Below are 143,609 nucleotides of genomic sequence, written 5' to 3' on the forward strand. Positions count from 1 at the left end.
CCAAAAAAACACTAATATACCCTAAGGGAGGACCCATTACCAAGATGTGAATGAGAAAAGTTGTTTACATATTTGAAATCACATAATTTTTGTCATCAATCGTGCGTGGTCGAAACAAGAAAACTCATTTGGCAAAGCCCCGGTCAATGGGGTTTTATTATGTGAAAACGTCTCTTTTTTGGTTAATCGTTAGTATGGACGGTCAAACTATGTTCAAAATGGATGAAATTTTTACATGGTCCCTAAATATATATGTCGATCACATCTATTGGTGTCGATCGACAATATTTTGAAACTAGAATTAAAAAAAAATTCAAAAAAAAAAAAACCGAACCGAATCGAACCGTTCGGTTCGGTTTTCAGTTTGACCTATTGGAAAACCGTGAACCGAACCGAAGTTCAATTTCAGTTTGGTTTACGGTTTGAGCCCAAAACCGAACCGTTTAAACCGAATACCACCCCTAGTGGATATTACTTTCTTTGAGCATATGAGTTATTTTACCTCTTCTGATATAGCCCTTCTGGGAGAGAATTTATTTTTTGAAAAGTTGTATCATGGCGAGGGGGATGAATAAGAAAGTCATTGTTAAAGATACTTTGAACTCTAGTAGTAGAAACTAATTTTAAGGTGGAAACTTCAGATAATCAGGTGCCAACAGTAGCATGAGCTTATTCTGAGGAAGAAACTTCAGATGACCAGGTACCAACAATGATCGAAGCTCCACCAGAGGTTGAAGCATCAGACACCAAGTTTTAGAAGGAGAACCAATAGTTGAGAGCACAACTACCCGTCCCGCCATCACTCATACCCCCGACCAATAACTTCTGGAGCAGAAGATCACTCACCCTAGGTATGTCCATCCACTGATACTAGTAGTGAGTTTGATAGTTGGCAATATGTGTTATCAAACAGGTCTACTAGAGGCCAACCTCCCAAAAGATATGAATCTAGTTTATAGGCCAAATCAAGATATCCAGTAACCAACTATATGTCCACTAGGAGATTTTCAAAGTCATATGAATCTTTTGTGAATCAAATATTTGTTGTATCATACCTAACAAATTGTATGATGCATTGGGGGATCCAAAATGGAGGAAATGAATGGAGGAAGAGATGGAGGAATTACATAAAAGTGATACTTTGGAACTTGTATCTCTACCACATGGCAAGAAAGCTGTAGGGTGTCATTGAGTGTTCACTGTGAAGCATAATGCAGATGGGTCAATCAGCCAGTATAAAGCACATCTTGTTGTGAAGGGGTTTACTTAGACATATGATATTGATTATGATGAGACTTTGCTCCGGTTGCAAAGATGAACATTATCCGAGTTCTGTTTTCATTTGATGTTAGTTTGAACTGGCTACTTTGACAATTTGATGTTAAGAATGCATTTCTTCATGGAGAGTTAGCTGAAGAGGTGTATATGAGTCTTCCTCTATGGTATGTAACTACCTTTTCTGGTGATTTTGTATGCAAACTAAGAAAGTTACTATATGGTCTCAACAATCACCTTGTGCTTGATTTGGGAGGTTCTCACAGTTCATGCGGAAGATTGATTATAAACAGAGTAACTCAAATCATACCATGTTTCTCAAGCACAAGGGAAGATAATATCTTTGATTATATACGTTGATGATATGGTGATTACTGTAGAGATGGATCGGTTGCAGAGACAATTGTCTTTTGAGTTTGAGATGAAGGACTTGGGTGATCTCAAGTATTTCTTAGAGATTGAGGTATCAAGGGGGGGGGGGGAGAGAGAGAGACATGATCTATTTATGCCAGAGGAAGTACATACTTGACTTATTGAAAGAGACATGTATGTTAGATTGCACACATATCGACACCCCTATTGAGCAAAACTATCGTCTAATAGAGTATCCAGACCAGACACCAACTGATCGAGCTCACTATTAGAGGTTAGTTGAGCACTTGATTTATTTGACCCATACTAGACTAGATATTGTTTATGTACTGAGTCAGGATATGCATAATCCGAGTCACATGGATGATGTTGTGAGAATTTTGAGGTATTTAAAATCAGCTCCAGGAAGATTTTACAAACAGAAAGTCAACATCAGGTTATTTTATCTTTGTAGGAGCTAATTTGGTCACATGGAAGAGTAAGAAGCAGAAAGTTGTAACTTGATCGAGTGCTGAGGCTGAGTATAGAGGTATGGCTCATGGATCGTGTGAATTGTTGTGCCTAAGAAATCTGCTACGTCATTTGGGTGTTAAGTTGAAAAGTGTCATACAATTGTATTGTGGCAACAAACCAACAATTGATATATCACAAATCCTGTACAGCATGATCGTACTAAACACATGGAGGTGGATCATCATTTCATAAAAGAGAAGCTAGATGCAAAGATTATTTGCTTCCATTTTGTCCATACTGAAGAGTAGTTTGCAGATATACTCACCAAATGAGTTTCTAAGAATGTGTTTTATGACCCCACTTATCAAATTGGGCATGGTTGATATGCATGCACCAACTTGAGGAGGAGTGTCAGCATGTAATATCCCAGATATTTATAATTACACCGTAAGCATTTTCAGATATTATTAATTGGGTTATAGTCTAATTTTATTGTACAAGGGTGGAAGGGAAAATGTGTAAGAAGATAAGTACTTGGAAACATTAATGAGAAGGTCAAAGAGTTGACTTTTTACTCATTGGGTTTCTCAAAAAACCTTTAGGAAAGTCGTAGAACTTGTCGATATGAGTTCGTAGACACGCGGCACGCGTAATTTTGAAATCGTATGAAGAAGTTACATTCAACTAAAGTTTCAAGTTCTGAAAATATTGTAGTATAAATAGAAATGTTTCCCTTTTAGATTTTCATGTAGTGCGCATTCTCTCTCCCTCTTATCTTCTCGTGCGCACCTCCATGACTGTTAAAATTTTTCGTCTGACCCAACCCAGTCGACCCGTACCCAGGTTTCTGGCGCCGTCCGACGTCGCCTAACATTGCCGCCAACCCATGTGCTACTCCCTGTTATGGTGATTTGCGCAAGTTTGCGCTGTGTTGTGTGAATCGAAGACTTGAAGGTGACCCGACAACCCAACGGTGACCCGACTTCGAATTCTGACTTTCTGAGGTTAATCTGACGTGCAATCACTTCTTTCATGATGTTTCCTCCCTTCTAAAGTCATTCATGCTAGCTTTGATGTCCATTTTGAAGGATTAAAGTGGTTGTGGCAAGATTCAATTTCCACGGAAATAGTAGAGGCCATATCCAATGTGTTATGGCGACAGTCCCGACCTAGAAAGCTGCGTCTACTACTAGTCACGAATATGTGTGTTGCAGCTCAGTCTAGAACATGGAAGGTCCAAATTCGAAGTTCCCTTGGGGACGGCAATTTGGGTAGTCCTTTGGCCAGTTTTAGGACTTCGCCAAGTATGAAAAGAACCTCCCTTGTCAACTACATGTTAGTTAGAGCTAAATCTGTTGATTTAGAAGTTATAGGGAGACAATGTACTTTTAGCCGGCTTAATTCTGTGGTGCCTTATTGGAGTGCTCAATTAATCCAATGCTTGTCAATACATGCGGTTGCTTTACAATCAATGGATTTTGGTAGGCGTTTGAGCATGTTAGGATCCAAATGGTTTGATGTTTCAGTCTTGGGGAAATTATACTTGGATCATTGCTTAGGTAGATGTATTGGATTGTTGAGAGCTTCGTTGACCTTGGGAGGTCTCGGAGGAAGAGTTTTCTCAAGGAACGAGTCTTCGGGTGTAGTTTTGAGTGTTGGTCTAGTTAAGTCATTTGATCTCTATTTGTTACTAAGTAGCGAATTGTTGATTATTTAGAAGGTAAATACAAGTGGATTTGATGCTGAATTCACTAGGGTCAACGTAGTAACATCTTGGGTAGTTTGGAGACTTTAATTAGTCTCAAATAAGTTGCGGCTCGAGTGGCCTTATTGTAGGTTATAGTTTTAAATGGGGAAAGTTGAATCATTGTTGTTGTGTCTCAAGTGTTAATAACGTGCAACTTGAAATGATTAGGTACATACATGTTGCTTGTTATAGTGTTATTGCGGTGGCTACTGCTTTTGGTTTTATGTGTCACGAAGAGGCAACGAGAGCTAAGGTGAGTAAACCTCATTTTTTACAAATTTAATTTGGGTGGTTAATATAGTCCATGTATCATTAATTTTTTCAAATTGTTCTAAAATATATTTTGGTTTTAAATTGCATGAACTTAATCATCTACGGTTGATGGGTAAATAAAATGATTCAAAAAGGTTTTAGTGATTATGGACTATGGTTAACGTTGAGACTGAAATTAGATTGTGCATGTTGTTGTTGATATAGTATAGTATAGTATAGTAATTATATATATATATATATATGTTCAATGATAATAACAATATACATATACACGTTGCTATATTATATTATATATGATTATTATTTCGTAATTTGGTTAATTGAATGTGGTTATTTGATTATGTTGGAAGATGAGATCGGAAGAGAAGAAAATGTACATTCCAGTAAATTGATTTATTGAGTGTGGATTATTGTGTGGTGGATGAGGTCGGAATGGAAGAAAATGTACATTCTGGTAAATTACATTATTGTTGTGGTGTTGGGCCGGAATTGAAAAAAAATGTACCTTCCGGTATAAGTGTTATTTTATTGTGAAATTCTATTTGTTTTGCCAAACTCACGTATTATGAATTTCTCTTTGTTTGCCAAAGTGACGTATAATTTATTTATGTTTGTTTTGCCAAAGTGGCGTTAGACAAGTGTCGGAACCACACATTGGCTTGGTGTGGAGATAATTAGCTAGAGCTCTAGTCTTTATTGTCAGTCTATTTTTGGGGGCAATGTAAGGGTTGTTGTAACCTTGGGAATAGAGATATGTGAGTTGAATGGTTATTCTTTTTTCATCTTGTTGTTGTTGGGTCAGGGGTCCATGAGGGACTAGAACCAAACATTGTGGTTTTGTTTGGGTTTTGAAGTTGTGATGAGTTGATGATGATTATTTTGTCGAGTTAATTGTTATTTTGGTTTACTCATACGGGCTGAAAAGCTTATCGGGTTGTTATTTATAATCCCGGTGCACCAATCAATGGTGTAGAGGTTATACGTGCATGTTAGAGCTTTTCAGGGTTGTAGATAAGGAGTTTAGAGAAGTCTTCGTAGCCATAAGACTTTTGTAAATTGAGATATGTATTGTTGTAAATTTGTGTAAGCTTGTGTTTTTCCCTTAAGCTCAAGGTTGAGTACATGATGTAATTAAAATTAATTGCATTTGATTTCGAATTATCACGTGTGCGAATTTGAATTTTATTGTTCAAAATTCGGGGCGTGACACAACTTGAGTTATAGAATGTAATTTATGGATGTACATCATGTAGTTAGTACTTACCTATTATGTATATGATAGTATGTAGTATGTATGATTGTAGTACAATGTATTCTCTATATGTAGCCTCTAGTGTGAGATGAATAGATATAAAAAAAATCATTCTCCAAATCGTGTCTTATTTGACTGATATATGCCAGATACATTGCTTTATTTGCTTATAGAAATGGGAACTATATATAGAGAATGCCTATGCTTCGACTCTTTCAGACTACTCTGGCAATAATACGAAATTTTGGTTTCCTCACATCGACAGTGTGCCTCGTGCCTCCTCCACCCAGTGGCAACAAGATGACAGTGGTATGGTCTCAGGCATTTTCAGGTGGTCGTGAATTCATGGGAACCCCTCTGGGTGCCTGAATCTGGACCATGTCACGCTAATTTGTAGTTCATGGTGGTGGCAGCTTCTCAAGCTTTCAAGGTGGAGTGTAAGGTGGATCAGAGAACCGGGTTCACTTAGGAAAGGAGGAAGGTCGGAAATTGCCGACAAAGAAGATTATGATTCCGGTCAGAATACAAGATACCTACCTATCAATGGTTGCGGGTGTGATGGTGGTGGTGACAATGGCATCGACTGGATCAGTTTTGATGGGAGCGCCATCGTGGGCGGTTTGGTCACGGGTTGCAGGTGTTTCACCAGAGCAAGTGGAGGCGGCTGATAGGACTTGGCTACTAGCAAGGAAGATGATGGCTAATGGGTGGAGGCACAAACCTGCTAGGGTTTGGGTGTGGGCTTGGGCTCCTAGGCGTAAGTCTAGCTTCAAACTTAAGTGGGTTCAATATGGGGATTTTTCAGGCCTGATCTCCTAAAAATGCTGATTAGCCCTAACAAGGGCATATGGGTCGTTTAAATCTCAGTGTCCCTCACCTAAGCTATGCGGGGGTGAATTCTGTTTATTTTACTTTAGATACTATTTGTTGCACACCAATTGTGGTCCTAGGTAACAATAGTATCTTCTATAGGAGTTTAATAAACTGCTCGGTTCATCATTGAGTAGTTTAGGTTTATTTGTGCGTAATCTATATAATAAAAGTTACATGTCGTAGGATGTTACTTGTATAAGGTGGCTCTGTTACCACCTTTTTTTAAATCCAGATTCAGGTCAACTTATGATGTACGGTGCATTCTGACTAGCTAATATAACTATTTGTTTTCTCAAAAAAAATTTGCATATAGAAATGGAGGTCATGATCTTGGAGTATACAACGTGAGCGATGATATTGTGAAGCCAATGCCATGTTATATGAGATTCGATTGTCGTAGTATCAGTCCACCGCCCTTTTGGATTGTTCCTGATAACTATGGTTTCGGTAATGGAAGCCGGGTTTCATAATAGATATCTAAATTCACAAGATATGCATGGCTGAAAAAAGAAGTAATCCTTTTAGCTTGTTTTGTTTTTGTTGGAAGAGTGTCATTTCTAGTTGATGTTACGGTACGTTGTCGTGGGAAGAGTGTCACAATATTTGGTACTAAAAGCAGATTTCAAACCAAACTGAATTGGTCTTCCAAACCAGACACATCTGTCATACTCAGTCACACCTAAAGATGTGAACAAAAGTTCCTCCCTACCTTCACAAGACCCACATTGTCGATTGATCCAACAAATAAAGCTATCTAAATCCAATAAGGAATATGGAGATATCAAAGGATGTTTTAAAATCATACTGCTAAATATGGCAGTGGAGTTTGTTGAACCTCTGCCAGCACTTAACTAATGAGAAAATACGAAATGATATCATAATTTCAGTAAGGAAAGTGATATATTTGCCAAGTTCTCCAAGATACCTGTATCTAATCTCAGTAATCAAAGACTCAAAGTACTGACCAAAACCATGCATATATTTTATAAATATAGTCAATATTCTATGCCATGCTCTCTGTCACACCAAGTTCATTGGCTAGTTCTTTAATCTCTATAACAATCAGCATCATATAAGATAATAAATCATATAATGTAGTTGGACGAACATAATATAAGAGAAACAAATTGCATAGACTTGGTAGTAATTCCAAGTAATATTTAGAGAGGGAGAAAGGGAGAAAGGGAGAAAGGGAGAAAAGAGGAAGGAGGGACTGAAACGGGAGAGATGGTTGTTGACTTGTTGTGTTAGGAGAGGAACTCACTCACGCAAATGGTATGGAGCAGTTATAAACTGCATGTAGTAGTTACAGGCAGAAGGTAGTTATAGTCTTGTGTGTCTCAATTAGAAGAGAAACCCGTGTCAGTGTCAATGAGTGGAGAGGTGTTTCTTGTTAGACAACACATATTTGGTTTGTTACGGTCGTTAAGTATTAGTATCCAAAGCTTATGGCACCAATCCAATACTTGTTTTTTTTTTGACAATGTCGGATTAATGCTTAATGATAGTGCTGGTGGAGTATGTATGTCAACCATATATACAACTCTAATAATATTCTTGGAGCTCCTAGCTAAAACTTCAAATAATGAGACAACAAAGGGGTATTGTATTTTTTTTAGGGGAATGAATGACTTTATTTGGCAATCGTCATGTATGGCCACAAGGACCAAACAAATAGAGTGACAAAAACCACTCCAAATGCAAGTTACACTAAGCAAATAACGGCACACAAACGTGCTTATTAATAAAATCATAGTTCGAAAAGAAAAACTAAAGCAAAGCTAAAGCATAATAACTTTTAAACCCCAACCAAGTAGACTTTCAACCAGCTCAGGCCTAAGGCATCAATTGTGTACCCTATACTCAGTATACTGGAGACAGAACACAAGGCAGAGGTGAGAAATGATCTTTCCTAGCTCAACTAGGAGATTACTCGCACTCGGCCTCCTTGAAGAGGCACATTGCATCACCAACAGGCTCCTCTGCCACAATCTCTAGTGGGTTAGTCTGCTTCACCACCGGTTCCACCACCCTCTTGCCCTCTTGAACAAGCTCCACCATAATCATCTGAAGCTCCGCCTCTGATTCCATATTGAGTTGGTGCTTAGCAGCTTTGTTTGAGTTCCTTTGGCCTCTAGGGCGACCCAGTTTTGCAGGAGAATGTTTGTCCCGCCGAACACCCAGCACCTTTGAAGCCACTGCTTAAAGACCAAGCTTGGTAGAGGAGAGGTTTGACAGTGCCAGACGTAGACCAAACATGCCCTTCTTACCAATGGTTCCATCTACATCCTGAATGCAGCATCGGCCCCCTGACACAGGTTTGGCCTTGGGAGAGTCCACCATAACACGCACATGAGCGTGCCTCTTAACTTTAGGAGATGACGGATCAGCAACATGAGGAGAGGTTAGGGTTTGAGACACCACTGCTATAAAAGACCATGGTCGGTTCCTATTGCACTAGTTGCTCAGAAACCGGCTCTTCAGCCATTTACTCCACCACAACATGCTCATCTTCCTCCACCAAGTCATCTACATCCGTATCAACCTCCTCTAGCTCCATAGGGAAATCTAATGCACCACGATTATTCATTATACAAGTACGACAACGACCAAATAAACGCTCATACCTGAAGATCACCTCGATAACATCCTTCGGAGAGATGCGGAACTGTCGCTGAAGGCGAACCGGAGCATGGAGCGGGAGGGTTACATGAACCCTAACCACCCCATGATGCATGCCATGCACATCGACGTTCAAGACGGGCCCTATTGTCTCACCGATCAGCAATGTCGTTGCAACCGTCACTAGGGACGGCGGAAGCTGCTTTATCTCTACCCAGATTCAAACGAAATCCAAAGGGACAACCATAATATCTGAGAAACCATCATAATCATTGAGGAGAATCATAACCCTTTAATAGCTCCAAGGACCACCATTCTTCACACAATTGACATCACACTAATTTGTGAACGTGAAGAGATAACGATCACCGCGGGCTTGAATCTCCACCGGACTAGTAAGCCTCCACGTGTTACGAACAACACTCCTGAAGGAATCGAAGGAGGCCGGTCACACTGTATTTAGCTTCCCAACAAGGTAAAACCTAGGCGCTAAAAACCCCTTCTTAGGGCACTTGAGATTTCCGAGATCAACTGGTTCCTTTGGACAAGCAAGAGAAAGCTTGGAGGCAAGGTGAGCAGTCATGGTGGCAACAGAGGACACCACAAAATTGAGAACACCGCACTTTCAACATACCTGGGGGTATTGTATTCTATGTTAAAAGGATATAGTAAATTAGGGAAATGGAGTAGTAACTTCATTACGGTTTTAGAAATTACCCAAAAGAGAAGCTTTTTATTTGGTTCAAAAGCTGGCAACTTGAACCTCACTGAAGAGTGAAACCAACTTTTGGTTTGGTTCTTCGTAAGATCTTAAAGTTCACAACACCAAGGGTAAAATGAACACTTTGAAAGAGGACTAGCTGCTCTGTTTATCTGTAAAAGCTTTAGAAACAACTATTAACTTCAATGCATTTCCAAAAAAAAAAAAACTATTTACCTCAATGACTACTAGCACAATGAGAAACTCCTCTTGCTCACAACTTCATGCTTCTCTTAGAACTAGGGGTGGGCGGTTCGGGCCAAAAGACTGAGAACCGAACCGATCGGACCGATCAAATCCGAATTGAGAAGGGTTTAGAGCAGGCAGAAACCGAACCGAGAGAGAGAGAGAGACCGAACCGATTTTCATGTAACGGGTCGGTCTCGGTTTCTGATTTTTTACGGCCCGAACCAAATTGATTTTTTCTAACACTGCTATATGTCACGATGTTATTGGTTCATGTACATGTATAAAAACAAAAACAAAAAAATAAAAACAAAAAACATCATTAAGTACCCGATCCCTTCTCTCTTTCATTTTGCGCCTCCCTCGTTCATTTTTCACTCCCTTTCTTTTCTCCACTTCTCCAGTTCTCCCTTATTCATTTCCTTTCACTCTCTCATACTCAATCTTCAGTCATTAAGTATTACTTAGTAATCCACAAAGTCGCAAACTCATATTCTAGACTTATTTGGTAATTTCAATCTGTACCTTATTGTTCATCAGTTCGTCAATTCATCTCACTTCATCTCATCATCACTTCTTCTTCTCTCCCTTATTCGATCTCCCCCTTAATTTTGATTGTTCAGCATTTCATGTATTTATCAGCTTATCTCAATTCACTACATCAAAACCTAGAAAAAATACTGATTTTTACCAGAAAAGAATATTTTTGGCCAAGACAATTTTGGGCCTGAAAAAACCAAAAACCGGCCCGAACCGAATTGGTCGGGTTTGAGTCGGTCTTGACTGTTAAAAGACCCGAACCGGCCCGAACCACAAAGTTCGGGCTTTGGGTCAATTTCACCAAAATTTCGACCCGGCCCAGACCGAGCCCAGCCCTACTTAGAACAGTGCGATATGAATCCACAACTCCATATCACACCAAAAGGCCATGCCTACCGAACATCAGATACATTTTAGAGAAACAAAAATCATCAACGACCTACTTCACTATTCAAGAGGCATAGTGAAGTATCTGAATTGAGAAAATTTTTGCCATGACCGAATAATAATATTGCTCACTTTACCTTGACAAGTAGATGACACAACAAGAGATTCACCATAACCAGAGGACTGACATCACCTAGGACAAAAAAGCAACCGATACTTATTGAGTTGAAAGAGCACGTAGTGAGTTCAACATTGGTGCATGGATCCAACAGTTGCTATCTCACCCTAATCTAAATTCAATAAAATAAACTATCAATCCTCTAAGGTTTGTAATTCTCCATTAAAAACAAAAATGGTGATAATTTGCCCCAATCACCATGTCACAGTTGAGTCTACCTCTTATACACATATACTGACCACGAAATAAAACAAGATAACAACCATCTACTGTGCTCACTTGCTGTCAGTGAAATCTGCATCGATGACATCTCCTTCAGGTCCCTTTCCTGATGAGGATGATGATTCTGAAGACCCATCTTCAGCACCAGGTGGTGTTGGCCCTGCACCTGCTCCAGGTGCACCAGGCTGATTGTAAAGGGACTGTCCAAGCTGCATAACCTCCTGGTTGAGAGCAGCCATGGCATCCTTAATGACTTGGGTAGAACCCCCAGAAATCGCCTCCTTGAGCTCTCCGAGTTTTGCCTCAACCTTTTCTTTAACAGGGGCTGGAACCTTCTCGCCCAGCTCCTTCAGCTGCTTCTCAGTCTGGTAAACAACAGAATCTGCCTGGTTCTTTGTATCAATGGCATCTCTCTTCTCCTTGTCCTCCTTTGCAAACTTCTCTGCTTCATTAACCATTCTTTGTACCTATACGATTCAAGATATTTTCCAATATAAGCAAGAGTACAAACATAAATAGCTGTATACATGAAGTACGACATTCGTAGATACCAACTCATACATCACAAAGCCAACTCACTTATCTAATCAACTACGTCATTTATAGTACGCACCTCATCATTCGGCAGGGTGCTAGCCCCAGTGATGGTAATATCCTGCTGTTTGCCCGTTCCCTTATCAATAGCAGCGACAGATAGTATACCATTGGCATCAATGTCAAACTTCACTTCAATTTGAGGAACCCCACGTGGTGCAGGTGGGATACCATCCAGACGGAAGCTACCAAGAGATTTGTTATCTCTAACAAACTCTCTCTCCCCTTGAAGAACATTGATCTCCACACTGGTCTGCCCATCTGCAGCCGTTGAGAATACCTCCGATTTAGAGGTAGGTAGAGTGGTGTTTCTTGGGATGATCTTTGTCATGACACCACCAAGGGTCTCCAAACCCAGTGACAGTGGTGTCACATCCAACAATACAATGTCGCTTACATCTCCAGCTAATACACCAGCCTAGGATCAGGCAAAGAAAAGCAGCACAGTCAGGTAACCAAAATAGTAACAAATATACCAATAACCGTGAAAGCAACAGTCTGAAGACGACAATTATACATCAGCGTAATATTTTTATCAATTGTGGAAAGAATTTATGACCCACCTGAACTGCAGCACCAAGGGCAACAACTTCATCAGGGTTGACTGTAACATTTGGTTCCTTCCCAGTCAACTTCCTTACAAGTTCCTGAACAGCAGGTATACGTGTTGAGCCACCAACAAGTATTACCTCATCTAGGTCCTTGAAGGAGAGCTTTGCATCCCTCAAGGAATTCTCAACTGGTGTTTTAACTCTGAGGTCAAAATATTAAAGAAATATTCAGCGCATTTGTATTGCAAAATGTCTATAGATAAGACTGATATAAAACAAGATACCTCTGGTAAAAATAGCACCAGAAACTTATTACAACATACCTGTCAAGGAGATCTGAGCACAACTCCTCAAACTTGGCCCTAGTAAGGGTCGTCTCAATATGCTTGGGACCATCTTGCGTAGCAGTAATGAAAGGCAAGCTGGAAGAAAACAAGTATGACCAATAAGACCTTTACATAATTAAAGGGAAAATGCCAAATTTTACGTGTCCATAGTAGTACACAACATTTTCTCAGATAGCAGGAACACACCTAATGTTTGCTTGTGTCAAAGTTGACAACTCCATTTTGGCTTTCTCAGCCGTCTCTGTCAGCCTCTGAAGAGCCTGTTTATCCTTCAAGAGATCAATTCCTTCATTTTTCTTGAAGTCTGCAGCAAGCCAATCAACGATTCTCTGAAAATATAACCAGCAATTTTAGTGCTCATATCACTTCACCAAAAGAAAAGAGTTTAAACATCAGATTCGAAGTGTATCTAATACAGCAGACAGAATGAAAAAGGTATTAACTCCTGACCTTATCAAAATCATCACCACCCAAATGTGTATCTCCAGAAGTCGATAGCACTTCAAAGACTCCATCACCAACCTCCAGAACTATAATAGAAGAACACTTTGATAGTTAGTTAAAAGGTTTTACACCAACATGAACAAAGAACTAAAGGCAATAAATCCAAGTAACAGAAACCATTACCTGATACATCAAAGGTACCACCTCCAAGGTCAAACACCAAGATAGTTTCATTGTTCTTCCTTTCAAATCCATATGCTAACGAAGCAGCAGTAGGTTCATTTATGATCCTCAGAACTTCCAACCCAGCAATACGGCCAGCATCTTTAGTAGCAGTTCTTTGAGAATCATTAAAGTAAGCAGGCACAGTCACCACAGCTTTGGTTACTTTATCATTCAAAAACTTTGAAGCATCATCCACCAGCTTCCTCAAAACCTGATTCAGAGCATCAATTAGATTTACAGTAACAAAACAAACACAAGCACTAATTTTCACATTAAACCAAATCCTTATCAACAAAATCACATAGTTGTATTCAACAAATATATGTAGACCAATGTTAAAAAACAAGTGATGCAAAATGGTTCATTATCACATCATAAAGGCCCTAGTAAATCATCTAGGATGCTACTAAACCATAAGACTACTAAACAATCCAACCAGCAACCCAAACAAGCGCATTTCCATGTAAAAATCTTATCTTTATTGAAAAAAAGCAACAACAAAAATTCAACCTGAGCAGAGATTTCTTCAGCTGCAAACTGTTTCCCAATGGCAGGACAATCGAGCTTAACATTTCCATTCTCATCCCTGACAACTCTATACGAAACCTGCTTGGACTCTTCGTCAACCTCAGACATCTTCCTCCCGATGAACCTCTTGACCGAGAAGAAAGTATTCTCCGGGTTCACAACCGCCTGCCGCTTCGCAATCTGGCCCACCAGCCTGTCCCCGTTCTTCGTATACGCCACCACCGACGGCGTCGTCCTCTGCCCCTCCGCGTTCGTCACTATCGTCGGCTTCCCTCCCTCCATAGCCCCCACGGCCGAGTTCGTCGTCCCCAAATCGATCCCCACGACCTTCTCGTTCACTATCCGCAGCGGCCCGGCCCGGCGCGCGGCGCCGCTGCTCCTGAGGGAGACGAAGTTCCGCAGCGGCGCCGCTTGGCCGAGTCTCTGGCGGCCGAGGAACTGCGACTTTGGACAGGCGAAGTTGGGCGCCGCGGTTCCCAGGACGTTGATTTGAGCCGAGCACGCCATTGCTGAAGGGTTCGAGATTGGTAATTTAGGGTTTCGAGAGCGGTGGAAAAACCCTAACCCCTGAAAATTGAGAGAAGCGAAGAAGAAAGAAAGAGATTGGGTTTTTCTGAGAGACCAAAGTTGTGAGTCTCGAGTGTAGTAGATAAAGGGCTAGGGTTTTGGATTCTCTACTGTATACTCCGATCTGCCCTGGATTTGATCTTCGCAGGCCACGTCACCAACGATTCATCCAACGGCACATATCAAGAATTAAATGTTAAAAAAATTATATACAAGAAGACGACGTCGTTTCTTGCTTCTGGTTTAGAGTTTATAAAGTTAAGATCTGAAGAAGAAGAAGAGGAGGAGGAGCAATGGCGACGACGGCGTGTTTTATCATCGTGAGCAGAAACGACATCCCGATTTACGAAGCTGAAGTGGGATCTACGGCCAAGGTAATCCTCTGTAGAATTTCTTATGATTGGTTATTGACACTATTCTTTATACACTGTTTTTGGTTTCTTTTTTTTCTTTTTCAATTCCCTGAACTGGGTTTGATCATTTCTTCAGTTACCTGAATTGGGTTTGTTTATTTGTTGTATGATATTGCCAAAGTTCCGTGCTTTATTTTATGATGGGTGAATGTTGTACTGAGGTGAGGATTTGATTGGCAGAGAGAAGATGCTGCTCAGCTTCACCAGTTCATATTGCATGCAGCTCTGGATATTGTTCAGGACCTTGCTTGGACTACAAGTGCCATGTCAGTGGATTCTGTGTTTTTTGAATGGTTAAGTTGTTGCTGTTTGTTAGTCAAGATTTCATTGGTGGAATAATGGTGCAGGTACTTGAAAGCAGTGGACCGCTTTAACGATTTGGTGGTTTCCGCTTATGTTACAGCTGGTCATATCCTTCATATTTTTAAATCTACTGCTTCTGCATTATGTTTTTCATGATTCCGCAGAGTTTTATGTAATGTTGGTGTGTTTTTATTTTCTAAAATGTCAGTAGATAGGATGGTATCGATAATGGTCCTCAGATCCTCAATTCATAGATCCTGTTGCTGTCTAGACTCTAGAGGGATGGGTGTTTTTCAGTTTGTATTTAGCGTTATTGTCTAGATTCTAGAGTAATATGTGTTTCTACATGTTTCTCAGTTGTATATGTGCTAGTTTGTGAATACCTCCTGTTTGATAGTTTCCTTGACTAGACACATATACACGAATTCACGACTTATGCTGCTTCATGACTCCTGTAATGATAGGTGTTATTTGAGTTTGTATATGTACTTACTTTGTCCCATGAACACATTTCTGTTTGATATTTCCCTTGACTAGACACACATGCTGCTTCATGACTCCTGTAATGATAGGTATTTTTCAGTTTGTATATGTACTACTTTGTCTCGTGCACACATTCCTGTTTGATATTCTCCTTGACTAGACACACATACACGACTTATGCTGCTTCATGACTCCCGTAACGATGATGGGATTAAGAGCTTTTTCCAGGAGGTTCATGAGCTTTATATCAAGGCAAGTTTCTCCTTACCTGCCCCCCTTCTAAAGTTCCACGTTACGCTAACATTCTTTGTTTTTAAAGTATGATGGACATGTTCTTTATGCATATCTACATGTTTTCTACTATAATTTCTTATCTTGTAAAGCATATGATGTTATGAAATGCCGGTTATGTATGTCTGTTCATGTCATTCTGTAATTACAAAACTTTAGGTGTCAGATACCCATGTTTATATTAGTAGTACATATTAATTGTCTGATGAAATGTCCATTAAGCCCAAGAACCTATGTACTTAATGTGCACAGAATAATAACTAAATCAACTTGTTTCATTTATAAAGCATAGATGACACCTGTTCTGTGAAGATCAATTCAAGTTCAATGATCACTAGGAACTATAAATTGCATAGAAGGAATCTAAAATAACAGCAAACCCATATTAGTGAGTAATGATTGTCATAATACTGCCATGTCAAGGAAACATACCAGATGGTGATATCTTGGTTAAATGCCACTTCAAGTCCACGATTTCGCATACATCAGGACCCATATATCATCATCCTTTTGGAATTCTCACTACAAGATTTAGTCAAACCAGGAACACTCTTTGGCCATCTGATTACAGTGAGCACTCAACACGGAATAGTGATTGAATTTTACTGCAAGTTGGTTGTGGATTGGCTGCCCTAACTTTCTTGAACATAGGTTTCTCTTGATGAGAATTCTCCATTGGCTGATGATTTTATGTGGAAAGTCTACTATAGTTAATCTATGACAAGTGATAAACGAGAATTACAATTTTATATGTGCTTGATGATTGTGAGTTAACCCTTTGAGACACATATACGTAACACATAAGTTAATGTGTAAAGGGTATCTTTTGATCCCTTTTTCTTGCATTGTATGCTTTTATAAGACAAATCAAGAAATAATAGGGTATCATGCATCCTACTTTCCACCCAAAATATTTATCAAGTTACTTTTAAGATATCCTTCCTTGAGTCAGGAGTCTTCTTCTTAATGTACTCTACACGCTCAAGTTGGTATTGGTAATACCTAAAGCCACAATAAGAAAGTAAATATTAGATGCCAAAGAGTACTATTGTGATTCACATATCAGTACTATTGTATGAATTTTATTGTGTCCTTACTTTCCAGTTTCCACTATATGGTGGTACTGATTACTGACCAAAGTTTGTAAATTTGCAGACCCTCCTTAATCCGACCTATTTGCCAGGTTCTCGAATAACATCATCACATTTCGACACCAAAGTTCGAGCCCTTGCACGAAAATATCTGTAGCACTCATGCATCTTGGAAGCAGACAACCTTTTCATTTTATTTTAGAATGAGGTCGAAGGTATTCAGAAGTCTTTTCTCGCCATCTTTATCTTTCTCAGAAATTTTCCCTCATGATTGTAAACTGTCGATGGAGAAAATATTTCATTCGCCATATTTAGGGTGCGCTTGTAATACGTTTTGTGCTGTCATACATTATACATATATCAATGATTGAGGCCGTGCTGTATATTTGTTATACCCAATAAAGTTAATTTCAAGATGCAACGGAAAAAAATTACTGAGGTAAAATCTCAATTGTGAGAACATATATCAAAAGCAGCTCACTTTGGTATGCAATTTTAGACAAATTGCATACAATCCATCACCAACATCCAGAACTGTAAACTGTAATAAGGAGAACAATTTGGTGATTAGCAATTTAACATCGGCAGAGATTACTATAGAAGCAGCATATCCCGCCAATGTCTGAGACATCAAAGGTTAAATGCCATCATACCAATGCCTCCCTAACAGTTCTGAGTTTATGAAGTGGTGATATAAAAGAGAGGGATTGCATCAACGACCTATCGCAACCTGCTCATGAAGAACTCTAGAGCAACATTAACCCTTCGAGTCCATTTTATCAGAATCATCAATTTCTATTTTCATTCAAATTCTATTTCTTGCACAGTTTATCATTAACCTGATGAGTTTTTCCAGTATAATAGCAATTCCTGATTTCTACACATTATTGACTGATTAATGTCAAGAATTAAACAGTCAATTTTATTGCAGAAATATCTATCGCCCAATCATGATCTTCAAAACTTGAAACACCAAATTAGTGGTTACAAAGTACACAATTTTAATCAGTTAGAAGACCCAGTGTGCTTCAATTCCTCGAGAACAATCAAAGAAGATAAGGGATGTAGGAGAACCTAACAGTGCCCAGTAACAAAAACTAGCTAATCCATCTAACGAAGCAAATTTGCTCCCCACCTTATTTCCCCACTTTCATCCCCACCCAACTATCTATGTGACACATGTCCCCTCTAACCTAACCACACTAACCATGACTACTCTTATTAATTTTATTTATATTCTGATTTTACCTAATCTTTTTTCCTTTTTTTTTTCTTTAAACAAAACAATAAATCCTAGTATAATTAGGTTTAGGACTGTTGGCATAGACTTATTATGCCTATCCATAATCAGCGCAACTATTAACACACTTAGGCTCAAAAGCAGTCCAACCCCGCATTACGGACATGGAGCCAGTTATGCCAGCTGTGCAACGAGCCGCCCCGCAGCTCAAACAGACTACGGACGCGCCCGCACACACATCTCAAAGAGAGCTTCAGAGAACACCTCAACTGGACCAAGTCTCACATCGGAGGATGAGTGAATGATCTACCTCAAGTCAACTATTAAAGGTCAAACCCTTGACCTCATAAGGTAAGTAATCTTTACCCTACACTGTTACTATGCCAAATTTATTATTCGCCTAACATAAGCATCGAAGAGTTGAAGACCACGACGAGCTATGTTATTTGTGACATGCAAGAGAGCAAGGAGCACGACGCATTCAGTGTACGAGTGGTGGAGTATAGTCACGGCGCAATATACGACATTAACAAGGACTCCTCGTATTCTGAGGAGCACTTGTGCAACTTTCCAATTCGTTGGAGTATCCAAGTCAAGTTCTGCAAATTAGAACGGAAGAAACAATGTTTGGGTTTCTGCCTTCTCCTCTTCCTCACAATCTTCCCTTTTGTTAGCTTGCATGAACAAGGTATGAACTCTAGATGCAGTACTTGGATTAATAGCCAGGGTTTCTGCCTTCGCCACCTATAGTTATTATATGAAAGTTTCTGTTGTCGTTTCTGTTTCCGTTTTTTGTTTGCTTCCATATTCATTGTATATGCATCTTTGACTTAATTATCAATTATGTATAAAGTATATATGCCATAAACTAGTACTTTGTAGCTCATTGTAACTATATCAAATATAGAACTGCACTGTATTATACTAATACATGCTCGATTATGACTCATCTTGTGGTTTCTTATGATATATTATGCAGAAATTGCTTATTATATATTGAGAAATATATAATAAGGGTGTCAGGTAACAAATAAAAATCAAGTAGATCGATAAGCCAAAAAGCAGTAACTTGGACAATTAGAAATTGCACGATGTGGCTTAAATTCTTACTCCACCATTGTTACTAACATGACTCATTTGAGACTTAATTTACTTGTCACTTTTTGCACTTCTAATCGACACTTACAGTTGCTCAAGGAAAGATTATGTTGCATTAACAGAACTAGAAATCTGTTGCACTATTGGAGATAGAATTGTAAGATCGGCCAATGTCATCATTGTCCCCCAAGAGAACTATGACTGACTTGGTGATATGCTTTGATGTCGTGCGTTATTTGTCTACATAACCTTGGTAAAGACTACATAAACCTTTCAAACATGCAGTTGATATTTTATCAGATGGCCGGTGCTGCCATGACCACAAGCTGGAGAAATGCCGCGGGCACTTGCCACCTGATGAACTGCAGTGTTACTGAGTTAGACTAGCTCATGCTCATCGTTGCTTATGTTAGTACTGTTGTTTAAGGGTCTCCTTTGTCTTATTTGCTCATCTAATGGGTTCAAGTACATACGTATTATATTTCAACCTTAGATTATAAAGGAAAATCGTATTAACATGAAGTTTTGAGGGTAGAAATGTTTGTTTTATTAACACCCGGGGTGGGGGGGACATTCATTGGGTTACAGCCAGACAGTTGACAGCCTTCTTCTGTAAGAAGCACATCCTGAAAGTTTCAATATCAATTGCTAACCATGATTTATTGGGAGTTTATGTAATAGCTGTAGAAATAGATTATTGTATAGCTAAATGACTAAATCTACTGAGTTCCTTAGTGATAAGTTTGTTCTTTACTAAAATATTAGTAACTTAATTTTCTAATATTCTGTTTTGTTCCTCTTGCAAAGGATTATGAAGCAGTTGATAACAGGAGACATTTTCGGTTTCTGTCAGCAGCATCCTATGGATTATTGAACATGTATGACTATTTCATCCAGAAATGATATGTTACTGGAATTTTACTTCGTAAGTTGTCAACACTGAGATCATATCGGTATATGCATTCAAAACTATTTATTCTTTCTATGACTTGCTAGATCAGTCATCAGAAGAGGAAGGAGATAAAGTTGACGTGCAGAAGCTGTTCGGGTAACTCTTCTTGGTCTGTGGGGGCTTAATTATGGACTGAGGAGAAAAATGCTTCCATGATTTATTGTATGCATCATTCATACTTGGTTGAATTAGATTACACCAGCCTCAATTTTAGGTGGAACTTATCCATTGTTAAGGTTGGTTATATTGCTATGATGCCTTCAAAAATATTTAGCACAAAATCTTACTAATTGAAGAGGTTGGGAAAGGAAAGAGGATTTAAATTTGGTTCCTCTCCTATGGGATTACCAGCGGAGAGGGGGCTAATAGAGTTTTCAAAAGTGCAGTTTGCTGTTTTCGCATGTAGTGACTAGTGAGCCGCTAAAACTGCCTAAAAGCTATGGGGATTGAAGCGTCTTTGAATTTCCAGTTCAAGCTCTGTTGGGGAAGCTACGCAGTTAAAAAGGCTTTGTATTATTTTTGGTATGTATTGTAGCATCCTTCAGATACATACATTGTGGCACATCAAGTCTACCAAATTCTCTCTGAAACAGACTCAAATTTGGGCGTTGTTCTTTCTGTGGTTTTGATATCTCGACAGATGCAATGGTGGACATGTTCTTGACAATTGATGGTTGCACATTCAGGTATGTAGACTATATCTTATCTTATGACTACTAAATTGCTACCATAATGCAGAATTGCATATTACAATAACTGGCTTTTATTGGACTCGGAGTTTTGCTTAATTTGTCATGGCAAACCTTTCAGACAATTTTTCCAAAAGGATCTAATAGGTATGCAAGAACAAAGCTCAGAATTTTGGTAGTTTGTAAATACACTACAGGTGTATGATATAGGACACATCTATTACTTACCTTTGATTGTTTCTTGATTACACTCGAATTACACTCGAACCTTTTGCAATCAATACTGTCACTGAGAAAATTCTGAGAAACAACTGTACCTCTGCCATTGTTTGATATCTAGTTTGCTTGATCTAACTCAAAATTATGCATCTCATTTAAAAACAAAAAATAAATGCTGATATGGAAATTGCATTTGATTGATATCCAAAATCAAGTACAACAATTGTTTGGATGGAAAAACAGGATTACACTTGGTGAAACAATTGAAGGGAGGCATCACTTAGTTACCTCCCTAATGGTTATGAGTTTATGACTAATTCTCATATTTCATTACAAGAATAAGGACTGAGAGAGAGGGCTCTCAAGTTGAGAGGCTACTTCTTTCAACTCCTGCCTAGTCAATAATCTAGTTGAGGGCTCAAAGTTTGAGCTGGTTTTGAATTGGTCCGTATGTTCAGATATTACTGAAAATTCGGTACTAACTGCCTCGACAGTTTTGTCTATGAAAACTGATCTTGGCATATAGTCCTTCATGCGGCATATAAATTCCAAATGGTCCCTTGCCTACAGAGGAATAAGATGGCATAGAATTCAATAGACTGGTCTAAACTTAACTAGTAGTCATCTGAAAGATTATGTAAGCTGTGAAACACAGGTTGAACCCTCATAAATTTGAATTGTAATTTAGGAAAACAGAAAAATCATTTCATGAGGTTATCCATGTGGTGATTAAAGAATAAACATTACATCAATGACCTACTGTTTATGAATAAAATTTCAACTGTCTGAGTCATTTAATGAGAATCATACATTTTTGTTGGTCTAATCATACTTTAATTCTTGCACAGTTTGTTCACTAACATGAGTTTATCTTGTACACTAGCAATTCCTAATACCTATACATTAATGCATGTCCAATGTTTTTAAAACCAGTCAATTCTACATTTCTACTGCAGAAGTGTCTCAAAGTTTAATAATCGAAGCTCAAAACACGACAGCAAATTACACTACTAAAATCTAATAACAAGGCACAAGCAAACAACTTACCAATCGGTATTCAGGAACCCGCTTTGGAAGCTTCAGGTATGCCATGTTCTTGACCTCATAGTCCCATAGAAAGGACGTATGGTGGATCCACCGGTTTTTAGTAATAGACTGAGCATTACCACCAAACTTGCGGTTACCAAATACATAATCTAGAATCAGATAAGACCAAGTATCTTGTCAGCAGATGCTTCAATGCCTCAAGAACAACCAGAGAATAAAACAGAAGTAACAGTATCTAGGAGCTTTAGCAACACAAACAAGTTTGTATTAAAGTAATGTCCCCAAGCATAAAGCTAAACCTGATGCTACATAAAAGATAAAAATGAAGAACCTCAAAAGGTCTAAAGAAATGGAAGAATAGAGAAACAGATACAAGTTGCTGAACAAAACGAATTCCCAAATACATAGTCCCCTATATGTCTGAAGACCTTAATCATGAATAAAGCAAAAGAAGAGTTTTTTACATACCATTTTCACGAAGGTGAAAATCGCCAAATATTTCGAACACTCTGCTGTATAATTGGCTACTCCATGACATTATAGGCCGCGGATACAGTTGCAAGCCAGGAACAGCATCCCTATTGCATATAAAAGTGACAAATATCGTGCCATGATCAACTGTAACTGTGCCACCTCCAGTAAACCTTTTAATGACAGGAACCTGATCTCGTAACACCAATTCAATATCAAGCAGCTCTGCAGGTTTTCTGCAACAGAACATAGAACCCTTTATAAATTCCAACACAATAAATAAAGGAAACACAACAAACTCAATTAACTTATGCACATTGCAGACCAATTACTCCAATTGCAATTCACATAAGCAGAATGTATAAACTAAAATAATAATTTGGAACAATAAGAAGCTCAACTTACCCTGAAATACCCATGACAATATTAGGATTATTGGTCCCATCATTTACAATGCACCAATTATCAGACGAGGTGCGAAGCAGTTGCTCCTCTAACTCAAGCTGCTGTAAGATGGGAATTCCTTTCAATCTAATAAGCTTCATCAATGGAAGCCCAGCTTTTCTTGTTTGAGGTACACTCATCCTATAATTAAATAGGACAAATGAAACTAAGGTCATTATCTACAAAACCAGAACTACATTTACTCTACCAATTCATTATATTCATCCAGAAACTGAGCAATGCGCCTCCGGGAGTGCCTGCGCGTGGACCCACGCGCCACTAGTACACGACAACCAAAAAACAGGCCGGAAATTACCTCGAAGCAAAAGTTGGGTCCGATCTGAAGCTTTGATTCGTCCCAGACACGGTGTTTCGAGCTATGCCGTTAGGTGGGAATGATCAGCGGAGATAGAGTACAAAACCCAGGCGGTGGCGTAGAATGAAAAGGCCGGAAAACAGATTTCCGACCGGGTCAACCCGCCCGGCCTGCCAAGAGAGTAAGCTCCGGTTGCTTTTCTGGGCGAGGATTGATGGAAGGTGAGGTCGGACACCGACAGGGCGAGATCAGGCGGGCCGTATAGTACCGGTGTGGCTGCACGGGATGGTCCGAGTACGGGTGGTAGTCTCGGGTCGGGTCTGATACACGGGCCGCGGCAGAGAGAGAGTGTATCGCCAACTCTTGGGAATCGGGAATGCGAGTATTGACGAGTTGACCGCGTCAAATAAGCAAAAAAATGGTACTATTCCTGCCGAGCCTAGGAGTGTGCATTTCTCACAACTAGTTTCAAGTGCCGGACTTGAGAGGCCAAATATAGCCACCAAGTTGTAAGGTAGCGTTCGGTAGGGATGTCGATCTATCGTATCGGGTTTGGGTGTTTTACATGTTAAATAATTAAATTCAAATTCCACGTAGAGGTTTTTTTGTCCTCCCAGAATACGGGTAGAGTGAGGGTATGTGAGAGTGAAACTTTCAAGCGGACTAGAGTTTGTGGGAGATTAAATTTGAGGTCACTGATGGGGCAGAACATAATCTTTGGAGTATAAGTTGTTGGAATGAGTTTATCAATTATGCATAGCTTGTATGCTTCTTGATGGCGATGAAGTGAAGAGGAAGTGGGCATTTGATGTCATGAATTATTCCCCTATTGGCAAGAGGTGTGAGGTTTGTACTAACAGTGGGCATTGCCCATGTGTAGTCACTCGATTCTCCTACTACGTAGAAGTGTGTGGTATGTGATTAGATATTGACATTAACAATGTCCATTTAATTTAGGACGCATAACATGACCATGTAGTAAGAATATCAAAATCTCACAGTTAGTGCTTCCACGTTGATCTATTAAATAGTAAATTATTGTGTTTTTTTTTCCTAGAGGGAGAATTGTGTGGTCTGTGCTTAGAACTTGATGTAACACTTGCACAAATAGTCCACGATTAAATCACAAATTGTTGTGTCTTCCTAACCACCCACCCCTCTGGCTAGAATGGGGGGTATGATTAGAAAACCACTTGATATAAGTCATATAAGATAACTATCATTTCATTCAAGACGTATATCACCCACCCAAAAACGAGATTAAATACCACAATTAGTGCGTCAAGAGAATGTATTAAATCACAAATTGTTGCGTCTCTCTTTATTTTTTCCCCCCTCTAATTTTGTATGAACACAACCACGAGGTAAAGCGATTAGCTTCTATAAACTTAGAGAGTATATATGAATATATGATCTATTTTAGAACGAAGCAATCCGAGAGAGACTTGACAGATCTTCTAACTTTATCCATTGTTAAATCCTCCAAGGAAAGTTGAGAGACTCTCAGTCACGGTCCCACCCAACGGTCCACGGTAAAAATCTCAGTCGACACTTTGAAGCTATCAGAACCCACTTGTCTCTTATCCTAAAATCCCAAATCCCCCCTCTGCTTCTTCCAAACAAACAAATTATTCGATCTGTTATATCAACCATGGCCGGCGAGATCTTCGTCGTCTCAGCAGCCGGGCAAGGCCACCTCCAACCATGCATGGAGCTTTGCAACCACCTCCTCTCTCTCCACTACCACACCACCATCGTCATTCCCTCCTCTCTCTCCTCCGCCATCCCCTCCTCCTTTTCCCAAAACCCACTCGCCCAAGTCCTCCCCGTCACCGCCTCCTCCGGCCCTCCCCGGCCCGGACCCGACCCCCTCCGCCAGCAAGCCGCCCAGGACCTCGACTGTCACCTCGCCGCCCGCCCCGCCTCCGCTCCCCGCGCTCTCTGCGCCGTCATCGACTTCCAGATGGGCTGGACCAAGGAGGTCTTCTGGAAGTTCGACGTCCCCGTCGTCGGGTTCTTCACCTTCGGCGCGTGCGCCGCCGCCATGGAGTGGGGCGCGTGGAAGGTCCAGGCCAGTGACCTTCGCCCCGACGAGACCCGCCCGGTTCCCGGCCTACCCGAACAAATGGCCCTCACTTATTCCGATCTCAAACGCAAGTCGGCCGGTCCTCCACGTGGCGATCCCGGGGGTCCGAGAGGTCCACCTGGCGGAGGAGGAAGAGGCGGAGGTGGTGGAGGTCCGCCGAAACCGGGGAACCGCCCGCCATGGGTGCCGGAGGTGGAAGGCTCGGTGGCGCTGATGTTCAACACGTGTGACTATCTGGAGCGTCCGTTCATCCACTACATGACCGAGCAAATGGGGATTCCGACGTGGGGAGTGGGCCCGCTCTTGCCGGAATCATACTGGCAGCCGTTGGATTCCTCAATCTCCCACCGTCAGATCAGAGCTCAGCAGCGGCAGTCGAACTACTCCGAAAACGACGTCGTGAAATGGCTGGACGGAAAACCCGTCAAATCCGTGCTGTACGTAGCGTTCGGAAGCGAGGTGGGCCCTACTGCGGAGGAGTATCCACATCTGGCCAGCGCATTGGAGGAGTCGGCCGGGCCGTTCATCTGGGTCATCCAATCCGGGGCGGGTGGGTCCGAACCCGGGTACTACCCTGATGGGTTGGAGAGCAGAGTAGGGGAGAGGGCTTTGATAATAAGGGGATGGGCACCGCAGCTGCTGATACTGAGCCACCCTTCAACTGGTGGTTTCTTGTCACATTGTGGCTGGAACTCGACTATGGAGGCGTTGGGCCGAGGCGTGCCGTTTTTGGGCTGGCCGGTGAGAGGTGATCAATACTTTAATGCAAAATTGGTGGTGAAACATTTGAAGGTTGGGTACAGAGTTGCCGAGGATTTATCGGAGATGGTTAGGAAGGAGGACATTGTGAGGGGAATAGTGAGGCTGATGGGGGATGGGGAGATGAAGGAGAGAGCAGTTGCGATACGGGAGAAGTTTAAGGATGGGTTTCCGGCCAGCTCCAAGGCGGCATTGGATGCTTTTGGTGATTTTATTACTAGCCAGAAAGCAACTTAGAATTATATACATAAATGATATGATGTGTTCATTGTGTTATGCTCGTATGCTTAATTTGATGCTCTCTGGCTTTGCTGCGTCGGACTTTGGTTGACTGATGCAACAAGCTTGAGTATTTAAGAGATCAAGTATAGTTTGTGAGACTTAGTGCTTATTGCTTCACTAAGTAAAAAGCTCACTGGTTCAATAATATTATAAATATATTTGGGTGTAGAAACTTTGTGATATTTTTGGTATTGAATGGTTCTGCTGAAGATTGTTCACTTTTGAACACCCTACTGTGTGGTTTTTCTGATATAATTTACATTTTTCTGTGTGGTTTTTCTGATAGAGTTGTTGTTGTTGTTGTTGTTGTTGTTGAATTTATGTCATTCTTAATACATTGATCAATGCTGTTGCTTAATAGTTAATACAATAGGTGTTTCCAGATCTTGAATGCTGTTCATCTTAAGCATGTTCAATGGTTCTTGAGCAGGTAATTGTTCAAGCACTGGATTCATTGCCTTATGTATGCTAATTTTCAAAAGCCAACTTTTCTGCACCATGCTTGTTTGAAAGTTAATGCTGCCATCTTTAGATATTGATGTGTATTTTCGTCATATAGTGATAAGCTAATGCTGTGGGTCTGTTGTTGTTGTGAACAGAACTTCAGCTGTGTCCTGTTGTCATAAGAGTTCAAGACACTGCTAAATTCACTAATAACATAGTTGCATATAGCATAGAACAATAATCTGACCCACAAACTTGCTGATTCGGTTCAGCTAATAAAGTATTGTCTAGATTCACATTATTACTCCACTTCTCATCTGCTCTTTTTTAGGAGCAATAGTGTGAATAAATCCATGGGCTAGTTTTCTTTTAGTACTTTTTTGTGATAAGGTCTGCAAAAACTTAAAACCGATTCTCTTATCAGTGGGTATTGCTTTTGCTAATTTTCATCCTCTTTGAATGCCTTGTTATCTATAAACATAAATTTGGTGTAAAATGTTCTGGCTTTTCTGGTTCTTAAGATGAATTGCTGTCAGCATTGCTTCTACATGGATACATAATGGTATGACCTGGTGTGTTGAATTTAGAAGTTCTCAAACTCAATCTTGTGATTCAAAAAGAATTTCTGGCTGTGTAGATTTTATGGAATGAGGAAGAACAAAGATTGAATGATTCACATGTCCTGAAGTATTAGCATGTCTGCTGTTATGTATGTGCTTCACTGAACATCTACACAAGGATCTGCACAAGGTAAAGCATTCTCCCATTATTCTGCTTCCATTTTCCAAGTATAAGGCTAACTAGTGAACTAGCCGACTATGCACATAAGCTACGTATGATTTTAGAGGGTTCTATAGAGAATGTGTAGATGATCCCATTTGTAGCCATAAGCTCGTGAGCTACGATGCAAGGAAGCTTCACCGGAGGTCTGATTCCTGCTTTGGAATCAAAATCGGAAGCAAAAGCGGAAGCGCGCTCCCGAAAAAGAAAGTTTTGGAAGCGTTGTTGAAGCACAAGCTTCCAGATCGGAAGCAACGTGGCGCGAGGGTTGTTGGTTTTTATAGTTTTATTCTCTCTTTTCCGCTCTAATATAAATCTCTCTTAAAATCTTCATATTCTAAGGACTCGATAATTCATAAAGATAAAATCAAAATCTAGAATTGAATGAAAACCCATAAAACATACAGTTGAAGTCTCGTTCAAGCAGGTTGAATGAGATTTGAGGATTTGTTTGAGTTTAGTTTTGTATGAGACAACAAGTGCATATAAGATTATAGATAAGTTTGATTTGGAGCAAGATACTGATTGAAACTAGATGAGTAAAAAGTCAGTGTTATGGATTTTGGGGCTTGTCTAAAATGAAGCTCAGAGAGAGAGAGAGATAGCGCGCAAAGTCATTCAATTTTAGGGCGTGCCGCTCCTTGCAAAATGTAGATATATATGTTTTTGATTCCACATATTTGGTCAATGTAATTGGAGAGATCGATAGGTGTATGATAGATTGACTGAGAGGTGATGCACATCATTTGTGGTTAGTTACATTACTAATATCATGTTAATTATTGAAGTGTTTGTGTTGTTTATTCTAGACCATAACAAAATGTTTATTGAGCTCATTTTCTATTATATTGTTCTTCTATAATGTTAGTAATTAATTTGTTGGATTCAGAGTCCTAATCTATTACAGAGATGTAAATCTTTTTCTAATAGGAAACTTAATAAGGCTAAAACACACACAAGAATAGAATAATAATTCTCCTGGAACATTCCCCTTGTCTCGCATGCCTAGGTTGTATGGTGCACACATCGTTGTCTCGGTAAAAACTTTGTCAAGCAAAATAAAATCCTCTTGGATAAAAACAAAAGCTTGATCGAAAGGAAAAAGAGCACAACGCACCGTCTACATTTGATAGCATCATGTGAGGTAGACTCCTCCTGAAGTCTACGAAATAACTCCATCTGATTAGTGTCATAATCATGAAGTACAAATAACAACGTATCCAACGTTCATTACATGCTTCTCAAAAGTAGTCTTGGGCTAATGATTAATCATTAATCTGGCCACACATCCTTAGATCATACATGTTATGCATAGCCAAACTTAGATCTTAGGAAACAAGATTGCATAATAACTTCAAGCAAGAGTTTGCAATGAGAATCAGATTCTCGGGTAGAGTCACATTCACTCAGTTAAATGACCATAACTTCTTCGTTACAATAGGTATCAGTGAACCGTAAAATGTTCTGAAAAGTAGACACCTGTACTTTCCAATGACATAATTCACAATCTAATTTGACCGGAGCGGTTCACAGTGCTCTGTCGAAGTTGACTGACTTGCAAATTCCCTGACAGAACTTTCCTACTTTGCTAAAACAGCCATAACTCACACAATACGATAGCTATGAACAAAGAGTTTGTGTCCCTGGAAAGTAGACACATAGACATTTCCAACGGTACTGATTTCACCATATTTCATTGAGTGAGTTATCATGTAGGTCTAGTTGAAGTTGACTTATGAAAATTGACATATTCTGATTTGTCACATTCAATGTGTCTTTCATAAAGGAATGAGGGAATTGACCACTGAATGACTAATGTTTAGTCCGAGACGGAACTGTACACGTCCTCTACGCTACCAGTGTCGACTGCTACACCAAGGTGTACGTTGATATTGTTGGAGCTGCTGGCGGCGTTGGTGTGGATAGGATTTGTGTTGGTTCACCAAGTGTAGAACTAAACTCATGTCAAATGAGCAATGCAAGTCCAATGACGATGCATAGGTGCATAATTAATCACATCATAATGAAATTAATAGTGTCCCAACAACACTTACATGTATGAATCCATAGTTCATTGAGTCTCTTCATCATCTTTACTTAGACGAAATCGAGAATCAACAATTAATTTTCATATGAATACATATGGGTATCAGTTTTTGCAACCGATTGTATTATGTTCTCTCGAACGTCGCAATTTTATTACATAAGTTTTTCGTGGTCTGGAGGCATTTAATCAAGCAATTAAGGTCATTCGGGAACTTTCATATCTGCGTTAAGATCTCTTTACAGATATTCTATGACCACTATGACTATCATATGGTGCAAATCAGTTTTCATGGACACTACTACTGATTACGTAGGGGAAAGCAATTATGTCCATAACGAGAGAATATAACTCATCGTAGTCAATACTAGGATAATGAGACAATCTTTGCGCCACAAGTCCTGCAAATATCGCATGACTTCATCTTTCTCATTACACTTACGAACAATGACTAATATAACAAGTCTAGTTCAGTCTGCATTGATTCCTTCCACTTCGATCAAGTTGCTCATCATTGATACTTTATAACGGAATAAGAGCATAAGCGAATACATCATTAATCATGGGAGATCAATCCATTAAACACACGTGCACGCTTTATATGATCAATTTGAGAGATTTCTATTCTTCTCTAACATCAACAAAAAGAGTCTGTAGTGTCCCACAGAAACTTAGTTGATACACATGTTTAGAGAATATCTCTTGATGATGGGCGAAATACTTATGCCTATACACGTCGCTTCTTTCTGGTTTTTGATTTCAAAGAATAATGGTCTCCCTCTCATCTAGGTAGGAGCCAAGATCGAAACTATGACCCTTACTAGTCCATCTTTACGTTTCACGCTCTTGTTTTGTGGTGCAATACCACGAGCGTCGACAATACCACATCGTACAATGGTGTCATCACTGGTTTCCTTTTCACTGTCAGGGATGGTGCCAACGGTGCTAGGATTAGGTCATATGAAATTCTCTCATATACTGAGAGTTCCAACCTTACCGGAACATCACATCATTTATGTGCGATCTCGTCACTTTCGCAATATCGGTAAAGTCATTGAGCATCAAATCTTTGACTTTCTGGAGGTTGATAATGCGTTGCACTTTTGCTTACTCAGAGTAGTGCGGGATCTTAATGAGACATAGTGCCACACCACGTCAGTTCCTGGCGTTAAAACCGGAATGGGAGCATTCCATATCTCCCCCTGACGACGGGAAGTATGTCTCATCAAAGTGACCGTCTGTGAAAATATCGCAGGATAGAGATCCACGGTTGTAGATTGGAAAGAGCGGACAAATGTTGGTGATTCATAAATCATAACCAACCAAAATACTTAAGCGTTTCAAGTAGACCCATTGAGATAACTACAATAGAGACACATAAGCAACTCAACCAAATAGGCGTTTGTGAAAAGAACGTTGGGATCGTATCCAGTGACCATCTGGTACGCACTAAACGCTTGATGAGTTGTGAGTTTGAAATGAATAAATGTCGCTGCATGCAACATCATTACATATCCCCATGCAAAGATCGGCAGGTTAGTACCCATAACCAAGTCCGAACTCTGCTAGATCATGCAATTAATGAACATGAGGAATAATATATTCAACGACCATCCCAGTAGACATGCAAAACGAAATCATCAAAAGGTCTTGGAGGTGAACTCTCCAACGGTATCCAATCAACTAGATTTGAGATGATGAGAAGGGTGGTGAGTCCTTAGTATGATGATCATAGCTAAGAACTTAGCAAATACAGCGTTTCTTGTGGAAAGCAAAGCGACGTGTGACCAACGCGTCGATGCTCTTAACCTAAACCATAAAAATAACGAAAATGTCCACATTCGGTTGGATAGAATCTACTAATGTCACCTTAAATACATTGTAAGAATGAAATGTTCTTGGTTGGGGTCTTATCAAATAAAGGACTTCCTTGAAATCTAGCAAGAGAACAAGCTTTGTAAAATGAGCGATGGGCGTCAGAAATTGCTATGGATGCATTAGAAAACACGGGAGGCATCACAATCTCCTGTGAACGAGATGATGCCGCCACCGACAGCCTGAATACCATGGAGCCGCCGAGAGGGGCAGGTTCGGCCTCACCGTGTGGAGTACGGGTGAGGTGGTCCTCCAATCGCTTCGTGAACATAAAAAATAGATGATCATGTGAATTTCAAAGAACTCGAATCATCATATCTCGTTCAAAATGACCAAAAATGATCATGTTAAAACCGAGAAGACAACAAAACCGAACCCATGATTCAAAGAATTTTGAGTTACATAAAGTTACTGTTGCAGGCAAGCAAATCTATGTATGCAGGCTAACAAAGCTACTGTCGAAGCTTGAAAAAGCTACAGTCGAAGCTTGAAAAAGCTACTGTCAATGAAATCTGACAGATTTATTCCTCTCCATTATCAACACAAATATCACGATGAAAATTCATCATTGGCATGTATGGCATTTTAAAACTTAACAAGACACGAAGATATAGAACACAATCTCTACACGAGATACGTAAAACAATTACATGCGCCGTAGAACAGTGTAGGTGGTTACGCAATTAGCAAGACACTCGATTTCACTACGAGACATGCTCAAAATAAATTTGAGAGAGTCAACGACGCGGTAAACTTCTATAGACAATACGTCGTAGGATATTGTAAGAGGGGGGATTGAAACAAAGTGTAATCCCATCGAATGTATCACATGGCAATAGAACTACATTCTTCAACTTTAAAGTTGGAAAAACATGGTATTGTAGAATTTGAATACCAAACAATTAAGGTGGTGAAAACCATCCAATTGGTGCGGGTGGTCACCAATAATAATAAAATTGTTTGAGCTATGAAACGGCTTAGAGAAAAACCGGAAAATTAACCGGAAAACCATGTCAAAGTAACTCAAAACCGGGTGAAATTTGGACTGAGAAAACATGGCAGCAAAAACTGTAGGAATATGCCGGAAAAATGACGAGAAACGACAAAAATCCGGCAACGCCGTTTGCCGGAAAATCAGCCGGCGGCGGCCGGAGCTATGGGTCTGACAGGGGACGCCGGCAGGAATCTGGTGGTGGCGCCGAAAACGCTGGATAGTGGCCGGGTACAACCAAGACTAAAACAACGTCAATGTTTTACGTTCCGATGTTCGTTTTCTAAATTTTAAGATTCCAATTCACAATGTAGTGTTATTGGGGTCTCATGTAACCTAAACGCGGCCAATTTAAAAATAACGTGAGTTGCAAACGAAACGAGAATAATAACAACGTAATAGTACAGAACGTAACCATTTATTGATTGATAATGGGGTCTATATATAGGCATTACATAGGGATATTTAGTTTTACACTCATTTTTTACACATGCTTTTAAAACAAACCATATTATTTAATTCTAATTTTCTCTCAAATATTGTCAATTAAGCTTATAAATTGTCGTTTGTTTTAATAAACATTACATAAGTTGCCAAATTTAATTCTGATTAGTCAACCATAGTGAATTAAAGTCTCATTTAAATACCTAATTGTAGATTGCCTGTGACTCATTATTATTGCTAAAATTATAGAAATTCTGTTTGCAATTTTAATTTAAATTAAGGTAGATGATAAATGTAATACTTATGTTATGGTAATTTCAATTATCTATCTTAAAGGTAATTTTTTAAAGAGGAAACTTGAAAATTGGTAGGTGTTATTTGCAACACTAATTTTTCTATATTCATTCATCTCTTTATAACCTAACATAAAGGTAGAAGTTAACATTGTTAACCTGGTTAATAGGTACGAGACAACCTAAAGATTAGGTTTCTTGACATAAGAAAATTTTATATTGTACCTCTTATCGAGGAAAACATGCACATATATATAATTTTAATGTACATATTTATTAGATTTTGTAGTGTATATATATACATATGCTTCTCATCCTAAAAAAACAATATTATACCTCTTACAGTGGATTTATGTTATAATATATCTAACACGAAGAAAAGAAAATGTCATTCAATAACAAAGATGTGTACGTACTTCACGATAAGAATTTTTTATATAATCTTCATTTCACTAGCTCCTATTGCTTAAAAACAAGAATTGTGTAAGCTTTACAAAATTAGATAAATTGATAGAAGAACAACAACAAAGAGATACGAAAAACTTGTAAAACTAAATATCTCAATGATGAGTATATATATATATATATATATATATATAGTCTATATCCCTTCACTTTGAAATTACAGAGTGAAGTTCTAATTTTGGCACACTTTTTGGTTAATTGTTTTCACCATAAGTCATTTAATATTTAGGTATGCTATTTAAAATCACCTCTACAAAATTTCATCAAATTCGGATATTGTTAAGGTATTGAAATTAGATTAAATCAATGAACGAATTAAAACTGTTCAACGTGAACCGTTCGTGTAAATCTCGATTTCAAGCTCAAACCATTGTTAAATTAGATGAAATTTTGTAAAGATGATCTTGAATAGCATACTTAAATATTGAATGACTTATGGTGAAAAAATATGACCGAAAAATATGACAAAATTAGAACTTCACTCTGTAATTTCAGAGTGAACGTTCACTCTGGATAGACTATATATATATATTATTGAAGTTAGTACTATGAATTTAAAACAATGAAATAATTATGGACGAAAATCATTAATTTCATATTCAAATGGATGTAAAAATCTAAAAGTAAGAAAATAATTTAATATAACTTTTTATGTATTATAATGGTAGATAAGACATTTAGAAAAAGAATAAATATTGATAATAAAAGATTTTGGGTATAGATTGAAAGAAAAATTGAGTGTGGATGTATTTTAAAGAGGGAGCTTTAATATTGGGCTTATATCTAATTTTATATAACCACAATCCCGTAGGATTCAGAGTCCTAATCTATTACAGAGATGCAAATCTATCTCTAACAAGAAACCTAATAAGACTAAGACACACACAAGGGTAGAATAATAATTCTCTCAGAAAAATAATATATTTTTAAATATAAATATATATTATTTTATTATGACGCTTCCAAAATGTACCTCTTTCCAAAAAAATTCAAAAAAATTGCTTCCGCGCTTCTACGTATCTGCACCCGATTTCATGCAGCTTAGCTCGTGAGTTGGGAATTTGAATCAACCGAGTCCTCTAAGTTTCAAAATAATCAGTCATGGAGAATGAGGTAGAAAAGCTGATACTATTGACGAGAGTTCTAAATGTGAAAGATAAGGAATATGAATCTGGGGATGAGGCTGATGAGGGTGCTTCTGAATCTTTGGAAAGTATGGTTTAATTAAATGGCGTGGACTATCTTCTTTCTGGTTTATGTTCTTGCTGAATATTTATAGTGATGAATGCTATTGTATGCAGTCATAGGAATTTGAGGGCTTCTGCTAGAAATAATGTGAAGTCTGCTATTAGAGAGGGCATTGTTCGGCAGATAAGCTTGTTAGGACGTTGGTTATGTGCAGGGGAAATTGAAAATACATATTACGGATGCACTGTATGTTCTTGGAAGTGTGGATCCATGGATCCTGTTTCAATATATCTTACTAGCTACTACTGATTGGTCCATTGGCGTAGCCACACTAGGATCAGAGGGGTCCAATGACCCTCCTCAATTTTAAACTTTAGCATAATTTGTTGAAATATTTGATATTAGCACTTCCATATTGCATTTTACTGATTTTAGTATGGATTTTGACCCTCCTGACATAAAGTTAAAGTCATATGATTAAGTAATTTTGTCCTAATTTCCCAATATCCACACAGTTCTTAAGATTTTATACGATCATTAGTCAATGAATCTATAATATTTCATATATACTTTGTGTACACATATATGTTAATTGATATATGTAATTTTTTTAATAATTAATTAATATGAAAGTTCATTTTGTTTTTATGCGAATGAATTTCTCCCCATGGAGCTCTAATTAATTTAGAGTCGGTAAAGATTTTCCAATTATTATATTATATTTACTTTTAAACTTTGACCATCCTAAATTATGTTTCTGACTACGCCACTTGGATTGGTCGGTTGCTAACAAAGATAATACTATGCATATAATTTTTTATGGTTCAAGTTCAAAACTCTTTGTTGTAGAAGTGACCTGGTCAGATAGAAATGGTGAGTGGTTAGTAGGTTCACTGCTTATGGGCGAGAGATTTGACATTTATAGGCACCATAGTTGTTTGTGCTGAGACTATCAGATTTTGGATGAGTTTCCACAGTTGATGCCATGAGGTGTGGATACCATACTTGGGCTCGTTGGCGGAAATCATCTCAAGGTTGGGTGGAGAGTTGCTGAAGAATCAGGATTTAGCAGAGATAGCTTATAACGCATAGATGCTAATGGTGGGTGAAGATATGAAGACCATTATTGATGATGTGACAGAAAATTGAGGACAAGGGTTTCTAGCAAGCAAGGAGGATGCACTGGTTGGTTTCTTTTATGATTTGAAACATATTATCAAGGGCATGTCAACAATGTCTAATCTGATGCTTTTTGGCTGTCTTCATTCAGCATTTGTGTGACAGAATGAGGCTTAAAGAGACCACATACACTTTTGAAGTTTGATGCGGTCATTATTGGTTCACTTGGAAAAGTTGGAGTTTGGGATTTGATTTCATGAGAAAGTGGAACATCTTGTGAGTATTACAGTCTGGTTAATATAAACTCTCACAGTTACCTTATTATTTACTCTGAAAGCACATTTGACTTTATATTCTTCGAAAATGTTGCATGAGATATTGGAAACTCGGTAAAATTTACTCTTAAAGGAAGCATTGAAGCAATGCTAATGCTAATGTTTTTTTTTTCTACTTGGAGTATCTCAACAGTTGACGAAGTCCTTGTGTGAGTTGTGTCTGACGACTCCAGTTTCTGTTGTTTCTATGACTGGTTAGCTTTCTTGCTGTAAATTTGGTCACCTTTTATCCAGTGGAAATGCTGCAAAGGTAAGGTTTACAGTGCTTGTGTGACATTATATTCTTCTCTTTCATCAATCACTTTGTGAGTTTGTGTCATTCAAATATGAAATACTTTTGTTATTTTTGCCTTGCTAGCTACTTGCCATATTATGTAGATTGGCATTTGGAACATCATTCAGTCTGTACTCTGTAGTTGTGGTTCATGAATTTTTGTAATCCTTTCACTTAATTGGTTGCTTCATGATAAGTATCAGATACAATCTCTATGTAATCCTTTCACTTAATTGGAAATAATAGTTCTTCGATAGTTCATGATACCCAGAGGCACTTTTACTCAAAATTTTTATTAGGTAAGCATATATTTGAAATTTGAAGTCACTCTCTTTTCAGTGGTATATATGTTTTCGGTAGCATTTTTTTTGTATCTATGATTGCCAATTTGGCTGTGGCAACTTCTTTTATAGATAATATTTAAGTCTGAATTATTAGAAGTTTGATGTTTAGATAGGTTCAATAGCTACCTTTTGGTTCAGGACATGCATGGAATGGCATAATGAGGGGTTTTGGGGACATTGTTGAAGTTTATACTTAGTCTGCTATGAGAAGACTGTGTTGTAGCTTGTCCATTGTATGAGAAGAGGTAGAGTTTTGGCCGATTAAAGCAGAATTCAATTTTTTGTATTTATAATTGAAGCGTCAGTTTCTTTCTTCTACTTTTATATATGGATTTTGCATTCCATTAAGATTAGGTAATGTGCAATGGTTGCTTTGGAAGATTAAGATTTACTCCAATGTCAGGGATTCTATGCATAGTTTTGCCGTTGTTGGCTTTTATCTGCTACTTGGTAGTATGAGAGGAAATGAGGGCTGAATAGTTGCTTGCCCTGGTTGATGTCTGAATGACTTGATCGTATGATTTGTTGCTACCTTTGTTGTTTAACAAGACTACCAAAGCAAGAAAAGCATGGATGCAAATTATTTTCTGAAGTGAAAAACATCATTCGATCTCCTGAGCTGTACATAGTGTAACTCGTATGCTATTAACTTGCTACATCACTCTACCAACCATTCACAGTAGAAAAATGTAGTCTGGGTTACCAGTGCAAATTTCACATCATGTTCTGTAAAAGAAATCAACGTGAGTAAAACAAGTTTATATTCATTCTGTAAGTCAAATTTTGTATACGTTTTCATGCTTTTATATTTTAAACTAAGGTGCCAAAGCACTTAAATTTATATTCTGAAGTATTTCATTCTCATGAAACGTGTAAATGTATCTATTCCAGCAGAATATATAACAACACTAATATTTTACTCACGTCGAATTATCAGAGACCAACCAGTAAATAAATTCAAAATATAATAAAGATAACGGTCTGACAATCTAATCTATTGAATTTGAAAATTATCGTAATAATTAAAGTTAATTTGTTTTTGAAAAGAATTAAAGTTAAATTATAGAAAGAGGCAAAACATATCAAGCAAGCCTCTCTCTCTCTCTCTCCAAACTCAAACGGGGTGCTTCTGTCTCTGCCTAACACCGCCAAGCCCCAAACCAAGTCCCTTGGCTTTCTTCAAACTCTGAGTTCCGTTAGCTTGTTTCGAAAAATAATGGGCGAACAAGTTTGGATCCTCCCCTCTGTTTTCCTTTTGATGCGCGTTGTAAATAGATATGGGTAAAGGTAAATATCTCGTTTCTCTTGTTCTTAGTTTGTTTGATTTGATTCTTCTAATTTGGTCACAAGGGTTTTAATTCCTCTTGCTGGTTTTGATTTCAGATGGATTTGGTTTCGGTATCAGATGATGGTTTTGATGTTGCAATTACAAATGCATGAAAGCCCCTTAATCCGGAAAGTAAGCTTGTTTCATTATCAAATCAGTGGTTTTACCTTATGGTTTTTTGTGATGGGCTTGGCTCAATATGTGATTTTAATTGAATCCCAATGATGATATGAGAGATATGCATGAAATTGCAATTGAAAGATTAGCCCTCGGGTGAGAAATAGGGCAGTTTAGAGGGATTTGTTGTTCTTGCTTTTGACCCTGTCTCGAGTATTATATGGTGTATGTTATGATTATTATGGAACCAATAGAGAAGAAAGTTAAAGGAAATTAAATGCAATTGTCATAGATAGGTTTCTCTGAAACCAATTTAGATATCTAATAAGCTCAATTGCACAGACATTTGTTGTTAACATCGTGTTTTCCAGTTATGTTCGTCTATATCCTGAGAATTATATGGTGTAATTACTAGAGATGGTTATGTATGCCTCGTAGTCTCTTCTCTGTCCCCAAGAATCAAATGGTGTGAGAATATCATAGAGCTAATAGAGTAATTGAATGTATGTTTTCAGTTTTGTTGCCCCTTTCCTGAGAATCAAATGGTGAAAATACCATAAAGCTGATTGTGAATTTCCATTTATGTTGTCCCTGTCCCGAGAATAAATGGTGAAAAACACCATAGAGCTGGTTGGAATTGTCCCTGTCAAAATAATAAAGGGTGGAAACAATTATTGGAAATGTCACTGTCCTGACAAATTAAATGGTGAAAACACCATAGAGCTAGTTGGAACTGTCCATGTCCCGAGAATTTAAATGGTGTAAACACCATAGAGCTGGTTCGAATTGTCCATGTCCCGAGAATGAATTTAAATGGTGTAAACACCATAGAGCTAGTTCGAATTGTCCATGTCCCGAGAATTTAAATGGTGGAAACACCATAAAGCTGGTTGGAATTGTCCCTGTCCTGAAAATTATATGGTGGAAACTGAAAACACCATAGAGATGGTTGAAATTGTCCTTGTCCCGAGAATCCAAAGGTGGAAACACTATAGAGCTAATTCAGTTATGTTGTTACTGTCCCAAGAATTAATGGTGGAAACACCATAGGGTTGTCAGAAAGTAACAATTGTCTCAAGGCTACTTGATTCCTTAAAAGTTAGGGCATCTGACCCGCTAATTTTGTGTTACTATGATAGATAGAAAGTGTCAAACAGCAGTGAGACTCGAAATGAGTTGACATGATACTGATGAGATTTTTCCTTTTAGCTTCATTATCTGCAAGTATGAGTTTGCAGTTACTGTTAAATCATTCATAATGCTGCATGCTACTGAGATTGTTGTCTTTAAGTTCATGTTCTGCAAGTATGAAATTGTAATCGATATCAAACCAGTCTATACTAATGAGATTGTCGTCATTCCATACAATGATATTGTTTCCCTTTATGTTCATGTTCTGCAAGTAAGAAACTGGTGTTGGTATTAAATCATTCCATACTTATTAAATTATTACCATACCAGACTCATGACATTGTATGGTTTGATTACTTAGAGTTTCATGTTTGGTATATATTACTTGCTGAATATATATAGTGATGAATGCTATTGTATGCAATCATTGGAATGTAAGGGCTTCTCGTAAAGAGAATGTTGAGTCTGCTATTAAAGAAGACATTGGTTGGCTCATAAGCTTGTTGTTGGTTGGTTGTGAAAAGGAAACTGAATAAATATTACAGATGCACTATATCTTCTTGGCGGTATTTATCCATTGACTGGGTTTTGATCTTGTTCTTGCTTGATTCAATTTCAGATGGAATTCGGACACGACAATTTCAAATGATGAAAGCCCCCAATTGGGAAAGTAAGAAGTGGCTCACTTGTTTCATTATCACATGATTCTCTTTTGTTACGCTCCAGTCCCTTTTTTCTTATGATTTGCTTTCAATATGTGATTTAAATTAGAATCCCAATGACGAAATATTTGGTAATATGAAAGATATGCAAAAGAAATTTCACCTGAAAGAGCCAATTTCTCATTTTATTTGGGGTTGAAATCAGACATTTCAGAGGGATTTGTTGTCCGTGGTTTTGACCCTGTCCCAAAGTATTATATGGTGTAACATTGTGTTTTTTGGTTATGTTGTCTCTAAATGAGAATTAAATGGTGGAAGCACCAGAGAGCTGCTTGTGTATCTCTTGTTATGCTGTCCCTGCCTTGAAATTAAGTGGTGGAATCATCTTAGAGCTGGTTGTGTATTCCTGGCTGTGTTGTCCCTGTCCCGAGGATTGTGAAACGAAATAGTTATATGGTGGTTACATCATAGAGCTGGTTGGATTTGTCCATGTCCCAATAATTAAATGGTGGAAGCACCATAGTTAGTTTCTAGCTTCTACTTTTATATATGGAAAAGATAATGAGCAATGGTTGCTTTGAAACATAAAATTTGCTCAAATTCCCTGTTACTGCAAAACTATTACTGTCAGGGAAACTGACAGCTAATAAATATCTACTCAATCCTCCCCCGCGGTCGACCTCTCTTGATGTATCTGTCAGTAATGGAAGCATACATTAGTTGTGTCTTTGGTGGCATAGTTTTGCGGTCGTTGTTGCATTTTTATCTTCTACTAACATAATATGAGAGGGTGTTGGTTAGTGCGATTTACTTTTCAAAACTGAGGTTTAAATAATTGTTGTCCATGGTTGATTGCTCAAGCCTGAATGAATTGATCTAAAGAATGTGGGTTCTGCAGCTAATAATAGCTATGATTGTTTTCCCAGTGTTACGTAAACCTAGGTTTTGAAAAGACTCAGCCTTGGCTTTGATATCGGAAAGGTATCTCTCTTTTTAACAAGTTGGTGTCACATCTCCAATTTCATTATCAGTTGCAGAAGTCACTCCTGAGTTCATGACCCCATGTTGATCGGTAAGCAGGGAACTTGAGCAAAGCTAATATATCAGTTCCATTAGTGTGTTTGCAACAATAGACTGTTGGGTCAGGGGATGTGAGTACAAGGTTTTATTAGGTATCTAGGAAAAAATGCACATAAGTATGTTAGGAGCACAATGCTATATATATCAGGTAAGGTTGAGTGCATTCTAGTATCACAATGTTGTACGTCATCGCATTTATATAGTAGTAGAAGATTATATGGGGTTTAGTTCTTTAGTAAATCCTAATTCTGAATACATGAATATTGAATAGTGTTAGTAACTTAATGAATTCTTGAGGAAAACCTGAACTCACAATAAGTAGACTTGTTAACAGAATGACCAACAGAGGTTAGTTCCCAAGCAACTAGAATTTTAACAGCATGAATACCCAGATTAGCGTTCTTAATTTTTTACAAATAAGTATTTTTGCTGCATTGTAAAATGGGAATCACAGAAGCTTTTCTTATTAGCCAGGGAGCAAACAACCCTCTCCTATACTCTTTCCTGTACTGAATATAACAGATGGAATTGGATCCATGTCTGTTGTAGGAAAATAAATTGATGAGGAATTGCAATCTTCTAAGTGTACCAATAAAACTATTGTACAAAAATGTTTCAGGGAAACACTATGATCTCTTTGTTGTCAATGAATTAAGGAGGGGTACTACATGAGGTGGTATGTTCTTATTTAGGAAGTTTATGTATAAACTAACTTAGTACGAGAATACATTCAGTTGACCTTAATTAGTCGTTACGTAGACTAGTTTTATAGGAATAGTTTATCACCTAATAGAGTAATAGTCATGTGATTACATAGTGATATATAATTTGGGGGTGTACAACTAGTGAAGGGTGTAAATCCATTGAATAAGAGCTATCGATGAGAGAGTTTATATTTATAGGCTCTACTAGTTTGAGTTAAAGACAACTAAATCAAGATAGCAGAAGTAGAATTATAAGTCACATTACCAAATTCTAAAGAATGATATAATCCCAATATCAGATGTAGAATGAAACAAGATTCAGATGGATGAGTCTTATAGTCAGTATTGGTAGACATTCTTTTTTTGGGTATGCTAGGCAAAGTTCTTACTTGCAGGTGTTTATGAATATGCATCTTAAGTAGCTGGAGGTGGCACCACTTGGTGTCTAACCAATTAGCTTGAGATGTATATAATCAAGTTAATGTTTCTATACCCCAGATTATAGAATTTAAGCTTATCTTCATATATGTATTTCTATATAAACATGGTCATTAAGTAATAGGGTAAGAACTTTCATACCTATCTCTTAATGCTTGCTGATCAAATTTTATGAAGAGATAGGATTGTGCGAGTATGTGTTGAATGCTTTGTACCACGTCATAAAGTGGTAGTTATGAACATATTCATTTATATGAAGATTTAAATCTGCTAGGTATCCTGAGTAATCCTTAGGTTGCTTTTAGGTTCTAATTCTAGTGTTATATTGACAACAAAGGATTAGCCTGATGAACTGCCCTCAATGCATAACCATAAGACTGATCGGGAACCTTGCTAGGAGCTGACTTTTTATTCTGTACCATCATTTAGTAACTTTGAGCAACTGTGATCTTTATCCTTCTTTGTTTTGCGAACTATATGCTAGGCAGATCTGCATATTTAATTTGGAGGATAGAAACTGAGATCTGCATTCTGTAGGTTTTGATCCAGTTGCCTTTTTACTTCAGTGTACATTTTGGATTGGTATTTTAAATTGGTGTCTTCATAAAAGTTTTCAGTATGCATCTTATATAATCAAAATATGACGCTCATCTTATATGATCATAAAAAATCATCTGAGAACTGGATTTAATGAGGTCATGATTATAATATGATTCTTTGAAGTTGAGGGTCTGCATCAGGAAATTGCAGAATGTCACTGGTTCTGTTTGTTTCTATTGATATCAGTAGTTTCCTTTGTTCAAACTTGTGTAGGTCGACCACAAGCTGAACATAGAATGACACAACTTTAGTTACACTTATTCACAGAGGTCCAACCTTGAACAAAACAGTCTTTAGTTTTCAGAGTAAAGGGTTAGGTACAATAGCCAGGGTGCGACATGCTCTATTGTCAACCATGACCTCTTCCTCTACATATTGGAAGCCTAAACCTATGATCGAAATATAGTTAGTTTCATTAGTCTTCCTTTCTGCAGCTTGCAGTTAAATACCTCTTATCATTTTTTTAAGACTTGAAAAAAATTCAGAATTTCTAATCAAGACTTAGGATGGGGCTGGAGGCATTTTAGCCCTTAATTACCAAGAAGGCACAAGACCAAATATGTCATAGGACAAAGGATTCTTTATAATTAGGCAGAAACATACACGGATCTAGAACCCCCTTAATCAGATGCCCAAGAGCTTTGATGGAGAGTTCAGAACATCATGAACTCCAAGCTTTTAAAGGGATCGTCTGAATTCAAAACAAAGGTGTCTTTCATGTCCTTGGAACTTATAATTATATTAACAATTATTCTGCATACATCCCCTGTCAGACTTGAACATGCATGCGTTATTTATGTTTCAAATTTTGATACCAGCCCCTCATGAGATTAGAGCGAGCTGGGCCTGCTTGTTTAAATCTTATGATTAGTGAGTCTAAACATAAGTAAGCGTCTAGTGTTATGATTTTGACATTGACATGCATCAAAATTTGGCCTTTTTTTTGTTTAAGGAAACTACTGGGTTACATACTCCTCCGCTACCATCTACATATAGACAAGAAGTTATGAGAGACACTTACGACGGTACATAACATAGTTCTACTCATTCGACACGAAGCTCAACTTATTCAAGCACATCTATTCTACAACTAATCTAGCATAGAAAACTATAATATAGAATAGACAAAAAACCAAACGCCTACGTCATGTCATTGCCCTTAGCAAGCACCATCGCCGACAAAAAACATCTAAACATGGCCTTTGAAGAGCCCAATTAAGCCGTCCAAATCTGGGCCCAAAAGCCCAAAACCAAACCCGGCCAGAGAGGCCCAGCACACCATCTCAGTTGTTGCTTTCACCCTCAGCACCGACAACTGCCTCACCAAGTCCGGCGGTCGAATGCTCCGCACTGTCGCCGGTGACTGAGACCCAAAAGGGTCACCTCGGCCAACTAATCTTAGTTGAGTCACCCCGTCATCCAGATCCGTCACAGCACCACAGATCTGCCGATCGACAACCTGCACAACATCCCCAACCAGGAAGCAACCCGACTGAAGCCTTTAGAAAACCCGATCAGGAGCCCGACATCGTTGGCTCAGAGACCGCATTCTAGGCCGACGACAAACTGAACAGACATTTTTAAGCTTCGGACAAAAGTTACAACACCATTTTAGTAACAGTTGGTCACAGAAGCAGTGGTCTAACCATCTTCATCAATCAACCATTATCATACCATGCAGTTTTCAGGGTTGAGGGTTAGATACGATAGCCACGGTACGACGTGCTCTGTTGTCAAAACTCAAAACCATGATCTGTGCCTGTCATCGGAATATAGTTAGTATTATTGGTATTCCTTTCTGCAAAATTTGTAGATAAAGACTTTCCTCTTTATTCTTTGTGAAGGAGTTCACAATTGTAACAAGGAAGGTGATCGGGCTGGAGGTCTGTTAGCCCCTTAAACACCAAGGAGGCACAAATATGACACTGATATAGTGGGAACTCGTATACTTGAGAAAGAGATGCAGGGGCTCCAAATTAGACGTGCATGATAGCATTTATATAAATTTCAGAAAGAACCATAGCCACCATAACAAGAAGTCCTGGGGTGTCCCATATCAATTGAATTGTGCCGTGTCTAAGATATACCAAAGGAATGCCTTCATTCCAAATGAAATCTAAACGAAGTTTCCATAAACTTCATTGATGGGAAGATATAAAAATGAATGCCTTCACTCCAAATGAAATCCAGATGGAGTCCAAGAAAAGTTCATTGATGGGAAAGCTCTCCATATATCATATTCACAACCCCCAAGAGCCCTCGAGCTAGAGAAGGTGAACAGGAAATTCCAATTTCGGATTCCACGATCTTGATTCTTGGTTGCCTTTCATAAACAAAATCAATCGCAAACCTCCTTTGCTTCATTGAAAACCATAAATTACATGGAGTAGAAGAACTCAAAGCCCCTGTGTTGAAGTGCGAGCATACTATGAAATTTCGGAGATGCAGCTAGGTATAAGTTTGGAAGAACAATGGAATGATTTACTTTCCTACTGTTTTGTGTCCAACAGCCCTGCAAAAGGGTAAATACTCTCCTGTTAGGCTACACCAAGCAGTCCAAGCTGTTTGAATTCACAAACCTCACAACGAAATTCTATTCATTTGACTTTCCCAATCGCCAACCCAGTAGACTGCCGTTCCATCATTCAAAAGTTCCCGCAACCATCAGTTGCAGGTTTACCCATTAAGATAGAAGAAGACGGGATGTCTAAATCCCGAGATGTCCAAGGCGGGATGTGGACATCGGAAGTGGAGACGGGGCAGTCGTAATTTACTACCATCAACATGAAAACCAAACTTAACAACAGCATGGGGATGAACCGTGCAGTCATATGATTCAACACCAGTGCTATTATTCAAAATCATTCCGAGCTTTAACATCAATCGCAGTAATCTCATAGAAGATACTGGCCACAACAATAGCAAATCACTAGTTCGCTAAAATTGAAACGCCATTACATTTTCAGGCACACAACATCTACCCCACCCAAGTTATATAGGACCACAGCTTATTCTAACATGGCTCAAATAGATGCTTAATAACTTCTGGCCTTCTGGGTGTAAGATAAGATCTTGGCAGGCGATCATGTTCTAAAACTAATAATCTAAACCACAACACTACAGCGTGCTATACAAACCATTGCCAAGGGTACTCGAATGAAGCCAGAAAAAATTACATGCTCTTAAACTGGATCCTTGTGTTTTACTCTTCATGTAGTGACCTCTACAGTCTAACTACTATAATCAAATGATCAATTACTAACACAATAATTGCTTCAGGAAGAAAGATATGGACTTTCAACCCTAAACAGATAATCAGCAGCTAAAATTCTATATATTTCTCTAAAGAAATCTATATACACACATATAAGATTCTTGCCAAGATGATAATTTGAAATGATCCCCTATATAGGGGATATCTAAATAGCAGCACACAACTACTAGAAGCTAAAGGATTGCATTTATAGAATCAAATACCACACACAAGCCTAGTCATGTCTAAATCAACAACCAAAGAAGCTGAAATTCCAACCATATCAAAGCAACTCAACAACAAAAACTCGCAAAAATAAACCAATTCCCATAGAAAATAACTTCATCAGATAACTTCAAATGAAATTCTCCACAGTACCGAAAGTAAATCGAAAAAACAAACTCTAAATAGTCTCAAAACACTAAAACAAAATCCTCCATACTGTTAAAAACAGATCATAACCGACTCAAAACGAAAGCGACAAAAAAAACAGATTTCGACCTAGGTGTTGGTGGCCCTGGTGTAAATCTGCTGGCTGGCGTGAGCCGAGACCATCCTGATGGATCCCCTGGCCATCAAGTCCCTGATTGCCCTCCTGGCCAGAGAGCCGTTGATCCTGAGCCGATCGGAGAGAATAGACGGCGTGATGAGCTTGAACTTGGGAGCCTCAGAGAGCAGCTTGTCATAAGTAGCCTGGTCGAAAAGCACCATGTTGTTGACCTTCTCCTTCTGCTTGCCTTTGCTCCACTTCTTCTTCTTCTGCTTTCCTCCGCCGGACTTGGCCGGCTTCGACGACGGCGGCGGCGCCTTCTCCTTCTTCGGTGCCTGAAAATTTCAAACCATTCAAACGAAGCCGGTGAGTGTGAAGAGTGAGAGAAGCATGATGAGGAGGAGGAGGAAGAGTGAAGGGGCCATTGAACCGGTGCTTACCATTGAACCGGATTACAGAGGGAGCGAGAGAGAAAGAGAGGCGCTGAGAGAGCTTGGAGGATTTGGACTGAGGCAATTGTTTTAGACGGCCGAGTTTGAGAGCTATTTATATACTAGGGTTTCCCTACGTATATTGGGGTCGGGTCGGGTTGATCTGCAAAAACCCAAAAGCTACCGTATTGGAAATGAAAAAAAAACATATTTTTGTATATTTCTAGTTCTCTACTACTAAAAATGCAGCACTTAAAAACATCACTAAATTATGAACTATCAATTTTACATTCTCTAACTTTATCCTCGTATATAGACAGAAGGACAATTATATAAAATATATTATCATTGTGTTTTAACAAAACTATCATTCATAAGAAACAGAATAACATAGAATTATGGGTTTTCAAGAATCAAGAATGCACTTCAAATTAAATTATGCAAACATGTGCGATCACAACACGTACATCGCACAGACACAAAGCTATATATAGAATACCAACATTAGATAATAAATAGATGATATCCTCATGTTGCTGAGGCACTCCCTTCATATTCTATGAGATGTTTTCTTCTTCTTGAATTGAATATATACTTGTATATAAGATATGTGTTAGATTTTGGTGAGGTAAAACATAAAATAGGAAAATTTGTTGCATTTTATCGGAGGAGAGGGCGGTATGAGTTTTCATGATTTGTATGCCCATAATTTGGCTCTTCTTCAGCCTAAGGATGGAGGTTAGTAAAAAGTCATCACTATTTTTTGCATACCCTAGGGATTCTAGGATGTGCAATGCAACACTGAAAATTATAATAGTAATTTAGCAAGAACCTTATTTAATTCAAATTTTACGGTTTAAGAAAATATAAATAGTCTTGTAGCACAAGGCGCTCACATTGTCATCTGTTTAGTTAGTTCATGAGTTTGAACTTGATCTGTCTTATAGAGCCACATGTATATATATATATATATATATATATATATATATATATATATATATATATATGCAAGCCAATGTGGATGAAGCAGATAGATTTGCAGAGAGGATAACATTTTCTGCTCTAAGTGCATGATAATGATCACAACACCATTTTTTGTGAACATGATGGATACGACAACAATGAGGGGTATGTGATCGTTATCTGATAGGAGCACAAAATGTGACTTTCTTAATGTCATTATGCCATATTCTTACTCTCCGTTACCTCTTATTTAGTATGTTTTAGTTTCTTTTGTATGAATAAGTGTTTAGGTAGAGCTTATATTGATTATGAGTGAATTGATGATGAAATCGTGCTGAATGTTAAAAATCCTTGTTGTGATATGATTCATTCTTCGAATACGATTCATCATTTCCAATTTCTTTGTTTCTAACGTACTTATTCTTATTAGAAAAAACAAATCAATATTAGAGAAGGAAAACAATCCTAGTTGCGTAAGGAAAGATGAGAGATTGAAAATCAGTTTCATAGTAGAATAAGGAGATGACGTGCGGCATTGATGGTTTCCTATTGAGAATTGGATTCTAAAACCAAGTTGGAGATGGATTTTCCAAGGTGTATATGAAGATATTTTCGTCCATATAAATCAGAATTACTAAAGAGAAGAAGATATGCACTTAAAAGCCCAATCCATGCAAGATTCAGAAAGCTGTCAAGATTCGTAGTCCAACTTTGACGGGCTCCCCTAGACAGCTCAAATCAAATAGAATATGTACTATATATGGATAGAAAGCTGTGTGAGTCTAATTTCTGTAGGATTTAGAATCAAATTAATATCTTATTCCTACATGGAGATATGACCGAATCATTACTCGGAGGTCCAGTGAGCTCGACAGAAATATCTCAGCCATTGATTTGCTTTTGATCCAAGGGTTGTGAGAGAAAGTTGGGACCTTGTTTCTCCTATATATAGAGGCATAAATCTATATCAGAATCACTATAAATTCTTGCACCAAAGAATGTCAAAGAAGGCATGCAGCAACTAAATGACAAGAGGTAAGAATGTGAAAGAAGGCATGTAGCAAATAAATGAGAAGATGTAATAAAGTCAAAGAAGTCATGCAACAAATAAATCAGAATAGGTAAGAAAATTCAAACAATGCTGCAACAATTAAGATTTTTGCTGCCTCCCTAATTCAAAGGAGGAAATTCGTGCAAAAAAAATCATCATTAAAGGATGAAGAAGATATGCAATTAATGTCCAGTCCTTATTAGAATCAGAATTATGCTAGTGTAGGTCATCCAACTTTGACGGGATCCCCTGGACAACTCACAATAAATCAGACAATGTATGATATATGGATGAAAAGCTACGGAAGTCTATTTTCAAATGAAGTTGAAATCATCTAAATATCTATTTTCTAGAGAAAGTTATGGCAACAACAATGCACAAATGTCAGCTCTGCCGAATTGAGAAAATCTAGGAAACCTAAACCAATTTGTTTCAACTTTGTGGCCAGCCTCCATTGGGTTTTTTCCTCTATATATAGCCCCTCATTTCCACATAAAAAAAATCATCAACCTTTCTCACAAGACTTGCCAAAGCTCAGCCTTAAACACTACTCATCATCCTCAAAGCCATTCAAGCCGTAAACACCATCTTCCTTTCATTTCATTCAATCCATAGCGCTACGCCTAGGATTGTCATTGAAGTTGAAGACGTGCTGCCTTGTTTTGATACTGCTAAGGAGATTTACAAAGTGTAACTCGTTACTTCTTCAATTATGTTTTCAGTTTGGATTCTTTGTGTGATGTTGTGTTTCTGTTTTTGGTTAGTTTTGAATTTGTGGAATACTCTTATGTAGTTTACGATTTTGCAAGATCTTATAAGTAGTCGTTCTGATTTTGTTTTCTATGATTTCTATGTAGATGCCGTGAGTTTAAAATTCAATTATTTAATGATTATCTTTCTTGTGCGTTAACTATATGTGATTCAAGGCGCTAAGTTAGTTTTGCACTTTTGCATATAGGATTCTTAAATGTTTTTTTAACTTGTTAAAGTAAGTGACATGCTTGACTTGTTAGTAATCACTAGGAATTAACCATGATCCGTTTGTTATCTAAGATGCGCAAAGTATTAGATAAGAGATGAATCAATGAAGTGGTAAGATTGAGAATGACATATTACCTTGTAATTTCTAAGCGCTAAGATAGGATTACCAGGACATGTTTTGAGTTAGGGATGCACTAAGTAACCTAGTTCGGCATTAGGTTATTGTTTGTTCACTCAATACTTGTCCGCTAAGGCTCAGTATTTGCAAATGATGAGATTATGATTTTTAAAGCTACTTGTGACGTTTTGTTTGGTGATGTTTATGTGTTGGTTGGTTGATCACATGTGTATATTAGTTTATGTTTTATTTTATGTTTTTATAATTATAATCCATAACTATCAAATCATTTTATCTATTATGAATTCGTTGTTAAATGTTTGCGATTCTTTACCCTGGTGGATCCCCGGTTTGTGAACGATACCCTTTTGCTTTATACTACTAACGATGCTTACAATGTTAATATTGATGTCGAGTAATCGAACCGATCATTATCACCGGATATAACATCTAGGATAGCAACCATGTAAACCTATGTATCCGAAACTCATGTGATAGAAAGTGGGGAGACATAGGTTATGTAAACATTCAATTTTTCGGGTGACAAAAAGAGTACAATGATATTTTAGGGATTGAGGAAAGCAGCCTATTCCTTTGAACTAATGATAATAAATCATCAATACAATATATTAATTTGTCTAAAGATAACTTCATTAATTTGTTTTACTGGTTTTCAATGGAACAATGACAATAGTATTAATAATGGGAGCACATCACTTGCGCCCAAAAAACTTAGGAGTTTTGATAATTAAGGGCATTTAAAGATCTAAAATGTTAGAACAAACAACAAACCCTACTACCCATTGCTTAACCTAGAGCATCTCTCTGTCGGCGCCTCTCTCTCTCCAAACACTAGAGGCTGCCTTTGTCCTTCTGTCCTATCCGGCTACACCTCGGCGCCGGCGATGGCCTCTGGCCTAGCCTGTGCATGAGTTGTGTGGTCGGATGGGAATTTGTCAGCATATCTAAGGTTGGAAGGATGAGGTCGGGGTTGGTTGGTCGTTTTCAGCAAGAGACTAAGGTCGGGTCGCGGTTGGGTAAGCGGAGCAAAGGAGAGATCACCGGAGATCGGAGTCGGGTCATATTTGGGGTGGCGTTGTGTCAATGGGGTTTCAAACTTCAGCACGTTTGTGGGGATGACGGCGGGGATTGGTGTTTCATTTTAGTTTCTTTGGTGGACCTCCGATCTGGGGGTTGGGATCGCATGGTGCCTTTGAAGGTTGAGGTCTTCCCTAGAGATGACGTTCTCTTGATGGTGATGATAGTCGGTCTCCAGCGTTGGTGCGGCGTTCATGGATTTTGGGAGGCTGGTGGGCTGAGGAGGATGAGCGTGGGCTTGCTTTATTCTTTTGGACCTGGTTATTGTTTGTTGGCCCGATATGGGAAAGAGGCTGGGTCTAGTATGTTTTTCATTGTTTGTTATTTATATTTAATAATTGTGTTGCACGTTTTGCGTGTAATAAGTCCATGTCTAGGGCGAGTCGGGTTTCATGCCTGTGTCTGCACCCTTGGTGCCTTGTCTGCTCTAGGTAGGCGACGAGTTTCTTGTTTTGTCAAATAGTCGTTGCCGCCTAGTGGTAAGGTGAGACTAAGTGTGGTCGAATTAATTTTCTGGCGGCAACGTAGGATGAGAGCTGCTTTATTTGACATTAGGGGATATGTATGCGATGTTTCGTCGTTTTCAACTATGTCACTGCTGTTTTAAAGCAAAGAGCATTACTATAATGTCACTGTTGTTTTAAAGCAAATGGATTCGCCATTAGAGTAATGCTCTTTGCTAATTGGTGTTTTGTTGGGTACTTGTTTGTAAGAACTTCTTATATTATTTCATGTCTTTGTAATCAGTGGTTTAGGCTTCATGTCCCCCCTTGTATTCGACCGTTTCATTAATGCAGGTTGAAGGGTAGCCATACAAGCCCTTTATTAAAAAAAAGATCTAAAATGTTAATTAGGGCCCCTAGTTTGGACTTCTGATAAATAAAGGCCCGAGCAAAACTTCTACCCTTTAAATTTCAAATTATTGTAAGTGTGTCACTCATTAATCATACGGTTCCACAACCACCCACCTCGTCTTTTTCTCTCTCCTAAACTCATCAATTAGTCTTCTCTCACACTCTCCATTTTCTTCGTTCAACAAAAATCTCTCTCTCTCTCTCTCTCTCTCTCTCTCTCTCTCAAACCTCACAACCTTATCTGCCATCACCGACGAGGAATCCACATGGTATAGGAATGGCACCACACCTCCTTGACGTAGCGATTAAAGCTGATGGAGACCGGTGAAGCAAAGAGGAGGAAGATGTTTGGATTTGCGACAGAGACTTTAGGATTGGGAAGAGAGGCTAGGGTTGGGTAGGTTAGGTGGAGACGGTGACTTCGTGGAGAGATGGGCAGAGGTAGAATATGCGGTTTCTAAACAACAAGCCGAAGAAATGGGAGGAGAGTAAATCGATCTGACTTGAGGGCAGCAAAAGGAGAGGGAGGAGGAGCAGAAGAAGGAGGCGATGGTAGAGGAGGGTGCCAGAGGAAGAGGAAGAGGAAGAGAAGTAGCTGAAGATTAAGCCTCGACGGAAGCAAGGGAGGTGGAGAAGCATTGGATCATGGAATGCAGGCGGGGATGGAGATCTTGGTTTTCTCTATAGAGGAATCTTTCATTTCCCCCTCTGTCACTAATTAATGGTTCTATGTTATTGTACTTATTGGAGATCTTAGTAGTTACATGACCAATTGCATGAGTAGTTACGTGTTAGTTACATTGCATGAGTAATTACTCAAGTAACTCATTCGTTAACTAAAAGTTGACTTTTTTATTGCAACTAAATATACACTATCAAATGAGTGAACTGATGAGATTAAACATAATATCAAAAGCTAACCAAGCAAGAGAAAAATAAAATCAAATAGTTACACAACCAGATAGTTACAATGATACTCAAATAATGAACAAGATAGTTACAATGATAGTGTTTATGTAATTGTATCAATATTGAGTAACTATCCCGTTAATTGTGTTGGTAACTATCTGGTGTTCTTATTTGTATTAAGTAACTATGTGAATAACTAAATGTCGATGTAAGACTTATAATACGCAAAATATCTAGATGAACAAAAACCAATCAAGCACACTCCCCCCTCTCATTCTCACGAAAACCTTCAACAACTTCAATCACCTCTTTTTAGAGCATTTCGTCGAACACCTTGTGTGCAACTTCATCAACTTGACCTCCACAAAGGGGTTTACTTCATCAACCACGTCGGTGCTCAATCCAACCCAACTAAATGGAATTAATATTGATACACCATTGGAGTAGGCTATCTTTAGCTAGTGTTTGCGCTTTAGAGCTGATCATTGGGTGAATGCAAAGGAGATAAAAGTAGGGAGAAAATTTAAGGAGAGACCTAGACAACTCCTTGACACATAGGACATCGATGCAGAGGGTGTTATAACGGAGGTGTTGGAGGGTGAGGGAGGAGAGAGCGCGACGAAGTTGATGTAGGTGGAGAGGAGGATGGCGTGAGGGTGCTGCTCAAGAAGGTTGTGAGGTTAGAGAAGAAGGAGATGTTGAGATCCACAATAGATGCGTCGGCCATCGTTGGTCTCACTTCATCTCTTTGTTATTTTGGGTTTAGTTTGGAGAGAGATGAGTATGAGATCAAAGCTTAGCAAAAAAAGGTATAATGGTAATGAAAAAAAAAGAAAAAAAGCTAATTTTTATCATTTCTAAAAAAAAAGGGATAATTTTATCATAAACACCTCTAATATGGTACTTTTTTATCAAGTGATAAACAATGGTCTTTTTTTTTAACATTTTAACTTTGAAATAACCCATTTTCAATAATTTCTTCAAAAACTTATGCCAAACCTATGCCACCCATAATAATCTAATACATGTCCATCCAACTTAGCAACCCACTAACTGTTAAAACATGAAAAACAAAAACTTAATCTCAAAAAATGAAATTTTCACATATAGAGTGTATTGAATAAATGTGTGTGCTGTCCCTTGTGATTTTAGGGGGTGTGTATATTTTTTTTCAACCGTGAGGTAGAAAAAGTAAAAAATAAAAAGCATAGTAAAAATAAAAATACTAAATACAGTATACTGTTTGGGAGTTTGGGTTTAGCCATTCGAGGCTCTTGTTCAAAAAACTTTACTCTCTACTTGGCAGGCTTAGCTTTTTATACAGAATTGCAGAGCTCACTCTCTCTCTCTCTCTCTCCATACCGGCGGTCATGATGTCACTCTCTCTCCCTCACTCTCTCCCTCGCGCTCCTCCGCCACCACGCCTCACTCTTTTCCGACGCTCCTCCCTCAATCTCAGAGCCTCCCTCAATTCCCAACCTTCCCGCCGCACCTTTAGTGTTCGACTCCCTGCCGCCGCAAATCAACCAGGTACTTATCTTCTTCTCTTCGATTCCGCCACTTCAGTTTCTCTAGGGTTTGATCATTGCTGGTTCAGTATTCCATCGCATAGGGTTCAGTTGTGAATTGAGCTATAGAGCTAATGAGAAACTTACAGTAAAACCTAAATAACTACAATGAGTAAATTACGATTAGCTAATTAAATTGTGGGCAACAGCTCTTCTCATATCTTAAATAAGAAATGATCTTAGCTTTGCTGATATGTGTACTTGATGTAGTTAACAAGAAGATTACTATTTCAGGAATTAGACCCTCTGGACATCTTAAAGCATCTGTATTGCTGGTTCATGACGATAGCCGATAGTCATTCTTCAACGTATAACTCTAGAACTATTTTGGGATGCATGTTTACTGACATGGTGCTTTTGTTGTCTGCATTCGATACAGTTACGACAAAGTTACAAATGGAACATTTTGCAAGCATTTCTTCCTCAAACAGTCGAGAGACATCTTCGGTTGGTGTCAACCCACCATATTCAGTACCTCCCCCGCCCTCCAATATGTAATTATTTCTTCTTATGTCGAATCATGTATTTTATAGCAATTTCTGTTTTGTTTCCCCTGTGTACCCAAACAGGTTTAACCTAATAATCTTTTCATTTGTTTAGAGGATCACCTCTATTTTGGATTGGTGTTGGGGTTGCGTTTTCTGCAGTATTTTCATGGGTAAGGACAATTATTAATTTGCATTTTTCTGGTTGACAATAGTTTTTAATCATCAGAGCAACTCATCCGTGCTGTACTTTTTAACAAGTTGATTTTGATAACAGGCGGCTGGAAAGCTAAAGGTGCGTGGTTCCCTCCTAAATTCTGTATTTTATGGTGTTGGGGAAGTATCAGTATTAGAGCTTCCTTTGACATGTTTAACAATTCTGATAAGAATGTTTATCTTGGCCTCTATTTGATTTGTCTTTTGGTGATTTAGAAAAACTTAGTTTTACTTGGGACAGATTTCTCCTTGTTTAATTAAGTCACTTGCTGACTTGCGTTTTAGAATCCGCTCATTAATCGAGATAAAATTCACTAAGTGAGGGTTTATTGATTTTATATGCTACTTTGGGTCCTTTAAATGGTTTTTAGATAGGCAGAGACTTAAAGATATTCTAGTAGTCCTCTTCAGTAATTCATCATATGTCATAAACACTCGAAGAGTGTAATTATTATTAATGATTTGAATGCAGCAATATGCAATGCAACAAGCTCTTAAGACTATGATGGGCCAGATGAATACACAAAATGACCAGTTTAGCAGTGCTGCATTTTCTCCGGGATCACCCTTTCCATTTCCAGCAGCTCCAGCATCGCCTTCTGCCTCAGGATTTTCAGCACCATCTCAATCTTCTTCTTACACTGACGTATCTGCAACCAATGTAGATAAATCACCACCACCACCACCAGCATCATCATCCATTGCTTCCGCACCTGTTACTGATGTCAAAGATGAAGAAGAACCAAAGAAACAAAACCAATTTGGTAAGAATTATCATTCCAACCAGTCTACTTTATATTGCCTCTTATACAGCTCAAATTTTCAATTTGAAGTTATCCATAAAAGTTTTCTAGTATGGTTTGAATAGTTCGTATGCCTTCTAATGTGTGTTTCATCACTTATTTAAAACTAAAAATTTATTATAGAAGAATTCATTTTATCTGGGCTATTAATTCATTACATGAAATTCTCTTTTCATATGCAACAATATTGGTCTTATGATTAGTATGATTAAATCTTATTGTAAGATGGTAATTTTAATATAAAGATTCCCAAAGTGCCATAAGTTAGTGTATTTTCTTCTGTAGAACTTTAAAGCTTCCTTCTCTTCTACAACCAATTCCTCATGAAAAAGTGAATTACCTGCGTTTTGGGTTCTGTAAAAATCAGTATGACCAAAATGATGCAAGAAAATGGAGATCAGTGATTGGCTTGCTTGTAATTTTGTCTTTGAACTGTTTTAAAATTTTGGGTTACTGTTGAGTAAGAGACCTCCACTATCCTTGGTTTCAGTGGACTTGTTGTCTTAGACTATTTAAAGAAATATTTTCAAATGAAGTTTCCTTAAATTATATACTTTTCACTTTCTTTTTACTATTGTCTTTTCTCATGCAAATATGTCGAAATTCATTTTGAAATTAAACAAAACAATGCTATTCAGTTCTTCGGACTGCTTTCAGATACAGTATCTCAATTTTATTACCAGAAACTTAAAGAAAGAGTTGTACTGTCTATGTTTTAACTGCACACCATTTGAAATTGTACTTTTTTTTTTATGTTTTAAGTGCATACCATTTTTTGGTTGTATACATGTTTTGTGTTTGTGTTTGTGCATGCACGTGCGGAAGCCTTTGCCCTGGGTGCAGAAATCATGATGGTTTATGATATTACTTCCCACTGTTTAAAAGGCAGGATCTTTCCAATATCTTAATCTGTTACTACAATTAGTGGGATAAATATATTAATTACTAGTGATGGACATCAACATGGCAATAAACTGTTCAGATACCTTATTTGAAATTAAATTGATCACTATTAGTGAATTACTGAGATAATTGCTTCGTCTGCTTACAGCTTTTGTAGATGTTAATCCAGAAGAAACTGCGCAAAAAAGTCCTTTTGAGAGTAGCTTAAATGATACCGCAACAGGTTCATCCAAGGAAATCAAGAATAACGTTGATGTAAGTATCTCCTAGTGTATTTCTAAACATTATATTGTACTTTTTAAAATAATATCCTGATTTGATATTTTGCAATTGATATACAGGGTTCTCAAAATGGAGCTGCTTTTAAGCAGGAAATGGATGCTTCCTCAGGGTCTCAAACGACTGGTTAGTAACTTTAGCAGGCCCTTGACAATTTTGCATGCTTGGCTTTTGGATCTAGAAGTCAAGCTTCTGCTTACATTTTTTGACGAATACTATTTGTCTAAAACTGGTGGACCGATTATGTTTTAACTTCAGCCTGGTCTGCTTGGGGTAGTGGTTCTGCACTTCCTAGATATATAAAGACCACCCTAGTCCAAGCAGTGTCATGACAGGACAAGGATTTGTTTTCCTTGTTTATTTGTGTGTATAAATGAAAACTCATGCATCTCTCTTAAATAAGTTTGATTGTGTCCATATATCCTTTGAGTAGGGTCTGTCTGAATTTCAAAGACCAGGCTGGACTTCAACACATGGGCAAACATATATGCTAAGACTATAGGACATAGATACTAAAATGTAACTAGTTAATAGACACTGTCATGTGCAACCTTCATAAGTTGGGTCGCTTATATTAATGAGCCTACATACAAGGTCTTATTAATCAGCGCTAACTCGCATGCTATCAACATTTTAGTCTGAGAATTCATATATAATGCATCAATCTAATTGAAGATAATATATTATTAGGAACTGATGAACTGGAAACAACTTGACACTGTCAAACTTTGCCAAATAAGACGTTAAACATCAGACATTATAATTTTGGGCATCCTTTTATATTGTCGGCATGAGTGCTTGTGCATTTCGACTGTATTACTTGCGCTGCATATACAACTTAGGACAGGAATTTCTTCCCACGGTGCCGAAAATGAGATACTAATCAATATATCCTGTGAATGAATGTAATATGTATCATGTCAAGTATTGTTTATTCTTAGAACTCAATTACTTCGTAACTAGATAGAAAAAGTCATGATTTCATAATATGGTAATTTTATTTAGTATCAGTGTGTTACTTTCAACTTGTCACATGTGGCTGTGGTTTTCTCAAATTTGTATCTTTAAAGTCTCTATCAGGCAGTTTAATTGTGGTTTCATTTCTTACTGGATAGGAAAAGCAGATTCTGCTCCGTCAGTGGAAGCATTGGAGAAAATGTTGCAAGATCCGATTGTACAGAAGATGGTTTACCCGTAATATACCTGCTATCAGTGCTCTATTTTCTTTCTGTCATCGGTTACAATTTACGACTGACACTTAATGATTGACGATAAGACAATAATAAACTAATCTTAGCAATTGCATAAAATTTCCCAATATATGTAACTTGGGGACATCTACATTGTGTGCAATAATCAATATGTGGTAGTTTATTATGTGTATAAATATAATTTAAGCATATAATGGAATGAACGTTAACTGTATTTGTATATTGCAGCCATTTACCTGAGGAGATGAGGAATCCCGCTACTTTTAAATGTAAGTCCGTTAGTGTAGCTTTGTCTAAGAGTATAATCCTCATTCATTCATCTGTACCTGGAACTTTTTATATTTTCGAAATTGCTCTGTAAATGTTGGGTAAGTGTGGAGTCCTAGGGTGGTTTTTTGTGTGGGTGTGTGTGGTAGGCTTTGTTTACAGTTATACGTTCATGACATCTTCTTCATTAAACTAATTAGATGATGTTTTTTGTTAGGGATGCTAGAAAATCCACAATATCGCCAACAGCTAGAAGACATGTTGTAAGTGCTTTTGATATATTCACAGAACCCAATTCCTGTCCCTGCTTGTTATTCAATTTGCAATAATTTGGTCTGATGAGTTTGAGCACATTATTACTTTGTCCTCAATTATAATTCTCAACCAAATCCCAAGTTTTTGAGGCGGGAGAGAATTACCCATCAATAGTTTAAAACAAGTAAAAGTGCCAAAATCAAACTAGATGATTTTGAATTGAACTGAGCGAGAAAAACTTTTAAGTCTTTGATCCTTAGCCTGTGAGGAGATAGTAAATGGTAGGACTGATATGTGTTGCCATCAGTATAAGATATTATGCCATGCAAGAGAGAAAAGTTGGTCAGCGTGTTACCAGTCTTTCTGTAACAAAACCTTGACCATGCAATAACATCATTCATTATTCTTGAAAATAAATAAAGCAGCTTGCTTTAGTTAGGGACCGTGGTCCTGTTAGCGAGGCATTTTCTTCATCTATTTCGTATATGTTAAATTAGGTGGATTTACATAGATTTACTGGTACCTTGATCTCTTATATTGTTTATGTGAATGTTTCTCGTACTGGAATAGGCATAATATTTTATTTAGTTCCATTCAACATTGCCATGCCTGCAGACTGCAATTGATACTTTAAAATATATGGCGTCTAAATTTTAGGACGATGAGCATTTTGTTTGATTTTTATTGCTCTATATTGGCAAGATATTTAATTAATTTTTGTGTTTGACGTATCTCTCAGACGTAGTATGAGTGGAAACAGTGAATGGGACAACAGAATGATTGATTCTTTGAAAAACTTTGATCTTAGCAGTCCAGAGGTCAAGCAGCAGTTTGGTACGTTTGATGTAAACCGTAGGTTAATTGGTGTTACGATATTAATGCAGATCTGCAGGTTGGATCAGTTCCATCTTGCCAGATCGGTGTGCTCTAATTTCATAGTTCATTTGGTTGTTTCATTATAAACCATAATTCAGAATTTGCTAATTGGATAAAAGCAAGCTCGAATATTGAAGATATGCATATATTTCCCCATTTTGATGTGGATGTTGGTGAGCTGATAAACAACATGAATGGAAAAGCCCATTGACTCAATTCCCCAGCCAACAAAATATAAGTACAATTCACATTGTCTATGAAAATGATTTGTTTCATTTAAAAGGTTGATATGTTAAATGAAAGGTTGTGGTTTCCAAATGTTCTTGGTGACACTACCATGTAGCAAACAACCTTCACTTTTGAGCATAATTTTGAATATAGAATTTTTGAGCATAATGGATGGTGGTTGTTCTATTGTAATGAAACTAGTAGAACTGCAAAGAAGACAAACATTCTGCCATTAATTCATGTTTGCTTATGTTATACAGATCAGATTGGGCTTACACCTGAGGAAGCTATTTCAAAAATAATGGCCAATCCTGATGTTGCTATGGCATTTCAAAATCCAAGAGTTCAAGCCGCCATAATGGATGTATGTATTGCCAGACTAACTGGAGTTAATCTAGATTTCCCTTCCTTTCTCATCAAAGAAAAAAGTTTATAATGTACATCCAAACAAATTTATCATTCAGTTAACTTACATCAGGATGATGTTTACAAACCACAAAAAAAGATTGTAGCTGGCTTTGTATATCCCACTTTTGAGAAGGCAGATCCAAGTGGCTTTCCATTATGGGGTGAAATCCTCACCATGGGTTGCTTTGAAGAGACACCCGAGCGCCCCTATTGGAAATGAGACATTTTGTCTGCCCTAGAGCTTGGTGGAGTAGGTGGAAGGAGAAAATTAGTTGTTTTTTTCCTTCTCGTTTTAAAATTGGTGGATGTGGGAGAATAAGATGGATGCACACAGGAATGCAGAAGTTTTAGCAAATAGAATTGCTTTTATTCATGACGCAAGTTGCAAAACATACTAACTTTAAGGTTATTTGTTTCGTGTGCAGTGTTCGCAGGATCCGAATAGTATTATGAAATATCAACATGATAAGGAGGTATAGTAGATTGCTTGTTCTTTCTTGATTGCTGTTATATCTATACAATTTAGAGTTAGTATTAGTCACAAACTTTAGGACAAGTTGATGTACTTAGCGGGTGGTTATGATATCCCAAATAAATGTAATAATACTGGCATTTTATTCTGTGTTCTTTTCATCGTAGGTGATGGATGTCTTCAATAAAATATCAGAACTTTTCCCCGGAGTGTCTGGTCCACCTTGATACTACAAGCTTTCCTGAGCATCACTCATTTTCATGACCATTCAGTCATAGCGTGTCATATTAGTGCTCTGTTTTGATATGGTAATTAGATGTTGGTGTAATCAATTGGATGAACTGAAAGCGAAATGTTGCTGTGGGAGTAAATTGTATATTGAGTTCTGAAATTTTTAAAAAAATCTTTTTGTTTTTTGGGGTTTTGTAGCTGCACTGGAGATGTTATATAGCAAATTATGAGCAATTCAATGGAATAAATTGATAGGGTTTACAGTGACTTGCCTATTGTACAAATTGTGAGATTACGAACAATTCTATGCTAAGACCATGGGGCAATACCAGAGCCACCATGATACATATTTAAGGTTGATCACCTAGCACTGATTCACGGATGCATGAGTCATGGATACATGAAATTGGAGACGAATATAAGCCAGGGTGAGAATTGCTCATGCTGCGGCATGTCAGAGATGTCAACAAGATGAGGAAACGCCGTCCTGCGGTGCTTGAGCTAGAGGATTCCGGGATATGGGAGGTGGTTTGGTCAGGGATTGATGCACCCCACGTACGGCTGAGCTGTTTGCTATTAAGGTTGGATATCAAAAATCTAATGTTTTATGGGTCCTCAGGGTTTCTTGAGCCGTTCAAGTGTGCAGTAGTGATCATTGATGCAAGCTAAGTCTCTAGAGCTTCTTGGGGATGAGGTACCCTTCTTGCAGAGAAGGGAGGGCAGATCAATGACGGGAGATTAATTGGCAGGAAGGTACATGCATGCTTTCAGCGTAGCTCCATAGGCATCAAGGTACATGCATGCTTTCTAACGACCAATTAAGTATCATGCGTCTAAACCTAAGTTTCTCAGATCATATTGCTACCGTCACATAAGATCCAGTTAAACCAAAACATACACCAAACGTGCAACTTTGAATAACACATCAACCTAATCGGCTTTGGATTGAAGTGTATGTTACATAAACCTATACAAATATTTGGAATCATGACCCACATAAGTAACCTTGCAATAACTTGCAAGGCCAAATCAAAGATGACCTTCATGCATTACATTTTCCTCTGTGATTGGTAAGATTAAAATAAAAAACAGTATATGATAGAACAAGGAATACATTAATAAATCAGCTGACTGCAGCCCTCATCAACTTTTGGAGTCGACCATTACCCCGTTATAGTTAGCTGATGAATAACCTCATAGCCAAAAGGCAGGCAAGTAGCTAGGTCTTGGCCGGTACGTTGCTTTCTTCTCCCAAAAAACATGAGCAATCACTAGATTAATTCTTTTTGAGACGAGACTAGGTACCACAATGCATCACGTTTGATAACTACGTACAAGAACAAACCAAATCACTGTTTATGCTTAATGTCATGCGAAAGTGAACGAAGGCTGGCTAAAATGAACTCTCTTAAATCATACGACTGACTGACATGCAAAATAGAAATATAGCTGACATGCACTCTCTTAAATCATATAAGGTTGTTTTGGGTACTGCAACAGAATCAATTACCAATATGAAGCTGTAATGCTAAAATTAAATCGTTAATAAATCTCCCTTCTATTGTCAAAAGACTTTTCTGTTCAGTAGAATAACTAGAATTACTCATAATGAACATCATACTTCTTTTTTATGCATCAACATCGTTAAGCTCAATGTAACATGAAAGCTGTGAAACTCATTACTATAGTCCAAGAATTACCACGCAGAGAGTATCAGTAGCCATAATGCATGCAGCATGTTTGTTTACAAGGATCTAGCTTGTGTCAGTGCTCTTGTATATATATTGGAGAAAATCAATGCCAAGCCAAAGGTTACGCAAAAGTGGTACGTAGCCCTAATATAGCACTCGATCTCTTTCACAATCTGTTCCAAGTGTTGCACAATACAACAAGCTATTAGCTAGTGTTCATTCTAGCTACTAGGCTTCAGGGGAATGGGAACTCCGCTTGCCATAGTACGAACTGCTACGTGCAAAATTCCTATGGCAAGATATTGATCGATGTACAAATCAATCAGCCAAATCAGAAAATGCCTTCTTCTTCTTCTTTTATATTTTAAATTTTTTTGTACACTTCATAGAGAGGAAGATTGTACAATCGTGATTGGCAATAGTTTGGGAGATCCATCAGTTGATTTATACATTCAATCCCAAGTAGGTAAGTATTAGAAGGTTGCTTGACAACCACGTAAGCCACTGAAAAACTTAATTACTTGATAAACAAGCTTTTCCTTTCCTATAAAGATTTGATTTTCCAAATAGATTATGTGTTACTATCATTAGTAATAATTACTAAACTATCAGGGGAGAGTTACATTTTCAATTGTTTAGAATTCTAAGCGATATAGAAACAGATCAAGAGGACTAGGCATGACGGTGACAACAATTGAAGCCGTGTTCCAAGAAGTGTGTGATATAGTTATGAAAGCGATGGAGAAGAGTAAAAATTTCAAACCCTTCCTGTTTAATTTGGAGGCCACGCTCATATCCTTAAGAGATGATACCATCTAAGGCCGCCGGTTCAACAATCAAAGCTGGAGGCTCAGACAAGTCGTTGAAAAACTGCACGAGGAATCAAAGTTAATCCTGAAAGTCTCCAAGTTCCGAGCATGGCACTATTTCTGGGACGTCGACAAGTTCTTGGCGATGGTTCTTGAGGTTCTTGAATTGAATGAGTTCCTAAAATATCTCCATGATTGCATGAAGAGGAATAAAGGCCGAAAGGAGGAGTATAAGCGGGAAGAGTTTGAGGCTACTTACAGTGCTATGTGGCCTATTGCTTGTGCTCTTGAGGCTGAAGGAGGAGAAGCGGGTGATTAGAAATCTGCCTGACGAAGTCGAGAAAGCCTTTTTGCGCTGTCTGGAGAGAAAGGAGGTCATGACTATGGAGGAGCTGAAGAGTTTAGTAGAGGAGATGGAGAAATGGGTGAACGCGGTTTGGATCAGAAAGTTAAACAAGACGAAGGACGAGTGGATTGCATTAGGGGAGCTACTACGATGTCTTCATGGACATCTGCCACGAGTTCCATAGGCATGACATATTTTCCTAATCCCGAAAGTCTCCAAGCTCTGAGCATAGCACTCTTTCCGTGACCTCGACAAGAGGCAATGGTTCTTGAGGTTCTTGAATTGAATGAGAATTTGAAATTTCACCATGATTGCATGAATTCGATATATTAAAGGCCCGCCGAACGGTGCCGTTGACGGCAGAGGTGTTTCTGCGGGAAGAGTTTATGCATGGCTACTTACAGTGCTCTGGGGGACTCTTGTGTTGTTGAAGCTTAAGGAGGAAAAGCAGAAGAAGGTGGCCTAGTGATTAAAAATCCTGAGGAAGTCCAAAAAGCTTTTTCCCCCTATTTGGAGAGAATGGAGGTCATGACCACAGAGGCGCTGAGGAGTTTAGTAGTGGAGATGACGAAGTGGGTGATGGTGGTTTGGAGCAGAAGATCATGCAAGACCAAGTGGATTGCATTAGAGGAGTTGCTACAATCAGTACAATGTCTTCATGGATTTCTGCCCCGATTGCCATAGTTCAGTAGGGAAGAATCAAAACAATGTCTTCAATCAGAACAAGTTGTTCTGTTCTTTCAATAGCTAATCCAGAATATATATGTTGTTAAGGTTGCGGTTAGGGCAATGACGCGTATGTTGCTACATAGTCTGCTGGCATTGATACATTTATACACAAAGTTATGAGAACTGAAGGATCAAAACAAATTTGGGTGTCGAAGCACTTTTGTAGAAAAATAATTAAAAGCATGAAAACCTATACAAAATTTGACTTATCGAATCGATTTAATCTCTACTGCATTTGATTTCTTTTCCAGACCATGATGTTAAATTTGCACTGGTTAATTAATAAACTATAATAATCAAATTAATGTCGCATAGTTTTATACGAATGATAGCATACGACTTGCATTGTGTACAACTCACGAAAATGATGTTTTTTTCAATTTAGAAAATAATTTGACTCAGTTGGGATTGGGTGATGTCAGTGTGAGATTTATGATTTGAATATTTGAGCCTCTAATCCACCATTCATACATCACACGGACCCTACATGTATTTTAAAACACATTCTATCCACCGTTGAATTCGGTATGTATAATATGCAGCGCTGAACAAATCCGCAGTTGTACAAAGTAATACAAAGGAGTAAAATGTTGGAGTCAGTATTCAAAATTGGACCAAGTAATTACACGTATCTGGCCAAACATGAGGATAGATTATATCCCAAAGTTCATTTTTGAAGGAGGAAAAAGGAAGAAACTATTATTGTAGACCGAATGCTTCTTCATGCATAATTAGTCAGAAACTATCCTTCCAAAATGGAATCAGGTCCTTTTAAGAACTCATTAAATTGTTGCAATCTGCATTCCAAGGTTACAAGCTGCTTTGTAAACAGTAAACGCCATCAGGAACCCAAATCTATATGTCTCACATATGATAGACTTGTCCTATCAAATAAACTCCCGGGACTTTGGCATATACCAAGCAAGCAAATTTGAAAAGCATATCCTGGTTGACTTGGTTAAATTGTTACACAACTACAAATACAATCTTCATTTCATAAACGACATAGGTAAGCTACTTCCAAAAAATAAAATAAAAACGACTTAGGTAAGCTGGCAACAAGTAAAAAGCAAAACTCAAAGATGACCATCATGCATAAGTAAGAACATGTAATATAGATGGTTCCCGTTATAGTTAGCTTCACTTAGCTGAGTGATCTTATAGGGAGGATCAAATTTGCTCTCCATAGCGAGAAGGCATGCAAGGGAGCATTCTTGGCAGCTTTCATATGAAACAGCATCAATCACCGTTCTTTCCGATACAAGACTAGGCACCACAAATATAGAGATGAAATGTTAAAAGAAAATAAAAATAAAAAATTTCAACAAACTAACTGAACCTGCAAATTACTGACTGCGATATGGGAAGACATTGTTTATGAAAGCACTCAAATTCATCTTTCTAATTACAACTAATATCAAATTCTTAAAGTAGCGTTGCTTGTCTATATCCATTGCCCCTCTTTCTTTACAATTCATCAAAAAAATTTTGAATGTACATCACAGAGCAGTGGATAAGGAATCACTAAAGCAAGCAAGCTATTCAGCTACGAAACCAAGCAACCAACAATCTCTGAGAGAGTAGATAACAAAATCTCTGAATTAAAGAAATAGCGAAAAAAGATTAACTCCCCCTAAACACTGAAAAAAGAGGCTTAAATGCAGACCCTCTCCTACAGATGACCAAGCTCATCCCCCTCCCATACTCATAACTTTTCTATTTCTTACTAATCAGCAATTATGACCAGGGTATCTATGTCATGTTTGACAAATGGCTCCTTGTAAATATAAGGTCGTATCTTTGAAAGACACTGATAAAGAAGGTGAAATCAAAGCTATAGCAGACTACATGAACTTATAAGTAATTGTATTGATACCATGGCATTATAGCATAAAAACAGGTGCACTTGAAATCCTACATTTCTATAAAGATCAAATTGCGAAAAAAGACTGAATGTATCAGAAATAAGATCAATGTCATTGACAGGTTTGATAAAAAAACAAGGTCAGCTAGATGATTTACCTCAATGCCGGAGTCATGATCCGAGTATATTGCAGCAACATGAGTTGCTGCTAGCCTGCATAGATTATTTTGTTGTCTGAGATTTATCACAAAATGTACACAATAACTGTCCATCATTACCTGACATAGCCAGCCGATCCCTGGATGACAGTTCATCTCATCCTTCTCAGAAGTTATGTATGAATTGGAAATCATCATACCCTTCCTTGCTAGAAAACCCGCTGACAGCTTATCAACCTCTACATGTGTAAGATCAAGAGGATATGAGACCTTCTTTTAAAACTCCATCCAGCTAAATCCAGGATCTTTTGTGAGCCCTTTAGCTTTCATGTATTTTCTCATCATTCTCACTTTATCCCACTTTCCTACAGCTGCAAATACATTCGACACCAAAACATGATACCCCGTGTCATAAGAATTTAATTCAACTATCTTCTTTGAGACACGTTCAGCTATCATTTCTTCACCGCTTTCTCGGCAAGCACTAAGTAAAGATCCCCAGATACTAGCATCCGCCTTGATTGGCATTGAATGAATAAAGTCCTCGGCTTGAGCTAATAGCCCAGAGCGGGATAGGAGGTCAACAACACACGCATAGTGTTCCATTCGAGGCTCAAGTTTGTGCTGTTTCTTCATCCGATCGAAGTAAGATAGACCCTCTTCTACCAAACCTGAATGGCTACAAGCATAGATGATGACCAGAAAAGCTAGATGATCAGGAAGAACACCGGTGGCTTCCATTTCTTCAAAACCTCTCAATGCTTTCTCACCTTCGCCATATGTGCCATATGCAGAGATCAACGAAGTCCATGTCACCACATCCTTTATACACATTTGCTGGAATACCCGTATGGATGTTTCCAAGCTACCACAACTAGAGTACATTTCTATTAATGCATTACCAACCGGGACCTCTAAATGAAAACCTAACCTGAAAATGCAGCCATGGGTCTCTCGTCCTTTTCGCTTGGCGGCAAGTAAGGAACACAGTGGTAAAATGCCTAACATTGTGGCCACATCAGGCATCACTCCTTCGTTTTTCATTCTAAGAACCATTCTTAAACCTAAACTACAGTCTTCATTACGAATGCAAGCAGAAATTATGATATTCCATGTTACAACATCACGAGCTGTCATGCTGTCAAATACTTCCAGTGTATCTTGTATATTTCCACATTTAGCATACAAATCGACTAGAACATTGTTGACAATAATATCTGAATCAAATCCCAGTTTTACTATATCACAGTGGATCAATTTCCCCTGGTCCACCTGTCCGAGTTGAGTATACACAGACAGGATCAACACGCAACTCACAGAATCAGGTTTCATGTTAGTTCGCATCATCTTGAAAAGATTCAACCCTTCATCAAAACAACCATTAAGAAAATAACCACTGATCATAGAATTCCATGACACTGAATCTCTGCATTCCATAGAGTCAAATACTTCCCGTGAAGCTGACAGACTTCCACATTTTGCATACATGTCAATAGCTATATTATTTGCAATTGTATCAAATTCAAATCCACCTCTTTTCATGTAGCCATGAACATATTCCGCTAGTCCCAAGTCCCGTAAATGTGAACAAGCACGAAGCACGGATGTGATTGTCAGCAAATCAGGCGTGAACTCCTTTATCATTTCCCTGAACAAGCTGATCGCCTCATCATGTAACCCCAACTGTGAGTACCCACAAACCACAGTGTTCCAACTAACACAGTCCCTAACTACCATCCCCTCGAAAAAAACCTGAGCCTCTCTCCACCAACCAAACTTAAAGTACATTGCAAGAATCCCATTACTTACTAAAACATCCGCATTCACCCCAATCTTCTCAACCAAACCATGAACCAACCGACCCTCCTTCACATCAACCAAGCCTCCACACGCCGGCAGCACACCCCTTATCGTAAAACAATCCGGCACCAATCCCTCCATTCTCAATCCCCGAAACATCTCCAACGCCTCCTCCCAATACCCATTCGAACTATACCCCGAAACCAAACTATTCCACGACACGATATCTCTCACCGGCATTTCATCAAACACCTTCCGCGCATCACCGACCTCACCAAATCTCGAGTACATGTCGATCAAAGCATTACACACGTACACATCCGACTCAAACCCTTCCTCCGAAACGCGGCGGCGGACGACCGAGCCCGTTTGCACGTCACCCAGCGCGGCGCAGGCGTTGATGACGGAAGGGAACGTGTGGGCGTCGGGCCGGACGTTAGATCGAAGCATGGCATTGTAATGGCGGAGAGCTTGGGAGTGGAGGGCGTTGCGGGTGAGGGCTCGGATGACGGAGTTCCAGAGGAAAGGGGTGTGTTTGGGGTGGAAGTGGCGGAAGAGTGATAGGCAAGAAATGGGGAGGCGGAGTTGGGAGTACTTGGAGATGAGTTGGCCGGAGAAGAAGAGGGAGTGGTGTAGGCCCAGAGTGGTGACGAGGGAGTGGAGCTTGTGGAGTTGTGTTAGGGTTTTGGTGGAAGATAGGGATTTGGACAAGAGGGAAAACAGAGCTTGTTTGGTAAGACCATACAACCTGCTTACCATCGCAGCCCTTGTCCTTTTTTTCTTTTTTTGGTAAGAATTTTGCAGACTGTATATATAGGTTTCCCTCTCTTTATTTGTCGTCGCAAAACGCCGCCATTTTGTACTAAATCAAAAGGAAAATAAAATAAAATCATACAAACACTTATATTTTAGAATTACTCAATCGGGTCTCTTGCTCGATTATAAAAGACTCGAAAAAACTCTAATGTGTTACAGTTTTACTATTTGAAAAAAAATGAAGTCATTCTTAATTTTTTTTTATGTTTACTTTTACGAATAATAAGGAGGTATTACATTTATATATGAGAACTACGCCAAAATCTAAAATAATTCGGCTCTTTTTGCTCCATGGGCATGGAGTGACAGTGATTCTTTGTTTTTCCTTGCCTCTCTCCATTTCATTCAAGTTTGGTTATTCTTGTCTCTCGCATTTCCTCTCTATTTTATTCAAGTTGAGTGCAAGCGCTCCTAGTTTTCTAAAAATCAACATCTAGTAGTACTGAAGTTTTTCCTTCCTTCCAAGTATTTTGAAGATGCTAATAGGTGACTATTGACTAACCAGTTTGCATGTACAAAGAACAAAACGTCTTTCAGAATTGTGCATGACTTGTTATGCTAGGGATCTAGTTTGGATTGTAATGTCTTGTTATTTGTTAACCGAAATTTAAAATAGTATGCTAATTTCATGTATACACTAGCCCAGGCTCCTTCAACAGATACACTGAAGACCAAGTATGTCATCAAAAAAAAAAACTACCAAAGTAAAAGCTATAAGCCTGTTAAGGCACCAAAAACCTCATCTCCTTGTAGCCATCAACGCAGAGTTCCCAGAGTCTTCTTATATGTGTACCACTTGGAAATTAACATAAAAGTTCCAAGGTTCAGAGCACTCAGCACTGCCAAAAAACAGAAGAAATTATCGAGGTTACCATAGTTCAAATTGTCCGGTAGCCATCCCGGCTTATTGTTCTTTGTAGTCACGTTGGCAACAATGGTGACGAGCAGTGAATTGAAGTAGTTTCCTAACGCGACAGTAGAGAGTGCGAGAGACAAACTCAAGCTTCTCATGGCGTCGGGTGCTTGATCATAGAAGAAGTCGACCTGTCCAATGACTGTGAAGACTTCTGCAGCACCTATTAGGAAGTACTGAGGCACTTGCCAAAAAACTGACATGGGCATATGGTCAAGGTCATAATAGCTGTGCTCTCGCACCATTTGGAGTCTGATATGTTCTAGAATTGCAGCACATATCATGGAAAAAATGGAAATGAAGAGACCAATGCCCATCCTTTGAAGTGAGGTTATGCCATTCTTGTGACCTGTGTATTTCCTAGTAAACGGGACAATGAGTCGATCGTAGATTGGAATCCAAAGAATGACACTAAGGGTGTCAAATACAGAGAGGGAGGCTGCTGGAATTTCAAAGCTAGAGGAGCCAACATGAAGATCCATATGGCTGCCTTGCAACACAAAGAAGTTGCTCATCTGACTGAAGACTGCAGCAAAGACAATACCAGTGGCCCATATGGGAAGCAATTTTATGATTGATTTTAGCTCTTCTACTTGCGTGACTGAACAAAGTCTCCATGGGTCTTTGAAGCCCTTTGTATTGTCTGTTGGTAGCTCAACAAATGCTTTGTCAAAGAACCTGCACAGGAAACATGCATATCAACAAGGCTGGGATAGTTTGATTGCTCATCACAACTAACCCTTCATCTCAATTGTGAGTTACTTAAATACATAGTTCGATCATCATCAAAATCCAGGATTTCCAATTTAGAAACGAACCTAAACTCATTTGTGTGTTCAAGTTTACGGCTTCCTTTGATAGCAGACTCTGCATTTGCAGTCTCATAGAAAAGAGACTCGTCTGCAGGTACTTTGACCCTGTATTTTCTCACAGATGCCACCACCACCTGAACTATTCGAGTTATCGGGCTACCTCCTGGCTTCTGGTTCCTGTATAACTTAGTACCAGAGAAGAAACTCACTACAGCAAATGCCATGGATACTGCTGGTATGCCGAAACCCCATTCCCAACCCTTGTTGGTTTGTATCCAGACCAGCAATGAACTAGCAATCAAAGCACCTATGTTGATGACAAAGTAGAACCAGTTGAAGAAAGAACTCTTGTGCTTCTTTTCAACCTCATCATCCTCATCAAACTGGTCTGCACCATAAGCTGAAACACAAGGCTTAATCCCACCAGTTGCCAAAGCTACTAGGTAAAGTGCCACGAAGCAGGCTGCTGATTGTCCGGCAGTTGCATAGCAATCATCTTTTGAAACACAGGTAGGTTTCAGGCCTGGGACTGAGGTTGTCATTGTCAAGAGAGCCATCCCCTATGCAGATACAGCAGAACTCAGGACTACTTACGATGGAGATTATACCAACAAAAGAAACTCCATAAACCATATAATTTCCGAACTAGTCACTTTCTAGCATTTTTCAAGACTATAAACTCCATCTTTTTAGCTCTGACTCTATTTCAGTAGTTCTCAAAACACGTTAAGCAATGGTCAAACGGCATCAAATAGTGCTCAATTGCCAGTTGTGCAGGAATCGAACCCCCTATCTTTGGTTCAAAATCTAACATGTCTAAATAAGGTCACATTTTGGAATCGTTTTACAAGCTAGTTAAGTACAAGTGCACTTTGGAATCAATCTAGCAATCTACATGTTCCCAGAACAATGCAACCACTAATAAGTTTTCATTAAATGCCAAACATGTTGCTTCATCGGCTATACGTAGTGTATTTGAAGTATTAAGGCAAATAATTAGAAACTTACAATGACATAGATGATTGTGAAAGAAGCAATGGTCTTGTATCTTCCCAAATAGGCATCAGCCAGAAATGCACCAATCAAAGGGGTGAGGTAGCAGGTTCCAGTCCAATTTGAGATACTTTTAGCTGCAGCAGCACTGCTCTGGTGAAGATTATTCTTGAAATAAAGCACCAAATTTGCACTCAGCCCATAGAATGCTAATCTTTCACAAAATTCATTCCCTATTGATAAACCAATCAAACCCAAAAAAAATTACAGTATCCAGAACACAAAGGGCAGGGCCTAGAACACAAAGAATCAATCATAATTTAGTACCTAATATAAAAGGGCATGCCTTCCAGGTTCCTGTGACAGTTTTGTTAGCTGGGTTTCCTCTGTAATCCAATGTCCCATCTTTGGTGTATGAATCATCTTCTGCATCGGGTGCTCCAACTCTCCCACCTTGTAAGTATACATAATCTTCTGCCATGGCTCCTCAGACTTGGAATCAGATAAAACCCAGAAACTGAAATGGAATTGAGAATTTTGTGTCAGTACCAATCTGGTTTGATAGGGGAATGCATTAGGCTTCTGCCCAGAGAATGTGGAGAGAGCCCATTACTTGTGTGATATGAGGGAGAGAGATAGAGGGATGTCGGGAATGGTTTGAGCGCGTAGGTCAAAATGAGAAGACATTGATTTCTCAATGATCTGTTTTCGCTTGTCGCTAAGAAATAAAGGAGAAGAGTCCAAGTTTTACAACTTAACAAGTAAACTGTGAATCACACATGCATGATTAATATTTTTGAAGGTAAGGTTCAATTCAATTCCATTGATAATTGTCAAAACTTGCAAGAAAATTCTCACTTAGGCGTTGACGTCCATGATTAATGAAATTTCGAAAAGATGAAAAATTAAAATATATACATATATATATGTTGAAATTTGGTCTAATTATTCGCAAGTAGGAGTAGAGGCGGATCTAGAAATTAAACTTATTCTAAGCTAGTTTACTCCTTTATATGCAGTCTTGTCAATATAATTTTGATATTTTTTTTCTTTGGTTGAAATGACAATACAATCACCTTATTAAAACCAATTTTAGAGAAAAAATTGAGAAAGAAAATAAGAAGAAAAGTAATGATACCAAAAGAAAAAGGTTCTCTCACAAGAAAAACTAGAAAATAGGATATATTATATGGAAAAAGGAGGGAGAAGAGAAAAGAAGGAAGAAAATGTAAAAAGTTGGGAAAAAAAACCATGATAAGTTTCGAACCCAGGACTTGGCACAGACTTCCAACACTACTCTACATTCTACAAGGCAAAGAAACAAACTGAACTCCAAATTTTTTTTATGTTACTGATTCAAAAATATGCTTATCGAAAAATTATATGGGCTGCAGCCCAGACTGCCCTTCAAATAGGTCCGGTCACTGAGTGGAAGGTTATGACTTATGAGATCGAGTAACCAAAAGACTACTAAACTAGTGAGTAGTGATAGCTTTTGAGCGGTTTTTCATTTGTTAAAATGCGCTGTTTTTAGTTGTTTGGTTAACCAGTTGTCGAACTAGTTGCACACAAAAATAAAATAAAAAACTCTCTCATACTTTGTATTATCTAGACTTAGCTCAAGTTTTGAATTTCGTTTCTGTCCTGCAATACGTGAGATGACGCTGTCATCGGATCGGATGTGAGTTATAGATGGCCAGACAATGGTCACGCTTACAAGGCATGAGTCTAATGATACCCACCATGCTTTAGTAAGTAGTATGATTCATCAAACGTGAGTTACGAAGCTAAAGTCCATAAAAAGAGGGTGTTTCACTATGTCTACGATTTTTAAATAAGCATGAACTCATTTACTCTAACTTAAGAAATACATATGCAAGCAAAAATTTGGGGTTATGATTCATTTTAATCATTGAGTAGCTCCATCATAGAAACATCTTAGATTTATCGATCTATGTAATAATTAACCTTTAAAATAATAATAATAATAATAATAATAATAAATTATACCAATAAGAAAATCGAGAACAAAATTCTTATAAATTTCATTTAGCAGCATGAAGACATGCATGTAACACAAACTATGTCTATTGGGAACTACAATCAGTTGGCTCGAAGGACAAAATCTTGTTTTCGAGATCATATCCTACCAAGAAGTTTGTCACCGCCACATTTCCATAAATTCCCACATCACTTGTTGGGCCAAATGCTAAACAAACAATATCTTCATCAACCCTAAGAAATATGTTATCAGGTTTCAGCTTCACATCTGCATTGATGAAATGGACAGTCGCAGTGACATTGGTAATGTCATATTTGGTCTTGTAGCAAAGATTTAGGTTATATGTTGATGGATCTTTGACCACCATTAGATTAACCTTCTTTCGAATTTCTGCTTCAAAATTGGTATAGAGATCTACCGCAAGAATGTTACGGTTGTCCCAGAATCAATGATGACATTACCCTTAAAAAGTTGATAATTGTTCGTGTAAGGGGTGAAACGGTTGCCCCCAACACTAATGCCTTGGAGCTCAAGGTAGTAGTAGGTTTCATCTCCATTTGTGAGGAAAGCATGGTGCATGTTTTTCTTCACGCTTAAGTCCATTTTCTGGGATAAATTCATGCAAAGTCATCGATTACTCTGATTTAATTTGTAATCTTCCTTCAGATGGAAAAAAGTTTACGGCAAAAATCCGATGGTATGAATCCAGACACACAAAACAAAAACGCAATCTAATCTGGGAAATATATATCCGAAATTATTATATGGTAAATTAATCAATTCTGATATCAGACATCCATGCATGCTTAAGCAGGAACATATCAGCAATTCTATTTGCCTTCTTTGCTCTTTCCATTTACTTTATAAGCAAACCCATCGTACCACTAATGTCACTAAACCAGTGTTTTCTAATTAGCCATGGCAGCACTAGCAATAACAGCGTTTGCTCTCTTCCTTCTTTGTGTCTCTGATTTTTCTCCGGTCTCCGCTAAAGGGGGATTCACCATTGACCTAATTCACCGTGACTCACCTCGCTCTCCATTCTATAACCCTTCAGAAACTCCATCTCAACGCTTGAAGAATTCCTTTCGCCGTTCCTTCGGCCGCCTCAGTCATTTCAACCCAACAGCTTCCTCTTTTGGACCTAACCAGGCCGAGTCCACTATAATCAACAACCAAGGTGAGTACCTCATGGAGTTGTCTATCGGAACACCGCCGGTTTCAATCAAGGCCATCGCCGACACTGGCAGTGACCTCATCTGGACACAATGCAAGCCTTGTGTTAACTGTTTCACGCAAGCCGATCCTATTTTCGATCCCTCACAATCTTCTACTTACAAAACCATTCCCTGCTCATCAGACCAATGCACGGCGCTACAGGGGACGTGCCCCGCCGCGGGGAGTGGTTCGAGTTCAGCTTGCCAGTACGTAGTGAACTATGGTGATCGGTCACACACAAAAGGAGACATGGCAGTGGATACTCTAACCCTGGCTTCCACTACCGGCAGAGACGTTCCGTTCCCGAACATCATTATCGGCTGTGGCCACGACAATGCTGGAACCTTTGATAAACACGGTTCTGGCATAGTAGGACTTGGAGGGGGTGACCAGTCACTCATTACCCAATTTGGTAATTCAATCGAAGGAAAATTTTCGTATTGCTTGGTCCCTTTTGCCTCGGCAGGTGAACAAACAAGCAAGTTGAACTTTGGTGACAATGCTGTGTTTTCCGGCACTGGCGTTGTGACCACATCCATCGTCCAAGATCAATCCCAGAAAACCTTCTTCTTCTTGACCTTGGAGGCTATTAGCGTCGGCGACACGAAGATTTCCTTCTCATCATCATCATCATCTGCAGCCTCTGGTAACGGCAACATTATAATCGACTCCGGTACCACGCTAACCTTACTGGAGCAGTCTTTCTACTCAAACTTAGAAGGAGCAGTCGACAAAGTTGTTGGCGGGGAACGCGTGACTATCCCGGAGGTTCCAATGCCTCTTTGCTATAAGGTGAGTCAATCTGGGGATTTGAATGTGCCAAATATTACTGTGCATTTCAGTGGCGCAGATGTGGTGTTGGAGCCAAAGAACACCTTTGTAAAGGTGAGCGACGAGGCTACGTGCTTTGCCTTTGCTCCGTCGGAGAGTCTTTCGATCTATGGGAACCTAGCGCAGGCGGGTTTCTTGGTGGGATATGACGTTAATCAGAAGACCGTGTCTTTCAAGCCAACTGGTGATTGCACCAAGGTCTAATTTGTATTTAGTTGTTGCATTTCAATTTCTTCTCTCTAGTTTAGAACAAGTGGTACTTGGGGTCGACAATAATCAATATTATTTACTGTTTTTCATTTCAATGTTGTTATGATTGTCTTTAGAGAAAAAGTTGAATTGTAAGTACGTAATTGTTCGATCTCGACCAATTGAACAATGTTCACTTCATATCTTTTTCCCGCGCGTGTTTCTCATTTTCATCTATTAAATTGATTATTTTTTTGTTTCTTTTAAAACAAACAAAGAAACAAAACAAGAACGGAAAGACGTAAATCGGACTTCACTCATCACCTCGCATGGTCTCAAGTCTCAACCCTCTTCGTATTCCTCGTTATATATATATATATATATATATATATATATTGTCACGACCCCAAAATTTCGAGTATGAAACTCAAATTTCGAAGTCATGAAAAAACACTAAAACAATCTCAATGAATCGAAATCATTTTAAATGCCACAGCGGATCATCTCTGCGTTCAAAATACAACTTAGTCAAACTGATTATTACAAACTAAATTATAATTCGACATTATAACAAATGGAAATGTATAATCCTCACAAAAAAAACCACACAAAATCCTCACCACAAGATGGAAATAAATAACTTCAAGTCCTCTGAACGGTCCGTCGACTTCCGCTAATCCACACATGCGGAGTTATCCCCTACACCATCGAATTGTTGCACCGAGATTGTAAACACAAACCCGGTAAGCTTTACAGCTCGTATGAGTAAAAACAACAATATAACTCGCATATCAATATATACGAAAATCCACAAATCAACAAATATAAATGCACTCATGACTCATTAGACGGCTCATTTAGTTGTCTAATAATGTGAAAATATATGTACTCATGAGAATTTAGCAACCCCTCTATTTACCTAAATGCATTTATAATACGGGTACTCATGAGCGCTGGTACACCTCTGTTACCCCTCATGTAGTACGCCGCCGACATTGGACAACCATATGTCATCCAATATCAAAAATATATGGGTAATCATAAGCCGATAACCCATATATTACCTCATATGCAGTACCCCGGCAGACAGACTAGAGCTCTAACTATATCGTAACTTTCGCCCGGCCAAAGGCTAGGTTCCGACATGCCAACACGTCCGAAGACTGGTCCGAAGATAAAAACTTGTCTGAAGACATCAATCACGTCCGAAGACAAAACTCGTCCGAAGACATCAATCACGTCCGAAGACAAAAACTCGTCTGAAGACATCAATCACGTCCGAAGACAAAACTCGTCCGAAGACTTATCACGTCCGAAGACAAAAACTCGTCCGAAGACTTAAATCACATCTGAAGACAAACATGTTTTAACAAAACTCAATGTTAAAACCACGTACAATAATCATCATGTTATATTGTACAAATCAAATCACATGCTCGATATATAAATCTCATCATCCAAATGAACATATTCACAACGAAATCATGACGGTAAATAATATAGCAAACTATATATATATATACCTATTTACCATTTATACAAATATATATTCCACTATATCATATACATGTCATATTTCATTCTTTAAAATTCTGCATAATCTTGAATCTCCACAATGGTAGATTCGTAAATGTGAGATTTTACTCACTTTATAATCTCGATCGTAAATCCACGATTCCGAAGGTAAATCCTTTTCTTGAATTATCGATCACCTTGAAAAGATAAGAAAAGAATTTGGAATCGTTACGTAAACCTTAAATGCTAAAACAGTAATAATATGTTACTGTTCAGCAATTTCTGGTTTTACGAATTTACTGTTCATGGAGTTACTATGCACATATTACTATACAAATACACATCAATTACGTATTCTTGTACGAGTACATACTGCTTACGTATTTTCGTACATATACATACTATTCAATCATAAATACTATCTCAGTAAATAATAATGACCAAAATACCCTTCTGAAATTACTTTTACATTTACTGAACGAAATTTACATTTATATTTACCGTACATAAAATAAATTTACATTTACAGTACGTAAATCACTTTTTACATTCACAGTCCTAAAAAATAAATTTTTACAAATTTACTGTTTCGAAAACACTATTCACGCGCCGCCGCACGTGGTGGCGCGTGGGATTAACGCGCCACCTCCGGCGACCGCGTGTGGCACTCACGCGCCACTCACTGTGGCAGCGCGTGGGGCCCACGCGCCGAGCCTAAGGCCGTCGCGTAGCACGCCACCGCCGCCCCATTTCTCCTCCTTTCTTCCCCCACTTCGTCCCCACGGCCTCACGCCATGCCTAGCCACCTCCACGCATCCACACGCGCCGCCTAAGGCGGCGGTAACCTCACCTACTCCTCCTATCTCCGATCTCCTCCAATCCTCCACAAATTTATCCAAAAACACACCAACAACATGACAACCACACAAATCGATCAAGCCTTACCTAGTTCGCATCGTGGGAGCACCGGAGAGTCGTTGGAGTGCTTGAACCAGTCGTGCTGGGCTCGGTGAGGTGCGGCGAGGCTTCACTGCGGCGCAGGAGCTCGTGCCTTCCTCGGAGGGAAGTCGCGTCGAGCTGATGAGGACCTTGGAGCCGGCGGTGAGGGCCACGTCGCCCAGAGGAGGGAGATCGGAGGTGAGAGCCGAGATAGAGGGAGGAGAGCTCGGGGTGAGAGGGAGAGAAAGAGAGAGAGAGGGAGGTGGGTGAGATGAGAGAGAGAGGGTTTCCGAAAATGGAAACCCTACTCTTAAAAACTTTCCTTTTATCCCCACCTCCAAAATCGGAAACTAACTTCCGTCGTTAATAACATTTACGTACGATGTTCGATTAGGACGTGTTAAATGTCTGCGAACTCGTATCGACGAGCTCTACAACTTTCGTGAAGGAAGTTTTTGCAAACGAGTGACGAAATAAAAGTCGATATTCACGTCAAGGAAAAGTAACGTTTTTCTAAATAAACATTACGATAATGTTTCCGTTTCCGATTTACCACTTCGCGAAGCACACAAAATTCGTTTAAATGAATTTCACAAATTTATAAACTTAAAAACAATCCAATAATCGTTCCGAAAATATCGGGTTATTACATATATATATATATATATATGGATTTATGGTATTTCCATAAATTCCATGATCATCTTCTTCACCATGGCATTGAAAAGTAAGCTTTATTTGATTGTCTTTGTCATTATAATTAGGTGAAAGACCCTGAGCTGAGGCAGTCCCCGCACCAGTGCCAACACCTGCTAGAGGGAAGTGGCAATTCTGCGAGTAGCGATGAGATTACTATATCAAGTAGAAGAGGCAGGAAGAGCCGGGAGAGAGCACACTACAAGAGATTATAGCAAAAGAGACGAATGTTTTTTGTGACAACACAAAATATGTTGCAAAAACGTGACAAATGCGAGGAAACTTTATTTGTCCCTCACACTCTCTTTAGCGACAACCAATTTGTGCAAAAAGTAAGCATTTGCGACCAATTTATAGTTGTCGCTTATTTACTATTTTATGGCAACCGAATTATTCACAAAATATCAATTATGCGACCGTTTTTGTGACAACTCTAACTTCCTCTCAAAATATTAATTAGGTGACAAATTGAGGTGAGGACAAAGATAATTTTATCTCTCTGGGGAAGATAAAAAATATATAAACTACTTGATTAAATTTAAATTTAAATATGAAAAATAATTACCCAAAATGAAAAAGAACAATGATCTCATTGGCCATGTATGGATTTTGTGGGTTTTCCATTAATTTTACTTTAATTTTTGTTTAAAAAAATTGGTCATTGATCTGTTTATGGAAAGACTCCAAGACTCTCGGTTAGGGTTTAATGCTTCTTATATAGGGTAATCAATAATTTTTTTTAAAAATGGGCTGGGTGCGGTAAGGTAATCAAGTTTCTCTAGGGTTTCAAAGTCAAGATATATGCTCAAATAAAAACCCCGGCTTTTTTTTAGAAACTCCCATAACGAGTTAGTATCCAAATATAGTTGGATTTTTCTAACTGATAAAGAAAATACTTTATTTAAAATAATTATTAAATAAAATATCATAAATTTACTTATCTACCCCTTATTAATATACAATGGAAATTTGTTACTTATTAAAGATAGAAAAGTAAATAAACAAATAATATCTTGAACGTGCGAGTGATTTATTTTGTTCCCAAATCATATATACGTTTCCTAGCCAACAGGGATATGATCAGTTGATCACGCCGTTGAGGATTAGGGTTTCTATATGTTTCATGATGCCGTTAGAAAATCCTATTTTCACAAAGGAAAATGTATGTCAGTAAAAATCCTTAAGCCTTGTGGAAAAAGGATAAATATGTGTATATATATATAGGAAGATCAATTCATGAATCAACCGTACCACAATTTTTTTTGTTCTCATAATATTGTTGTTGCATCAACCACTTCAATTTATTGTAATTGGTCGGGATGGACAGATTGTGGATTCAGTGGGGTTCATATCCAAATTATTGGTTCACTAACATGTACAAAGAAGGAATCAACTATTTTCTGGAGGTTGCGAGCCATCACCTGAATGCAAATAATCATATCTCATGTCCGTGCATGAAGTGTAATAACACAAGTACATACCCTTTGAGCGTAGTCAAGATTCATTTGTTGAAAAGTGGCATGGTCACGACATATAACCCCTGGATACATCATGGAGAGCATAATGAAGTGCCAAATGAACATGTTCCAAATAGTCCAGTTAATGTCTCTAGACAGAATGCCAATATATTCGATATGATACTTTATCTTTTTCCCATAGTTAATGCAGATGATACAAGCGACGAGGATGATATTGACGATGATGAAGACGACGATGTAAATCATCAGGAAACAGGTGGGGTTGACCATACCAACAATGTTGGTCTTGAAGATAAAGATAAATATGATAAATTATTGCATAATTCTGAATGAGAATTCTACCCTAGTTGCACTGAATATTCAGTTCTGACGTTTGTTGTGGAGTTGATTAGCTACAAAGTAGAGAATCTATGGACCAACAAGTCTGTTGATACGTTGTTACAAATGATGAAGAAAATGTGTCTGAAACCTAATAATGTTATGAATCATATTCTGATTGCAAGAAGATATTAAAAGGTATTGGCTTGGGGTATCAAATCATCCATGTTTGTAAGTATGATTGTACCTTGTACTACGGAGACGACAGAGGATTATACAATTTTCCAGTGTGTGATGAGCCACGATATAAGGCCAGTAATTTTGATCAGAAGAAAAAAGTTCTTCAGAAAGTGTTGCGGTATTTTCCTTTGAAGCCAAGGTTGCAAAGATTGTTTAGATCTAGACACACATCAGTGGATATGTGATGGCATAAGGATAAACAAGTGCATGTGGATGATGAGATGAGACATCCAGCGAACTATGTTGTTTTGAAAGAGTTTGATGAGATGTACCCTGAATTCGCGCAAGACCCATGAAATGTCAAATTAGGCCTTGCAACTGACGGCTTTAATCCTTTCGGGAATATGAGTACATCTTACAGTATGTGGCCCGTGGTTGTGGTTCTGTATAACCTGCCTCCATGGAAATGCATGAAGAAACCATTCTCAATGTTGACATTATTAATTTCAGGACCTAAGTCACCAGGAAATGATTTGGATATATTTTTGTGTCCATTAATTGATGAGCTCAAGGAGCTGTGGGAGGGTGTTAAGACTTATGATAAGATGACCGGATCTTATTTTAATATGCGAGCAACGGTATTGTGGACCATCAGCGATTTTCCAGCTTATGCAAATTTGTCTGCATGGAGCACTAGAGGTCATTTGGCGTGCCCTATTTGTAATAAAGACACATCATTCACGGCACTGAAAAACAAAACTGGATAGACTGGGCATCGGCGATTTTTGCCTAGGAATCATCCGTGGCGCAAAGATACAAAGAAGAATACTTTTACTGGAAAAGTAGAGAAAAGACCTCCTCCAAGAAAATTATCTGGTGACGACATACTTCGTCAGTGTGATTATGTTATTCCTCGAAAACCAGGTAAGCATCCAAAATTTGAAAAGGATAGAAAGAGGAAGAGAAAGTAGAGGAACTGAACTGGACCAAGTGAAGTATTTTCTTTGAGTTGGAGTATTGGGCTAAACTAATAATCAGGCATATTTTGGACATGATGCACATTGAGAAAAATATAGCTGACAGTGTGATTGAGATATTATTAAATATCGTTGGTAAGTCAAAAGACACATACAAGGCAAGACTAGATTTGGAAAAACTGAACATCAAAAAGGACTTATGGGTTCAGCAGGATGGAAATACGTTTGTTGTTCCTCATGCAAAATATGTATTTGCACCTCCACAGTGTAAACTCATATGTGAGTTCATCAAATCAGTTAAATATCCCTATGGTTATGCAGCAAACATATCACAAAATGTGAATATAGATGAATGGAAGATATCCCTATGATTGTCATGTGTTATTGCAGCGAGTTCTTCCAGTTGGGATACGAAAACATCAAAAAAAAATTATGGCCCACTTGTAGAACTTTCACATTTTTCCAACAAATATGCTCCAAGACACTCAAAACAGCTGATTTGGATAGGTGGGAGGTGGAAATTGTACTAATATTATGCAAGCTAGAGAAAAAATTTCCTCGAGCCTTCTTCAATATCATGGTTTACTTAGCATGAATTATCTCCAGAATTAGGTTCAAAATGATTAACATTCTATTGATATTGAATGTTGAAATCTTATCTTTATTATCCTTGAAATACTGCATGTTGATATTTAATTGCCGTAACATATATGTATTGTAGATGTCTTCTCTGAGTCAACAATTTGGGCAAGGAAAAATGACAAAGAAGTCCGGTATCAATACAACAAGGTCATCTCAACTAACTTCCCAACTTGTGCCACAAATAAGACAGAGAGCAACCAGTACCTCAACAAGACCACTCTAATCAGTTTCCCAACTACAACGGGAAGCAACATCAAGAGGAGCTCCTAATGCATCACCCGCAACAACTCAAAATTCAGGTAAAATTAGTGATAAATAATTTTTAAGATATCAATTGAGTTTATATTTGTTTTAAGTCTTTTCATTTGATTATACAGATATTTCCACTACCCCTAATGAATTGAAAAAAAACACGTGAAAAGACAATTGGGAAAACCATGATTGAGATGATTGCTAGCAATAGCAATCATAAAGTGGAGGTAATATTTGATCTGGAGCATTGGGTCCCAAATACAGAGTTTAGTAATAAGAAATTCACTACGGCTATAGGGATTGATGTTCGAAGTCGAGCTCTAGTGTGTAACAAATGATGACATAAGATTTCAGCAGATACAAAGAAGACCCTGAATCCTGGATTGATGGTAAGTCTATGTCAAATTTGTTGAGTCTACTATCTACATATATATGCTGGTAGCGAAATTAACTTGTTGTTTTAATTCCTTGTTTCTTTATGATTAGTTGATTACTATGAAGAAGGGTGCAAAATTTTTTTTATTTTTATCCCATATCCGAGTCTGTGGTCGTGATATATATAGCCTATATAGAATGTTGTATAAATGTTTGATATACCATCTGACGAGAGTTTGCTGATATGTTTCGATAGAGAGAAATTTGTCAACTAATCTAACAGAGGAATTTACCAAACATGGCATGATATCAACATTCAATCTTTGATTGCTAAACTTGAAAGTATATAAATTATGTATAACATATTTACTTTTAATCATGTACACTTTATCGTGAACATTGAACACCAACAAATTATCGAGTTTGTGAATGATAAGATGCGTTCGGCGTATACTAACTTCAAATGGAGATTTCATGGCCACTTCCAAAAGTGTAGGACACCTGCTCAAGGACGAGTAGCGCTTCCTCCAGTGGATCTATAGGGCATTGAGAGACCGATAGAAGAGTGGTATTGGTTGTGTGACACACTGTACACTGATCCAAAATATATCGTACGTTACCTTTGCTCTTATTATAATATATACATATGTATTTTTAGTCCTAAAGTTTATTCTTAGTTAAATTGTAGACCACCTAATTAGTCTTTTTATTTATTTATAAAGGAAAAATGCACAAAGAATTCTGCTAGTCGAAAGAGACAAAATAATACTCATCGTGGTGGAGCTATGCCTTTCATTCAACATGCTATGAAATCAGCAGCTAAAGTAAATTTGATGAGTTGATTAATTGAGTGATTTAATTGCTCTCTATAAGACTATTAATTTTTCTTACTTTTTCTACTTTCAAATTGTAGGAAAACAATCATTTGTCTTACATAGACAATTGGGCAGCTATGTACCAAGATTCTAATAAAAACTGGGTTAGTGATGATGCAAGTGAGAAATATGTAAGTACAACATAATCATTTTACTAATATTGATTTTTATTATAAAAATGATCAATATTGTTTATAAACGTAATGACATTTTCAATATTCTTTAATTTTATAGGATAAGTTGAAAAGTAAAAAAGAATAGGCAAATGAAAAATTGACCCAGGAGGCACCAGAGGGTACTCCACCATAATCTGTACAAGTTACTGCACGTGATGAGATTCTAATAATGTCTAAAGAGTGGGGATGGAAGCGAAAGAAAGTTCGTGGTTTAGGCTTGTTTCCTCGCATGGAGCTTGCAACTACAACATCTTTGACTACCGTGAGTTTTGAGATGAATGAAATGCAAGATAAAGTGAACAAACTTGAATCAAATTTGAACAGAGTGTAGATGCAGAATGCAAAGCTTGTGGCAATGATAGAGGAGTTTTTTAACAATCAAAATAGATTCAAATTCTCTAATACATGCATCAACATGGAGGGAGAACATTCACTTGACTTTGATAATATGGTACCATAAACTGAAGTAAATACAATTAGAAGAAATGAAGATTGTGCCAATGACAATGAAGATGATCAAGAAACGGATGAGGAAATATGAACATGTAATGTTTAGTTTATAATCTTTTAGTGATTATTTCATATGTTTTAGCGGTAGTTTTTGAATGAGACGAAATCAGCCAATTACATCTTTATTTGGAGGAAAGAACCGACCTGTGTCGACTGAAAAGCCAAATAAACTCAGACACTAGCTAACCATGGAGTTCATTGAAAGAACTGAATAAATTGGTCGTGAACACTTCCCAGACCTTTCTATTGAGTCTTTTGTGGTAGTTTCTGTTTAAGAAAATAAGGGCTGAAAGAATAGATGAACATCAGTTGGTCCATACTATTATTATCATATCAAAGACTGAACCAATATACACATTTTGGACACAACAACAAGCTTTGAGCTGCAATACAAATTTATGTTTATAATGAAATCAAACATATGATTGTTATGAACATAAACAAACTCTAAATTCCATGAGATCAACATCTGAAGAAAGAAAGGAATACATCATAAACTGTTTGGAAAGTAATTAAAAGAAATTGAATTCCATATTTTAATTATTTTATCCCCATATTTTAATATCTTAATTAATAAGGAAAGAATTAGTGTTTTTGATTAGGGTTTGGTCTAAGATTTGTCATGGATGCCGCCCCGCTCTATTAGTTACTAGGAAGATTTTGCAATAATTTGTTCCCACATTCACTTCTCCTCTTAGCTATATTTTCCAAATTTTGGTTTTTCCAATCTCCTATATCAGCTATCTTCACGTCTCCTATCTTCCCTAAACTACTCATCTCAGAGTGATAGACACTCTTTATATCTCCTCCATCTCTATAGCTTTCCCGATCTCATATCTTAATGTACGTCTCCTCCCTTCCCAAGTGCACTATAAGATGTTATCAGTTGTATTGTAAGTTCTTCAATTTACCCCGAAGGCTTTGTTTCTCTCTTATTCTAAGAATCATGTTCTTTTGTATTTGCAGACTCCAAGTTTCACTTGAAGTAGAAGTTTACAATAGGTAATTCATCAACAATCCATTATTATTTTCTGTAATTGTATAATATTTTGGTCGAAAAAATGTACTCATGTTAATTGCAATCTTTGAAAATTTGTCTTCTCTTCTTGAGGTGTTTGCATGGTTGTTAGTAGTTGTATTGTATCGTTAGTCTATATAAAAAACAATATGCTTTTGTCATACTTTATATCTTGATGCTTTTTCCATTTCGTTTTTAAAGAATCAAGACTGTATGAGTAGGTTGAAAATTATCTATATATTGTTTGACATGTGTTGCAGATGTCTTCTCAAGCTCAACAACTTGGCCAAAGGAAACTGATCAGGAGGCCTACACGAGGAAAGATAATTGGAAAAGACATGATTAAAATTGTTGCTAGCAATAAGTCAATAACAATAATAGGATGAAAATAATATTTGATCTAGAGCTGTAGGTCCTAAATACGAGTTCAGTATTACAAAATTCACTACCACTATAGAGATTAAGGTTCGAAGTCGAGCTCTAGTGTATAACAAAGGATGGCGTATGATTTCAACTGATATTAAGAAGAAACTGAGGGAAAGGTTGATGGTAAGTTTAGGTTAAATTGATTAAACCTACATATATATGTGTATTGTATATACATAGATTATTCTTAACATATTTAATTTTAATCAGGTACACTTTATCGTGGTCATTGAACATCCAAAGATAATTGAGTTCGTAAATGATAAGATGCGTTCAGCGTATACTAACTTTAAGTGGAAGTTGCATGACCACTTTCGAAAGTGTAGGACACATGCTCAGGGACGTGCTACTCTTCCTCCAGTAAATCTATGGGGCACTAAAAGACCGATAGAGGATTGGCATTAGTTGTGTGATACAAATTACACAGATCCAAATATCGTACGTCATTGAAGAATGTGCCAAAGACAATGAAGATGATCTAGAGATAGATGCCGATTTATTTATGAGCAAGTAATTTAGCATATACTGTAGCTAGTATTGGCTAGTAGATATTTGATTTTATTTGGTTGTTTTATTTTCAAACAATATTAGTTATTATTTAGTGGAGCAATTCTTTTTATTTTTAATGTTCTACATTATTTTTAATTTAATAAATATGAATTGCGACTTTTGAATATGTTGGTTATCATTATCTGCGACATAACACTAGACCTCACATTTTATTATATTCAACAAGTATTTTGTCTTCTATAACATATTTTCTGACAACTATTTTGATGTTGCAGAAAATTTACATTTCTCACATAATTGAACATGTGACGAATTTGAGTTGTCGCAACCGGTTGTCGCTTAAAGTGTTTTATTGATTGTCAAGTGTGACGGACTTATAGAGTTGTCACATTTACAATATGCAAGGCAATTGCTTCCTCGATAAAAGTATACGCAACAAATATGCAAACCTCGCTAAATGAATACGCGATGTAAATGAAACCTCGGTTATACAAATTGTAACAAATACAAAGTCTCACAAGTTACTTTATGCGACGTAAGTAAAGCCTCAGAAATTGAAAATGTGACAAAAATAAAGCTCACCAATTAAATATGCGATGTAAATAAAGCCTGGGAAATTGAAACTGTGACAAAAATAAAGTCTCACCAATGAAATATGCAACAAAAATTAAGCTTCGAAAATTGAAAATTGTAACAAAAATAAAGTCTCACCAATTAAATATGCGACGTAAATAAAGCATCAAATTGAAACTATGACAACAAAAAAGTCTCGCCAAATAAATATGTGACGTAAATTAAGTTTTGGAATTTGAAAATTGTAACAAATATAAAGTCTCGCCAATGAAATATGTGTCGTAAATAAAGCCTTGTTTATACAATTGTAACAAAAATAAAGTCTCGCCAATTAAATATGCAACGTAAATTATGACTAGGAAATTGAAAATTGTAACAAATTTAAAGTCTCACATATGGTTTTTGTAATAAACTTACATTTCTCAATGTATGTCAGATGTGAGGAATCAATTGTCTCACATATTGCAAAAGCGATAAATGTGTATTTTCGTCACTTTTGACAATCAGTGGAACACTTTAAGTGACAACCGGTTGCGATAACTTTTAGTTGTCACTTTTCCAATTAAGCGAGAAGAATGAGTTACTAGTTTTTATAGGAGTAAAATGCAGCATTGGTATCTCAACTCTTGTACACTGGACAATATGGTACCCAAACTTTTAATAGCAACAATGTGGTACCTGAACTTACAATTTGATATCTAAGTCGTACCTCTATCAATTTCCCTCCGTTGTCTCAGACTCACACTTAGAGATCTCTCATACTCTCTCATACCTCTAAGTCAGACCTTTCTCCAACATCCTTTACAAACCTAAAAATTTGAAACCCAAGAGATTCACAGCCCGTGTGGAGAAAAATTAGACTAATCTCGTCACTATTTACATGGGGAAAGAGACGAAGACATGGAAGAATTTTAGGGAGTCTGGACCACCCCCTGAAAGTAAGTCTTTATACTCTATAATCTCCTACTTTTCTGATTGAGATGTGAATCCTACCAACACGAGCACTGTTATGGATATAGAATTCTAAGAAAACTTGAGTTTTGTTGAATGTTTATAGGGTTTGATAAGATGAAGATTAAAAAATCGGGGTTTCTAATGTTTTAGTAAAGAGAGTTTGATTCCCTAGTTTAATACGCATGAGTTTTTTATTGGGTTTGTTATTTTGAATTTAGCTATTTTAAATTTCTAGATTCCCAAACGAGAAAAAAGAATCAATTTGGGAAAACTTTGAATAAATTTGTATGTGCCCATGATCAATGACGTTTTCAATTCCATGTTATATCTCTAGTTTTCTTTCTTTACAAAAACCAAGAGGGTGGAAACCGCGGAATGTCCAGTTTCATTGAATCTATCAATCGTGATGATTTTATGATTATGGTTAAATCTTTGCTTATGTATGCATATGAAGTTCAAACTATTATATTCAATTTTTCATTTATGTATGTCTTTGACGTATTCTATTTTTTTTCAAATAATTAAAACTAAATAAATCTTATCTTATTAGATATTGTTATAATGGTTAGTATTCAAAAGCATTTGTTCACTATGGAAATATTTCATGGTGGTTATTTTGACAAGCAATTGGATGAAACAAAGAAGTATAAGTTTCACAAGCATAACAAGCTCACATGGAAGATTTACTTAGATGGGGTATATAATGAGAAGATATCATGGGCGCAGATTAGCAGTATTGCTCATGAATTGGGATACATGGAGCAGACCGTACGTTTCTACTTCAAGCTTCCTCGAACAACATGCAATAAAGGGTTTATTGAAATAAAAAAATGCAGATGCTTTCTAAATGGTGAAGGTGATTCCTAAGAAAAATAAAACAAATTTATGTGTACATAATTGGAGGTGGTCCTAGGAGGAAGACAAAAGCTGAGTTGGAGGGTGGTGATGAGTGTAAACCAATGGTAGTTGAGAACTTAGATGAGGGAAGAGAACAAGTTGGTGTAAATGTTGGGCTTATGTTAAGTCAAGGCACATTTCCAGGTCTTTCTGATATTGTGCCAAATATTTTAGAGTTATAAAAAAAACTAGGAAAGTGTTGAGGTACAAGAGGAGGCTCAAAGGCTCGGAGAAAAGGAAGCACAAGAGCGATTGGCTAGGGAGGAAGCAAATAAGGGGGAACAAGAGGCTGCAGAGAAAAGGGCAAGGGAGAAATTGACTATTAGAGAGAGATTAGTTGAAGAGTTGAGGAAGAAAAGAAAGCAAACACAACAAATCAAGAATGGGAAAAGTAAGGTTCAACCAACTACATCTGATAAGGGAAAGAGACCTATGGAAACTGTAAATGTAAACAAGAAAGGCAAAAAAACAAAGCAGGCAAGGTATAACACTAGAAGGAAAGAGCTAAGAGAAACAATGTATCAAGAGAAGAAAGAGTAGTTGATGATGACGAAACAGATGAATCTGATTTCTATGTTGATTCAAATTACGATTTGGAACATGATGAGTTTGATGACTTGGATTTTGATGAAAATGTAACACAATTTGTGGTTATTGAGGAATTTTATGCTATGGTGTATGCAGGGTACTGTTCAGATGATCATATGAGTCCGATGAACTTGGGAGTTTAAATGGAAGTGAAACAGAGGAAGATGAAGATGGAATCACTTCCAAAGAAGTTGTACAAAAAAATGGAGACCAAACCCTAGATCATATATGTTGACTTAAAAAATCCAATTTTCAGAGTAGGGTAACCTTTTCCAAACTCATAGCAACTTAAAGAGGTTGTTAGGGAGTATGGAATCAAAAACCAATTGGGAGTTTAAATGGAAGTGAAACAGATGAAGATGAAGATGGGAATCCACTTCGAAAGAAGTTGAACAAAAAAATGGAGACCAAACCCTAGATTAGATCTGTTGACTTAAAAAATCCAATTTTCAGAGTGGGGTAAGTTTTTCCAAACTCATAACAACTTAAAGAGGCTGTTAAGGTGTATGTAATCAAAAACCAAGTGGGGGTATATTTTGAGAATTACACCAATGTCAAGATTGAGGTTAAATGTCAGTTGGGCTGCCCATTCAGATTGTATGCTAGTTCAAAAAAATGTTAAAGATCCTACTTTGATTATCATAATCTTAAATAGCGAACACACTTGTTCTTCTATAGAAACCAATAATTTTTTGGATCACAATAGCATTTCTCAAGAGGTACAAGCTGCTTTGTTGGTGGATGAGAACTGGTCAAGAGCTGAGATCCACAATTACATAGAGGAGAAATATAATTTGGATGTCTCTATTCATACAATAACAAGAGCTAAGAGGAAAGCAAAGAGGATGAATGAAGACCATTACATAAAATCAATACAACAATCTTGTTGCTTATAGGAAAGAACTATTGAGAAGTAATCCAGGGTCAAATATGGAGATTAAGACTTGTATGGATCGTGACATATGGAGATTTAAGAAGATGTACATATGCTTTGTAGCTTGCAGGAATGGGTGGATGAATGGTTGTAGGCCATTAATTGGTTTGGATGGGTGTCACTTAAAATGACACCACCTTGGACAACTATTGACATCAATTGGTATTGATGAAAATAATGGGATGTTCTCAATTGCATATGCCATTGTCGAGCGTAAAATTCAAGAAACATGGATGTGGTTTCTTGAGTTGCTAAACTGAGATTTGAACTGAGATTTGAAGCTAGATGAGAACGACAACATTACATTCATCACAGATAAGCAAAGAGGGTTAGGAAATGCCATTGTAGGTTTGATTTCAAGTTGAACTTTTAATTTTTTTTACTCTTTATTTTTTTCTTATTGAAAAATATGCTAATTATGTATAGGTTGGTTTCCAAGTGCTGAACATAGACATTGTGTTTGGCATATATATAACAATTTCAAGACCAAGAATCTGGGTGAAGAATTGAAGCATTTATTTTGGAATGCGGAGATCAAGCATTGTGGCGTGGTACAACAAACATGTGGCTGACTTGAGGGAGCTTAGTGAGGATGCTTTAGATTGGTTTGCAAATAAGAACCCTGCACATTGGTCTAGGGCCTTTTTCACAGATTATTCTAAGTGTGATATTCTACTCAACAACCTTTGTGAGTCATTTAATCAGCCATTCTACCAGCTAGAGACAAGCTTATCAAAACATGCTTAGAAAAAATTAGAATGGGTATGATGGTGAGGTAAGCAAACAGAAGAGTGGCTTGTGAGAAGTGGAAGGATATGGTTAGACCTAGAATCAAGAAGATTATTAACAAGAGGGTTAAGAGAGCAACACTCTACAAAGCAAATACATCTGGGGAGTTCATATTTCAAATTACTATGAATAGTATCATGCATGCTGTAGATTTGGGCCTCCGGAGTTGCACTTGTACGATGTGGCAACTAAGTGGGATACCTTGTGTTCATGCCATCCGAGCAATAAGGTTCAAGCATCAAGAAGTAGCATTGTATTGTGGTGAGTAATTTATGCCCTCAACCTATTTGAATGCCTACAACCCTATAATTTACCCTATTGTCGACCGAGAAGATTGAGAACTTGTTGGGTACCCCATTGCACCTCCACTTTACAAACAACAGCAAGGTAGGCCCAAAATGAAGAGGTTTAAGAAACCAGGTGAAGGCAACAGGCCACAGCCCTACTTGCACCCAAAGATGGTAAATTACCTAGAATTGGTACCAAAATGACTTGTAAAGCATGTGGAACACAAGGACATAACAGGCTAGGGTGCCCAATCACCAAGACATCGAATGCAGCAATGATGGTAAGTATTATCAAGTTTAACATAAGCTTTTAAAACTTATTCTATTAGCACTTTTTTTTACTATCGAGTTTCACTAACTATTTCTTTACAAAATCAATAGGGACAATATTCATTAAAAAAAACCAAACACGAGTAACATGAGGAAGAGAACCAACAACAAGGTATGTCTCAAATTGAAGTTTTGGTGATAATTGATAGACTAATAATTCAGTTTTTGGTGATTGTTATGTTTCTTAATTTGTTTTCAATGTGATTTTGTAGCCCAAAAGAGCACCTCTTCTGAATGGGTGTAGTAACTTGAATGAGCAAATCATAAAGTCAAGGAGGGCTCGATTGAAGATTACAGAGATTGTTGGTGGTACTTCTGGTGTTAATACCATTGCATCAAGCTCACAAACAGTGCAACTACTTCATACTCAGAGCACGCAAAATCTCACTACAGGGCGAGCAACTAAGAAATCCTCAGTCTAGCCAAACTTCCTCTGTTTGGGCATCATGTTAAAACATGTTGAATTTGTTTCTCTTGGTATGTTTGGCTTTTTTGTTGCAGGAATTCAACACAAAACTTAGTGATGTTGGTTAAGATGTTTTAGTGTTGTTGGAGATATTATGCAAGTTGTGCATCATGGAACAATATTTACTTTGATATGCCATGATCTTTTGTGTAGAAGAACTTATGTTTTATGTTAATCTGCCATGATCTTTTGTGTAGAAGCACTTATGTGCTAATGTGATGAATGTTTTTGTTAAATTTGACTCTAATGCAGATAAGAAGTTTTACTTGAATACTTATGTGTTTTTTTTTCTTGAACTATGATGATAATGGTACCTAACTCATTAATTCAGATGGAGTGAGATTTGTGTGCCACATTGAATTTTGGAGGGAAATCATAGTGAAGGAATAGTTAGAAGGGCGGGAAATAGAAGATAATAGTCATTTTTTGTGTTTGCCCTTCTTTTTTTGCCCATGTGCTGCTCAGGTGACTTTTTTAACGTGTCTCTGTTGGCGAAATTTGACGGAGGTACGACTTAAATATCAAATTGTAAGTTTAGATACCGCATTATTGCTATTAAAAGTTTGGGTACCATATTGTCCGGTGTACAAGAGTTGAGGTACTATTGCTACATTTTACTCTTTTTATAGAGAGGGAGCCATGCATAACCCTGAACGTTGAGATATAATCAGGGTTCTAGACTTCTAGCTGGTACCATTATCAACAGAGAGGAGAGAATCAAGAGCAATGTTTGTTGTGGAACTCCACCCAGTCTCTCTTCCTGTTCAGTTCGAGAAATGTAAAACGTACTCAAATCACCTATTCCGATTTTCGGTCATATATTCAATATGTAACTCTTTTGTGTTTTTTACACTGAAATTTTAATAATGAAGGTGGGTGGTGAAAAGCTGGAATTATTTTTCAAAAGCTTTCAGTCCAGAGGTACTTCAAGCAGCATTCAAAGCTGAAAGAGATGTTCTGGTGGAGGCAGGGAGCTAGCAAATCGAGAAGATGAGACATGGTACTAAGGGTGCGGGAAAACTTTGGCCTTCCCATGGTGATGAATCATCAACAACGACATTTGCAACATTGTCGAAATCAGTCCCATTCAACCTCTTTAACAAACGCCCTTATCAGTAAAATCGTCATGGACGTCTCTTTGAAGTTGATTCCAGCGACTACAAGCAGCTCGACATCCAAATCTCTTTCGTCAACATAACTCGAGGGTCCATGTTGCTCCATACTCCAACTCCATTCTCCATATCCACCAAGATCTCCTTTGCTTTCGATGGTGATGGCTTCTTTGAGATGGCCAGCCCCCCACCATGCCTCCCAGGAAAGCTTCCATCTTAAACAAGCAAGAGGAGCAGTTTTTTCTTTAGGAACCGAACAATCAGCAGCAGGATCGTATGTGGTCAATGGTTTGGTAAATGAGGTTTTTGAGGAATATGTTGGAAACAATGGAAAAGATAGAGGCCTAATCATAAGAGACCGCTGCAGTTTTTGAGTTTTGCTAATGCTGATACGTAATTATGTATATTAGAGTACTCGGGTTCCAAGTCTGAGAGTTGAGAACTACGTACGCCTTCCAATGTAATAGTTACATAGGGTTTAAGCATCCTTGAATAAATGAATAACCCTTCTGCTTCTGGAATAGATGAACTTGTGAGACGAGGAACTGGTTTTGAACTATGTAGGTGTGAACTGTGTTCCACAGGCAAGTCACGCCAGCTCAAAGAAAGAAAACCCAAACTTTCTACAGACCCCTGCACCGATTCGGGATTTCCTACTTCTAAACATAGTTGTCTGACTTGTCTCTCAGGTTGAGGACAAGAAATGCAGTCTTAATTTTTCACCTAGCTATCCTCAACAGTGGAAACTGCCAATCACTTGTTTTTCATAGCCGACCATGAAAAGTGAGTAGAAAAAATGCTGACAACCCACCGACCAAATTTAATTCATAAATCGAGCAACATATTACACTTTTCACTAAGGATAGCCTCGTAGTCAGTCAGGTACACAAAGAAGGTATTGGCGCATGCATGAATCAATGTTACATGTGAATTCGATTGCATGCGGGAAGAAGAAACTAAATCTTCCCAGTATCTGCCCTACAGACACAGAAGAGGACGGGACCAAATAAATGGTAGCCCTCGTGAAACAAGAACAGTTTCATCATAACTTCACCTATTCACCTTGCTCTCGAGCAATAGAAGCCGAGAGAATTCCAAGGTCACGATTTAAGAATGTCAAAGCAGATTCACATTCTGAGATTATTCTTGTGACAGAAGAGGGCTCACCAGCAACTGAGTCAGATGAACCACCAGCAAGAGCAGCATGTGAGTCTCTAAGATTCCTCAAGTTCCCTAGGAACTGCAACATATGCAAACCAAAAAACAGAGACAGAGCTGCCTTATTAAAATTCATGGTCATGCCTTGGAAAAATGCAGCAAGAATGTGTACCCTGTATATGCCATTTGGTGGATTACCCACCACAGCACTGCCATAAGGCAGCACGAAGAGGCACTATAATGAAATGACAGATGAGACACAGGAGCACCAAAATGTCAATAGTACAAGAGACAAGGGGCAGTGATGAAACAAATCAAACCCCAGGCAACCTTTGTAGACATTTAACGGGAAGAATGTTTAAGTTGACAAAAATAGTTCCAAGAAAGAGGAAAAAATATATACTTAAAAAAAAAAAAGCCTGCATCTTCAAACAAAAAACTTTCAACTAGTTTCACCCCATACCCGTTCCACCTACAGTATCTGATGACCAGACCATACCCAACGCCAACAAGGCATCAGTAGGTCAACACACCTATGGTCAATACAATAATAAGTGGCATCAATCCATCTGAAACTCAGTAGGAAAGAACTATAAAACTACAGATGTACTTCACTCATATGGTAAGAGTTGTTGAAAGATAAAACGCCAAATGATTTATGGATACTAAGTTGTTAGTGGTGGGGGAGGGTTGGGAATTGAATTAGGGCTACGTTAGGATGGTTAGGTCATGGTTCATTTCCCCGATGGTATAGCCAAAAAAGAAAATTTTAGTGCCATATCATAAACCACTAAAATGTATTATTGTGACCTAAGAACTAATAGTCTTTCATACTTGAATTTCAGCTTAATAAACCTTAAACTTGCCATGACGAAATGAATCCACATATACTTTGCTTACTAATGATATACCTTTAAAAGCATCTTGTATGCCTCCAACAAGCGATTAGCAGCTGGGCCGAACCCATGGAGCTGGGGTACCTCCATCATGTGTGTCCAGGGACGTATTTCCTATCAGAAGACATTTAGGTTGCAGATAAAGATATGTCCCTCATAAAGGCACACAGAAAAACTCAAATGATGGTATGGATCCATGTGCATTAAATGTAATGGCAACATTCTACTAAAGTAGGTAAAAGGTGAAATTTTCAACTAGCATTGAGCATAGACAGACAAAATCAGTTTTAACATGTGCCAACTATAGAATACAGGAATCCAATGAACAGTATAAAGTTCACTATCAAGAAAAAGGTATACAATTTTAAGTAACAACAATGCCAAAATCCTTCAAATGGTACAACGCATATATATATTAAGGAAACAATATATTATGAAGCAATATATTAAGGAACACAGCTCTGACCTTGGTATAAATCATATTAAATGATTTTGCGGTTTCTAGAAAAGATTCCAAGTGTGAACGCAATCTGGATTCTACCTCTGCATACTCCTCATTTGGGTTGTATGCATGCTATATGCCAAAGGGAGAAATTACAATTACAATAAAGAAAAAAAAAAGGAAAGAGTATTACCAGTGCAACTAGGTGAAAAGAATTACTAAAGTAAACAAGGTTACAGTAACAACTCAAACTCACGATCATTTTCCGCCAAGTATATAATCAATTTGAGGCATTGCGGGATTAAAGAAGCTAAAATGAATACAAGTAGCAGTTGAAGGGTGTCAAAGCTAATGCTATGAAATAAAAATGAATCTTTAGGCACACTGAGAGTATTGTAGGGTGAAAGAATGCAGCATAGGTCATGTGAAGGTCCAAAGGGAATGAACACTAACAAGTTCAGATTTTTTGGTGTCAGAGGAGTTGGAGAGACCTAGTACTCTTGAATACGCTCAAAATCTATGGTTGTGGGTAGTGACAATAGAGTGGGTCTTGCTTACATCAGAGAAGAAGATTAGGGTTTTTTTTTTAAACAAGATGAACTAATCTTATTCTTTAAGTTGAATAGTTTAGATAGAGAACTCTGATATATGACTGGCATAGTTAGAGCATAAATCAATTTGGTCTCTCTGTGATAGGAAAGCAATTCCCCATAGAGAAACTAAACTAGAAAAAAATAAAGAGTAATGGGCAAGGTGTCCACTGGATTAGCGATCAGAGGAAAGCAATTTCCGGCAGCAATCTATATAAGCAACAACCTCGACTACCACAATGATTCCAAAACAACCCTCAGCAGACAATAAAACTACAATTTGAAAATAAGCAAATAGGGGGAAATAGTGGATAACTGTTGAAAGCAAGAAGATATATGAAAAAGAAACAAACCTTTGATGCCAAATCATCAACCTTTTGTTGAAGATTTGAGAGTATCTTTGATTGTTCTGTAAGCTTTTGCTCCAGCTCAGAAACATCATGCCTGCAAATGAACTTTGATAGAGCAATCAGAAACTATATATCTCAAATTATGTATGTTATCCTAACCATGATTGTTTCGGGTCTTACTTTAGATTTTTATATCAGAAACTATTTAATAGTAAGTTGATGTAATTTGATGCTACAAAAGCAGCGACCAATATAAGTCATCTAGGGATCATTGACCAATTGATTTCACAATGGCTGATTAAAATGTGTCTACGTGCCATCTTTGCAGTTGAGCATTAGCATGGGATCATCCTAATTTACCAGAATACAGTCAATATGAGTATTAAGTTAAGACAAGTAATAAGTTAATACGAGTAATAAGTTAATATGATCCTTACTCTAACTAAAAGCACATCTAGTCTATCAAGGAGATATATATGAGGTTTCAGGTTTATTTAAGATGGTCATAAACACTTTCAGCACAGAAATTAATGTTTCAAATTATGGGGACAAGTTGATACATATAAATAAAAATCTTACAATGGATATATGGACTGAATCTGAACATCAGCAGGAAACAATTTGCACTCTTCAGAAAATATTTGAGCTTGTTTCTCTGCAATGGAATCAATTAATTGGATATCCTTTGTTACCTGCTCATCAATACTGCAGCAATCATAGTGCATTCAAGATCTCAGAAAAAAACACCAGAAATCAAATCACTTGCTGATTTTGCAAAAAGAATGGTATTTGAAAATAGAATATCTTAGTATTTTCTCTATTAAACAATAGCTTGTCAAACAAAATAATCAATATTATCATAACCTCCATTCTTGATTATCTGCAAAAATGCTAGCCTCCACGAGATCCACAATCAAACGTAGCATTTCAGTGCGATCTTCGTAGCTTCCTCGTCCCTGCCAATTGAAAGGCACAGGGTTTGGTAAAAGTTGAGGCTGTACAGAGTTATCTGGATCTAGTTCAAGCAAATCTTATCCAATTGAACATTTCATCCTTAAATACTGTATATTCTTTACAATGATCAAACTCATCTTTGACTACATGCTGTCTAGTATACCTTTTATTATATAATGTGTCAGTGCTATGGTGCCACAACAATTTTAATTCAGATCACTTGTTAACAAGGAGGTTCTTTAATCTTGGTATTCAACTAGCATATTTTGGGGACTGATATTAAAATTTGTTTATAAAGGTGATAGACAGAGAGAGCCACACAATGTAAAGTACATTTCCTTTGAAATGCAAAACTATAAAGATATTAATTTCAACATAAACTATTACTCAAATAAATTGTTCAACATCAGCACCGATATACTAACTTGAATGGCTTCTGTGTCTATTGAATTTGTAATACCCAAGAACTTTGCAATTTCTGCCAAATCTGCAAACCAATGAGCATACAGTGATTAAATTTCGACATCTATTACATCATGCTAGACATCGCATGCGTAAGAATCTGGCATTTGAAAAGGTAACAATCCAGGATGTAGCAGCTGACTTAAAGAAGAATACGTAGTTTGACACAAAAGGGAGTAGCAAAGCATACTCCAAAACATTTCTGTCAAAAATACAACAACCCATAAGACACAGAATAGGAGATAATTGAATAAGAATGAATGCTTTCGTTGTTTTGGTCACATCTTACAATTAGTTCTCAGAACAAACTTTTGCTTACAAAAGAAAGGAGGGACAAAACTGAGGACAAGTAGCATCTGTAACTAGCAAGCAAAGTGATTTACAACTATTACACTATCATTCAACATTAAGACATAAAACCAAAAACCAAAAACTAAGCTACACCTGCATTACAATTATAAAGAACACCTGAATACACTCCTGAAAACTAACAGCCAAAGCGACTGTAAACCTCAAATCGTATCTCATGACCAACTAACATCCTTACATTCGATTTCCTCAAGATCCTTTTGTCCTCTCCATCATACCACCTAAAAAATCACTAACATGGAAAATCTCCCTATATACATGTTCCTTCTCCCGCTGCCAATGAATGATATTTCTCGCAGTAGCGGATTACATGGTTCCATGAAACACATGTCAAGCTCAAGCCTGACTCTCTAAATCATTTTTTCGGGTAGGAAAAAACGATGGGACAAATAAGCAAGATTACTGGAACCATCAGCTGCTTTTTGGCAGAGAATATACCCAAGGATATCATGAAGCTCATCTTCTTATAACCATATTTTAATTTACAAGTATTCAGCCACTCATGATCAATAATCAAAGCTCATACATATATTCAAGGTAGCTTTCCATACGTTAGACAGTAGTCCATCAAAACATTTATATAGGCTTTACATATAAAGCTCATCACTGCTAAAGCTACCTATTTTCTCTCGACTTCTGGAACCAGACAAGTCTTCTAATCAGCCCAGTACATTAACAGATTAACTAACAACTAGAACGAAGGACGTCTCTAATACATCAACTCACTAACAGTACCTTAACTCAACCAGACCAGTTAATACTCTAAAACTGTTTCTTGCTGAGCTGGCACTGCCACGGTGCAGTGCTGACTGACTCTTTTTGAACCATCGCAAGCACAATTAACATCTTCCGATTGCGCCCTTTTAACTTGGCACTGAAACAAGTTTGCATAAATGTAACACTATAAAGCATCTTTATCTGGCATAAGTAATTTTCATCCACTAGATGAGATTATTTTTTCCATTCCCTATGAATTTTCTTTTGCTATCTTAATCATCACCTAATAAATATCGTTACTAGTGACAGTCTTCACAACACTTCTCCTTAATAATCCTCATCAGCAATTCTGCCAAAGTTAGCAATGTGTATGATCGAAAATCCAAAATCGCGGCCGGTAAACAAGCTTTTAAAATCAAAACCAAATCAGAGAAGCATGCTTAGGATCAACATTGATCCAAAATGCAACAACCAAATCCAGCAGTAATGTGCACAATACAATGTGTATGATCAAAGTCCACTATCACCACACTCGAAACAAAAATTCGGCTTCCAAATTCAACAACAAGAAAACCCTCACATTGAATCCGAGCAGTTTCTTCTTCACGATCCATGGCGTCCCCTTGAAGACTTTGCTGAGAGAAAGGTGACTTGTCCCCAAGCAATCTGCAAAAGCGCAAACCAGATACGAAACGAAACGAATTGGCATCAAATCAGGGTTTCCGAAACCGAATCAGAGAGTGGTAAACGACATGTCGTACCGGAAGAAGAGCCACTCGAGAAGAGCGTAGCGCTCCATGCCGGCGAAGAGGAGAGACTGAGCGGGCGCATTGGCTCTGGGGTAGTTCAGCGTCGCCAGCTTCCTCTGTATCTCCTCCATTTGCCTCGCTGCCATTTTCGACTGGTTAACTCAGATCTCTGAATTGAAATCCGATGGCCGGCGGTTGGTGTTAGATTTTGGGGTCTTTGATTGGAGCAGTGTGTTGAGCACATGGAAGCAATCAAAGAGAGAGAGGGAGAAGGTTTTAAAGTTTTGACCTTTTTAATTCAAAACTTTTAAATTTTTAATTTTTTTTTAATCAACAACACATAGAATGAAATATATAGAAAAAAATGTATAGTACACTATGAACACATTTCCGCCCATTGCATAGGCAACGTAATTGAGAGTATACAAACTAACTAAGAAACCAAAAAAACCTAGAGAATTAGAGATCATCAATTTCTTAACTAGACTTATGACGAAATCTGCTACAATCCACTCAAAAGTACTAGAAAACAAAGTCTATGTCAGCATCAACTAACTTATTCTTGGAACCAAGAAACCCAAGAACTAAGTCGGAACAACAAACTCCAAAGAGGTGTCTACATAACTCACTGGCTCCTCAATGGGTTGAGCCTCTACCACGGGCCCAACCTGCTTACTCTTCTTCGCAACCTGGCCCAGCCGCTACCCAAAGGTCCTCTGCTTGGCCCGTTGCGTCCCAACTTTCACGACCTACTCCCTAACCGGGGTCTTGGGCTTGTTCTTCCTTCCCGGAGGACGGCCCAACCTCTTCTTCTTCTGCGAGCTTATTGAAAGAAGCCCATCTTGGTGAGGAAGACTCAGCTCCGTTGGAAAAGCAAGGTCCAGCGACAGCGCTGCCTCCGTCGACGGTCCCACCGTATGGCTGCGCTTACTCATAGTAACCAGCTCCATCTCAACATCCTTCTTGCCGCCACTCACTTGCACCGACGCTAGCACTACCAACACTGGTTCTGAACCATAAACTCGGCTTAGAGCGACACCACCGGCACCATTGGTTCCTCACACGTCTGAAATTTGGTCACCAGCTCAGCCATGTTCACACCGGGGATAGAAAAGACAAGGTTAGACACATCCGCCGACCTTGACAATGAAGAAGCTCAGGCATTAAAACCTAACTTATTCTTTTAGTTAGGGTTAGGGTTAGGGTTCTGAAATAAAGCTGTGCTCACCACTTTCTCACTTCTCAACCTCCTAGCCGCTCCCACCGGTAGATGCAACCCTGCAACAGCCACCGTCGGCACCCCTAAAACTCTAGGCCCAAACAAATCTGGTGGACCACCACACCCCACCGTACCATGCTCTAACATGCCACCAATTTGATAGAAACTCGTCGTTCTCTCTTACTTGAACAATTGCATGGTTGGGATATTTGCCGAGCCAAACTCATAAAGATGGGAAGGGAAGGCCTGCCGGATCAGGTCTGTCAGAAAGTGAGTCTCTTGAACCTCGATTCACTTCCTAACGCTACAGCCTCCAACATCATAAAGGCAGGAGGCAAACCCAGGATCTCCACCATCACGAGAAAACTCAAGATTGGAACGCGCAACCGAATCATAGAGACCATCAAAAGCCGAGTGACGAATAGTGCATGGTTGTAAAACCACTGACCATTGAAGACAACCTCATCCCTCTCCGCCTCTTTTGTAAATTTCATCACAAACCGGTCACCTTGTGCTCGCATTTACAGCCGGTCACGCAACCCCAGACTGTCGTAAGAGCGCCAATCACTGCCTGAGATACTAGCTTCTTCTTCACGACAAGCAATCTCCCCACTATGAAAGGTTGACGAGAGATCGCTGCATCACTGATGGCACCACCAAAAACTACCTTTCCCTTCTCTTTAATGGCTACTGTAGCAGTGAAACGGGCATTGAATCCTTCTGACATAGCATCAAAGAAGGAAAAAACTGGTGCTAAGCAAAAAGAGAGTAACGAGAGGAAAAACGCTAGAGGCGGCTCACTTTGCTTCTATGTTAATAGGTATCTCTTTCATTTTTAAAATTTTAAATAATCATTTTTGTCAAAAAAAAACTTAAAACATCATTTATCTTAAGTATTAGGCCTAGCCATGATCGTGCGTCAGCGGCTCAGCGCATGCGCATTTTATTTGTGGAAAATACATTCTGCAATCTACATAAGCCGATTGTCTATATGTGTCAAACCTAGCCTGAGAGTGCAATACACCCTAGCCCTATATATGTAAATTATACTTTTTTCCATTTAATGAAAAATCGTATCAATTTATAATTTATGACATGTCTAAATAGTCATTACATACATATACCTTGCACACAAGTATAGCCAAAGCTCTGCCCAAACACTTTCATTCACCAAGAACCATAGAATCCAAATTCACCACCCTTCACCATATTTTTTGTCCAAAGCTTGGGAGCCTAGGATATCATACTCTTGAAGATTTCGTGCTACCTTTGTAAGGAAACTTGGGAGGAGAATTATAAATTGTAACTCTATGATCTTCATATTTAGTTTTCGGGTTTTTATGTTCTTGTTCTTGGATGATTTATGTTTAGGTTTTGTTAAAGTTATTTTTATTCTTGTCTATGAGATATTTGTAATTTTCGAATGACATGATGAATTAAGGTTTTCGAATTTTATTCAATGATTTTAGTTTTTATGCCATGAGTTTCAATTTATGTTCTTAATTCATTTTCGATGAGATATTGCATGTGTGATGAAAACAAGTAGTTGATGTCGCATATGTTAATCATTCAAAGTTAAAAACGATTTTGATACAAGTAGTTGATTAATTGTTTGTCCCCTTTGTTCCTCCACCGATTATGATCTTAAGTTCGACATTGGATAGGTGCTTTAAACATGTTGATTTATCTTTGTGATACGTAATTGCATGATGAATTGGTATGTTAGATTTCGTAGCAAGACAAGTAGTTGAGCTCGATAATATCCATGTATTAGGAACCAAGTAGGAACTTGATGCATGATCGAATTTAAGATGAACTATGATACTTACGGCATGAACATGATTGAGAGTAAATTTCGTTACCTTTATTCTTATGTTATTTGTTTGGTAATTGCTTATGTGTTGGTTGGTTGATCACATGTATATATTAGTTTAGGTTTATTTTATGTTTGATCCGAAATATATCTCAAATCTTTTCAACTCTTATGAATTCGTTGTTAAATGTTTGTGATTCTTTACCCTAGTTGGATCCCCGGTTTGTGAACGATACCCTCTTGCTTTATACTACTAACGATGCTTACATGGTTAATATTGATCTCGAGTAATCGAACTGATCAATCAACAATTTATAAGAGAACTCACAGTTGGAATATAACATGGCCTAGTTTTTGCTTCCTGAAACTCATAAATAAATAAATAAACTAGTGTATTCTACGACTTACATAGCATAATGATAGGCTCCAAACCTAAAAATGAAAATAAAATATTGGGTCGAGAGTTGATAGCTATTTTGGACCCAATAAGCCCTAAAAATTGTCGACTCAAAGGCCACCCTCAAGTATAAGGGTCAAGTTATAGTGTAGTGGGATTGTGAGTATGTGATGTCGTACCCAAAGGATTGGAAAAACCCTCTCTAGCTAAGAGAACCTAAGGGATGCTAGAAGAATATGCAAATGTATAAGTCATAAATCAAGGCTCACAAGTGAACCCAAATTCATGGTGGATATATGCAAGATGGTGTAGTGATTTAAATTTGTTTCGGATGTGGAGTTATTTCTAAAAACTAAATGACCACTTAAAATGTAAACTAGGCTATACTAAACTAGATGTAATGAAATGGATGGGAGTTAGGACTTAAGGTTTCAACCTCTAGCTTCTCTTGTGAACAATAATGCTACTAAATTGAATGATTTCACTCTAACTAGCCAATTTTTGTCATTGTATCCCTCTCGGGTAAGATAAGGGACAATCTCCTTTGTTGGTATCAAGCAACCCCTCTCAGGTGTAATACTTAACTACTCAAGTCATGCATATGAATCCAGTTAAGTATCAAATGCATTACCATAAGTGCATAAAGTTTGGAGATGAAGAAATCATGCAAACCAACCATGCTTATCTCTAAGTGATTGTAGTTCACAATTCTAACATGCACATATGATATGTTATCATGCTTCAAACAACTAAGGTTAATCAAGCCTTAATCATTCATCATGTCATGGCAAACAATCACACCCAAATGGATTAAGTTTAAGCATGAATTTTCAACTTTTGAACTAGCATATTAGAGTGCTAATGAAAAGTGCATCAAACAAAATATTGATATCAATGTCATACAAGATTAGCTAGTGCTTTCACCCTAGACCCAACAAACTAACTATTCACTCATAACCAAATACACAAACTTCAACATGTTTATGAACATCAAAGTAAAGAGAGAGTAGAGAGGTGACTAGTGAATCTCAAATTGAGGATGATGTGGATGAACTCATGAAGGTTTTGACATGGTGGTGATGAAGGTGGTGGTGATGGAGATTCTAAAATGATGCTAGACTCCTCTTCTTCCTCCTTGCTTGATGATGAGATATGAAAAATAGTGGATGATGAGGTGATGAAACTTGGTGTTTTTAGAATAAGATGAGTAGATGGAAAAGTTCTCTTCCTCCTTCCTTCCTTTTTCTCCCCTTAGTGGTGGTGGTAATATATGTTTTTGTATAAGAGAATGGTGGTGAAAAAAGTAGAGAAAAGTAAGAGATAATGGTGTAATGAGTGATGTGGCTGGTTATGGAAGAAGTGGGTGATAAAGGGGGAAGTAGGTGATCATGGAAGAAGTTGGTGATAAATGAGGAAATGAATGAATGACTAGGTAATGATGGACATAGAGGTGATGATTACACCCAAAATCAAATCAGTTTTTTTTTTTGCATAATATAAGTGTAGATTTTTTGACAATTGGAGCCATGATTTTGTGAGAAATAGAGAAAAGTTGTGTAATTAAATCCCAACTAAAAAGATGGGATCTAGTTGTGATAGAACAATGTGTTGCTCTTCCCTTACTCCATAAAATTAGCCGGAAAATGCATGGCACCACCAAAAGTGGTGGTGCTCTGCCATAATAGTGCCGCTAAAAATGATAGTGCTCGAAAAATTGCCGGAATTTCACATTTTTCTCTTCTTGTCAAGATATTCTACAAAACATGGAACTGAATTAATATAAATTAAATTAAGCACATAAAATAAGTAAATTTCATGTTTTAAGACATTATAATATATGAGAATTATGATCCAACAACAACAAACAGACTCATGAAAATGAAGTGAGCTTTCCAAATGATCTGGACACCTGACCATCACCACAAACGTTCATGTCGTTGCCGCTAGTCTTCGCCATGCACCACTGTCCTCAAACGACACGACACCGACAAGAAAATCTAGTGGTTACACCTCCATATTCTAATAAGACAACCCAATAAAAAACGTGATAATCTAACCACCACTTTCCCCTCAAGTCATAAGGATTTCACTTGCAACAAAAATTCAAAATAAGAGATCATGGATTAGGAAGTTATCCTGTCGATCTAACTTCTTACCCACGTACAATAACTTCTCTCTATAATTAAATTAAAAAAAAAACTGAATTTCAACACACAATGTGGGCTGATGGTAGTTTATACAGAAGTTATGTTGATGCAAAGGTTGCAAGCATTATGCATAACTAGCCTTCATAGTTCTCAACTGTACAAAACAAAATCATTCTCTTATTATCAATCAGTTACATAGGGGGTGATGGTGAATTGGGGATGAGCAAACCATAAACATGTGTTTGGGTTGTTTTGCATGAGATTTTGGAAAAATTATTCAGCAAAATTAGGGATAAATTGAAAATAATATATGTCACACCCCGAAACCATTTTCGGTCCCTAAATGCAGCAGTAATCGCCATAGTCCTAAGTTAGTAGAATTGATACGGGATCATACGCATCAACAACACCAACTTACGACTACAAGCTATGGGAATAAGTAAATAATAGTAAATATGGGTTAAAACAAAGGAAGCTCAATTTACTGAATAAATACGAATAAGCGAAAGATAGCAAATAAAATGAAAGTTCAAGTATAATATGAGAAAAGTGCGTCTTCATAATAAATACGGGCCAAAGGAAACAATCGCACGACTGAAATGGAAAGTAACAGAGTACGCGTTGTGCAATTGTCGAAGTAGAAATGGAGATCGGATAAATAAGAAGTCATACCGGAAGCTGGCTCCTTGGTATCGAAAGTGAACCATGAGCGATGCGACACCACTAGCACCTAGTCGAAGTCCTCGTGAACCGGCTTCCAGGTACTTGAAAAGTAGGGGTGAGCACTCGTTCTCGCTAACCCGATGCGGATGAGATGACCCAACCGTAGTTAGGTTTGAAATCATTTATATATACATATATATGTATATATATAGACTTAAGCGTAAAAACACGTAACGAAAGTCGAACCAAGACTAAAATTACGTTTTAGCGAAAAGCTACTAATTTTCCGATTTAAATCGAGAAACCTAAAGGTAAAAAGGTTGAAATGAGATTTAAGTAAAAAATAAATAAATTAATATTTGGGTAAAACAGTAACTTTTCAACTTATTTACTACTAGGGGCAAGACCGTAATTATTGATGTCAACATGGGTAGAAAGGTCATTTCACAGGGACAGTAAAACGGTAAAAGGATAACTTTAAAAATGGTAAAACCAGGGTTTTTACCCTTTGATCTCTAATCGACTCATGTTCACAAATCCGGCCAAATTCTCACCCAAAACTAACATGCAATGATACCAGCAACAACAAGACTTGATTTCATACACAACAATATGAAAATCAAGAGAAAACGAGGTCGATTTATACCTTTGCGATTCAAATGCAGAAGCCGACTGAGTTGTGCTTCTCTAACCTTCGATCTCACGCGCCGACGCCAAGAGCTGGGCCTCCCAACGTCTCATGCTGCTACGTCGAGGCTCCTGGTCCTTCTTCTAGCTCGCCACAATGCTGCGTTTCGAGGAGGAGAGTCGCCAGATTTCGAAGAACACGCCGGTGAAACCAGAGAGAGAGAGAGAGGTGAGTTTGGGTCCTAATCTCATGCAAAAAGATGATAGAACGACTGGGTAATAAGGAATAGAGGAATATTTTACCGAGGGGAGCCCCACGAGGCCGCCAGAGATCGAGGAATCGACGATGAACTATTGTTGCCTCAAAACCCAAACTCGCCGGAGAGGGGTTGCATGTTAGTTATGTTGGCACCGTCGGAAAGAAGATAGTGAGGGGGTCACGGCGGTGATAGTCGCGAGGCGTGGCGATGCTGGACGGCGACGGTGCGGCCTGAAGAGGGTGGCGGTGGTATCTCTGTTTCAAAACAGAGGGAGAGAGAAACCAAGAGGGAGAGAGAGAAAAGAGATGGGTGAATAGTGATGAACTACTAATGTTGGGCTCCTTTTAAAGAAAAACTAACTGTGGAGATTAAATGAGGGCAATCATTGGCTGAGATCTTAAAATACAAGAATGTAATTTATGAAATGCGATTTAAGTAATCGTAAACTTCGTAAATACCTGGAAAATAATTTGAGCGTCGGAAAAATATTCTGCGAACATCTCTGCGCTCGTGACGACGCATAGTTTAACACAAAGGTAATAAACTAAAAATTGGACATCTCAGAAAAATGTTGGTTAGAGTGACAACTATGTTGAAAAGATAAAGAAATTTTTCACGGGCTCACAATATAAATAAATATTTTATTGGGTTTTTTATTTTACATTTAGCAACACCCCTTCTCTAAACTAGAGATAAGCTTATCTACTACATATCTCTCAAAATACGCTTCGTTTCTCTTGGAGCAGAAAGACAAATCCCTCCTAGGGTTTTGTGAAGGTGGCTGCGTGCTTGCTTCGGCAGACTAACGCTCGTGATCTGCTAGGGTGACAGTGCTCCTCCTCTAGCAGGGGCTCGTTCGCGGCTTTGAAGCTAGGAAAGTGGATAACTTTCTGATCGTATTTTTTGTGATATTGATGTAGGTGCTCATCGGGACAACGACACTCATCTTTCTTGTGGGTGAGAGGCAATTAGGGGATTAATGGGAAATGGTGACAAGTGTTGGTGATAGAAGATTGCGACAACACTTTGCTTGCTCTTGATTAGTGTGAGTGCTCAGAATTAATTTGGTGTGGTCAAGACTGTATTGGGTTCTTTAGCGACAACACCGTGACCCAGGACTTGTTCCTTGCTATGGTGGAGGGGCGGGTTCGCCCGCCGAAACTCGAGTAGTGAAGGTTTTGGTCGGCGGAGGCTCTTGGCCAGTCCTTACGGTCGGTCTGGATGGAGTGTGTTGGGTTTGGGAAGTGGGGCAGCCTATTGAGCTTTTTGTTGAAGCCCAGTATGGTTTGAGTCGTTTCTCAGGTCTTGCACGACTTTGTCACTCATGGCTCTAGTTTTGGAAGCATCCAATGTAGAGTACCCAATTGATGACATATGCTCGAGTTGGGTGTTTTGAACTTTTGATGATTCTAGGGTCACTAGAGTTTTATTTTGCTTTTTTCGCATTGCTCTTTAATTATGTCCGTTTGTTTTAAACATTTTTTTTAAAATTTTTAGTTTGTTTAATAAGCGCTCCGTACATCCTTAAAAAAGAATAAGAAAAAGAAAAAAAATAACGGCTCCGTGCACAATTATTTGCTCTTGTTATTAAGTAAGTCACTCTATAACTTGACCCTTGTGGTCGTTATGACGTCGTGGCAAATGGATTCGGTCAATTTCCGTAAGAGGAGCTCATCTTATTTTTCACACAAAAAAAAGGGAAAATGAAATTAATGTTCCTTTTAATACCAACCAAGACCAGAATATCCTATCACCCTGAAAGAGACAGAGAACCATTTAAACCACTGAATAAACCTCGTCCTCCACTGCCTTAAGTTGCAGAATCTCACTCCCTCATTCTCTGTCTCTCCTTCTCTCTCTAACCAAATATCTACAAGTACAAATGCTTACACTGAATCTCAACACCACTGTCCCTTTCTCCAAATCCACCCATCACTACCCCATTAATGCCTCCCCCTCTTCTCTTCTCACCCCAAACACCAGATCCCACACCTCATCTTCTCCCCTCCAATCACCCACCAAATCTTCAGTCTTCCCAAGAATCCATTCCCACTCATACCCTTTCAGTTTCTCTTCAAAACCCACTTCCCAAATTTTTGGTTTGACCCCGAAGTTCCCATCTTTGTTCTCCTCCAAACCCAAACTCCAAACCCCCAAAGCTTCCTCTTCTTCTACTTCAGAACCCAACTCCAATGAAGAAACCAAACCCGCAGTTCCAAAGCCTAAGGCCACAACTCGCCAGCTTGCCCTGATTTTCGGTCTCTGGTACTTCCAGAACATTGTCTTCAACATTTACAACAAGAAGGTTCTGAACATTTTCCCATTCCCATGGCTTCTGGCTTCGTTTCAGCTCTTTGCCGGGTCTGTTTTTATGTTGGTTCTCTGGTCCCTGAAGCTCCAGCCCTGCCCGAAAATCTCGAAAGCATTCACTGTTGCTCTCCTTGGCCCTGCATTGTTTCATACGATAGGCCACATTTCGGCTTGTGTCTCGTTCTCTAAGGTGGCTGTGTCCTTCACCCATGTCATCAAGTCATCAGAGCCGGTTTTTTCGGTGGTGTTTTCGTCCTTCTTAGGGGATACTTACCCTCTACAGGTCTGGCTTTCGATTCTCCCTATTGTTATGGGTTGTTCTCTAGCTGCTGTTACTGAGGTGTCATTCAATTTGCAAGGCCTGTGGGGAGCTTTGATTAGCAATGTGGGGTTTGTATTGAGGAACATTTACTCGAAACGGAGCTTGCAGAGCTTTAAGGAAGTAGATGGATTGAATTTGTATGGTTGGATTAGTATAATTTCTCTGTTTTATCTGTTTCCTGTGGCTGTTTTCGTTGAAGGTCCGCAATGGGTTCAAGGGTATCATAGAGCTATTGCATCTGTGGGGAAGCCATCTACATTTTACTTGTGGGTGTTGTTGTCTGGAGTGTTTTACCATCTGTATAACCAGTCGAGTTATCAGGCTCTTGATGAGATTAGCCCTTTGACATTCTCGGTTGGAAACACAATGAAGAGGGTGGTGGTGATTGTGTCTACTGTGTTGGTGTTTAGAAATCCAGTTAGGCCTCTTAATGCACTTGGGTCTGCTGTGGCGATATTTGGGACATTCTTGTATTCGCAGGCAACAGCTAAGAAGAAAAAGGAAGCGGAAAAGAAGAACTAGAAATAGGCCTCAGTTTGTCTGTTGTAGGTGCTTAATTTTTGAGTTGGTAAAACCGTAAAACTATGAACTTGCTTTGGTTTGTTCATCATCTACCAAATTTTAATTTTATTTCCAGGAGTCCAGGTTTTTTTATTTCATGATCTCTCTTTTATACTCATTCAAACGAGTTTATGTTGATGGAAAATATCTCTGTCAGGGTTGATGAATCTATGTTTTAACTGCTTGTTGGTAGCCAAGTTTTAGTTTGATTCGTGTTTATCTGAGGCTAGAGACCTAAAAGGCTGAGTGCAAAAATTTTGCCTTTTGGTTATACATGAATGGACAAATTCAATCTGGCAAGTTCAAGCCAATTTGATATTCTTGGTAAATTCAGACCTAAAAGGCTGAGTGCAAAAATGTTGCCTTTTGGTTATACATGATGAATGGATAAATTCAATCTGGCAAGTTCAAGCCAATTTGATATTCTTGGCAAATTCAGTTTCAAAATTTGTCAATGCATGTTGTCTTGCTTTGTATGTCCATAACATCTGGAATCACAAAGGTTGGGAGAATGTAATATTTTGATACTGTACTCTGGGTCTAGGAATGAAACGTATAGATTGCATAATCAAGATAATAGATATGAACTTTACTGGCCCCTTTCATGGTATTATTAAATTAGTGGAGGAGGTGAGGCAATGGCCTTGGCCTTGTATTTTGCATCTCAGTGTTTGGGACTGAGATTGAGATTTTTCATCTTTGGCGTCTCAGAGATTGTCCAATGGGTTCAACAGATTTGGCAATGCCTATATGTGCAGGGATAAGGGGAAAACCTCCTTGAGCTCAATTTGGTCTCCCAGAGTATGTGACATTGTTTTCTGGGTGTGACTGATCTGTTTTATAGGTTTGTTGGTGTTTTGTTGAGCTTTCAATAAGGAATTTTTGACCTGCTATATACAGTGCGACAATATCAGTGGAATAATAAGGATATTGCTTCTTGGATTTTTATCCCAATGTCTTGAACTTGTAGATACTTTTTTTTTTCGTAAACCAGAAAGAAATAGACCCTCAGATTCATCTTTCACTTCAAGTGATTGTCATTGTTTGTGACTCCAGATGGTGGTTAGCTTTTCGTAAACCACATTTTCAATTGAAAAAGTTGGAGGAAATCCTCTGTTTGCCATTTTCAGGCTCCAAATAGTCACCTATAATCTATTCATTTGCAGCTCTAAAAAGACTTCAATCTGTACATTGTCCGTCTGTTGGTTTGTTACTTTGGCAACTATTGGATTTTCTTCTTTTTGTTTTGCTGTGTCAATTGTTGTCAATCTTACTATGTCACAATCCTGACCTTATAAATTGGAATTATTGCTTCCTGTATTGATTCTGCGGTCTTGATCAACTGTATTTTGGTTCATTCAGATGTAATAATCGGGTTTCACTCTAGTTACATTTTTGAGTACTAAAATCAGCTGTAAATTAGGAAATAGGAATGAAGCACTCTCATCCCAAAGATTTGCTCTCTTCATATTGAGATGGCTTAAAAAATTTAAGCCAGTATGCTTGCTGTCAACTGATATTGTAGTCTAAAATTCAATATCTGATCAAGAAAACAGGTTCGTGCCTAGCAGTAACAACATCAGATGAAAAATATTAGCAGAATATTAGCGGTTATATTCACAAGGTCAGTGACTAATTCCTTTCTTTTCCTTATTATGAACTGTATCAAAGAAGTAAAAAATAGAGAATATAATAGGAAGGTTTTGCTGCAAAAGTTGGGCCAATATATTTATACGCACAGATATATGCAAATTCACCTTTCTATTCTTTCCCATCCAGCAACCTTTTCCTCTCTTCCTCTTCTCTCTTTTATCATGTTCAATAAATCTTTGTCATGACTTCACCATCACCTGACAATAAGTTCAGGTTCCCAAACGGCAAAGAAAAAAAACGAGAGAGAAGAAATCAGTTCAGGTTAAATTAACCCTTGATATCACATGGCAGCCAGAGCCAATCTCAGCAACAAAGTTAAGCTCGAGGAACAAGAAATTGAGAGGAAATTCCAGATAAGCTGGCGGCATACATGAACTAGGGGTATTTATATGAAGAGAAATATAACCTTAACAACAATCCTAACAAACTTTGACACATTGGCGTTGCCATCTAGGCTGGCTTCTATTATAATATCCACTACAACAGAAATGGTATCATCCTCAATCTGAGGAAGGGTTTGCCAAACCTGAGATTGCTGCGATGCTGAGTAGGGACTAGGGAAGAACATATATCTCTTCGGATATAGACACGAGAAAAGGCAATGTGAAACTTGACAGAGAACATTAGAAAAATGAGAAATCATTGTCATTCCTCCAATGGCAGATGCTTGCTGTACGACCCCCTCTTGCGACCAATGCGACGCTGACTCTTGTATAACAAATAACCATTAGAAACATTGTTGTTGCCACAGTTCCTTCCTCCATTGCTTCTCCTCTTTTCCATTAAAGATAGCCGAGTTATGAAATTGTACAAGAATAAATCACTTGATCATGAAAGTATACATTAGAAAAGACATTTGAGCTAAAACAGTATTGTCTTTGAGATCATTAGTAGAAGACGCCTCTCAACAATTATAGAAGTGTCAATACAAGAAGCATGTGAATCATGTGATCGTTAACGGTACACAACACATTACCTCTTTGAAAAATAAAATACAAAATTGAGTCCGATATATAGTGGGTTCGGGTTCGAGTTCGACCCTACCCGACCCGAATTAGATATAAGCACAGAAACAGATGACAGTGCCGAGTGAGAGTAGCGAAAACTCACAAGGGCGGGAAGAGGAAGTGTTCATCTGTAGAGAGAAAATGGCATCCTTATTAGCCCCAAAGCCGCACAAGGAGGAGTTGGGGAATGAAGAAGTAGCAGTAGAAGACGACGACGAGTACGGGGCCAAGGAGGCAGTGCTCCAAAAGTACTTCCTTCAAGAATGGAAGCTCGTCAAGTCCCTCCTAGACGACATCGTTTCACACACTCGCGTTTCCGATCCCTCCGCTCCCCACAAGATCCGATCCATTGTAACTCTCTCTTCCTCTTCTCCTCTCCCAAAGTTTACTTCTTTTTTCTCATTGAATTACCATGTATGTACTTGCATTTACAATCAACCCTGCTGTTAAAGTTTACTTTTTTGTCAATGAATTACTATGTGAATCCGCATTTTCAATCAAAGGTCACTCCTTTTAGGTTTATGATCAACACCCATTTTGTGTTGGTGTTTAATTTCCTTTTGGGTTTGGATGCATTCTGCATTTTCAATCAACTCTGATGTCAAAGATTGCACCTTTTCTATTTCTGATCAACACCCATTTTCTGTTAATGTGAAATGAATTAGCTTTTCTATTGGGTTTCATGGGTTAGATCCAATTTGTGGTGATTTTACGATGGTGGGGGTTTAGGAGTAGGGTTTTATGGATTCTGGGGTGAACTTGGTAAACCCATTGCTGAGGTCTAGTGATCATTCGGTTTCTATGTTTGCTTTGCAATAACTACAGTAATCAAGTTTTGCAAGATTAGTTTGTTAACTATGTTTCTTTTTGTCTTTACTCTATGCAGATGGACAAGTATCAAGAGCAGGGACAGTTGGTGGAGCCTTACCTAGAGAGCATTGTTACCCCACTGACGTTTATCATCCGCTCGAAAACAGTTGAATTAGGAGTGGCTTCGGATGAAATACTTGAAGTGATTAAGCCTATATGCATCATTATTTACTCTCTGGTTACTGTTTGTGGGTACAAGGCCGTCGTCAAGTTCTTCCCGCATCAAGTTTCGGACTCGGAACTTGCTGTGTCTCTCTTGGAGAAGTGCCATCACACAACTTCAGTGTCGTCATTGCGTCAGGAAAGTACAGGAGAGATGGAGGCCAAATGTGTGATACTTTTGTGGCTCTCTATACTTGTGTTGGTACCATTTGATATCTCCACGGTTGATACTAGCATTGCGAACAACAGTAATGTTGGTAAACTTGAGCCGGCTCCGCTGGTATTGAGAATTACAGGGATATCTAAGGATCACCTCTCAAATGCTGGTCCTATGCGCACCATAGCTGCTTTGCTGCTCTCAAAGCTTCTAACATGGCCGGACATGCCAATGGCCTTCTCCAGGTATCATTATTTTTCATAATGAAGAAACAACTTACTTTAATATTCTCATCTCTAGTAACGATTAAGGCTCAAATTTTCAGTTGAATGCTGACTGCTTTATGTCTGCCTTTTTCTTACCTGCCTATGGTATAATTTCTCCTTCAGCTTCGTTGAATGGACACACGAAGTGTTATCTTCTCTTACAGATGTCATGAATCACTTCCGCTTACTTGGAGCTTTAGAAGCCCTGGCTGCTATATTCAAGGTCTGCTTTGTTATCTCTATTTGTACTTTTTACTCCCTTATATATATATATATACAGTCCCTATCCAGAGTGAAGCTTCACTCTGAAATTTTAGAGTGAAGTTCCAATTTTGACACACTTTTCGGTCAAATTTTTTCACCATAAGTGATTCAATATTTAGGTATGTTATTCAAGATCATCTCTACAAAGTTTCATCCAATTTGACAATGGTTTGAGCTTTCAAAATTGAGATTTACACGAACGGTTCACGTTGAACAGTTTTAATTCATTCATTGATTTAATCTAATTTCAATACCTTAACGATGTCCGAATTAGGTGAAATTTTGTAGAGATGATCTTGAATAGCATACCTAAATATTGAATCAATTATGGTGAAAAAATTTGACCGAAAAGTGTGCCAAAATTGGAACTTCACTCTAAAATTTCAGAGTGAAGCTTCACTCTGGATAGGGACTGTATATATATATATTCATTTATTTCTCTTGGTAGTTACAGCTTCAGTTTGAAAAGATGATTTTTGTAAAACCAACAAGACTGTGGCTTATAACTATGTACATATACATCATCTGCCACACTAACGCATTGTTTTTCTTAATAAATCAGGCTTAGAACTAAGTAGTGAATTTCCTGGGCAATGAATTTACTGTAGTTCAGATTTATGCTCAATATAATGAGAAATCACCATCGTTTTTATGTATTATAATCTGTTTTTCATGCCTTGATTTGCAATCAAAGTTTTACCTTCTGCTATATAATATGCCAAGTTCAGATTTACACTTCAGCTTTTGTAATTGAGAAATATCATTAGTTGTGTTCAATGATTACCATGAGGCTTGAAGCTTCCTTTGACTTCAGATACAACACTTCAGATGTTTCTGTGTGCAAGTTTAATTTTGTATTATTAAGTGAAGGAGTTTTATGATGCTACTATTTGACTTAAGAGTTCTGATTTTCTAAAATAGATTCCATTCATACTGCCTTGGTTGATTTCATTTTCTCATGTATCTTTCGTAGTCAGGCTGGTGAGTGGAAACTGTTGCTGGATGTGGTTCCTATTGTCTGGGATGACATCTCATTGTTGATCAAGTCTAGCTATGCAGCTCGGAGTCCGTTGCTTCGCAAGTATCTGATGAAATTAACTCAGAGGATGGGGATTACTTCCCTCCCTCATCGTTCACCTTCCTGGCGCCTATGTAGCACCGACACTTCAAAGGCTGAAGTGTCGGAGTGTCCGACACTGCCCGACACGCCGACACGCCCCGACACGGTGTCCGACACGCCACGTGGCGTGTCGGAAAATGTTGACTTTTTTGACACGGCCCGACACGTTGACCGACACGCCACCTACTGTTCCGACACGCCACATCAGCATTTTGATTTTTTTTTTTAAAACCTAAGCCCTAAGCCTTAATACTCTGTTCCTACCTCACATTAATATATATATGGTGGACATGTTGGGCAAGCCTAACCCCCTAGACAACCAGCGGCAGTTTCAGCAAGCTCATCAGTTGCCTATCACTACTGGGACTTCAAACAATGGCATACTCTCTTGGGCTGTGAATGCGTTGGCCAATACTAGTCGCCAGGAAGACCAGCAACTTCAGCCAGCTCAGTTGTCTAGTCCTGGATCATCCAACCAGTCAAGTTTACTAGAGATCATGGCTGGAAGAAGTACATATTTGAAGCCATCATCATCTTCATTGCGCTCTTCATCTGCAATGCTATCAAGTTTGAGTGAAGCATCAACCTCCTGGCAGGACTTCGGCTCGCAGCTGAACAACAACAATGCAGCTAAACCTGCACTGACAGGTCAGGAGCTTCAATGGAGCCAGCAGATTGCAGAACAGAATCCGCAAGAAAGTTGTAGCTTTCTGGAAATGCTTGGTGATGGTGCTACATTTATGAGAAATGAACAACAGCTTGGAGACGTCAACTGTCAATTTTGGAACAGTACATTAATGAACAGCCAAAACCTAAGCCCTAAGCCTTAATTATGAACACTAATATATATATATATATTTACACATTAATATATATTAAATTATATATAAATTGCCGTGTCGACGCCGTGTCGGGATTTAGGTTTTTAAGATTTGCCGTGTCGCGGTGTCGCGCCGTGTCGGTGCTACATAGCCTGGCGCTATGTGGTAAGAATTGTTATGTTATATTTTCAATTTCAAACTATTAATTTGATTTATAGAAGTTTTCATGTACCAACTTCTAAGTTACGTTTATGATTATATCCATCTCCACTTGTAAAAAATTATAAATATGCAATCTTTGGTCATGTATCTCCACTGGGAGTCCAATCATGTTGTATACTCTGGTATTTTTCTTTTCACCTTTCTTTGTTGCTCTTTTGAGAATGTGGTTGTGCCCATAAGTAAAATTGATGTAGTACATAAGAATTCAATTAATTGCTGTCATTCTGCAGCTAGAAGTACACATATTTCAACTGCAGTTGTAAATGAATAATATCTTTAGCTTTGACAAATAAACAAACTTTTAGTTTCCTTGCCTCTACATTGATTAAGATTCAGGAATATAAACTTTGTAGATAAGCCCATATAAGCTCTAATCTGTGTCTTTTCTCGGTTGTCATCTTCTTGCTTGACCATATGCGTTGATGCAGGGTAAAACAAACTCACTGGGAGAGAACATGTTGTTGTCTGCCTCAGGAAAATCTAGTGAATGCAATGATTCTATAAATGCCAAGGATTTAAACTCAGAACCATGTTCAAGCTGCTTGGATGATGAAGAAATGGATGTCCCAGAAATTGTAGAGGAGATTATTGAGATGTTACTCACTGGATTGAGAGATACGGTATGTTTCAAAGGGTGAAGTATATAAAAATTTGTTACATTGAAGTTGCTGGGGCTTGTAAAACTTCCACAGTTTTCTTTTTGGTTCCCTCAGTTTTTTTACATAGAAATCAATTGTTTTTCTTTTGGAGTTTCGTTGATGAAAACCGTACTTGTTTCCTACTATGGTACTCTACATTTGGATATGCTTATGATAACATTAAATTAAGTTGCTGGGGTTGTAGAACTTCCACGTTGATTTGGTTCTCTCAGTTTTGTTGGTCTACATAGAGATCAATTGCTTTAATTTTCACTGTGGTTTCATTGAAGGGAACCATACTTATTTCCTACTATGGTACTTTCCATTGGATATGCTTTTCAATCATAAATAGAACAATATTCCCTCTTAATCAACTGTTGTCGTGCAATTGAAATGCAAAGGTCAGATGCAGTTATCAAATGGTTCTACGTGAAGTGTTGGCCGGCTCTTAATATTTAATTGTTATAGCTGTACTTTTGAGATAGAGGGAACTAATTACGAGGTCTGATTGCTGGTCTGGTATGATAAATACTGAGGTAGTTTGTTGGTTTACCAGAATTTTGGTCGACTCATGAGGTACAGTGTGTAAAATGGTTGGATGTTCTCAAGGAACGAAATACTCATGGCCCCATCTGAGAGAGACCACCATTTTGTGCATGTTATAAAATTTGTCTTTCATTAAGCTTAAATTTTGGCCTTCTGCCAGAGCACAACAGAGAGCTTCATGTGCATGGATCTAAGTTGTACTAGAGAGCATTACCTTGCCAGTATTTCATTGATATTTTAGTTTTTTATTGTTTAACTTATCATTCAAATATGTTGTATGATATTTAGTTGTCACTAATAGCTTATTGATGCAGGACACTGTTGTACGTTGGTCTGCTGCGAAAGGTATTGGTCGCACTGCTTCACGTCTTACAGCTGCCCTTTCAGAGGAGGTCCTATCATCTGTTTTGGAGCTGTTTTCTCCGGGCGAGGTATCATGTGGTTGCTGTCTTTGGTATATTGCTCCGCACATTTACTATTTAACTGGTTAGGATGTCCATGGTTACATGCATTACTCGTAGAAGTATGCACACAAGGGTTGCGATGACCTTTAGGGGTTTAAAACATATCATTATCCTGTCCTTTTATTAGTTGTAATTGTACCCAGTTTTAAAGCTGACGTGATTTTGATATGAAAATTTTCTCTTTTCCAGGGTGATGGGTCATGGCATGGAGGTTGCTTAGCATTGGCTGAGTTGGCACGCAGAGGATTTCTCTTACCTGCCAGCCTTCCCAAAGTTGTACCTGTTGTCATGAAGGTTGTTTCTACCTGTTTTTACAAATTATAAATCTGGAGCATAGTAGGTTGTTCCAATATGAACTAATGATTGATTATAAATAGGGACTACATTATGATATTCGAAGAGGTCCACACTGTTGGATCTCATGTACGAGATGCTGCAACTTATGTTTGTTGGGCTTTTGGCCGTGCATACTATCATACAGATATGAAAAATATATTGGATCAGCTTGCACCACACCTATTAACAGTGGCCTGCTATGACCATGAGGTGCTAATCTTTGCACCACCTCTGCTTCAGGTTTATTTATTTAATTATTTATCTTGATGCATAGGTTAATTGTAGAAGAGCAGCAGCTGCTGCTTTTCAGGAAAATGTCGGAAGACAGGGTCGTTACCCTCATGGAATTGACATAGTGAATACTGCAGACTAGTTTTCACTTTCTTCACGAGCAAACTCATATGTTCATGTTGCTGTCTCTATTGCTCAATATGAGGGATATCTTTATCCCTTTGTGGATGAGCTGCTGTATAACAAAATTTGTCACTGGGTATGCTCTTCAGTTCCTTTGATGTCCCTTTCAACTATCTATCTATATATATATATATATTTGGGGGGGGGGGGGGTGGAGGTGGCATTTTCCCCTCCTTTTCACTAGAAAGTGTGACCCATGTAGTACTTGATGTGTAAGGAACAAAATTAGGGTGGATAAGATACGAAACCAGCCCATAACATTCTTAGTTTTATTGTTCTATTATGACTCTTTGGTTCTTTCAGCCGTTCAATGTTTGCAGAACAGTTAAGTCAATACCAAATTGGATCTCTAATAGTTCCAAAGTCTAATAGTTGTAGTACTAAAGTCAAATATTGTAATTCTTCAGAGTCTAATAAGTTTTAAATGTTTTAGTTGTGAACGGTGAAAGTATTATTCGTTCATAAGAAACAATGATCTGAAAGTCTAACCCTTCTGTGAAGTATGCGATAATTTTAATTCCAAGATAGTGGTAGTTGTGTTGCGGGTGTTGTGACCCTCACCACTATAGAGAAATATTAAAAACCCAAGTGGTAGAAATATGGTAAATTTTGTATGCATACATGATTTGCTTAGAGTAGCGGAGCAAAGATCCATATTGTGGTTGTTGTTTTATTCGATTGTTTTTTTTTCAGTTACATTTTTGAATGTTATTTTATCTTATAGTTTTCCCAGTCTAATGTATTTCATTAGTTGCCATTACCGCAGTATCATTAAGTTCAATATATTGGCAAATTTAGTCATGTAATTACTGAATGCTGATGTCATCAGGAAAAAGGCTTAAGAGAACTTGCTGCTGAGGCTCTTTCTTCTCTTGTTAAATATGATCCGGAATACTTTGCAAACTATGCGTTGGAGAAAATAATTCCTTGTACTCTTTCATCTGATCTTTGCATGCGCCATGGAGCGACACTGGCAACTGGAGAACTCGTTTTAGCACTACATCAATGTGGTTATGCTCTTTCCGCTGGTTAGTATTCTAATTCTAGATGCATTTACAAAACCTCGCCAAGAGCAGGCGGATTGTGAAGTTAGGGCCTGCTGTAGGATAGTAGTGTTTATACACTTCTCCATTCCCAACAAATTCCATTCCTTGATTTTTGCATACCTGGGTAGAAGAATGTTTCAGACACGTGAGAAGGGGAAGTGATTTTGGGACGCCCCTTTTCAACGATTGCACTCCAATCTTTCATGCTTATTCATTTTCTTTCTGTATTACTAACGTTTGTGTCCCACACCTCCTTTACCTATTTTGATAAAGTTGTAAATGTTAATATTGGAAAAAAAAAATTCAGCAAGAATACTTAATTAAATTAGCATTGAAAATTGAAAACAGTGCAAGTGTTGAATAGGCGACTGTTACAATGCTCCCATATATGAATTCTGAACAGGACAGTGTAAACTACAATTAATTGCCTTAATGAAAGAGCTATTGTAGAATGATTCACAGAAGCGGACCTGAAAAAGTAGGTACAGAGGGATAAGAAGACGTTGAAATGGTGCATTTTCTTTATCATATTAGTTTTATTTTTGTTTGATAAAGTGATCCAACTATGGCTGTAAGAAGAGGATTATCATTGGTTAATTACTTGTAGCCATGGTTCATTTAGGGGAAAAAAATTGGGAGGGGATGAAAGAAATTTAGCTCCTAGACATTGGCTAATTTTTGGGTCACTGTAATGTGTATAATTCTGGTATCTCCTTTATCATCTGGGTTTCAATTATCGGTGGTCTTTTCTCTTAATAATTATTCTTCCTTGTGCATTTAATCTTGATATGACGTTTTAATTACAGAAACCATTAAGAGACATTTAATCTTGTTGCTTACAGATAAACAAAATCTTGTTGCTGGTGTTGTACCTGCTATTGAGAAAGCACGCCTTTATCGTGGAAAAGGTGGAGAAATGATGCGTTCAGCAGTTTCCCGTTTCATAGAATGCATATCTACATCTTCTGTGTCATTACCGGAAAAGATAAAGTGGAGTCTGCTTGATACTGTAAATGAGAACTTGAGACATCCTAATTCTCAGATTCAGGTGGATGTCTCTTAATTTCAGGTTTTCAAACTAGCTGCTTCTATATTCGTTGTGATATCTGAAATTGTAATCAGGTTTTTCGTTCATGCAGGATGCAGCAGTTAAAGCTCTGAAGCACTTTGTGCAAGCATATCTAATTGTTGCAGATCTTTGAGGTACTAGTATAATATCTAAGTACCTGGAACTCTTGACTGATCCAAATGTGGCTGTAAGAAGAGGATCAGCTTTGGCGATAGGTGTTTTGCCCTGCAAACTTCTTGCCACTAGGTGGAAGAATGTGCTTTTGAAGCTTTGTAATGCTTGTGCAATTGAGGTGGAACTCTTTGTGATTGGTCTCTTCCGGTGAAGAAAAACTATAAAGATCTCCTAATTGGATATTTACCATTTGCAGGACAACCCTGATGATAGAGATGCGGAAGCACGAGTAAATGCAGTCAAAGGGATTGTTTCAGTCTGTGAAGCATTAACTCAGGAAAAGGAACATTCTGGTGTCCCATTTGTGGAGGATGACATGTATTTGTTCCTTCTCATCAAGGATGGAGTATTGACAGCTTTATTGAAAGCTCTTAATGACTATTCTGTTGATAACAGAGGTGATGTGGGTTCTTGGGTACGTGAGGCTGCTATGGACGGCCTTGAGAGATGTACATATATCCTGTGCAAGAGAGATTCTATTTGTCTGAGTGGAAAATCAGTTCAAATCGATTCTTCCGTTGAGATAGAGCCCAGTGCTGACAATAAACAGTTACATGTGTTGTTTGATGCAAATCTTGCTTCCAGTATAATTGGGGGAATAAGTAAGCAAGCTGTAGAGAAGATGGATAAGCTGAGAGAAGCAGCCTTTGCTACAGAGGATTTTGTACAATAAGGTAGCTTACGTCCAACATATACCGCACAGGAAAAAGCTGGAAGAACTTGTTCCTAATGAAGCTGATTTAAAGTGGGCGGTTAGTAATACATACAACCTCTATAACATTGTTGACAAGTTACGGGAGTTCTTTGACGGACAGCGTATCTTGTCCTTGCTTGTACTTGTAGGTACCGAACATTTCATACCCTCGTTTTGTGCAATTGCTGCAATTTGACTGTTATAGCAGACCAGTGCTATCGGGGTATGTCATCTCTGTTGAGGAAGGCATCACTCACAGCATTGTTAGAGTATCTTCAAATGGTAGACAGTGAAGACCAGAATGAAAAGTCCAGAGAGTATGTGCTGTCTATGGACATTCTTTGGGTTCTCCAACACTTTAGGAGATGTGACAGAGTCATTGTACCTGTATTGAAGGTAGTCACGTTCAAAACCTATTGCTAAGAAATATGAGTTCTTATCTTTGTTTAAAGGCCCTTCTTCTCTTACATTCATTCCTTATATATTCTTGTTGGTGACTGGGACTAGCTGTTATTTTCTGCCAATAGATAATGACTTTGATACGTGTTGTACTTGAAATATTGACCGTGTTATGTGGCCCCATGTTTAGCACTCTAAACCCTAATCTCCACTATAGCTTCTGCTTCCTTACATGTTTCGTTGAATCTAGTCACTGAGCACGTTCATAATTTTAGTAATATATATCATTGTGCTCAGTCAAGTTGATTTTGATGAAATTGCTTTATTTTTTCAGACTATTGAGATTCTTTTCAGCAAAAAGATTGACTATGGAGGTCAGCCCTTTGTCATATTGAACCTTTTATTATGTGACTGATTTATGTTCCATGTATGGCTGTCAGTCCTCTATGATAATCTGATGTACATTGTTCTTTTTTATTTGGATCCTTATTTCAATTTACAGATTCAGACAGTGGTTGTCTGTGCTGGTGCTTTGGATGCTCTGGAAGTTGAATTAAAAGGATCGAAGGACTTCTCCAAGCTATATGCAGGCATTGCAATACTTGGATATATAGCTTCAGTTTCAGATTTCATAAATAGTCGGGCCTTCTCTCAGCTTCTCCGTTTTCTAGGTCATCCGTTACCCTAAGGTTTGTGGTTCCCATGAACTTTGAGCATTCATGACTTAAAATTGCATTGCCTATTTTCCAGGATGTGTCAGCTTTTCATTATTTTGCTCTTTCTATTGAAGGGCTTGTAACTTTATTTGCTTAAACGTTGTTCCTGCTTTCCTTGACCCAGATACGGAAAGCTTCTGCTGAACAAGTTTACCTTGTTCTCTTGCAAAATGAGGGTCTTGTGGCTAAAAACAAGCTCGACAAAGCTATTGACATTATTTCAGAAACCTGCTGGGAAGGTGATACTGAAGCAGCAAAGCTCCAACGGGTTGAGTTATATGAGATGGCTGGTCTTGACACAGATCTGATTCGTAAGACTAGTAACAAAGTATCAACCGGTAACAGGAGTTCAACAATTACTGATGAAAATGCATCTTATTCATCATTAGTCGACTCAAGTGGGTTCTAATTGTTTAAACCAATCCCTCGTTTTATGCTAGTTGAACCTCTTGCAATCGCCCTCCTTTCATACTGTATGCTTGTAGTTTGTTCGCCTGTGGGTCAAGTTTTGTCCGGAAACCTGCACATATCATATGTCTGTCAGAGTGCTGTTGTATTTGTATATAGATTTACTAAACGTCAGCTAGTTTTGGGTAGCGCCGGAGTTTAAATGCATGTGAATGGTGGAATCTTGTTACAGAAGAATATGGCTGCTACTCTTGCTGTCAATCCCGACCGTGTCAATTTCGTTGCTGGCTTTATTTCTATCCTGAAGTTATAAATTGGTATCAAAGCATCCTGGTTTTCATTTTCTTGATCATGATTTAACTATATGGGTTTCATAAAGGATGTGTTATTCAAGTGGACTGATTCAATTTGGGAGGGATTAATAGTATGTGCCGGCACGTTTAGATCAGCTCTGTATATCAGAGATACACTTGTTCGAGACTCCAGCAAAGTCAATCTATCTCTATATCTCCATGAACGTAATGTCCTTGATGCATCAGTATGCTGATGTAAAACCTAATATATACATTCAACTGATACATGTGAAACTGTACAAATATTAGCGTGGGAGTATCGCTCTGTGATATAAGTCCTTTAAAAGGCAGCTGACAATTCAAAATATGTTCCATAGCTTTATTAAATTCTAGGAAATATATATTAGGAACTTGAGTGTTATATGTGTTTATCCAGAACCCTATTGGTGTGAGATAATTACTCTGGAGGCTTTTATTTTAGGGTTTTTCTCTTGCAGCTTTTTAGCTTGCTCTTTCTTAGAAAATTAGGTCATCACCATTTCCTCTTCTTTTTTGTACTTGTTGTTTCTCTTAATTTAGAAAGGTTCTGCTTTTCTTCTTCTCAATCGAAGTACGAGTCCTTTGATTATTAGTTACATGATGGTAAAATTGATTTGAATCTCAATATGATATCATTATCAACTGATTGCACTACATATAGTTAGATTATTGATAATCTAAATATAGCTACTTGTGTAGTCGTGTGGATTATGTGAAAAATTAGATGGCTATAGGTTTGATGATACTGTCTTTGTTTAAGATGTGATAGTGTGATACTACCAACGGTTGAATCCAATTTCGATGTATGTGCAATTATCTAACCTAATCGGTTAACTACTTGATTGTGTGATGTGTTTATGCTAATCTATGAGTTTTTTTTAATAAATAAATTCGTAATTTGTAAAACAAAAAAAGAAAGTATAGTCAGTTCATCAACCGAAACCCAATCCTCAAACTTCGCGTACAACCCACTTCACCCATAAATCAATGCTAGAGGTAGTGGTGCACAATCGAGAAACTTCAAGCGATCTTAAGATCTCCAACAAGCATAAGATCTCTAACAAGTCTGTAGAACGAGAATATGAAAACAAACAAGAATGCAGACACGTGTACAATGTGATTTATTTAATATCAAGCGCGGGGTTACAATCTTTGTGAACTCCTCTGACTCTATCTCCGTATATGACTTGGCTCAAGGGTGACGTGCACTTGATCTTGAGAAATTGAGTTTGATTTGGATTTGGATTTGATAAAGAACGAGCGATTTGGCATCTTGATGATCTTCGTGGACTTTAGTTTGAATTTGGATTTGATGAAGAACAAGCGATTTGGTAGCTTGACGATTCTTCGTGGACTTAGAGTTTGGATTTGGATTTGATGAAGAACGAGCGATTTGGTGGCTTGACGATTCTTCGTGGACTTGAGTTTGGATTTGGATTTGATGAAGAACGAGCGATTTGGTGGCTTGATGATTCTTCGTGGACTTGAGAGACTTCGGGATTTGTCGAGACTGATCTTGCTCAAGTGATTTTATCTCTTCTTCTCAAGTCTCGCTCTTCATGTTGAAGCGGGTATTTATAGTGTCAAGCTTTATATTTTGTAGAATATTTTAATGACACTAAAATAATAAATTTCTTTAATTGTATAATTAAATCAATATGTATTTTCCGATTAATTTAAAATTAGTTATTCTCATAACTAAATTAAACAGAAAATAATTGACTTAATTATAACCGTTAAAGAATTTATTAATTTAATCAAATGTCCGGTTATCATTCCGAATCGTCAATGACATTTAATTTTCCGATTTAAGTCGGAATCACGTAGCTTCGATTACGATCATATGTTTATGTGCTGACACGAGTTTTATTCGGATATGCACCAACTTTGTTGACTTTTGGGCCACGTGTGCAATATTGTCGGGCTCTTGGTCGATTTAACCATTTAACGAAGATAATTTACTTCATCAAATTTCATGTGTCTACAAATGCCCTCACTTCAAGTCGTGTTGCAGACATGTTGTCGTCACGTGCCGAAAGTGCAGCCTGAAGTATACACTTTGAGGCATGCATGTTCTGAAGTTTTAGTTTGTGTCATGCTAAGCGCTAACCATGGTAGATTGCAGCTAGGTCACTCTATTTCCGCTTCCACTGATAAAAGGTTCATGGCGCTTTAATTCTTTTAAAGCCTTGGAAGCATTCTTGTTTCTCCGCATTTGTTCATCGAAAATATGCACACGCTACTTTCTATTAGTATCGTATTATATGCATTTTTTCCTTTGGAGATGTGTCATCCACTATTCTGTGTGGTACAACCAGCATATAGCACATGAAAAATTATGCAAATGGTCTTTGGTGGCGTGCTCACTTTCCAGCCCGAGACCTTGAGCAATACAATGGTTCTTATTCTTAAGTATATGTCCATGTGCCAAAGTTGATTAGGCCGGCTCCATTTGAGTAGAACAACAATATCCTTATTTAATAGAGATTCCAATTTTCCCCTTAAAAGTGCTTCACTCTCTTCCCTCTCTCCACCAAAACACACACAAGACGCACACAAATGGCACAAACTGGCGTTTCCACATCGGCCTCGTTCCAGAGATTGAACTCCTTCGGCTTCGCTCTAAACCCTAGCTCCTGCTCCTAGTCTCAGAGCTTCTCCATCTCTCTCCCCTCTCAACGCTTTCTGTCCAGGAGGTTGAAGAAGTTAGCTGGGAATAGAAAAGGTGTCCAGAGCTCCAGCAATAGCAATAGAAACCTCATCTTTTAGATTGAGAACTAATGTGATGCTCCTTTTACAGGTTCTTCTATTGCCGGTGCTCTTGGTGGTTTCAATGCGCATGCAAGTAACATTGTTTCAGCTGTCTATCTTGCCACTGGTCAAGACCCTGCTCAGAATATTGAGAGTTCTCACTATATCACCATGATGGAAGCCATCCATGATGGCAAGGATCTTCACGTCTCTGTCACCATGCCTTCTATCGAGGTTGATACCGTAGGATAGGAACCCAACTTGCATCCCACTCAGCCTGTTTAAACTTGCTTGGAGTGAAGGGTGCTAATAGAGAGGCTCCAGGAGCAAACGCAAGGCAATTGGCTAGCGTTGTGGCTGCTTCAGTTCTCGCCGGAGAGCTTTCTCTCATGTCTGCTATCGCCGTTGGTTAGCTTGTTAACAACCACATGAAGTACAACATATCCAGCAAAGATGTCTCAGTACTAGTTTCTGCCTAAGAGCTACAAGAATTCCAAGTGCCTATCAAGGTTCAAAAGCCTCTAGACTTGATGGTTCAACAAAATAATGTTATATAAATGAACTGTCAATTTGGCATGGAGAGCTCGGAAGGTGGTGGTGATTGGATGCTGAACCGTCGTACGTGAACTGTAGAGATGGAGCTCCTCTTCTGTTGAAGAAACTAGCATAAGATGATGACGGAGCTGGAGCTGAGAGAGCAGAGAAGTTTGAAAAAAGAAACTGCATTTGAGCAGAGAGGTTTAAGCTGAAGCGGTCGACAATTTGAATGATTCAATCATTAAATGATTGAGTGTGGTTGTGCTTTAGTGCAACCGGTTTTTTTTTTGACTTTTGACTGTTCTGATTTTTTTTACTTGGTCTGATTTTGACTTTTGACTTTTTTTACTAGTCTGACTTTGACTTTTTTTAAAAAAGAATTTTGACAACAAATTCGAGAGTCACGGTCGATCTAGCCATCTGACTGCTTTCGAAACGCGTTGATTTCTGGCGGATTTGAAGAACGTAAACGACCTAATCGCTTGAGTGCTTTCATTTTATAGACTTGATAGCACTCAATAAAAGCGTTTTAAGATTTACGCATCACATTCAGCATCGCGGCTTTCAAAAGTTTGAAAAACGTAAACGACATAATCGCTTGACTACTTTCATTTCATAGACTTGATAGCAGTCAACAAAAGCGTGTTAGGCTTGACGCATCACATTCACTATGGCGGCTTTCAAGAGTTTTCTTCACGATGCAAGACTTGTTGATCTAGAATAGAAGAAGTGTCAAATCCGAGAGATTCCAGAACTGACTGCAACAGAGATTAAAGAGGCAAAGAAGTTACGAGCCAGTTTTGAAGAACGTCTGAGCAGCTTCAAGTCAAAGAAGAAGTGCCAAATCTGAGAGATTCTAGAACTGATGCGATAGAGATTGAAGAGGCAAAGAAGTTACGAGCCAGTTTTGAAGAACGTCGGAGCAGCTTTAAGTCAAAGAAGAAGTGTCAAATCCGAGAGATTCCAGAACTGACTGCAACAGAGATTAAAGAGGCAAAGAAATTACAAGCCAGTTTTGAAGAACGTCTGAGCAGCTTCAAGTCAAAGAAGAAGTGCTAAATCCGAGAGATTCCAGAACTGATGCGACAGAGATTGAAGAAGCAAAGAAGTTACGAGCCAGTTTTAAAGAACGTCAGAGCAGCTTTAAGTCAAAGAAGAAGTGCCAAATCCGAGAGATTCCAGAACTGATGCGACATAGATTGAAGAGGCAAAGAAGTTACGAGCCAGTTTTGAAGAACGTCAGAGCCGTTTTAAGTCAAAGAAGAAGTGCCAAATCCGAGAGATTCCAGAACTGACTGCAACAGAGATTGAAGAGGCAAAGAAGTTACGAGCCAGTTTTGAAGAACGTCGGAGCAGCTTCAAGTCAAAGAAGAAGTGCCAAATCCGAGAGATTCCAAAACTGACTGCAATAGAGATTGAAAAAGCAAAGAAGCTATGAGCCCGTTTTGAAGAACATCGGAGCAGCTTCAAGTCAAAGAAGAAGTGCCAAATTCGAGAGATTCCAGAATTAACTACAACAGAGATTGAAGAGGCAAAGAAGTTACGAGCCAGTTTTGAAGAACGTCGGAGCGGCTTCAAGGGTTTGACCTGGATGTGACAGCTAACTTGAATGATTAGGATTTGCTCCTTTTTTTTTTCAGTCAAACCCTTATATTTTTTTTTGATGTGACTGAACTTAAGAAGGAATTAAGCTCAAGATGTATGCGTATCCTTCTAAAAAAGGAATTAAGTCATTACGTAGTTCAAGGGTTTTTTTGGTGCCTCATGTAGTTTAAGCTCATGCTGGCATGGAGCATTTTTTTGTCTTATGCAGTTTAGGCTCATGCAGACTTGGATCATTTTTTTTGTTTTTTTTTCTTGTCTTATGCAGTTTAGGCTCGTGCAAACTTGGAGCATTGTTTTTTTGTCTTATGCAGTTCAGGCTCGTACAGACTTGGAGCATTTTTTGGCGTTTTCAAGCATGATACTTCTTCAAGAATTTTCTGTTAATGAGACCAATCCTCAGACCGTCTTCCGCCACAATTTTGTAAGCTCCATTGGTGTATACTTCTCTGACGACGTAAGGACCATCCCACTTTGACTTGAATTCGGAGTCCAGTCTTATGCGTCATAATGATGGGTCTTCGAACAGCAAGAGCTAAATCATCAACTTGAAATGACCGTGGTCGAACACCTTTGTTGAAGGCGTGTGACATCCGAGCTTGGTAGCATTCCAGGTGTTGTTGTGTATCAAGTCTCTTATCGTCCAAAGCTTCTAACTCTTGAAGGCAAAACTTGACATTTTCCTCATTTGTGAGACCTTCTTGCAAAGCGATTCTCAATGATGGGATTTCTTTATCTAATGGTAACACGGCTTCGACATCATAGACGAGAGAATAAGGTGTAGCATTTGTGGCTGTCCGATACGTCCTTCCATAAGCCTAGAGAGTTTCACCCAATTTCTCATGCCAATCCTTCTGCTTCTTATTGACAGTTTTCTTCAAAATATTACAAAGCGTTTTATTGAATACTTCTGCCAAACCATTTTCCGGGGCGTTGTACACCGAAGAAAAGTGAAGCTTGAAGTGGAATTTCTTGCTCAACTTTTCTGTTGCGGTATTCGAGAAATACTTGACGTTGTGCGTGATGATGCACCGTGGTATACCATAGCATTGTATAATGCTTCCCATAACGAAATCCACAACATTTTCTTTCTTTATTTCTTTCAGCGGTATCGACTCTACCCACTTTGAGAAGGAATCCGTGGCTACCAGAATGTACATATGACCGGCCGATGATTTCAGAGTGATGGGTCCGATTGCATCCATTCCCCAGACCTCGAACGGGTGCGAAGAAATTGTCGGATGCAACTGATCAAGTGCCTGATGAATGAAGTTGGTATGAAACTGACAAGCTTGACATTTCTGTGCATACTCCATATAATCCTTGACCATGGTGGGCCAATAATACCCTAGTCGTCTTACTTGAAAATGTAACTTTGGTCCTGACTGATGTGCTCCACACACTCCAGAATGAACCTCTTCCATGGCTTTAACCGCTTCATCTTTTCCCAAGCATCGAAGGAGTACTCCGTCAAATGACCTCCGATATAAAGTTTCTTTGTAGTAGAGGAAGCGCGGTGCTCGCCGCTTGATGATCCACCTTTGTTTCGAATATTTGGGAGCTTGTTGTGCTCAAGATAGTCGATAAAAGGATGCCTCCGATAAACAAACACTACATGAGAGCTGGCACACTGGAGTGAAGGCTTTGTTGTCATGACCCACCTTTGACAAATTGGGATGTCTGAAATTTCGTTTCCAGACAATGCCAAAGTCGCCGCCAAGTTTGCCAATACGTCTGCCATTTGATTTTCTTTATGTAGTACATGTATGAGTGTAACATTATCAAAGCCCTTCAAGAGTTGTCTGGCGAGTTGGAAATAAGGTATCAAGTCTTCCTTCTTGACCTCGTAATTAGTGAGCAGTTGATCAATCACCAACTTCGAGTCTCCATACACTTCGAGACTTTGGATTTCAATTTCTAACGCTGTTTGCAATCCCATGATCAACGCTTGGTACTCTGCGACATTGTTGGAGCACGGTTCCTTAAGAGTGAAAGAATAAGGCAATATCTGTTTTTGTGGAGAGACAAAGATAACACCAGCCCTTGCTCCGTCTGCCCTAGATGAGCCATCGAAAAACATCTTCCAAGTTGGGAGGGCCTCTGCAAGGAAGACTTCCTCGTCCGGGAATTCATCTGAGATTTCCCAATCCGCTAGAATAGGGTGGTATGCCAAGAAGTCGGCCAACGCCTGTCCTTTCACTGCTTTAGCAGGCACATATACGATGCCGTATTGGTTCAATAGTAACGCCCACTTAGCCATGTGCCCGGTTAGAATTGGTTTAGATAATATGAACTTAACTGGATCGGCTCGCGCCACCAAGTGCAGTGTGTAAGCTTGCATGTAATGCCTCAACTTTTGAATGGCGAAGACGAGTGCAAGACACATCCTTTCTATCGGCGGATAATTCAGCTCAGGTCCGGTGAGGGTCCGACTTAAGTAGTACAAGGCTTTCTCCTTTTTGGCTTCATTTTCTTAGGCAAGAAGGGCCCCAATGTCCTTCTCCACGTGACTCAACAGGGGCACCCCTCCCCTATCTTCAATACGGCCATCTCAAAGCAGATCTTGGACCTAGTTGCCACATCATACATGCGGCTTAGGTCCCCGATGCGCGCATGTTGGCCAACCCAAACCAATTCCTATAGGGCCTCCGGTTTCATCCTGGCAAAAAGGTTGCGCTCGAGCGGCGGCAAACCAGCAGAGAGAGGATCAACAAATATATATGGCAACTGCTGGGCCAGACCAATCTTCGCCTTCTTGCGCGGTGGCTCCTTCAGCCCTATATCCAAATTAACCACGACATGGATTTTCTTGGAGCCTTAACGGGAATACTCTCCTGCTTCTTACCACGCTTCTACTGCAGCACATCCGTCCATTACGACTACGCGATAAGCTCTTTATCAACGCGCCGCCTCGTGTTCATTCACATCAGTGCGCACAACCCCTTGCGCATTTGGAACTCTAGTGTGGAGCGGGGTTGGAAAAATCACGGGACCCTCTGTCACCCTGTCTTCCAAGCGGCGCGTGGTGACATTCACGCTCTTCTTCTCAACCTTAGCTATATTGGCTACCATCCTACTCTTTGCCATCTCTGCGGTATCATCCCCCTTAAGAACTTCTCTCAAGTGTATGCCCTCTTTTCCGACGCCCCAATGTTGATCTTCACAAGTGATGCTGGAAAGTAATAACGTTAGGGCGCAACTAAGCAAGCGGCATATGTAACTAACAAAACAAAAACACTTATGATCATGCCACAATAAGTCTTGTCAAAATAAGAGCAACAAATTAAGTAGAAGTCGATAATTCATCATTGCAGGCAAATTAGTAATCTTCCACAAGTTAGACACTCTCACAACCCGTTGCGCCTCAACTTCTAAAAGGGGCAAGCTCCAATCCACTACACCAAAGAGGCAAAGGACAAAACAAGGCAAGCAAACGACATAAATGAAAGATAAATAAACATGCATTGCACACATGTTAATGGTTTAAAAGACCCATGAATACGAGCGGGTCCAATCTCCCCGTCCGACCACCGATCGACGCGCGACCGGTCCCATTCGCTCGGCCTCGTCGTTATCCGTCATTTGGTACCCGCCCCGACGCCTGTCGACCGCCTTGCACAGCGCTGCAACGATCGCAAATTCAGCAGAAGTCAACGCCGCTGTGCAGCCATTTTCCGACGACTCCGAGGCTTGGGATTGCTACAAGTCGACGCGATCCTTCATTCTGGGCAGGATTTAGTCGGAGTTGGGCGATGAATCGGGCTAGATCGTGATCTTGGAATCGGTGCACTGTTCCGACCTTCCTCTGCGTTTTCTGGCCACTTTCCTGCCGATCTAGGCTTCGACGCCGTCGTGAAAAAGGTATGGCTTCTTGTGATCTACAACTTTGATGTTGGTGTCGAGTCGTTTTGGAGTGGTTGGAAAGGGTGGCGCTTGGGGCCCATGCGCAGCCACTGTGGCGACGCGTGATGTAGTAATTGGAGCAAGGGGTGGCTCTGTTAGGTCGTAGTCGTTGATACGAACCCAAAGAAATATAATTTGTTGATTTTGGTTATCGAATGAGCCGTGTGGAGATGTTTAAGTTAAAGGTTACGATTTCGTAATCGTTTATGTTTAATTCGGATAATTGTTGTGATTGATAATAGTTGTGTATTTGTTGAGTAAGGTTTACGATATTAATTGTGCAACTGTGCATCGGTTTAGAAATGCTGAAATGAGTGATTTGGTGAAATTGATGTGTCAGGTGCCCATAGTAGTTTCTTGGGAGCAAACTGAAGTAATCTCAGTAAATAATTAAGTATCTGCCGATATTACACTATCGAGTGGTATTCGTTGAAAGCGTGTTTTCACTTTGATTTAGTAAATTCTCAGATTAGACGATTATTAGTCGTCGTGATTGTTTATGACTGTGGTCAAGTCATTAATGACTGTTATGTTGAACTACGAATGGCTTGATCCCTCGTAGAGGGTACGTAGGTAGCCCAAACAAGGTTTGGGTGCAGCCACAATTATTTGAGATTAGATTTCGGTTTGCTGGTTTTAATGCGTAATTAGGTTAATTTTGGGACGGGTCGTCTCACGTTCCCTCACGAAGGGCCGACCATTCCTTAACCAGGGAGTGGGGGGACTTAAGGTGTGGCTCAATGAGCCCCATCACTCATTATATCTAAATCGCTTATTTTAACTCCTCAACCAATAAATGGTCTCTTTTATTGGGAACTTGGGGGACTTATTGGCATAGGCTTATGCCTAACCATAGTCAGCACTCTCTCCAACATGCCTACAACGAGAGATAGCCCAAGACAGCCACGCAGATGCCAAGTTAGCAGCGATAGCTGCGCAGCGAGCCGCTCCACGCCAAAAATGCATTGCAGACACGGTGTCCCGAAAGGAGCGTTAGAAGAACACTTTGGCAGGGCCAAATTCCACAACAGGGAACGAGTACTCAGTTCACCTCAACCCAGCTATAAAGGTTGATTCTATTTCCTATTCTGGTAGGTAATCAACAACTATTACTGTTACTCTTCTAAATTCACAACCTGAGTTAGGCATCATAAAGTTAGTGTGCTGACATGAGCAACTACTGTTGTTGAATTTATTAAACTCAAAGAACCATGAGAAAAATCAATTTATATATTATCTTATACGGTGATATCACTAATATGATACCATTTGGGAAAAAATAAAAATAAAATTCCTCAATGCCTTAGAGTAGGTAATTCTTCGCAGATGCAACATCTTCTCCTATGCCACTATGAGCGGAAGCCTGAGATAATTTGCAACTTAGTAAAAACAAAAAGTATGGTAAAGTGAAATATAAAGTTTAAACTATAATACATGATAAAATACCCTTCTTCATTTCATGGTATTGGAACGGCTCAAAAGTGTTACGTCCCGAATCTTTTACAATTCTTTACGATCTTATGTTTATCTTTTTACTCGGATCGAGAGTTGTACTAAGTGTGACTACTCTAAAAGTTGACTTTTCGATGCATACATTTTCTAAGGAAACATCTTTCACGAAAGTTGTAGGGCTCATTGATACTAATTCGCGGACACGCAACGCGTAAATCGGAGTTCGTATGAATAGGAGATTAAATTGAGAAAAAAGGAAAAAAATTCGAAAATTCAAATTTGAGCGGGTACTATTCATCACGACCAGAAAATTTCTCCTCCTGCGTTCTTCGCCGTCTGACCACGAATTGAGACGCCATCGGTCTCATTCGCTTTGCCTCATCATTGATAGTTGACCCGTACCGGTCTCACACTTCGCCGATCGCCGTACACGGCGCTGCAACGACCGCAATATCCGGCAGAAGTCAACGCCGCCGTGCGGTCTCTTTCCGGCAACTTTGGAGCTCAGGGTTACTACTACTCGACATGATCTTTCATTCTGAGCATGATTCGATCGGAGGTGGGCTATGAATCGAGCTACATCACGAATTTACATTCGGTGCACTGTTCCAATCGTCCTCTGCATTTTCGGACCACATCATTTAATGTCGGCTGTGATGTGTTTTTATCGATTGATAGGTATGTGCTAAGAATGTGATTGTCGTGATTAATAATCAATGTGGTGCTTAGTATTTGATGGGTGATGGTTATGATATTATTTGTGTCAGTTGTGATGTTGTGTTTGTGATACGAATCAGAATGGTTATGGGGTTTACGTTATTATGGTGAATGTTGTAGGTTTGTGGTAAATGTGAGGGTTCGTGATACCAGCATTTATCCTCGATAGTTGGCGGTTGTGGGTTTTGTGGCTTCAGTAGGTTGGAGTGTTTGGTTTGGTGAATTGTTGAACTAGGAATAGCTTGATCCATTTTAAAAGGGTATTTAGGCTGCCCAAATAAGGTTTGGGTGAAGCCACCTTTATTATAAAATATCTATCGTTCTTTAATGATCTAACCAGGGTTTCGAAACGTCAACTCAAGTTGGGTTATCAAAGTGGTATCAACAACGTACTGGTAGAATGGTGTGTTTAAACGTTTAGTTAGTTGTTTATGAATATGATGATGATTTTGTGATGGGTTATGTTATGGGGCTTGTGTTGGATACTTGAAGAGAGTGTGTAGAACCAATTAGAGAGGGGATGAACCGGTAGAACCGAGAAGAGAGGCGATGTACTAGTAGACTCCCGATAGAGGTTTAGAAATGAGAGGACAGGTAACCCATCTAGCGTTGGGTGGTCTCGTGTTTGATTTTCGAGGGGACGTGTTTTAAATATAATTTGCACGGTTTGATGTTTTTAGAATATTGTATGATTGTTATTGACCTTGTCGTCTTAGTAGGTTGGGTGGTTGAGGAATAAGACGAGCTATGAGATCCAGGGTTCCAATGGGAGTAGGTAACAAACATTGTATACTCCGTCAGACATATTGAATTATATTTATGATTTGTGTTTGTGAAGGTTGTGAAATTGAGGGAAGCACGGAGGCTGCAGGTGTTGCGGTTGGATTTAAGATATTATGAGTAGTGTCTTTTGTGCAGGTGGGGTTGGCTATTTTCAGGGGAGACTATGCCAAATTGTTTTGTATATCTCCTTTAATAGTGGTCCATGCACATCTGCCTTAATATTATGGTATATTTTTTTGGGGGGAGGGGTCGTGTCAAAAACTTTAAGAATTAAGATCATAAAATGTTTACATCTGAGAAAAAGTTTAATAATATCAGGACTTTTTGTTAATTGAAAATTTTCAGTTTCTAATTTTTTACTTGAAGCAAAAGTAGAAACTCTAAAGTTGTTTACTTTTCTTTGGTAATGAAGATACAGTAGTAGACTAGTGATTAGTGATGTAGTGAATTATGAACTGAATAAACTTGGTGGATTCAGTTTTAGGGGCGGAGCTAGTTTAGTGTTGTTTACAGGTAGTGATCAAATTGAGTTTTCAATTCGCAATGTACAAAGCCGGCCTTTGGCCTGTGTCGGTCGTGCGGCGGCACAAGTCCTCCTATCGGAGGAGGTCGCCAAATTTATATATATATATATATATATATATATATATTGTAATTTAAGTTAACTAAAAAATTATAATACATGTACAAGTGATTTTATTGTAACAACCCCGAATTTCGAATGACAAAGATTCAAATTCGAAGCCGTGATAACTCTAAAACAATCTCAAATATAATGAAATTATCTTACAACAACAGTGTATCAAAACTGAGTTCACAATACAATTCAGTCGACTTGAATAATACATAACCAGTTTATACCTCAATATTAAAACAAATGGAAATGTAAAATTCACTCAATACTCACCACAAAAAGAAGAAGGAAATCTTCATAAATCTTCAAAGTAAGCCCTCTGAATTTGCTAATCCTCATATGCAGAACTATCCCCTACACCATCGAATTGTATAACATACATGCCATACAAAGGAAAATAAAAGATAACATTTAAAAATAAGCGTACTCATGAGACACTGGACAACCCATCTGGTTGCGCAATATTATTTAAAAATATGTGTACTCATGAGACATTGGGCAACCCATCTGTTATCCAAAATTATTTAAAAACATGGGTACTCATGAGACCCAGACAACACATCTGTTACCTCTCATGCAGTACGCTGGCATACAAACTAGAGCTCTAACTGAATTGTAACCGACACTCGGCCGAGGCTTAATTCCGATTACCTAACAACGTTCTAACAATACTCAATGTTAAAACCACGTACAATATAAAAATCAACACATGTTTATTGTACTGCAACCAAGCGACTCTTGCACAACAATATAAATATAGTCACCACAATATAATCTCATTTGAAAATAAAAACAGTAACATTATATAATATAGCAACCCATATATATATATCGTATTTACCATTTGTGTACACATAAACAACCCACTATATTATATAGATGTCATAGTTCAATCTTTGTAAGAAATCGTAAATATGAGTCATCCCAAAGGGTAGACTTGTCGTAGTAAGATTTACTCACTTTATTTCCTGGGTGCAACTTCAACGACACCGAGGGTGATTCCCTCATTCATTTTGTCGGTCACCTAATAGCATAACAACGTGCTTAGAAAACGATACGTAAAATCACAGGTGACTATTCATAACAGATGAATTACTGTTCATGACTTATTCTTCACGAAATTACTGTTCACGAATTTACTGTTCATGCACCGCTACAAATGACAGCGTGTGGGCCTCACGCGCCACCCAAAGTAGCCGCGCATGGTGCTTACGCGTCACCTCAGTCCCCGCGAGTGGCGCTCACCCGCCAACTTAGTCCACCGCACGTGGTGCTCACGCGCCACCCAAACGACCGCGCGTGAGCTTGCCTGCGGCCACCAATTTCACCCCTCTTCTCACCTGCTTCCTCCCACAGCCTAACGCCGTCTCTCCGCCGCCCCATGTCCCCCACGCGCCGCCTTATGCAGCAACACGCACACCACCGACTCCTTCGTCCAAACTTCCTCAAATCCACACACATCCAACATCAATAAGGAGGGAGACACAATCGTACCTGCGTTGCAACCCAGAGCGCCGAAATTTTGTTGGAAAGTCGCCGGAAAGCTTCGGCAGCTCCTAGCTTGTGTCTGTCGTTAAAACCTCCGGTTTTGAGCTCAAAATTAATGCTAAACCCAGCTAAGAGATCGAAATCAAGAATCTATAGCTCGAAACTCACCGGCGACAAAGCTTGAATCGGCGATGAAATTTGTAGAAATCGTCGATCGTCGGCATGGCATCTCGGCTATGATATGAAAAATTAGAGTTATGCAAAACGTATCTGACACGAGTCTTATTCAATAAGATTGTACAAACAACCAAAGAAAAAAAAATTAAAAAGAAAATAAGAGAATTCCCTCTTTGTTGAGTGTTGAGACCTGCCCTTGAATGTGTAGCTTTGAAAATTTTTGGACCAAATATGATTTCTTGATTCCGGAGGTTCTTGCCTCCCCCAGTGGAGGTTCACTTGATAACTTGTTAACGACGCATGTTGCACATGCGCTTACAAACTAGGCAATGCAACAACAAAAAAACATAGTTGTTGGTAATTGGTAAACCTCTCAAACAATTATTTTATGAGAACAATAAAATAGCTCTTCCCTTCCTCAATTCCTCTGCTCCCACCCAACTCCACGACCTCAACCTCTCCACCATATTTGGTTCCCACTCATCCTCATTCTTCGTTTTCCAGAGACGCTAGTTCAAATCAAAGGTGGTTGGATTTTCCTCCGATGTCGTTTGGTTCGAACCTCGTTGGTGGAGGCTCAGTTTAGACCTGAAGATGTAGCCTAGGTGTTGGAGGATCTTGGAGCATCGGTGTTGTGTTTTGGGGGGGGGGGGAAGACTCTGTTCCGTGAAGGCCAAACGACATTAAGTTTAGTTTTTGTTTTTGGTTGAATCCATACAACATCCAAGTTAGCTATGTAAAGTTAAAATTTGTAAACCATCATTAAATTCTTAATGAATAAGTTGTTCTAGAAAATTCTTCAAAAAAAATTACCACAAAACAATGGTGATGATGTTAAATCAATATTCTAGAGACCGATCATCAACAAAAATCAAGAACCTATATACTTAATCAATCACCATGTATTTTAGAATAATTCTGGTGTCCGAAAAAATACTCTAAAAAATTCTTACATATAGAACATGTCGCTTCTTTGGTTATTCTGTCATTCAATTATCAATTTTATTGTACTTGAGATATGGATTCAAAGCATTCTTCATATTTTCAGATGTAGGAGGCGACAATGCATTGAAAGAATATATAGCTCTTTCATGAGTTAAACCCTACAAGCACACTGGACGCACCGTTTAATGTCCCTACTACTTATATTTTATTTCATTTTTATTCTTGGCAACGTTTAATGATTGTTTGTGTAATTGTTTTCGCTTTTCATTGTTATGCGGTCAGAAAATCGCCACTTGTAAATTTTTTATTTCAAATTAATTTTTAAGTTCTATTTTCAAAAATAAAATCATAAAAATAGTTTAGTTGTTGGTAAAAAAAAATCTCAAAATTACATGGAGCAACAACAAAATAAAAGAAAGACTTGATAGAGCTTTTTGCAATGTGTCTTGGAGGACTCTTTTCAGTGAGGCTTTTGTACAACATCATCTGAAAACTAGATCTGATCATTGCCCCATTGTGCTTCAGCTAAATTCTAATAATTTTGTTAATCGTGATGCTTGCCTTTTTAGGTTTCAAGCTATGTGGTTTTCCCATGAAAATTATGTGGAGTTTGTTCCCTCTTACTTGGAATAGTCTCTCTGGTGATTGTACTTCTTGTATCAACTCTCTTTCTGCTGCCCTGAGGGAATGGAATAGAGATGTTTTTGGTAATCTTTTTCACAGGAAAAAGAAGCTTTTAGCTAGAATTGGTGGTATTCAGAAGGCTTGTGATAGATGACCAAATCTTTTTCTTATTAAGCTTGAAGTTGAGCTTATTCATGACTATGATCATATCCTAAATCACGAGAATCGTTTTTGGAGGAAAAAGTCCAGAGATTGTTAGCTGCAGGGTGGGGATATAAATACTAAGTTCTTTCATCTAACAACTCTTGTTAGAAGAAGGAAAAATAAAATTGAGGGATTATTTTATAGCAATGGAAACTGGTCTACTGATGCCCTTCAATGAGGATTATTGTTGTTTATTTTTTCACTAAGCTCTTTTCTATGCAGTTTTCTGATGATAGCAGATTCATTATTGGTAATCTCTTTCCTCATCTTGACCATGGATCCTTGAGCAGTCTCTCTAAGCCTATCTCTTTGTTAGATGTGAATGATGCTCTCTTCTTTATTGGTGCTCTCAAAGTTCCTGGATATGATGGATTTCCTGCTAGTTTCTATCAGCATCATTGGCAAATGCGCTCTGGGGATATCTATTCCATGGTTTGTGTTGCTCTCTCTTCTGGTTGCATTCCCTCTGGGCTTAATCATACCATTATTTCTTTAATCCCTAAAGTTGATGGTCCTCAACATATGATTAACTTTATACCAATCAGTTTTTGCACTACCATCTATAAGGTTATTTCTAAAGTCATTATGTCTATATTGAGACCTCTTATGATGAAACTTATTAGTCCTAATCAGGTGGGTTATGTTCTTGGAAGACACATTTATGATAATGTCATGGTTACTCAGGAGATGTTGTTTAAGTTTAAGAAGTCCAATGGCAAAATGAGATTTTTTGCTTGGAAGGTGGATTTATCCAAGGCCTGTGATAGACTCATTGAACAGGTGTTATGTGAAATCAAGTTTCCCTATATGTTGATCAAGTTGATTATGAGCTATGTTATTTCTACAAGCTTTTAATGGTGAGCTCACTGATTCTTTTAAAGCTCAAATAGGTATTAGACAGGGAGATCCTCTTTCTCCCTATCTTTTTGTGCTAATCAGGCCTCTCTGTTAAAAGGTATTCTTGATACTTTCTTTTCTCCTTCTGGTCAGCAGTTAGTTATGAAAAATCCCTTATCTTATGCTCTCCGAACACTGATAAAAGGCTTGCTAGTGCTATTAGTAGGACTTGTGGTTCCCCTTTAACTTCTGATTTGGGTAAGTATCTCGGTATGCCTTTGGTTCATTCTAGAATTAATAAACATACTTATGATAGCTTGTTTGATAAAGCTCAAAGTAGATTGGCTAGCTGGAAAAGTAAAATCCTAAGTTTGCTTGGTAGGCTTACCTTGATTCAATCTGTCACTTATGCTATTCCTATATATGTTATGCAGACCACTAATTTCCTAGTACCTTTTGTGAGAAAATGGACAAGTTGAATAGGGATTTTTTATGGATAGACACTGAGGCTAAGAAGAAGGTGCACCTAGTGAATTGGGACACTGTTTGTCAACCCAAACCCATTGGTGGTCTTGGAATTAAGAAAACCTCTGAGATGAATCAAGCCATATTGGCTGAAGTTAGGTGGAGGTTCTTGCAAAAAGATTCTGGTTTTTGGGTTAATAATTTTAGGAGAAATATGTTAAAAATAAGGAAATCATTGATCATGATTTATGTGTTCCCTCTGATTTGGAAATGGTAAAAAAAAATCAAGTTTTGGCATGATATTTGGGTTGTTACTTCTCCTTTATGTCAGTGTGCTCTCTCTTCTGCTATATTGACATCAATGCCATTGTTTGTGATTTTTTGGTGTGAAAATGGTTGGAACATTCCTCTCTTTAATTATGTGGTGCCTTCTAATGTTGTCCTTCAAATTGTTAATGTCCCAACTAGTTTTTGTGATGATTGTGAAGATCAGCTTATTTGGGGCCTATTACTAATGGTTGCTTCTCTGTTAAGTCTGCTTATAACTCCCTCTTTGACATGGATGGTATTCATAATCCTTTGTAGACTTTTATTTGGCAAGTGAGTTGTCCTCCTAAGCTGAAAACTTTCATTTGGACTGTCAGTCACAAGAAACTTTTCACAAATGTGCAAAGAGCTAGAAGAAGATTGACTTCAAGTGCCACTTTCCCTATTTGTAACTCTGTTGATCAAAGCCTTCTCCTTCGCTTTAGAGACTGTTCCAGATCTAAAGGAATATGGAATGGTATGAATCTCCCGACTTCAATTTCTAACGCATTCTCTCTTGATTGGAATGGTTGGCTGGCTACCCAGATCCATTGTCATAGTAAGACAAAAAATAGTCTTCAGTGGTGTAATATTTTTGTCTTTGTGTGTTGGTTTATTTGGAAGTGGAGGAATAAGAGTGTCTTTGATCCCACTTTCACCATGCATGTCTCTCCTGTCAAAGTCATCTGGGATTATGCTGAAGAGTGGAGCAGTTCTCAGAGTAAGGCCAAAATCAATACTTTTTACAGTTATACTATGCTATCCTAGTCAAGGCCTCCTCCTAGGTGGTACAAGCTGAATATTGATGGCTCTAGAGTCTCTATCTC

The 143,609-nt window shown here is 38.3% G+C and overlaps 12 protein-coding genes and 1 long non-coding RNA gene across 16 annotated transcripts; 7 read left to right on the forward strand and 6 right to left on the reverse strand.

Annotated features, from left to right (window-relative positions):
- Window positions 1–10,936: 10,936 nt before the first annotated feature.
- On the reverse strand, window positions 10,937–14,437 carry LOC126801983 (stromal 70 kDa heat shock-related protein, chloroplastic). Its single transcript, XM_050529492.1, has 8 exons — window positions 13,812–14,437; window positions 13,260–13,512; window positions 13,083–13,162; window positions 12,819–12,961; window positions 12,609–12,707; window positions 12,298–12,487; window positions 11,754–12,152; window positions 10,937–11,607 (listed from the first exon to the last, which is right to left on the reverse strand). Exons 1-8 carry the CDS (start codon window positions 14,334–14,336, stop codon window positions 11,194–11,196), a joined length of 2,103 nt encoding a protein of 700 aa, XP_050385449.1. The 5' UTR covers window positions 14,337–14,437; the 3' UTR covers window positions 10,937–11,193.
- A 232-nt stretch (window positions 14,438–14,669) lies between these two features.
- LOC126801998 (uncharacterized) lies at window positions 14,670–17,360 on the forward strand. Of its 2 annotated transcripts, XM_050529512.1 has the most exons (5): window positions 14,670–14,770; window positions 14,990–15,075; window positions 15,157–15,217; window positions 15,761–15,847; window positions 17,042–17,360. In XM_050529512.1, the coding sequence occupies exons 1-5, from the start codon at window positions 14,690–14,692 to the stop codon at window positions 17,132–17,134; spliced, it is 408 nt and encodes a 135-aa protein (XP_050385469.1). In that variant the 5' UTR covers window positions 14,670–14,689; the 3' UTR covers window positions 17,135–17,360. The 2 variants fall into 2 exon arrangements, with proteins under 2 accessions (XP_050385469.1, XP_050385470.1); XM_050529513.1 differs by lacking the exons at window positions 15,761–15,847; window positions 17,042–17,360 and adding an exon at window positions 15,540–15,743 and having other exon boundaries at window positions 15,157–15,221.
- Window positions 17,361–21,351: 3,991 nt separating this feature from the next.
- LOC126801991 (uncharacterized) lies at window positions 21,352–23,902 on the reverse strand. The gene is made up of 5 exons (XM_050529501.1): window positions 23,454–23,902; window positions 23,099–23,278; window positions 22,691–22,929; window positions 22,223–22,371; window positions 21,352–21,739 (listed from the first exon to the last, which is right to left on the reverse strand). Exons 2-5 carry the CDS (start codon window positions 23,275–23,277, stop codon window positions 21,506–21,508), a joined length of 801 nt encoding a protein of 266 aa, XP_050385458.1. The 5' UTR covers window position 23,278; window positions 23,454–23,902; the 3' UTR covers window positions 21,352–21,505.
- A 1,102-nt stretch (window positions 23,903–25,004) lies between these two features.
- Window positions 25,005–26,741, forward strand: LOC126801986 (scopoletin glucosyltransferase-like). The gene has a single exon (XM_050529496.1). It carries the CDS (start codon window positions 25,105–25,107, stop codon window positions 26,533–26,535), a length of 1,431 nt encoding a protein of 476 aa, XP_050385453.1. The 5' UTR covers window positions 25,005–25,104; the 3' UTR covers window positions 26,536–26,741.
- Window positions 26,742–38,303: 11,562 nt separating this feature from the next.
- LOC126802002 (uncharacterized) lies at window positions 38,304–41,078 on the forward strand. Its single transcript, XR_007672891.1, has 3 exons — window positions 38,304–38,463; window positions 38,560–38,635; window positions 40,371–41,078. It is a non-coding gene; the product is annotated as an uncharacterized LOC126802002 (long non-coding RNA).
- Window positions 41,079–46,795: 5,717 nt separating this feature from the next.
- Window positions 46,796–47,494, reverse strand: LOC126801999 (40S ribosomal protein S25). The gene is made up of 2 exons (XM_050529514.1): window positions 47,419–47,494; window positions 46,796–47,313 (listed from the first exon to the last, which is right to left on the reverse strand). Exons 1-2 carry the CDS (start codon window positions 47,419–47,421, stop codon window positions 46,990–46,992), a joined length of 327 nt encoding a protein of 108 aa, XP_050385471.1. The 5' UTR covers window positions 47,422–47,494; the 3' UTR covers window positions 46,796–46,989.
- A 7,216-nt stretch (window positions 47,495–54,710) lies between these two features.
- On the forward strand, window positions 54,711–61,826 carry LOC126801987 (protein TIC 40, chloroplastic). Its single transcript, XM_050529497.1, has 14 exons — window positions 54,711–54,913; window positions 55,331–55,445; window positions 55,552–55,609; window positions 55,714–55,731; window positions 56,125–56,416; window positions 57,507–57,613; window positions 57,700–57,763; window positions 58,753–58,831; window positions 59,077–59,117; window positions 59,333–59,378; window positions 60,110–60,204; window positions 60,735–60,838; window positions 61,308–61,355; window positions 61,522–61,826. The coding sequence occupies exons 1-14, from the start codon at window positions 54,754–54,756 to the stop codon at window positions 61,579–61,581; spliced, it is 1,287 nt and encodes a 428-aa protein (XP_050385454.1). The 5' UTR covers window positions 54,711–54,753; the 3' UTR covers window positions 61,582–61,826.
- Window positions 61,827–65,959: 4,133 nt separating this feature from the next.
- Window positions 65,960–69,741, reverse strand: LOC126801985 (pentatricopeptide repeat-containing protein At3g03580). Its single transcript, XM_050529495.1, has 2 exons — window positions 67,183–69,741; window positions 65,960–66,426 (listed from the first exon to the last, which is right to left on the reverse strand). The coding sequence occupies exon 1, from the start codon at window positions 69,739–69,741 to the stop codon at window positions 67,459–67,461; it is 2,283 nt and encodes a 760-aa protein (XP_050385452.1). The 3' UTR covers window positions 65,960–66,426; window positions 67,183–67,458.
- Window positions 69,742–70,374: 633 nt separating this feature from the next.
- LOC126801984 (protein NRT1/ PTR FAMILY 8.2-like) lies at window positions 70,375–73,258 on the reverse strand. 2 transcript variants are annotated; one of them, XM_050529494.1, is made up of 5 exons: window positions 73,130–73,258; window positions 72,844–73,033; window positions 72,532–72,749; window positions 71,530–72,083; window positions 70,375–71,389 (listed from the first exon to the last, which is right to left on the reverse strand). In XM_050529494.1, exons 2-5 carry the CDS (start codon window positions 72,995–72,997, stop codon window positions 70,555–70,557), a joined length of 1,761 nt encoding a protein of 586 aa, XP_050385451.1. In that variant the 5' UTR covers window positions 72,998–73,033; window positions 73,130–73,258; the 3' UTR covers window positions 70,375–70,554. The 2 variants fall into 2 exon arrangements, with proteins under 2 accessions (XP_050385451.1, XP_050385450.1); XM_050529493.1 differs by having other exon boundaries at window positions 72,844–73,203.
- A 2,178-nt stretch (window positions 73,259–75,436) lies between these two features.
- On the forward strand, window positions 75,437–76,771 carry LOC126803518 (aspartic proteinase CDR1-like). Its single transcript, XM_050531314.1, has one exon. It carries the CDS (start codon window positions 75,437–75,439, stop codon window positions 76,769–76,771), a length of 1,335 nt encoding a protein of 444 aa, XP_050387271.1.
- An 18,612-nt stretch (window positions 76,772–95,383) lies between these two features.
- On the reverse strand, window positions 95,384–101,526 carry LOC126801990 (AUGMIN subunit 7). 2 transcript variants are annotated; one of them, XM_050529499.1, is made up of 9 exons: window positions 101,273–101,526; window positions 101,092–101,177; window positions 99,389–99,450; window positions 98,874–98,965; window positions 98,589–98,714; window positions 98,013–98,103; window positions 97,094–97,201; window positions 96,643–96,741; window positions 95,384–95,813 (listed from the first exon to the last, which is right to left on the reverse strand). In XM_050529499.1, the coding sequence occupies exons 1-9, from the start codon at window positions 101,404–101,406 to the stop codon at window positions 95,628–95,630; spliced, it is 984 nt and encodes a 327-aa protein (XP_050385456.1). In that variant the 5' UTR covers window positions 101,407–101,526; the 3' UTR covers window positions 95,384–95,627. The 2 variants fall into 2 exon arrangements, with proteins under 2 accessions (XP_050385456.1, XP_050385457.1); XM_050529500.1 differs by lacking the exon at window positions 99,389–99,450 and having other exon boundaries at window positions 101,273–101,487.
- Window positions 101,527–110,180: 8,654 nt separating this feature from the next.
- On the forward strand, window positions 110,181–111,654 carry LOC126801989 (xylulose 5-phosphate/phosphate translocator, chloroplastic). The gene has a single exon (XM_050529498.1). It carries the CDS (start codon window positions 110,269–110,271, stop codon window positions 111,538–111,540), a length of 1,272 nt encoding a protein of 423 aa, XP_050385455.1. The 5' UTR covers window positions 110,181–110,268; the 3' UTR covers window positions 111,541–111,654.
- A 2,676-nt stretch (window positions 111,655–114,330) lies between these two features.
- Window positions 114,331–125,347, forward strand: LOC126802000 (tubulin-folding cofactor D). The gene is given in 21 exon segments (XM_050529515.1): window positions 114,331–114,590; window positions 115,126–115,673; window positions 115,818–115,917; window positions 116,936–117,136; window positions 118,550–118,741; window positions 119,620–119,736; window positions 119,959–120,063; window positions 120,147–120,178; window positions 120,180–120,315; window positions 120,380–120,595; window positions 121,349–121,547; window positions 122,408–122,613; window positions 122,705–122,926; window positions 123,005–123,453; window positions 123,455–123,560; window positions 123,652–123,737; window positions 123,739–123,898; window positions 124,236–124,264; window positions 124,388–124,577; window positions 124,579–124,590; window positions 124,742–125,347. Coding segments are annotated over 21 exon segments (3,801 nt in total). The 5' UTR covers window positions 114,331–114,380; the 3' UTR covers window positions 125,027–125,347.
- The last annotated feature ends 18,262 nt before the right edge of the window (window positions 125,348–143,609 follow it).

The sequence above is a fragment of the Argentina anserina genome, chromosome 7, assembly GCF_933775445.1.
Source record: "Argentina anserina chromosome 7, drPotAnse1.1, whole genome shotgun sequence".
Lineage (NCBI taxonomy): Eukaryota > Viridiplantae > Streptophyta > Magnoliopsida > Rosales > Rosaceae > Argentina > Argentina anserina.

Coding starts and splice junctions, on each gene's coding strand:
- LOC126801985 (XM_050529495.1), bottom strand. CDS start 69,741: ATGGTAAGCAGGTTGTATGGTCTTACCAAACAAGCTCTGTTTTCCCTC.
- LOC126801983 (XM_050529492.1), bottom strand. CDS start 14,336: ATGGCGTGCTCGGCTCAAATCAACGTCCTGGGAACCGCGGCGCCCAAC. Junction 13,513..13,811: donor CTGAAGAAATCTCTGCTCAG/GTTGAATTTTTG, acceptor GCTCTGAATCAG/GTTTTGAGGAAGCTGGTGGA. Junction 12,962..13,082: donor GTGGTGATGATTTTGATAAG/GTCAGGAGTTAA, acceptor TTATATTTTCAG/AGAATCGTTGATTGGCTTGC.
- LOC126801991 (XM_050529501.1), bottom strand. CDS start 23,277: ATGAGTGTACCTCAAACAAGAAAAGCTGGGCTTCCATTGATGAAGCTT. Junction 22,930..23,098: donor ATTGTCATGGGTATTTCAGG/GTAAGTTGAGCT, acceptor GTTCTGTTGCAG/AAAACCTGCAGAGCTGCTTG. Junction 22,372..22,690: donor TTTTCACCTTCGTGAAAATG/GTATGTAAAAAA, acceptor ATCTGATTCTAG/ATTATGTATTTGGTAACCGC.
- LOC126801984 (XM_050529494.1), bottom strand. CDS start 72,997: ATGGCAGAAGATTATGTATACTTACAAGGTGGGAGAGTTGGAGCACCC. Junction 72,750..72,843: donor GGCATGCCCTTTTATATTAG/GTACTAAATTAT, acceptor GTTTATCAATAG/GGAATGAATTTTGTGAAAGA. Junction 72,084..72,531: donor TCACAATCATCTATGTCATT/GTAAGTTTCTAA, acceptor GTATCTGCATAG/GGGATGGCTCTCTTGACAAT.
- LOC126801989 (XM_050529498.1), top strand. CDS start 110,269: ATGCTTACACTGAATCTCAACACCACTGTCCCTTTCTCCAAATCCACC.
- LOC126803518 (XM_050531314.1), top strand. CDS start 75,437: ATGGCAGCACTAGCAATAACAGCGTTTGCTCTCTTCCTTCTTTGTGTC.
- LOC126801998 (XM_050529512.1), top strand. CDS start 14,690: ATGGCGACGACGGCGTGTTTTATCATCGTGAGCAGAAACGACATCCCG. Junction 15,076..15,156: donor GCTTGGACTACAAGTGCCAT/GTCAGTGGATTC, acceptor ATAATGGTGCAG/GTACTTGAAAGCAGTGGACC. Junction 15,848..17,041: donor TTCATGAGCTTTATATCAAG/GCAAGTTTCTCC, acceptor GTAAATTTGCAG/ACCCTCCTTAATCCGACCTA.
- LOC126801987 (XM_050529497.1), top strand. CDS start 54,754: ATGATGTCACTCTCTCTCCCTCACTCTCTCCCTCGCGCTCCTCCGCCA. Junction 59,118..59,332: donor GAATCCCGCTACTTTTAAAT/GTAAGTCCGTTA, acceptor GTTTTTTGTTAG/GGATGCTAGAAAATCCACAA. Junction 60,205..60,734: donor AGAGGTCAAGCAGCAGTTTG/GTACGTTTGATG, acceptor TATGTTATACAG/ATCAGATTGGGCTTACACCT.
- LOC126801986 (XM_050529496.1), top strand. CDS start 25,105: ATGGCCGGCGAGATCTTCGTCGTCTCAGCAGCCGGGCAAGGCCACCTC.
- LOC126801990 (XM_050529499.1), bottom strand. CDS start 101,406: ATGGCAGCGAGGCAAATGGAGGAGATACAGAGGAAGCTGGCGACGCTG. Junction 99,451..101,091: donor AGAAACTGCTCGGATTCAAT/GTGAGGGTTTTC, acceptor ATTGGTTTGCAG/ATTTGGCAGAAATTGCAAAG. Junction 98,715..98,873: donor GCAGATAATCAAGAATGGAG/GTTATGATAATA, acceptor TGATTGCTGCAG/TATTGATGAGCAGGTAACAA.